This window comes from Nilaparvata lugens, chromosome 7 (genome assembly GCF_014356525.2).
Source record: "Nilaparvata lugens isolate BPH chromosome 7, ASM1435652v1, whole genome shotgun sequence".
Taxonomy (NCBI): Eukaryota; Metazoa; Arthropoda; class Insecta; order Hemiptera; family Delphacidae; genus Nilaparvata; species Nilaparvata lugens.
Genome location: NC_052510.1, coordinates 44,498,850 through 44,633,885, shown reverse-complemented (window position 1 = coordinate 44,633,885; position 135,036 = coordinate 44,498,850). Strand labels below are relative to the sequence as shown.

The following is a 135,036-nucleotide window of genomic DNA, read 5'->3' as shown; positions in this document are numbered from 1 at the left end:
AAACTCCAGAGTCTATTCAAGTCCTCAACTACGTTAACGCTCTGACTCGGAAAGCCAATTTTCTTACTCCAGAGTTTAAAGCCAGTTAAAGTCTAGAACTTAGCTAAATCCCGAGCTCGAAAACCGGCCCTTAGTGTACAAATTTCAAGTTTTGAGAACGGTTTGTGTCAGGTGAAAAAAATAATCGTTTTTTTTCTAAACTTAAGATATGTTAATCGTTTTGAAAAAGAAATAGAAGAGATTAGATCCGAAGTTCTCCTCGTGAAACAAAACGCCAAGAGTAACCAGAGACTATTTTTGAACGTTGATAGTTTGCTAATACAGTTATAGGTTAAAGAAAATAACTGAAATACAAACCTTCACGCGCAGTTGGCTTGATATTTGGACCTTGAACTCCCTGCATCAACCCTTGAACTAAAAATCTGGTGTGGCGCACTCACACAACTTTCCTTGCTGTTGAAAATTTATAATGAAAATTTATCACCTGATGCTAGTGTTCCCGCGCATCTCGAGTCTACTATTCAAAGATCCAAGCCAGCTGGTGACATGACTATAACGCTGGAGACACGAAGTTTGCTATCTCTTCATAGTGAATGATTTAATAGAATCAACAGTTACCAACAGTTTGCAATTGAAATAATCACATCTTCTCGGATTTCGAGCTTATTTTGAATTTTAGGTGAAAATGTTACTAAACATTAATTGTAGAGATTTTTATTCTCAATCTTTTCTACTTGGAATTTTTTGTTTAAATTGTATCTGAAGCCTGATAATTGGGAATCTAAAATTAAACTTTGCATAGATAGGGCGGAGCTCCTGGAATTTTTACAGATATGGGACTTGTGGCAGTTGATAGAGCTTATCAATGACTATTTTAGGTATAAATTTGATCAAAATCGTTGGAGCCGTTTTCGAGAAAATCGCGAAAAACCCTGTTTTTGACAACATTTTATCCGCCATCTTGAATTGCATTAGATAGAAAATGTTCGTGTCGGATCCTTATATTGTGTAAGGACCTTAAGTTCCAAATTTCATGTCATTCCGTTAATTGGGAGATGAGATATCGTGTACACAGACGCACACACACACACACACACACACACACCACACACACACACACACACACACACACACACACACACACACACACATACATACATACATACATACATACATACATACATCCAGACCAATACTCAAAAACCACTTTTTTGAACTCAGGGGACCTTGAAACGTATAGAAATTTAGAAATTGGGGTACCTTAATTTTTTTCGGAAAGCAACACTAGGTAAGGACTATGGTAATAGGGCAAGGAAAGTAAAAAATTACCAGACCTCCATTACTAAGGAGGGAAACATTTAGAGACAAACCGAATCATCAACAGAGGAACTTCAACATACCGTTATCTACTGTGGCCTACAAAGGCTTATCCATTTATCTCTACGAAATTTTAAAATGATTAGACGCCGAATAATGATCAGATGATCAGAGACTATAAAATCGCGTGATTCTTCTCAATACGAATTTATTGAATACTTCCTTCACTAATTCATAGATGAAACACATGCTACACTATGTTGATAATAGAGGAGAAACTAGATAGAATTCTTGAGAAGCTAGATTCTCTAGACAAGAAGGTTGACACATTGAATTGTCGTTTTGAAAAAGAAATAGAAAAGATTAGATCCGAAGTTCTCCTCGTGAAACAAAACGCCAAGAGTAACGAAGAGAAAGAGCGAAAATTCAATTTATTAGTATACGGTGTTCCAGGTAGCAACTTTGTTGACATGAATAAGAGAATATATTATATCATGATATATTGTAATATCATGAATATATTGAAGTATCTGCTTCCCGATATAAACAACAATAGCATAAAGGATTTATGGAGGACAAATAGAAGAAGAGAGAGAGCACCAGTACTTGTGAAATTCAACTTCAACTAAAAATATGGTATTGCGGAAGAAAGGGAAACTCCAAGAAGAAGAACACTTCAAAAATGTCCAAATCAAGGAGGATTTGACCCAAGAGACTAGAGCAATCAGAAGAGACTTGTTTGCGCATCTATTGAAGTTGAAGAATGAGGAAGAACACGTTGTAATGATAAAGGATAAGCTGAAAGTAGATAGAAAACTCTGGAAACTCGAGGACCTGGAGGAACGGGAGGCCAAGTCAGCAAAGCGGGCGAGAAGTAAGGAGTCATCTTCGAGGAAGCAGGAGGAAAATTATAAGACTTTTCACGGCGAACAGGTTGCCAAAAAAGGAAGGAAAGTTGGGAATAGCGGAAGCATAAAAAAGGTTTCTTATTGAAGCCAGTGGTACAAATGGAAAAAGGAGTCAGATAAAAGATCTGAAAGCTATAAATAATGATGGAAACGGTTTTGAGAATTTAGAAGGAAAAAATGATGGAAGCCAAGGAGTCTCTACGAATCAATCATAGCAAATGAAAGGTGATGGCGAACCTGCATATAATGGTCAATGGAGCATTGAAACCCAAAATATCACAAAACCAACACTGCCATCGTTCAACTGAATCACGGAGCAATTACAAGATACTATTCTGGGATATAGGAGGCATAAACAATTTTCATTTATTAGACCTATTATTTAGATTTATTAGAACAGTTGACTCAGCTTGGATGTCATTTTTCTCTGTGAAATCTGGTTGACGTCGAATTGTGAGCCTCTTCCCCGGGTGATCAATGATAAATAAAATTTATCCAACCCATCTCCATGAATGCTATAAAAAATAAGGACATTGGCAGACCAAGTTCATGTTTGATCGCATTGGTGAACAAGCTACATAGTTACAAAATAATAAATCAATCGCTATTATGGCTTGTACTTTTCATTGAGACTACTAAAAATAAAAGATTTGTGGTTTGTTGCATGTATTTTAGACCGTCTGATTCAATACAGGTTCTGCTTGATCTCTTCAATTCCGTGATGCATGAAGTATTGAAGCTCTACGGAGATTGTGAAATTTTCGTTGGGTGTGACCAGAATAGTCGCATAGGTATTTTGAATAAATTCCGGAAATGAAGATGATTAGAGCTATAACTAAGGCCTGTTTTCTCATTTACAAATTGCAGAGTTTAATCTATAAATGTGTCTTACTAGAGATGACCAACTCACTAGAGATGATCGAGTCACGAGTCACGATTATTGTTGTTAGTCATCATTTCTATAAAAACCAATAAACATATTGTTCTTCTAGTTCCCATCCGTATATGGTCTATGATAAAATTTAATTTAGTATCAAATTCAACTTTCACTACTGTATTAGCAATGAGTAATGTACTGTACTTGCATTGTATGCACTGTAGTTGAAACTGCTTTAAACATTTTCACTTCCCACAATAAAAAATCTTTCACTTGATCAAAGTTTAGAAAATTTTATAATATCTAAATTTTAAATTACTGTTGATAATTACGTACTGTATCATAATTTTTATTACAGTTGATCTTGACACTTTGACTTCCTTCTGACATAATTATTGAGCTATTGTTATTTTTTAATAATAATTACTCCTGATTCCCACTAGTTGTTATATTTTTATTGAATTGAGTGTTTCAATTTTTCAATATAGCCTATTCGAATGCAAAGTAATGAGAATGATGAATTTTTAATTTCCAACTTTCAAGGATGCTGTGAAGGTTTGCACTAAGAAACTCTTGATAAACTTTTATTGAATTTTTCTCATTGAATTTGGTAGCGGTAGATTGATGATTTTCAGTTGATAATTTCTGTTTGTTCATCTTTTGCAGGAGTCCTTACAAGTTCAACTTGCTCAGCTGAGAAGTCTTTCAGAAAAAAACCAAGCCGTGAACAGCATGATGATGCAGCAACTGCTGAACCCACCAATGCCGATGTCCTACAACATAATGTGGCCTCCAAACTATTACGGAATGCCACTTCACCCAATTCTGGGCAATCCATTGGTCAACAGCTTGGCTTCCCAATACAACCAACCCAATTATTTCCCGAATAGCGCAGCCAACACTTTTGTCACAAACTCATTGTACCAGCAGAATCCTTTGCTTAACGTGGGATTGCCGACGACACCTGCTAATGTGCCAATGAATGCCGGGCCGGTGCCACCTCCACCCCCCGCGCCATCACCTCCTGCAACTGTCACAGCTGGCAGCTGTCATGCAGATTCTTCTAGTGGTGAAACTGTTTTAGCTCCACCTTCTCCCTCTCCTACAGAGCAAGAATCAGTTGCTGTGAAGTCTCCAGTGAATCAACTATCAGATGCATTGCAAGATTCTGATGCCAATACAGAAACGACTGCAGAAGTGGAAATTCTCGAAGAGACGCGTTTAGTCTCCAAGGATCCAGGTAATGACTGGGAGACCTATGACTCGGCCAATGAAGCTAACAGGGAGAGTGCTGACTCGGATGTGGACACGGACGCAGGCGGCCAGGCGGCCAGGCGACCTACCTTCAATCCACTCACTCAGCGAACCAGCAAGCCGATGTCGCGTTCCGCCAGGAAGAGACTGCGCAAATCTATGCTGAAAAACAAGGACAAAGGATCGGCTGCCGCCACTCTGCCGGTCATCGCCGATAATAGTGAATCGAATCTGACCACAACAGACTTCATTAGTTCATCAGCTTCAACCACGACTAAGGTAAGTTTGGTTTGTTAATAATAATTTTAGTCATTTCGATCCTGTCTTTATTGACTATTCAAAATAATCAATAATTATCATGAAATTCATGATCTTCATTCATAAATTCATTCAGCCAATCAGTTATTCATCCATTAAATCACAAGTATTACAGTAGTAGAATTAAAAATCATGAGCGAGCCCAATACTTCTGTTTTTAAATCTAGTCCAATAATCGACTAAAGTATGGCTACGTTTAGCATCACAACAAGAATTTCCTCTTCAAAAATAAATAACCGCTGTAAAATGCATAGATTTAACAAAATTATCAATTTCGATAAATCAATAAAATAAATATTGGGTTTCCATTTCCAAATGTTCGGAACTGACATTATTTGTTTGATTCACTCTCCTATGTCGATTAATATCACTCATATTTTATTGCTTGACCTTTAAACAATGTATAAGCTCATAAAATATAAGTATACAATGCATACCGAATTATAAAATTGAAACAAGGAGATTCATATGTATCATATTATTTAATATGCTTTCTTTTTTGCTAGCTATTATAAAAAAAAACAGGTGAGTGTCAATTTATTCTATTATGCAGAAGTTCAACAACATTAATTTCAAGTGTAAAATTCAATAATGAAATATCATTCATAATGCCACATCTACATGTTGGCCCAATGTCGATTAGCGCCAGTTTGTGGATGGGTGGCCTTCATTGGGCTTTGCAAGGAATCGCACCTGGGCGAACATGTCGTTGCGGCATTAGAGATTTTAATACCAGTAGATTTTTATACAATTAATCAATCAATATCTTTACTGTTGAGCACCTGAAACTTTTCTATTGTACACTATTTTAATTTCTTGAACGATATCCTCCGTTGTTGTCATTTTAACTCAGTATTTCCCGAAAGCTCTCCATAATCTTGTGTGCCATTTCTGTTGCAAAGCTTTCAAGGTTATCACACTGTGCAACATTATAAGGAAAGGAGGCTATCATACAGAAAATGACAGCCATTCCAGGAGAAATTAGGCTATACTTGAATGTGCAAAGAACATCCTATAAAGTTTGAGGAATGCGGCACCAAAATTTGGCTACATTAATTATGATCTGAGTGAGAAAATTGTTGTTATGTCAGAAAAATATTAATGTGGTTCAATTTGTTTTCAGGATAGTAGCAATGAAGCTGAAGACTCTGTGTCCACTTCAGACTCAAGAGCGAACAATGAAACCAAAGATAAATCCAAGAGTAATAAAACCAATAAGAAAGGCCTGAAGAAGAATGAAGAAAGTAAAAGTGAAGTGGTTGCTAACAATCAAACTAGTGCTAAAAAACGTGCCGAGCGTCCCCGTACCGAGCTGAGGAGACCAAACTGTACAATTGTCGAACTAGAACAAAACACGAATGTAGCCCTAACTGGCATTAAAATAACTACTGATGAGATTAAGAATGAGCAATCCACTGCTGTTGAAACAAAAGATACCAAGTCAAGTGTTGTTGAAGTTGAAAATGAAAAATCAAGTGTAGACAAAGAGGACTTTGGCAAATCAAGTGTGTGTAAAGATAGAAATGATAAGTTGAAGGGTAATGATACGTCGAATAAGAAATCAAGTGATAATAAAGTGAAAGAAATGAAAGAATCTAGTGCAGTATCTATAACGGACGATAAAAAAAGTGAGGATAGAGCTAATGATAAGAAAATTCCATGTGATGATGATGAAACCAAATCGAAATCAATTGCTATTACTAGTGATAACATTTCAAATAAAACAATCGTATCTGACCAAAGCCTCTCGAAATCTGATTGTGCACCGCAAGAAGAGAATTCAAAGCGAGAGTTAGTAAAAGATAGGAAATCATGGAAAGCTATGAAATCGAAAAACGAGAAACCTGAAAGTACAAAAACAACTGGCATAAAGCTAGAATTAGTTAAGGATTGGAAATTGCTAGACAGTATTACGAAAGACAGTATTTACGTTCCAAAACCTGCCAAAGAACAATCTGCCACTGCAACAAACGACAACGTCACACCAGAAAACCATCGTGATATCATAGATAGAATTATGTAAGTATCTAATTTATTTGTATTATTAGTGTGTTACCATTGTGATATCTTAGATAGAATTATTCAAGTACGTATATAATTTATATTTATTACCACCAGGTAACCCATGCTTCGCAAGGAACTGTTTAAAGGAAAAAAAAGATTTTAGACAAACTGAAAATTTGACGTAGGTACTGAAATCACGTGTAAGCCGATTTTTTCCTTTATTATAATCATTATCGATTATAGATAGATGAGCTATTAGTAGCTTTGAATGTGAATAACTTTCAAACGGTTCGAGACATCAATGAGCGGTTTTCGCCATTCATTTTCTCTTGAAATTCTGTAATGAAATCATGTATCATATGACCATCTTCCAATTAAAAAAAATGAAGTTGGATTCAAAATGGCGGTTCCAAGACAAAAATTTTGATATGACAAAAGTATTTATTTCTATCCGATTAGGTTCCCCAATCATCGAATTTCTATTTTAAAAGAAACATTCAGCTGTTCAATCCTGTATATAGTGTGGATGTGGAAAAAGAGGATATATAGATAGAAGTATAATGAAAGGATAGAAAAAAAGCCGTTGAATTTTATTTATGATCACTCTCAAGCAAAATTAGCAAAGTATAACAAACTGGAAGCATGACGAATTGATCACTTGACAAACTGAAAACTTGTAATGAAATCGTGAAGGCTTGAAAATAGGCCTATAACCATCCTCGGTAAATTAAAAATCTATATGCAAAATTTCAAGTTGATCAGTCCAGTAGTTCAGACGTGATGATGCCAGAGAGTATAGAATGTAATAGAGCAGCCTTCCCGTAGAGTGGAGCTTGCTCGACCCCCCAACTCTCTGGTTGGGTACCTCACCATAGCCGTCTTAAGGCGTTATATGGCAAGCGTTACGGAAATCGTCCATATTTTTAGTTCTAATAAGAATATCGCAACAAAATTAATTTCCATGTTTTCCTTACATAATCCCGTGCAATTGATGTCATACCTTTTCATTTGAGCTACAACTGTTCGTTAGTTATCAGAGTGCAAGCTAAAATGGTTATATTCAACGTTTGCATACATTTCTACTCTCTTCAATAGGCTATTATGCAATCTTTAAACTGAAAGATTAATAATAAAACTTCTAGAACACAGGAAGACCTTCAAATTGATATGTAATCATACGTAGGCTTAATGATCACAGAACAACAGATTAAGCGTTCAAATGAAACGTCAGTGATGGACTCTGTTCTAAAACTACACTTGACCAATATTGCAATTTATTATAGAACTATAAAAATATAATGTAAGCTTAGTAACCTTTGATATTCCAGTTGTATTCAGTTCCTGAAATATGATGTATTCTGGCCAGGTCACACTCATTAATTTGATGATTTTTTCTTTCAGGCTTTATTTACATATAAATTATTACATTCATTTTACACTTAACACATCATTTAATCTTCACAATACACACATATAGCAAACGGTGAAAAGAATTTTTCCTTTATTGTCTGTCCTTCTACTCTGATTGTTACAACCATATGCAACACAAGTAACAACCATTGTAATATTGTAATAGTAGAATTACATACTCACAACAGTACTTATACGAAAATATCACTACAAAATCAACTTAACAAACTACACCGCGCCACGTACGTCTTAACCGCACCGGAGATTCTCGGCAACTGAAAGACTAGTTAAATACCAATAAATTTCAAAATGGAATAATTAATCCTGTTTTGACTTTCTAGGTATAAAAAAATCATTGTTTGACAAAGGCAGTTCTATCAATTACTTTTTTCTATGAAATGAGTAGCTGAAAATCAAACAAATTCAGAATCAAGCTGGTGTTGAATAGTGTAGAAAAAAACATATTAATGCGCAGTACATATGAATGATACAGGGAAAAGTGTCTGTGAATGGATATGTCAACTCATCAAATCCATTGTATACTGTACCATTGATAGTATAGTTTCAAGAAATGATGATTTTATTATTTCGGCTCTTCAAAGCATAGGTATGTTGTTGCTCTGTGACCACCAAGTACGTATCATTATATTATCAATGGAAAGGTCCTTTTCATGCACTACAAGTTCTATCAAATGCATTTTTTAGTTGAACGCTTGCATAATTGTTCATAGAATAAAATAAAAGTATGTGCAATCATTAAATATTATAATAGTATTTCGGTTTGTACACGGTTAAAATGCAAACAGTGGCAGCTACGATGAAAAGGTGTATTAATATATATTTTAATTTTAGGTAATAATATGAGAAAGCCATCGATATAAATTTATGTTGCAATATTCCCATTAGAACTAGAGGTATGGTCAATTCGCGTAACGCTTGCAATATAAAGACTTGCGACGGCTTAGGCGGGGTATCCCACCAGAGAGTTGGGGGGTCAAGCACGCTCCCGCTCTGCATTCAGCTATGAGCAAGGCGAAGGCAGCTCTATTACATTCTATCCTCACTGGATAATGCATCATTCGTCAATTACCTATCCCGTACGTGTATAAGTCAGTTCTCTCCTTTATTATATTATATATAATAAAGGAAAGAACTAGTTATATATATATAGTTAAGTTTGTAGTGTAGAGTAGCATCTTATCTATAAACTGATCTTCATCCAGTTTTACTCTTTATGATCATGATGTCCCACATATCGCTATGAATTGGGTTTAGTTTTAAAGTTGGTAATTATACAATTAATGCTAAATAGAATGGGAATCGAACCAAGACCGGAGCAGGCTGTAACTTCTAGTAGGCTGTACATGTTAATAGGAGTTTTCTCCTACTTTTGTTGGCTCTTTGAATGGATGTCATGATAAAAACTTTTGGTTATTTTTAGGCTGTTGTGAAATATCAGTTAGATATCATTAAGATTTGATACTTTGGACTATCACATTCATGTTCAATTAGTCAAACTATCTCAGCATCTTAATCACCATAAAGTAACTATCATGAATATACATTGATAGCAATGATTCATTTTGCTTTAATAAAAAACATGAAATTGAAAGAATGGTATCAATATTTGAAATTTTGAAAAATATTGGATGACTTGTAAGACCCATACTCGGTCCGTGGACCTCTTACCATCATTTTTAAAATATAAGATTTTGAACTTATAAGAAGAATATAAAATTGATCAGGAATATTCAATAGTTGCTAGCATTTGTCTGGTTTCCAATGTTTTCAGACAACCAATAGTGTACTGTTGACAATGAACCAGGAGTATGATTATATAGCTGATCTAATAGAAAATTTGACGAACCATCCTTTATATCAGATTATCAAAAATCCTTCCTATAATGTTTCATTGTATACCATTTCATTGATAATTGTGATATAAATCTCACATGAAATTGCTTTTTCTTACTGAATATTATCTTCCAAAGCATTGTTGATTCTTCAAGAAAACTTGGTTGGTTATATTTTTCATACTTACTTGAAGTCAGGAAAATCTTCATGATTGAATTTATATGAGAAATAATTACATCATATTAAAGTAATTGAATTGCGATTGATACCGTATCCTGTCAAATACTCTGAAGACGATAAGCTATTATACAAAATCACGGGATATGAATGTTTTTGCATAGTATCTAATATTAATTTTAACTAAATAGCAATTGAATAATTGTAATCTCATGTTTTTCCAACAATTGATTTGATGAAATTGAAAAAAAAAGTTTTATCTTCTATTAAGGATGTTTAATTTCCACAAAACCAAGGGTTTCGATGCTCAAGCATTATTTGAAGGTTGAGCTTGAACTTGATCAAAAAACTGTAATTTGTGGAAATAGAACATCCAGCAGAAATGACACCATTTTATGTTTTTCATTAACATCTATGCGGTGTTTAATATATTTTCAATGGATTTGTTTCTACATTTTTATTAATAGAGTTTTATGATTTTGATTGACAGATCTTCTGTGGGTGCTCATGTGTTCAATAAGACGGAGGCCGAAATCATTCAATCCACACCGAAAGAGCCGATCCAACAGAAAGGTATGTGCTTCATCGTTGCTCTGCCAACTAAACTCGAATTTATAATACAATCATTTAGATTTACACAACTTTTAGAATAGTACGCCACCACCTCATGCTTGAGCCCAAAACGGTTCCAATTCTAATTTATACGACAGTTCAAATAAAGCTAGGTTATTTTAATTACACACTCCAATGTCCAATTCACAATCAAATACAAACAAAACCACAGTTTTTAATTTGAAGAATACTTTTTAAAAGGAAAAAATCTGGAGGCGAATACAGCTTAAATACTGTTCAAGAAGGAACACTCGTAACAACATGCTTACATTATAGTAGGAAATTAACGGGTGATTCTCATAGAAAATAACCCTCGTGAGATGATTTCAGCCGAAATATGTATTTTTTGTTAGGAAGGCCTTGAAAAGGTATTATAATGAAAAATTTGTATTTTGGCTGTAGGACAAGATTTTCTATTTTTGGGTGTATTCCCCCTCCCCCCACCACTAAATTCGAAAATTCCTAAGGAATCCTGTTCATAATGAATTGTTCTTTCACGTGATGTGTGGTTTTTTATCTATACTGGAAATTTTGTCGAAAATGATTTTTCTTGAGAAACTCAAGGTTTACGAGATAAAATGGGAAAATTGAAAAAAGTATGAAATTTTGGGGGTGAAGCCGCCGCCCTCTAGCGTGTCAGCAAATTTCAGATTCGAATTCAGCGCCTAAAAATACATATAGAACCGTCGAGAAAAATTCTTTCGGGGCTGTTTCCTGAAAAACGACCATTTGACTGGACTATTATTATAACTATAGTCTGCCTCCAAAAATTGTGCACATTAATCATCACCATAGTCCATAGTCCACAAAATTAGTTTTGACTTGAAGGGATATGCGGAGCAGAGAAATGGAGGGAGATCAGCCAATTACATTGATGAATAGAGTCGTAGAAAGAAGCGCAGTTACCAATTTGTCGATTAGCTCAGTCGTCTCAGTGCTTTCAGAAAGGAAACATCGTTTGCGTATCATGATCAGTTGAACACTCACTACGCTGGTCGCTTTACAGCACGGCAACATCGCCGCATCTATATCCCTACTTTTCTCTGCTCTGCATATCCCTCAAAGTCATTTTTCAATTTTATTTTGTCAAGTCATTTTTTCAAGTGATTTTGTATGGTCTAGCAAATTATGGCGGACACACAAATTAATGTTCTCCTGATCAAACACAACATCTCAGAGAAATTGTGAATATACAGCGTATATGTAGGTATTTGAGTAGGTAGGTGTTTTTGTGTTGTGTTCCTGCCATACGCTCAATAAATAAATTAAGAGAAATTGTGAATATACAGCGTATATGTAGGTATTTGAGTAGGTAGGTGTTTTTGTGTTGTGTTCCTGCCATACGCTCAATAAATAAATTAAGAGAAATTGTGAATATACAGCGTATATGTAGGTATTTGAGTAGGTAGGTGTTTTTGTGTTGTGTTCCTGCCATACGCTCAATAAATAAATTAAGAGAAATTGTGAATATACAGCGTATATGTAGGTATTTGAGTAGGTAGGTGTTTTTGTGTTGTGTTCCTGCCATACGCTCAATAAATAAATTAAGAGAAATTGTGAATATACAGCGTATATGTAGGTATTTGAGTAGGTAGGTGTTTTTGTGTTGTGTTCCTGCCATACGCTCAATAAATAAATTAAGAGAAATTGTGAATATACAGCGTATATGTAGGTATTTGAGTAGGTAGGTGTTTTTGTGTTGTGTTCCTGCCATACGCTCAATAAATAAATTAAGAGAAATTGTGAATATACAGCGTATATGTAGGTATTTGAGTAGGTAGGTGTTTTTGTGTTGTGTTCCTGCCATACGCTCAATAAATAAATTAAGAGAAATTGTGAATATACAGCGTATATGTAGGTATTTGAGTAGGTAGGTGTTTTTGTGTTGTGTTCCTGCCATACGCTCAATAAATAAATTAAGAGAAATTGTGAATATACAGCGTATATGTAGGTATTTGAGTAGGTAGGTGTTTTTGTGTTGTGTTCCTGCCATACGCTCAATAAATAAATTAAGAGAAATTGTGAATATACAGCGTATATGTAGGTATTTGAGTAGGTAGGTGTTTTTGTGTTGTGTTCCTGCCATACGCTCAATAAATAAATTAAGAGAAATTGTGAATATACAGCGTAAATACTGTTCAAGAAGGAACACTCGTAACAACATGCTTACATTATAGTAGGAAATTAACGGGTGATTCTCATAGAAAATAACCCTCGTGAGATGATTTCAGCCGAAATATGTATTTTTTGTTAGGAAGGCCTTGAAAAGGTATTATAATGAAAAATTTGTATTTTGGCTGTAGGACAAGATTTTCTATTTTTGGGTGTATTCCCCCTCCCCCCACCACTAAATTCGAAAATTCCTAAGGAATCCTGTTCATAATGAATTGTTCTTTCACGTGATGTGTGGTTTTTTATCTATACTGGAAATTTTGTCGAAAATGATTTTTCTTGAGAAACTCAAGGTTTACGAGATAAAATGGGAAAATTGAAAAAAGTATGAAATTTTGGGGGTGAAGCCGCCGCCCTCTAGCGTGTCAGCAAATTTCAGATTCGAATTCAGCGCCTAAAAATACATATAGAACCGTCGAGAAAAATTCTTTCGGGGCTGTTTCCTGAAAAACGACCATTTGACTGGACTATTATTATAACTATAGTCTGCCTCCAAAAATTGTGCACATTAATCATCACCATAGCCCATAGTCCACAAAATTAGTTTTGACTTGAAGGGATATGCGGAGCAGAGAAATGGAGGGAGATCAGCCAATTACATTGATGAATAGAGTCGTAGAAAGAAGCGCAGTTACCAATTTGTCGATTAGCTCAGTCGTCTCAGTGCTTTCAGAAAGGAAACATCGTTTGCGTATCATGATCAGTTGAACACTCACTACGCTGGTCGCTTTACAGCACGGCAACATCGCCGCATCTATATCCCTACTTATCTCTGCTCTGCATATCCCTCAAAGTCATTTTTCAATTTTATTTTGTCAAGTCATTTTTTCAAGTGATTTTGTATGGTCTAGCAAATTATGGCGGACACACAAATTAATGTTCTCCTGATCAAACACAACATTTCAGAAAAATTGTGAATATACAGCGTATATGTAGGTATTTGAGTAGGTAGGTGTTTTTGTGTTGTGTTCCTGCCATACGCTCAATAAATAAATTAAGAGAAATTGTGAATATACAGCGTATATGTAGGTATTTGAGTAGGTAGGTGTTTTTGTGTTGTGTTCCTGCCATACGCTCAATAAATAAATTAAAAATACTATTGATATTCTTTTTATTTTTCAATGTAAAAATAATGTCTCAATTATATTATGGTTCTCTATAAATCAATTGCGTATATTATTTTCAATTGCAGCTATCGAAAGTAAGATCATCCACATCTTCGAATATAATAAGCAGCCTACAGTGTGTACCGATGAGATAATATCATTATTCACGAATTTCACCAAAAGGCTTGCAGTGAACAAGGCATTGGACTTCAAGCAAGCCGTCAAACCGTATTTCGATATCACGAGGAAGGCTAATGCTGAACTTTTCAAGCTGCTTGACTCGTAAGTTGAATTACTATTTATATTTAAAAACTAATCAAGAAATGTGTGTTGAATATGTTTTTTATCCAATAAAACTTGTATGTACACTAATATTATTTTATAATTTAAGCTATATGCGAATGCATTTCAGCAACAAGGAACCATATTATACGAGCTTATATAAACAATAACATTTGATAAAAGGTCCTGGTGTAGTGTAGTTATTCCTGCTGCAGTTTGCTGTACAACTTAATCTCGATTGTGTTATGTGTGATAGAGTTTATTAAGCATATTCTTGGATTATATCTCGAACGTATTTTTGAATTTCACTTAGTTTGTTGGCATATTAATATTCATTTATTTATTTATTTATTCATTTACAATGGAGACAACGGGTTTCCCCAAACATGTCTCCTTTACAAGAAAATGCAAAATCTTAAAATATAATATATAGAAAACTTATAAAAAATCATGAAAAGAAATAAGGTACAAATGGTAATATTTATCCTATTACATATGGTAATAAGGTACAAAATGATAATATGGAAAAATACAATAATTTAAAAAAATAATAATAATATGAAAAGATGAGATGAATACAAAGCATCGAAATACTACTCATAGAAGGTCCAAAAATGGAAAATATAAAATTCTAATAACACAAGTATTAAAATAATGAAATAACCAAAAATATAACTTATTAATGAGTTCCAAGTCCCAAAACATATGCACACCCACACATACATGAAAAAATGATCGATGCAGACCAGATCACAATATCAATGCTCAGACCAGACCATTGTATAGAGCTTTTCGGAATCTAGCGCGAGAGAACCAGAAGAGATCTAGGTGCCCGGACAAACTATTGTAGCTTCTCTGAATTCTGTTGAGAGGAGAATTGTAATTTCTAAGTGTTCTGGAACGAGGAACCAGAAAAGAAAATTCAGATCGACGAGCCACAGGTGAGATATAAATATTCATTTTAGATAGCAAGTATGATGAATCAATTTCATTATTTAAAAGATCAAAAAGAAAAATAAGTGCTCTAACATCACGCCTAACTTTTAATGATGTAATATGGAATAAAGTTCTCAGTGACTCTGTTGGGAAATCAAACGGACAAAAACGATTAAATTTCTTATAGAACATGATTCTTAAAAACTTATTTTGAAGCCGTTCTAGAACATTTATTCTATCCATATGATATGGATTCCATATCTCTGAGGCATATTCTAGCAAGCTTCTCACTAGTGACTTATAAATCAGAATCAAAGGCTCTACATCACTAAAGGGCGAACAGGTCCTCAGAATAAACCCCATTTGTTGGTTGGCCCTAGCAGCTATTGAATCAATGTGCGAATTGAAGGAAAAATCTGAAGAAAAATTCACTCCAAGATCTTTGAAATTCGTCACCTGTTCCAATGGCCTGTTATTTACGTGGTAAATATTAATGTGCGGTCTCAATTGGCGATTGAAACTTAGGAACTTACATTTGGTAACATTTATCTTCAGACCATTAGTTTCACACCATTGGTAAAAATTGTTGATATCGCCCTGTAAAGCAAGCCCATCATTTACATTCTTGATCTCCCTGAACAATTTGACGTCATCTGCGTACATCAGGCAGGAAGAATTCTTTATAATAGTAGGGACATCATTTATAAACAAGAGGAACAAAAGTGGGCCAAGATTGGAACCCTGAGGTACCCCAGATGCACATATGAATGATTTGGATTTGAAATTTTGAATTTTAACAAACTGCATTCTTGATTGCAGATAACTCTGCAGGAGGTTCACTAAATTATCACTAAAACCCATCCGCCTAAGCTTTTTCAACAGTAGTCCATGACTAATAGTATCAAAAGCCTTGGATAAGTCCGTATAGATAACATCTACACGGCCTCCCCCATCCAAAACTTGAGATATTTTATCACTAAAGGTCATTAGGTTAGTGACAGTTGAACGACCAGGTAAAAAACCATGCTGCTCATCCGCAATGATGCTCTTGACCTGTTTAAAAATATTAGAATGTAAAACTTTTTCGTATATTTTTGAAAAACAATTTAAGATAGAAATTGGTCTGAAATTACTAATATCAGCTCTTTTACCAGAATTAAAAACAGGGGTAATTCTAGCAGTTTTCCACTTCAGAGGAAACTTGCCAGTTTTCACAGATAGATTAAAAATAAAGTGCAGGGGAGCTACTAGAACATCCGCACAGCCTTTAACAATAAATGTAGGTATTGCATCGGGGCCCTCAGAGCAGCCAGATCTTAAAACACCTATAGCAGTAATAATCTCATTACCAGACACTGTACCTAAATCAACAATCAATCCAGACATCCCAGACACCTCCGGCCCTCTCTCACGCCCTCCAGGGGCGATTGGTGCATCAGCCTCATAATTATACAGATTGAAAATAAGTAGCAAATCCCTCGGCAATGCCAGAACCAGTGAAGAACTCCCCATTTAGTGTCATGGATGACTCCACAAATGATGTCTTTCTCTTGGTATTAATGTAATTCCAAAAATGTTTCACGTCACTTCTGATGCCAGCCTGAATACCCGCAATATAATTATCATATGCAAGGGAAATCCGAGCTTTGAGTGAAGCTCGCAACGTTCTGAAAAGATTATCATAGTAAGGAGAAGATCTTCTTTTCCGTGAATACCTATTTTTCGCTTTTAGATCACGAACAATATCAGGAGTAAACCATGGAGGATATTTACTGCTCTTTCTCTTACTTATTATCTTTGGAATACATTCATCCATGCAATAATAGATTTTCTTATATAGTTCATCCACAGCACTATCCACATCAGTGCAGTGAAATAGGGAGTCCCAGCAACTGTCTCTTAGGAGACAATATAACCTGAAAAAATCACCTCTAGCATAATTATAACGAGATTCTAGGGAATTATTTGGATTGACCCCGGAAGAAAATGCAATATACAAGGCATCAACACTCAATGCAGGATGATGGCCATCCTCAGGAAGGAGGGGATCATCATTCGTTTCAACGCTTACGGGGAAATTACTTGAAACAAGGTCTAGGGTCCTACCAAGTTCATTTACAACTGAGCTATAAGAGTTGAGGTCATAAAAAGACATCAAGTTATACAAAATTCTTGCTTTTACTGAGCCAATAGAAAAATCATAATCGGAGGAGGAAATCTCTGGTAAATTAAAGTCTCCAATAATCATAAAATTACCATTAAGTAGATTACTAAGAGATTCCACGTATTCAGCGTACTGGAGAAGAATATTTGAATGGGTTGAAGGGGGAAAATAAACGGCATTTATGTAGCAATAGGTTGCATTTAACTTTACTTTAATTGCGACAGAGTCATATTCGTTGAACTCTTTAGAGAGCTCATCGCACAGAACAGCTTGCAACGTTCTCTAATATTAATATTAATCGAAGAATAAAACAGGCTTTCTACGTTGATGTGTAACTATTCTTAATTCCTACCATAGATTTCATGATGCAATAGACCTACCCACCTATCATTTCCAAACAAACTTCTGCTATGAAACTGATAAGATGTTTTTTTTTTTTTTAATTTTGAATTGGCATAGGAAGTAACCCATAATACCTAGCCACTTAGGGCCAGTGCCAGGTTAAACGGAATCTCAGTTTAAACTGGATCAAATCAATAATAAGTTTTGTTTGCTATGAAGTAATGTGATTTATTTTTAAGATTAAACCACCAGCTGATTCAATTCAGTTGAAGCCAAGGTACCTAGAATACATGTATTCATGAACCTGCACCTGTGCAATTGAAATATACATACAGGATGGGTGAAAAGTCCGAGAACGGCTTAATATCTCATACACGAAGGTAATTTGACGGTGGGTGTGATTGGGGATCCAACTCAAATTGAAAAAACTACATTACTATAACTTTAAAAATCTGTTCCGCCATCTTGGATCGGCCATATTGAATGCAAATCTATTTTTTTAAATAGAAAGGTGGTCATGCGATACATGATTTTGATACGGAATTTCAAGAAAAAATGAATGGTGAAAACCGCACATCGATATCTCAAACCGTTTCGAAGATATTCACGTTATTAATCAATACTATTCAAAGTAGAAAGGAGAGAAAAAAGTCAGAGAACGGCTTAGTATAGCTCATGAAACAATGCGATTCCAAGGTGGGTGTGATTGGGAATCCTACTCAAATTGAAAATACTACTTTACTATAGCTTTAGAAATCTGGTCCACCATCTTGGATCTGCCATTTTGAATGCAACTTTGTTTTTTTAAATAGAAAGGTGGTCATGTGATAGCGATTTCGATACGGAATTTTAAGAAAAAATGAATGGTGAAAGCCGCACATCGATATCTCAAACCGTTTAGAAGATATTCATATTTTCAATCAATATCACTTATGTAATCCATTTCTGATTTGCATGGTATTGATTAATAATATGAATATCTTCTGAACCGTTTGAGATATCGATGTGCGGTTTTCGTCATTCATTTTGTCTTGAAATTCTGTATTGAAATCATGTATCGTATGACAACCTTCCTATTTAAAAAAATAAAGTTGCATTCAATATAGCGGATCAAAGATGGCGGACCAGATTTTTAAAGTCATAGTAAAGTAGTATTTTCAATTAGAGTAGGATCCTCATTCACACCCACCATCAAATTACCTTTTCCTCCACCTACTGTCTAAAGTACTTACTTTACTCCCTGAAACATAATACTAAAGTGTCACTTTTTCGCTCTCGGTAGTAAAAAACAGAAAAACTCCCTAGGGAGGAAAAGTAACTCCATTTAAATAACATGGGAAGCATCTCTATTTTAAAACTTACATTGTATTAAGTTAGAAGGTCTAAGCTCAGATGAGAAAGCCTAATAGAGGTGTATGTCATTGAGTCAACTGAATTCAATACCACAACAAGAAATTTGATCAACTCATGAAATATATGTTTGTATGATATTATATTCTTAATATTAGTAGACGATAAAAATTAATACAATTTTTAAAATATTTTATTCCATTCAAAATATCAGCCAACAAATATTTTTGATCTGAAATTCAAATCTGAAACGCGTTATCTGGAGTCAGCCATTTTTGGTAGCCGCTCAGCTGATATAATTGTTACAACTTTAGATAGATAGCGCAATCGGCAGTGCCAATCAGCCGACCGGTTTTAGGTTTAAGATTTTAGGTTATGTTGTTACGAAACATCGTCACCAATACGTAAGTTATTAAAATGATTTTATTTGCAGTTTCTATCAAAAAATGTAGATGGAGGAGAAATGTTGTGTACATCACGAGCGAAAAATACTTTTTCTCCCTCAGGAAAATTGTTGCCCTCGGCTTCGCCTCGGGCTTCAAACTTTTTCCACAGGGAGAAAAAGTCGTACTTTTCACTCTAGATATACAAATAACTATTGTGTATTAGATATTAAGCCGTTCTCAGACTTTTTTCTCTCCTTTCTGCTTCAAATAATATTGATTAATAATGTGAATATCTTCGAAACGGTTTGAGATATCGATGTGCGGTTTTCACCATTCATTTTTTCTTGAAATTCCGTATCGAAATCATGTATCGTATGACCACCTTCCTATTTAAAAAAATAAAGTTGCATTCAATATGGCGGATCAGATTTTAGTAAAGTAGTATTTTCAATTTGAGTAGGATCCCCATTCACACCCACCTTCAAATTAACTTTGTGTATGAGATATTAAGCTGTTCTCGGACTTTTCACCCACCCTGTATATAATTGGCGATAATCTTAATAAGATTGAACGTTGATTTGCAGGTGTAAGATATGTGGAATTACGAAAGGAGAGACTCAGATACCAGACAAGCTAAGCGTTTTACCATTACAGAATGTTTCAAATTTGTTGAAGAACCTTGGTGCTGCTCCTTCAGTCGTCGGCTGCTTCTCTGTAAGTAATTGGTTCGAATAAAAAATTCATTAATTCTGTCCGATTTCGTTATGACCAAAATCTTCACATTACACTTGGGTATGTTTGAACATAGAGGAAAAATGTATAAGATTGAAACTTATCAATCGTACCTCTAGTTTTTAAATCACACTGTTGCCAATGCAGACTGCAATGTCATTCTTTTCCTGGATTTTTTTTAATTCATAGTTCTATAAAATATTCGCACGGTTTTATATTTTATGAAAAGTAATATTTCCGAAATGCTTCAATTATGATAACATTACAATTTAATTTCTTGTCAAAATTGTTGAGTGGAACTAGCCAAGGTCTCACCACTAATGAAAATCATGCATGATTTTATACATAGATATGCATTTATACATGATTTGATACAATGTAATCTATGTCATAGATTATTTCTCATGATGATCTCCACTTAGTTAAGTTGATTTCATTCTATACCTAATGAAATGATAAGATCCAAACCGAATGGGAATTAATCCCCCCCTTAACCTTAGCAGCAGTACGAAGTTTTGACGCCGCTCACACTTCTCTTTCTTTCTCTCTCTCCCTCTCTCCCTCCATATGATTGATTGTGATTGATTGTTTGATTTTGTAATATATATATATATCTCTTTCTACTTTTTTTATTATATTTTGAAGTTTTTTTTTCATTTTAATTTGTTTTAAGTTAATTGATTTTGTAATATGTACTGTTCTTGTAAGAAATGTTGTGTGGAAAAGGGTTGTTTGGCAGAGAGGACCTAGAGTTCTTACTCAGCCCTTAATAAAGTTAATAAAGTCAATTATTTAATTCAATTCATTTATACAATTATTTCATTCAAATTTTTGTCCAAACATACACTAAATTACTTAAAGCCTAATAGGAAGTTTATTCATATGATAATGTGTGTGGAATTCCGTTTTATTGGGCTTTCTCAATAGCTTGTATGCTTTGGAGCTTACATTTAATTCTATTAATATTTTTGTCAGATCTTCACCTTGAATATTCATACTTTTGATTGAAGTTTATTAATTTAATAGGTAGTCTATATTATAATCACGCTGAATATTTTTTCCAGGATCTTTTTGAAGAGCTTAATGCTACTATGTGATATTTTAATATCTTCCCACCGTAATGGATTCATCAAATGTGAGTAACTTTCCATTAACTCTGATTTTTTTATACGGTAGAGGTCACAATAATTGTTTTGCCCGTGGAAGGTCAGGGGCCGCAAAATTATACTTAAGGACTGTACAGAATTAGTAAATTCAAGTGTTTCTACATATTTGGTAACATCATTACTATCCCATGATGAACTGAATCACAATATTTTGTATGTTCTACGTCGATGGTTTTTATAGTAAATACAAGCACAATATTCAAAGTTTTTCTTCTGGATAGATTTTCATAATAAAAAAGTATAAAAGAACAAATATTGTGTTTTCATTTCAATACAGTATTATTTAGTGGTAAATGATTTTACATCAATTTTCAATTCATAATTGGACAAATTCATTTTCAGTGACTCAAATTCAAAGTATACAAAAAATGAATACATAATTTGTTATTAAAAATACTTGTTATTTTCTCCTTAAAACAAGGGGTTTTGGCGATTGCTTCAGTCAGCTTGACAAGTGAGCGTTTTTCACATTTTCCCACACTAGCATTTCCTTATTATTGTAAAAGCCAGTCATATGCTTTGCATCTGGTCTGTGCACTATTATCGTGAGGAAGGTATATTACACATCTTATACATAGTAGTAAAGGAGATTTCCCAGGCCATTAAAACAATGAAACTAGCCGAAGAAACTTAACCGTCACTGATCTATCAGTGAACGGTCCTTCCATTGCAATTTCATTCAATTTGGATTTATTCAGAGACATTCATTTTTATAAATATTTCAATATGAATTGTTGTTCTATACAATATGTAAACATGTATTCATAAATCTGTAAAATAATTGATTTATAAGGATAAATTTGTCAACTTACTAAACTATTTTCCTAGAATCTATAGTATCTTCAAATCGATGTAGTAGTATATGTAGTGTATATACTACAGATGTAGTATATAAAATATAATTTAATCAACCTACATTACACAAATGCGTTTTGAACATACAATGAATGTTTTTGGTAAAGTATTGTTGAAATTTTATTGTTTATTTAGTAGAATATACTCAATCCCAGACTTTGAAGAAAGCTTTTTTTTCTGTTTCAGGTTGACACTATTCTACCAGTGAATCTCAAAATTTATTTCTATTAATGAATTATTGACTTTATAAATTAATGACAACGGATCATCCTTACGATACTCGAGATAAAGACTTTAGCTTTAAACTTGACGCGTTTTAAGCGATACTTGAGATAAAGACTTGAGCTATATAAACGTAATGCGTTTTAAGCGAATGATTAATGTGATAATAATATAAACCGACTACGGACATTAGGATACTGTTTCCTAGATGTTGTTCAGTATGTTTCTATTCATCGTTGTACGCAGGTCTCACATAGTTTAAATGTTGGTGCTTGAAAGGAATATTTATTTGTTGAGTAATTTTAAAGGGTGGGAGTGCCGTTACTTAATGCAATAATTTATTTTTTACTATGTTTGGTACCTAGTTGAATATTATGTTATTCATTTCTGGTAGACATTTATGTATCTATTCGTAGACATTTATTTATCTGTATGTGTAGTTGTGACATTTATCTATGTTTTGTGTTGGGAATTTCGCTCAACTTGCAAGGACTTTGCTCTATTTATTGTGAATAGGTATGAGTTAAATTATCATAGGATTTGTTTGTTATTTTTTGTGTGCATATGAATTTGTTTTTTTATAATATTTCCCGATGTACAAGAATAGTTTTTAAATTGCTATTCGTTAATGCATTAATTATATCAATTGAAACGGTTGTAAATATCTTACAATTTGTACTTTGACATTTCGATTTTTTTATTATGTTGGGTTAGAAGGTTCATTACTCTTAATTAATCTAAAAATATAAATGTTATGGTTACACAACATAGATTGTGAAATATAGCCTATTTTATACATTTCCCATCTTTACTGGCAAACTACCACGATATCATATTGTTTCGTAAATAAACTTGTAGAATAATTTTGTAAAGAACTTTGAATTACTGAAGTAAATTAGATAGCTTCATTAATTAGTGTTATTGATTACTAAGTAATAACTCAACTTGAAAATGTTCTAATTTTCATACCAGTCTCGTTTAGAGAGTAAGAAACTTATTATTGTTTACCACTATTCTAATGAGAGTAAGTTTAAGGTACTAGTTTCTAATATTTTTGTAATTGCATTTTTATGGCAAATACATTATATAATTTAGTAAAATTTCATTGTGTTCTGCTATTTACTGGTGTTGTTTTTTTTTTTTTTTTTGAACGAGACTTAGCGAATTTTTTGACCTACTGAAGTTCAAAGTCATTGTCCGTCTGTTTGTATGTTCTTCAATAACTTGAGAAAGTATTGATCAACCAGCTTCAAATTTTGAACACGTATTCTTCAAAACTTTTTACAGGTCAAGCTCGTTGGACAACAAAATTGACCCACTCCTTCGTCCTTTTTCAGGATATAAAAATAACATTGAGAGTGCATAAGAAAAACATTTGTTGTGATTTATCATTAGTCAGCTGAATAATTCATTGCAGGCAATTATAAGAGTTTTTCCATTCTTTCATAACATCGGCTGAGGCTATTGGGAAGAGAATCCTTCATGCGCTGACACATGATTTCAGCTGGTTAATATACAACTTTTACATCAACAAACTGATACGGTTTGAGATATGTGTGTGCGGTTTTCACCATTGTTTTTCTCTTGGAACTCATGTATCATAATATAACCACTAATTAAAAAACGGAATTTTGATTCATATGAGAGACAAAGTTGTTGAAGCGACAGAGTAATTTTTAATTTCAAATAGGAGCCCCAATAAAACCTACTGTCAAATTATTCTTCGAGAAATATTTAGCTGTTTTCATAATTTTCACCAACTCTTAGTCCAGTCAATATAGACATAAAAAATCTGGTGTAGTACACTCACACAACTTTCCTTGCTCATTGAACTGTAAGCCTCATTCTTAAACGAGAATAATTTAGGGAAATAACATAATGAAGATTGCCGGCAACATATTTGAAACTACGATCAGACTACTTGTATATGTGTCATATATAATTGTTTTAAGAGTACTTGTAAATTGTGAAATTCGATGATTTTTTTCAAAGTCGTCAAAACAGCTGTTCTACAGATGAAATATCTCGACTGTGTTCTTTTCATAAACTGCTCTACCTACCTACCTACCTCATGCACGAGAAGGAGGTTACAAAGTCCATTTCTCTAGGATGGGGTGGACCCACCATTAGTTTCCCAGGAAGGAGACTCATGCCAGTTGATAGGGCTCATGAATGGCTAGCTATCCATGGTACAAATTTGAAGAGAATCTTCAGAGCCGTTTTCGAGAAAACCGTGAAAAACATGTTTTTTTAGTCATTATCCGCCATTTTTCTCAAGAATATTACGAAGCTCATGCAATTTTCCCAGAAATGAGACTCATGTCAGTTGATAGGGCTTATGAATAGCTATTTATGGTACAAATTTGAAGAAAATCGTTAAAGCCGTTTTCGAGAAAAACGTGAAAACATGGTTTTTTAGTAATTATCCGCCATTTTTTTTCAAGAATATTACGGAGCTCCTGCAATTTTCCCAGAAATAAGACTCATGTCAGTTGATAGGGCTTATGAATAGCTATCCATGGTATAAATTTGAAGAAAATCGTTAGAGCCGTTTTTGAGAAAATCGTGAAAAACGTGGTTTTTTAGTAATTATCCGCCATTTTTCTCAAGAATGTTACGGAGCTTCTGCAATTTTCCCAGAAATGAGACATGTCAGTTAATAGGGCTTATAAATAGCTACCCATGGTATAAATTTGAAGAAAATCGTTAGAGCCGTTTTCGAGAAAACTGTGAAAAACGTGGTTTTTTAGTAATTATCCGCCATCTTGGATTGAATTTTATTGAATCTCTTATTGTCGGGTCCTCATGGTATAAGGACCTTAAGTTTGAAATTTCAAGTCAATCGGTTAATTAGGAATGGAGTTATCGTGTTCACAGACATACACACACACAGACCAACACCCAAAAATCATGTTTTTGGACTCAGGGGACCTTGAAACGTATAGAAAACTTGAAATTAGGGTACCTTAATTTTTTTTGGAAAGCAATACTTTCCTTACCTATGGTAATAGGGCAAGGAAAGTATAAAGGGGGTGTGCTTGCAATTTATATTTTAGTTCCGATTTTTTAATATATTATTTGGGTACATAAGAGAAGTCCAGAACCAATTTCTTCATGCAAAATTTCCTTGAGCTATACAGAGTGGCCCAAAAACCTTGTATTTCCGGCTCATTTTTCGAGTTTTCACCTATTTCTGCCAAATCTCGCAATCGGAAAGAAAAATTTGCTTCTGCCTTTATTTTAGATTATAAAATTCTGAATAAAATGAGATCATTCGGAACTCTCTATCTCTAATGAGTACTGAGTTATGATTTTTCAAAAATGAGTGAAATTTGAAGGAAAAATCAATTTTGATGAATTTTAGTTTTTGATCAACAATATCTTCAGATTGTTAACATTTAGATGTATAATATAATATACACATATTCAGTAGTCTGATCGTAGTTGCAAATATGTTGCCGCCAATCGTCATTATGTTATTCCCCTAAATTATTCTCGTTTGAGAATGAGGCTTGCAGTTCAATGAGCAAGGAAAGTTGTGTGAGTGTACCACACCAGATTTTTATCATGGGCGTACAAGGAAAAAATGCACTAAGTCCAATTTTTCCAAACTTTGATTTTTCATTATTTTGAATTAATTGTATAAACTATGATTATTAACAAATCAAGTATGATATTATTTTGTGAAAAATCACTATAAGGAAATTATGATTGATGTTAGAAATTGATTTCCTGAGAAATTTGCTTTCATGGATTTAGTGGATTTTATATGGAGTTGATAACTCATGTTTTCAAACGAAAATTCCTTGTTATTAACAAGATTTAAGTTATCCATCGAGAGTCGGTAACTTTTGTTAATATCAGGTTACTATCTTCCCCGCAACCCACTCGCCCAGCATCCCTACCCTACAGCTACAGCTGTTCCCCAATAACTACAGCTGCAGACAAAACACATGACAAAGTTGTTGATAACAAAACAGCCAAAAGAAAATGTTATTAACTTATGTTGAAAACTTTTGTTTTAAACTCTGGTGTAAACGCATTATAATTTATTTACATTAGATCAGATGAAGTTCATTATTTAAATGATCACACATATGTTTCAATTCAAATTTGAAGACAATTTTTTGCTTTTTATTCTGGCTGTTATATGAATAGTCTCGTTATATGAAATCATAATATGGAAATCAATTATATTGATAACAAGATCTTGTTAATAACAAGGAATTTTCTGTTAGAAACATGAGTTATGTCAAGATAAATTTTGGCTAAGCTCTAGCCGGTGTGCTCCCCCTGTTATCTCAGTTATTATTGAAGATATCGACTCACACCGGCTAGAGCTTAGCCTAAATTTTTGATGATTCAGTCAAGTTAATAACGTTTTGTTAATAACTCGTGTTAACTCCGGTGTAATCGCAGCATTAGTTTGGTTTATTATAAAAGCAGAATACGCATGAAGAGCATCTTCAATATCGAGATCAATGTTTATTTATTTTTTTGGTTAACACAAACAATACAATGATCAAGAAAGAAAAAACAGGCTATTGCCTAAAACTTTTCCAATTTCCTAATTTTGTTTCAAATATTCCAAATATTATACATAGGTTATGTCCATTTCAATTTCTACACCGAATCACAATATGAGAATATAGATTAGAATAAAACAAACAATTTTAAATTTGGATAGATTGATAGTGGAACTTTTGTAAAAACATAAAACAAACTTTAAATTCACAAAATAAAGAATGAAACCACTTAAATTTTGAGCTCGAAAATATCACGTTCACCTTAGCTACATAACAGCTGTTTCATGTTGATTGTTGACGGAGGACGACATTCGGTCACAGAATAGATACAGAATGGAAACTTGTAATCAAACGCCTATCTAACCAATGCTTTTTACATGACCCCAATACTAAACACGTCACGTGACCTTGGGAAGTTCCAATCCTGGTCTTCTGATTGGCTCGTGACAGTGAACGAGATCAATTGATCCGGATCATTAAAGTTATCCAAAAAAAGTTATCCTGCCATCGATACTATTACAATGCGGCGCTTCCTAACAAGATGGCGGATTTTGGCGTCAGTGTATAGCCAAGTTTCCGTACTGTATATATACTGTGATTCGGTTGATGAGTATTTGCTATTCCCAAAACGAGATATTGCTCAGCAAACCACGCATGTGTGTAGATGCGTGCTCGTTAATCGTCAAATATCTAAACGAATAGTTCGCTTAACGCCGAACCACAGTATACATACAGTACGGAAACTTGGCTATACCCTGACGCCAAAATCCGCCATCTTGTTAGGAAGCGCCGCATTCTAATAGTATTGATGGTAGGTTCGGATCACTTTAATGATCCGGATCAATTAATCTCGTTCACTGTCACGAGCCATTCAGAAGACCAGGATTGGAACTTCCCAAGGTCACGTGACGTGTTTAGTATTGGGGTCATGTAAAAAGCATTGGTTAGATAGGCGTTTGATTACAAGTTTCCATTCTGTATCTATTCTGTGGCCGAACATTCGCTGCTTGAATGACACATGTCTGGAGCCGGCTTAATGCTAGATAAAAGTTAATCAATAGGAGAAGAAAGACGACATACATTGATTGGGTTATGGAATCATCGTGAAAGTAATTATAAAATACTTTAAATCACAATGATTCTCCAAAAAAAGCTTCTTAAAGGTAACGACTCTATTTTGAGCTACTAAGTAACGTGATTTGAAGCCCATTACATTGGCTCTAACACATACAAACATTTGCACAAAACTCTGGCGAGAGGCAGCACCTATAAAGTCAGTTACAGTGATATATTTTGCGCCAATTGCATTGAAATTCATTTTGTAAGCACTCCATGCAACAAAGAAGGTTTCTTGATAGTCAAATTTTCAAAAATGATCTTCAAATTCGATGAAAAACAGTGATCAAAGTTCCAGCAACGGAAAATCGAGTAGAGAAAAGCTTAATGTAGTTGTAAAAAGTGACACTAGATGGCGGTGGCAGCAAACATGATACAAACCACCGTGATACGGTATCATTCGACAAGCAACAAAATGCAATAGATGGGAACAGCCAAGGAAACTAGAATCACGGAAAAAGAAGCAATAAAGAGATTTGTGTTTGCTTATAGTTTCATCATAAAAACTTTTTGAAACTAGCATTACTCTATTGGAAGTTATTTTATTTACTATGTTCATAACCTTTATCTTCGATCATAAATATTATTTTCGATTTTAAATATGCTATTATATTAAGCGAGCAATTTCTATGTATTATATATTTGGTTATTTATATGGCTATTCATTGGTTTTTATATGGCTATTTATGTCCAATAGATCTCGAAAACGGCTCTAACGATTTACACGAGATTTGGAACATAGTAGGTTAATGATATAAAAATTCGATTGCACTATGTCTCATCCCTGGGAAAACTAGCTGAAGGTCATGGAAAGGATAATAATAATTCATCCTTGGAAAAACACATGATAATAAATTCCGTTGTGTGTCAATAACAGAAGATGCGAGTGCCTGCGTGGAAGAGAGACAGAATTATGTTCAACTGTTAAACTATTTGCAATCAATCAGCTTATCTCACGAGAAAAATTATCTAGAAATTTAAATCGACTTGATCAAAATAATCTGATTTGTTGACATGAAATGGTATATCATTCCAAATTAGACTATATCTTAATAATTTTCAAAGTTAATCATTATTTTATAGTTTTAAGTGATTAGTGAGTGTTATTTTGTTATTCAATTTGGTTTGTAAACAATCTAAATTAGAACTTTTCTGTTTTCAAATGTTTTCTGGGATTAGGCCTACTTTACAATAATGTAAACGACAGTGGGACTACTGGACTACAGCGCATTCTATATTTAGCATAAAATCTTTTAAAAAGAGATCAGTGTACCAATGGGCTTGTACATCCATGAATTTTTGAATAGATTACAAATGGACGGACAGGCTGAAAGGACTTATTTCTAAAAAATGAATTATTACTTAGATACCGTACTGTACTATATTGGTCAGATCGTCAATTATTAATTGTGTGTCTTATATTATTGACATTTTATTTAGAAATTCGTAAATATAATATGATATACTGTTCATCTATGCACTGTAAAAACGTCGACCTTTTGCTCACAATTCTCCCCCTAACAACAGTAGGCCTACCCTCACTTTTTTAAGACTCCAGTCACAGCCTTCTGTAATTGGATGCTCTGGCTCATAAAGAAACTAGGCAACGTTGCATAACTAGATTCAGTGATCTAGCCAGCTAGTCACCAGAATTGAAAGCAGTGAAACCCAAATAAGATTGAAATAGATAGATTTATATATCAATGGGAATAATAATGAGTTATGCAATGGAGTATTGTTCAACGTTTTACAACAGTGTAAGCTATTGAGCTGGTATTATGGTAACAATTTATAATGGGGGAATCGCTTGGCTTGCGAGAGGTTAAATTGATCTAACTCTATAACTCATGAGAAAGGAACTATATTTCAAAAGAATTAACAAAACAGATTATATGTTGGATAACTAAGTAATCGATTTAAATAAATTTTAACTCAAAATGAAACTGGAAACTTAAATAAAATAATATAAGGAAAACTTTTTGAACAAATAATAGAATAATTACAGGATTTGCCTTCAATAAAAAAAAAGAATAATATATAATAATGAAATTGATAATATTAGCAACTCACTGAACCAGGAAAATGGTGTATCAGAACAGAGGGCTAGAGCCGGGCCCGATTATCTGCTGTAGATAGTTCCAGGTCCCGTCCTCGTAACCAACTGCCAAGAGGCATACATCTTCCAGACCAATTTTACTTGTCATGAATTTTTACCATCGTCGACACTTTTAATTTTTAAACAATGGATGCTCTTGGATTGAGAAAATTCATGTCAAATAATCGGCTACATCACACCATGTTTAAAGCCAGCAGAAAGCGTTCTTTTGTTGTTCGATGTTTCACCGTCCCTATGAATTCTGTTGAATCAAACATAATGTTATTTAAGAAGTTGTGCTGAACCTGGTAGAATTCATAGGAACGGTAAAAAATCAATTTTACGAAAATCGATGTACATGAACAGGATTTAAAAGATCAATACGATAATGTGTTCTATCACAGAAATGTTTAAGTGAAAACGTTGAGCGCAAACCTACTGCCATGGGGAGACAAATAAATTTATGAAAAGCTTGATACATGTTTTCGATATGAAATTTCAAGAAAAAATGAATGGCGAAAACTGCATATCAATATCTCAAACAACTGTTCATAAGATATTCACATTATTAATCAATATCATGCATATCAGAAATGAAATACATAAGTGGTTTTGAATTATAATGTGAATATCTTCTGAACGGTTTGAGATATCGATGTGTGGTTTTCACCATTCATTTTTTATTGAAATTTCGTATCGAAATCATGTATTGCATGACAACCCTCCCATTTAAAAAAAAGTTGAATTCAATATGGTGGATCCAAGATGGTGGACCAGATTTTTAAAGTCATAGTAAAGTAGTATTTTCAATTTGAGAAGGATACCCAATCACACCCACCTTGGAATCACAATCTTTTATGAGATACTAAGCCGTTCTCATATATACTTTTTCTCTCCTTTCTGCTTTGAATAGTATTGATTAATAATGTGAATATCTTCTGAACGGTTTTAGATATCGATATGCAGTTCCCGCCATTCTTTTTTCCTTGAAATTTCGTATTGTAATAATGTATCGCATGACCACCTTCCTATTTAAAAAAATAAAGTTACATTCAATATGGCGGATCCATGATGGTGGACCAAATTTTTGAAGTCATAGTAAAGTAGTATTTTCAATTTGAGTAGGATCCTCAATCACACCCACCATCAAATCACCTTTGTGTATGAGATATTAAGCCGTTCTTGGACTTTTCACCCACTCTGTATAGTAAACGTACTAAGATAATACTCCTGCCTGACAAAGGGACAGGCAGAGGTTTTAAGAAGTTTTTAAACACCTGAAAAGTTTAAACATAAACAATTTTAATTTTTAAAAGTTCCAGTTTTCCAAAAAAATATTGAACTATGAAAAGATGAATCCAAAAATGAAATCAGAAATCATCACCACTCATCACCCAATAAAATACGAGGAAAAGGAATGTTGTAAAGTAAACTTCACTGAATTTCAATTGTCATTCAACAATCCAATTTATCAGGATCAATTCGTTGAATATCACTTTAAATTCCCAGTAATTATTGACTATTTACATTGATGAAGGATAAGTAAGATAACTCTATTATTCTTGTCTCTTTGCAACAATCAGAAAAATCTATTATGAACATACAGTATAAACAATTGTGCTAATCTGAATCGATCTATGGTAATAATAGGAACTGAAAGAATAGAAAATGTCATTCCATTCTAAGTAAAACGAAACTGATATCTGTGTTTTTATTAGAACTGCTGAGTGGATAATAACAGGAGAAGTGAGTGAGCAAGCACAGTCACAGAATAGGTACAGGATGGAAACTGTCAATAATACGCCTATCTAACCAATTCTTTTTACATGGCGCAAATAGTAGACATGTCACGTGACCTTGGGAAGTTCCAATCCTGGTCTTCTGATTGGCTCGTGGCAGTGAACGAGATCAATTGATCCGGATCATTAAAGTGATTCGAACCTACCATCAATATAATGCGGCGCTTCCTAACAAGATGGCGGATTTTTGCGACAGGGTACTAGCCAAGTTTCCATACTGTATGTATACTGTGGCACAGTGTTGCCATTATGCGTAAAGCATAACCATTGATATAGAGAATAAGATTAAGAAGAGCGAAGTCCGCTATGATGCCACTGCGCTAGTGTAGCTACCAGAAATTTCGGGCAAGAAGTCGGGTATTTGTATTCGCTGTGTAGAAAAAGAGCCTTTTTCAAATGATAATATTTTTTTATTGAAGCAATAAAAAATATTCAAAGTATGGTAGTTTCATGCAGTGCTTATGGATGAACGAATCTGCATGCGCCAGATAAAAATATTTCTTTTCATACATAAGTATTTTTATATTTTCATCAGTCATGTTTCAAGCAGGCTAAGCCTAGTGCCAAATGATTGTTTCAAGGAATATTGTGCTTAGGTTGATTCATTATCATTATTTGCCAAGTAATAAAATATAAGTTTCGGTAATATTATAATAAATATTTTATTTCCATAGATCCAATATAGGTATCCATATTCCATTCCATTAATTTGTCTTATATTGTAATATTTTGTGAACTATGAAAATATTGTATGCTAAATTTGTATTATAAAAAATAGATTATTTGCTAAAATTGTCTTTAAATTCTTCATTATTGCTATTGTTTTATTTTTCCCGTTCTTATAATATGTAGTTATTTATTATCTTGTATTAAATATAGGAGTATAGAGTATAGTGTTAGGTACCTATACTTAAGTTGCAAAACGAATGAGAAACTGTTTCACGAAATATTGTGATAACGGTTAATTTATTATTATTTGCCATCTAATAGAATATACGGTAATATTAGCGATCTATAATTTTTGTTTTATTTTTTTCGTTCTTATAATATGTAGTTATTTATTATCTTATATTGAATATAGGAGTATAGAGTATAGTTAGGTACCTATACTTGAGTTGCAAAACGAATGAGAAACAGTTTCACGAAATATTGTGATAATGGTTAATTTATCATTATTTGCCATCTAATAAAATATACGGTAATATTAGCGATCTATAATTTTTGTTTTATTTTTCCCGTTCTTATAATATGTAGTTATTTATTATCTTATATTGAATATAGGAGTATAGAGTATAGTTAGGTACCTATACTTAAGTTGCAAAACGAATGGAAACAGTTTCATGAAATATTGTGATAACAGTTAATTTTTTATTTGCCATCTAATAAAATATACGGTAATATATATATATATATATATTATAAATTAATGATCTATAATAAATTAATGTTTTATTTTCCATATCCTAAATACATGGTAATAGGGAAATATTGTAAAAATGAGATTCATTTGCTAATAGAATGGATCAAAATCTGTAGTGAGGTAGGTTCACTAAATTAGATGTTTGGTCTGTCTGGGCGCCTGACTTCTTGCCCGATATTCAGGCGACGAGAAATGAAGGAGGAAATAATGGCAATTATAATGGCATCATGCTTCCAAACGCTTGAAGGTATAGCTTAGTCATCTAACTATATATATCAATGAGCATAACTATCATACCAACAAACTATTCTAAATTATCGTACTGTATTTCGTGAAGCCATTGTAATGGGGGAATTGAGTAATGTGGTAATTGGGGTTATATTATGTATGGTATTGAGCTGGTAATTCAGGGTTGTGAGAATGATCAATTAATTCAAAGTTGACCAATAAAATTAGCTAGACATTATGGTAATGAGCTGGTATTATGGTAACAATTTATAATGGGGGAATCGCTTGGAAAAACTTGGAAACTATATTCAATGCACTTGAAAATTAATCATTGAAAAAAATAACTATCATCCGTTCATCTGAAAAAGAAAATAATATTTTTTTCCTACAGATACCCTGAAAAGTGACCATTTGTACACTGATTGCAGGCTGCAAAGAATCACTTTTCCGCACTAGTGCGCAAAGTGAGTACTTTGCGTACTCCAGATTTGCAGCATGACAACGCAAAATAGTTAGTAGGTTATATGGAGCACCAGTGCAGGAAAATCAAAATGAAGTTGGTAACAGTGACTGCTGTGGCTGCTATAGTGAGCAGAGGTGCAACGAAGCACAACGCGCTAATTATTAAGTAGATATTATAACCAAGGACAAACACAGCACAGTGCCACCACAGCACACACCACACAGCTGCCCCCCGCCATTCAAACTCTACTACATTATTCAGGCAATTTTACCCATAATTACCCACTTTTCATATTCAATGGTAACTGTAGGAAAAATTTAATGTGAAATACGTGCACAAAGTTCGTTTGCTGCACTCAAGAAACCATTCCGCCCTCGCCTACGGCTCAGGCGTAAACGTTTCTTTCGATGCAGCAAACTGTCACTTTGCGCACTAGTTGCACAAATAACTAATTATTCACTACCATTCATCATAGTATACACACTACACTCATTTCCATCACTATTAAATATATTCATAATAAATCGTTGGAGTAATTCTCAAAACAATGAGCTGATTATTTATCTCTATCATTCTTGAATTATGTTGTCAAATTCGAGCTGCATTGTTTTAATTATTCAATGGAAGTGGAAGAAAAATTATCTTTGATAGAATCTGCTAACGCTGTCATAATTATTGAAAATCAGCTCATAAAATAGTCCATGAGAGAATTCAATTTAGTCGTTTTAGCAAACTGGGAACAATAAAAAATTTTCATTACTTTCTTTAAGCTTAGTATTGTTTGATTAATTTGATTTAAACGTTTTACTAGGTAATAATTTTGTTATTTTAAATATCATCTTTAAGTAAATTATTTTAGCAGCAGTTGTATTAATTTGTATTTTCACTCTATTATTTTATAATAATTTCAGAAAAGGGTACTATCCACGGATACTAGAATACAGTATTCTAATATCCGTGGTACTATTTTATTTGAATTTGTAGCTAATATGGAACAATATGATCTAATGTACGTGATACCATACTGAAGTACTGTATTTCAAATGGTCCTAAATTGGCCACGCTGGTCGAGTGGATTGAAATGTTGCAACTTTCAGTTTTCTAGCACTGCCGAACGCTGAGAGACAATACAGTATTTAGGAGTCTCCTATATAGTATAAGTGTCTAGCTGGAGAAGTTCAGTTTCACTTCAAAAATATTGATGGAAAACTCTTAATTTTATTCTTTGTCAATGCATATCTAGACAGACAGTATCTTTTCTATTTAGGGCTACTTGTAATAAAAATAGAAATACAAATTTCAGTACCTACCCTTTTTACTTTCCTCGCCCTACTACCATAGGTAAGAAAAGTATTGCTTTCCAAAAAAAATTAAGGTAGCCCAATTTCAAGTTTCAAGTTCCCCTGAGTCCAAAAACATGATTTGTGTGTGTGTGTGTGTGTGTGTGTGTGTGTGTGTGTGTGTGTGTGTGTGTGTGTGTGGTGTGTGTGTGTGTGTGTGTGTGGTGTGTGTGTGTGTGTGTGTGTGGTGTGTGTGTGTGTGGTGTGTGTGTGTGAACACGATAACTCCTATATTTTCTAATTAACCGATTCACTTGAAATTTTAAACTTAAGGTCCTTATACCATGAGGACACGACAATAAGAAATTCAATTCAAGATGGCGGAAAAAATGGCGGATAATTACTAAAAAACCATGTTTTTCACCACGATTTTCTCGAAAATGACTTGACCGATTTTTTTTAAATTCATACCCTGTATAGTTATATATCAGCTCTATTAACTGGAATGAGTCTCCTCACTGGGAAACTAACAGGGGGTCCACCCCATCCCTGAGAAATTTACTTTGTAACCTCTTTCTCGTGTGTGAGGTAGGTAGGTAGAGCAGCTTATTCAAAAGAACACATGTCTATACTTTATTTGTCGAACAGCTGTCTGTTTTGACAACTTTCAAAAGATCCTGAAATTTCATAATTCAAACAAAGGAAAATGTACTCTGAACACAATAACAATAGTATAATAGTAGTTATTTAACCGCCAAAAATCGGCATAATGTTATTACCCTAAATTATCCTCGTTTAAGAATGAGGCTTATAGATCAATGAGCAAGGAAAGTTGTGTGAGTGTACCACACCAGATTTTTTACTTTCCTTGCTCTACTTCCATAGGTAAGGAAAGTATTGCTTTCCAAAAAAAATTAAGGTACCCTAATTTCAAGTTTTCTATATGTTTAAAGGTCCCCTGAGTTCAAAAACATGATTTTTGGGTGTTGGTCTGTGTGTGTGTATGTGTGTATGTCTGTGAACAGGATAACTCCATTCCTATAATTAACCGATTGACTTGAAATTTTAAACTTAAGGTCCTTATACCATGAGGATCCGACAATAAGAAATTCAATTCAATACGGCGAATAATGACTAAAAAACCATGTTTTTCACGTTTTTCTCAAAAACGGCTTCAACGATTTTCTTCAAATTTATACCATGGATAGCTATTCATAAGCCCTATCAACTGGCATAAGTCTCATTTCTGGGAAAATTTCAGGAGCTCCGTAATATTCTTGAGAAAAATGGTGTATAATGACTAAAAAACAATGTTTTTCACGGTTTTCTCGAAAATGGCTCTAACGATTTTCTTCAAATTTATACTATAGATAGCTATTCATAAGCCCTATCAACTGACATGAGTCTTATTTCTGGAAAAATTGCAGGAGCTCCGTAATATTCTTGAGAAAAATGACAGTTACTAAAAAACCATGTTTTTCACGATTTTCTCAAAAACGGCTCTAACGATTTTTTTCAAATTCATACCCTGTATAGTTATTTATCAGCTCTATCAACTGGCATGAGTCTTTTTCCTGGGAAACTAATGGGGTCCACCCCATCCTTGAGAAATGGACTTTGTTACCTCCTTCTCGTGCATGAGGTAGGTAGAGCAGTTTATAAAAAGAACACAGTCATAGTCAAGATATTTCATCTGTAGAACAGCTGTTTTGACGACTTTTAAAAAAAATCATCGAATTTCACAATTTACACAAAGGAAAAAGTACTCTGAAAACAATTATAATATACACATATTCAGTAGTCTGATCGTAGTTGCAAATATGTTGCCGCCAATCGTCATTATGTTATTCCCCTAAATTATTCTCGTTTGAGAATGAGACTTGCAGTTCAATGAGCAAGAAAAGTTGTGTGAGTGTACCACACCAGATTTTTGTGTATTGGAATATGGGCTTAAGTACACTCAACAATAAATTTTTTATTTTTCGACCGAATTTGACTTATGATTCATGATTTTGGACCGCCTTGACGAGTCGAGAAGAATGGAGTGTAGTACGATAAAATCTGAACATTGTGTCAAAAGTTATAAGTGTTTGAAATTTTGATCCTTGAGGTGTCCTTAAGCGTGCGTGCCTCTCAACTAGGAAATACTGTAATGAAGTGCATCTAGCGGGTGATTCTCATAGAACATGATCTCATGAACTCATGTAATTGTGCGAAATATCAATGTGAAGACAATGTAGTTGGTGATGATGGTTGAAGCTGAAAATTAGGTGTTTTTCACAATACAGGGAGCATTGTTGTCAGGTGTACCTGGAAATCTATTTGAGATAGAGTGCTCTCCCTGATCTCAGATTGTAGAGCACAAAAATACGCCCAGAGGGATTTTGAATTATACATCTAAATGTTAACATCAGAAGATATTGTTGATCAAAAACTAAAATTATTCATCAAAATTGATTTTTCCTTCAAATTTCACTCATTTTTGAAAAATCATAACTCAGTCCTCATTAGAGATAGAGAGTTCCGAATGATCTCATTTTATTCAGAATTTTATTATCTAAAATAAAGGCGGAAGCAAATTTTTCTGTTCGATTACCAGATTTGGCAGAAATAGCTGAAAACTCGAAAAATGAGCCGAAAATACAAGGTTTTTGGGCCATCCTGTATCTAGCACAAGGAAATTTTGCATGAAGAAATTGGTTCTGGACTTCTATTATGTACTCAAATAAAATATTCAAAAATCAGAGCTACAATATAGAATGCATGCACCAATGTATATAGTGACGACTATTTGTATAGTTTAGGGATGGGTATCGTTACATCAATGTTTAAAAACATCGATGTTTCAACATCAAAAATCGATGTTTTTCACTTATCGATGGTTTTACCTAGACATCGGTCATCCGATGTTTTTCCCAACTAAAAAGTAAAAACAATTATACTTTTTCAATAATTTAAATTCAGTTTTTTTTTAATACAAAGGAGCAATAAGCAATAGAGCAACAGAAATAATTAATAAGCAATAGTAAATTATTAATAAACAATGGTAACAGAATATAATCATTATCTTTGTCATATTTAGTGTAATATTCTGTTTAGTGTTTTTTTTCGTGAATATGGATCACTGCTCTTGTGCAAGATCTTGCATAAGTTTTCACTTCCTGCAGATTGTTAATTTTATTTTTCAATCAGGCTCTCTGTATTTTTATGTGACACTGTTGGATACTCTTGAAGATTTACTTCTGTGGTCCGTGTCAAATAGATTAGATGCTTATTTAGAATTGAATAAAAGGTCGGATTCTTCGTTTCTTAGGAATAAAGAGGTTTTTCTTACTACAAGTGATTCCCTCAACATGCGTTTAATGGCCAGGACACACATATCCGCACCGAGCCCGCGCCGCGACACGGCCGTGTGACGGACGTAGTACGGCAAGTGAGAAAACAAATGCTTTCAAACGTGAAGGGACACATACTACCGCACCGCGTCAGCACCGTCACCGTGTTTGTTGCCCGAGCCGTGCCCGCGCCGTCACCGTCTAGTTCAGTTTACTTTTTGACGGAGACGGTGCGGGCTCGTTTAACATAGAGAGTGAAAAACTTATTGGAGAGATACGGAGTTTTCCAGTTTTTTACGATCTAAAAGTGATGAGAAATATGGTTGAACGGAAAATAAGTTAAACCAAAAGTAAAAGTATTAACCAAATAATAAGTCAAGCCAAAGGTATGATAGACATAATTTATAATAAAATAATAAAATCAACAACAAAAAGTATAAAAGAAGAAACCTGTGATTGTGTCTTGAATTTTAAATTTAAAACTAATTAGGTTTAGATACACAAGGCAGAAGATAACAATTTTATTGCTGATATATATTTCCAATACATGACTGATTGTGGTATTGTTATGCACCGAAATATATAACAGCACTATGATTCTCATCGTCAATTAAATTTTTCAGTTTAAAATTGAAAAATATAAATTCAAATCGGATTTAACAAGCTTTAATAGTGTTATATTATTAACAATAGTTTAACACATTCAGAAATCAGACCACAGTAGCACTACAGAACTGAGACACTGCTGCCGCTCGGCTGTCGCACGGATATGTGTGTTCTCCTACTATCATCACCGTGTCGCGGACGTAGCTCGGCTGTACCTCGGCACGGGCTCGGTGCGGTTATATGTGTCCCGAGCTTATCACCAATTACTCTACCTCTGGAAGAAAGCTCAGATATTATAAGGAGTGCAGATATCCATATTAATTCATTTTCATTCCCTGAATAAAACTATCAGGTATTGAATGAATACAATTACAATATGAGTGTCAATGATTGCTAAAATTAGCTTAAAAATTTCAAGACAGAATCTTTGAGCATATACCGAGAGGTTACTGACTCAACTATGAAGATGACAAATCTTGTGAACCAGAGTTGATGTATCTTTCTAGTCACAACCTGACTTCAATTATTCGAAAAACTATTTTTGAATACCACAATTCCAAAATTGCTGAAATTCCAGTTAGTAACGGTTGAAATATTGGAGCAATAGCTCCAGATTAAATTGTAGCCACTTAAGAAGCTCTTTTTGTTCTTTCAAGTATTTCGAAAAATATATAACATCAACTCAATCAACTTCCGAAATAATTGAGTTCCAATCTATACTAAAATAATAAACTAATACTCTGTTAGCTCATTAACAGAAGTGATGTGGGTTCAATCAAATTGATTTCACCCTGTTCTATTTCTATTTTTAAAAGAATAAGTGTAAAGTATCATATACTGTAGATCACTCCCGTGTTATCGGATGGGCACGTTAACTGTCGGTCCCGGCTTAAGTATGACTGTCGTAAGACCCATTGACGGCTTAAATTATATATTCAGGCGGTAGGACCTTCCCGCAAGGGACTCCCCACCAACAAAAGCCATACGAATTTACTTTTACTTTATCATATACCGTACATTATATCATTTTCACGGTATTAATATTAATAAAAATCTATTCATCCACCGTCTCTGACATTTTGAGTATTTATTCATTCAAAATTATTTGATCATTCTTATTATCCATTTAATAAAAATGAGTAATATTATAATAGTTTGTATTATAATATTATAAATAAGTTGAGACTTGGCTCTCCATCCGAAGAAATTACAGGGTTGCCAAATCGTGTAAAATTGCAAATTTCTAATTCAACGTCACAATTGGATGTAGAATATCATCCCCGATATCCTAGTAGTCTTAAAAAAGTTTCAGGGTTGAAGGATTAAAAGGAAATTTAACTTTTATGATAAAATTGGAAACCTCGCGAAGATTTGTTTTTCTTTTGAATATAACTTTTCCCAGAATCATGGGGCGTCATAAATGCATAATAATTTTATATCAAACTAGCCGTCAGGCTCGCTTCGCTCGCCATATCTGTCTAGCCAGGGGGCTCCGCCCCCTGAACCCCCGACTGGATCGTCCAAGAATTAAATCAGCAGGCTCGCTTCGCTCGCCTGCATTTTTCATTTGAGCATTTTTATCATATGTTAGGACAATCCAGTTGGGGGCCAGACTAAACGTCTGGCTAAACGGATATAGCGAGCGAAGCGAGCCTGACGTCTAGTAATATAATATTCCCAGGATTGAAGTAGCAGTGCCCAATCAATTTTTCCGCGATAAATGCATTTTAATCTTCAACTTGGTGCCAACCTAACAAAGTCAACTCAACTTAATGCCAACCTGACAAAATTATTAATTTAGTTGCCAGTTAACAACTGTTTCGAAGAGGTACTCTATCTAGATAATAGTTCTATAGTAACATATGATATGGTAATTTCAATTATAATTAAGAGAATAATTTCAATTATAATCATAATTGGGAGAAGAAGAATATACATGCTAAAAGACGAACTTTTAAACCCTTAAAAACAACCCTTAGAGTTAAAATATTGCCAAAAGATTTCTTAGTGCGCCTCTAAAGGGCCAACTGAACATACCTACCAAATTTGAACGTTTTTGGTCCAGTAGATTTTTAGTACTGCGAGTGAGTGAGTGAGTCGGTCAGTCAGTCAGTCAGTCAGTCAGTCAGTCAGTGAGTGAGTGCCATTTCGCTTTTATATAATATATAGATATAGATTAACAGGGAGAATGTCTCCTTTCTTTTGGTGTCTGGATAATGTTTCTCCGACATAATTATAATTATTTTTTAATTAATGATTATGTTTGTCAATGTCAATACATTTTGAGCAGAAACATGATAGGCTGTAATGAAACACTGCTTGGATTATTCGAGGCGATGTTGTCATTTTCACTATGTATAATTATTATGTGGCTTGCAGTTGCTGAATTGTTCAATCGTTCTGCATTTTGTTTTTGTTGAACCCAGCTATTGATGGCATAATTTATTATGGTGGCACACCATTCAGCCTTTATATCCTTGACTTTGAAACTCCTGAGAGGCCAAAATACGCTCTTCCGAGTACGTTCGACAATTGGAAAAATAATTTCAATTATTTGTGAGAAACTTTCTCGCTTTCACAACCTACTTATCTTTTGAAACAAAAAAGTCTAGCATGTCGAAAATTTCATGTTTTCTGCTCAAAACGTCTCGACATTGACGTACATAATCATTAATTAAAAAATAATTATAATTATGTCGGATAAACATTATCCAGACACCAAAAGAAAGGAGACATTCTCCCCGTTAATTTGATTCCTGAGAATATTATATTATTATTTATTTTCCAATCACTTGATAATGGCATTATTTATAGCCGAAACATGTCGTGTTGAATAATTTTAAAAAGGGTAATCATATTTATAAATATAAGAATAAATATTTTTATTTCTATTCCTGGGAGTAGTATAGATAATTTTTATGTTTCATAAAACAAACTTTTATGACGGGAGTTCTATCAATTGATCCTATTCTATCAAGACTAATTTTGTTTGTATATCTGACAGATCGCGTGAACAGTTTAAAAAATTTCTATGAAATTTTAATTATTCAGTATGATGAATGGAGGGTATTTTTAGAAACATAAAAACATAAATACATAAAATAAACACAAGACAAACCTATTCATATTTATATTAATAAATCACAAGTAAATACTAAAGTTCTCAATTTAGATAGAAATTAAATTAAGTTACGTGTTAATTCACATTCAATTTTTCATCCCTAAGCTTTTGGTTTCAAGCTAAGATTAAAGAAAGAAATCATATAATGGTAGTCAATAATCAAAGTGATTGAATAAACTCTATTCAGAATTTTTCAAATTAACATTAAAATGTCCACTTAAAAATTCCCACTTTAATATTTATGGTAGTAAAGTTTAGGACATGAGAAATCAGCCACATTAAATGTTAGACTAATCATTATGAATGGACTCTTATTATATAGATGGACTTCCATGGAAGAAAGAATCAGTGGATTGGCTGCGTTTACACTTTTCAATAAGTTAAACGAAGAGTAAAGCTGCGTTTACACCAAAGTTATTAACAAAATGTAAACATTTGATGAACATATGTGTTAGTCAAGTTCCGTTCAATCTAATAGACCATAAGGATTAAGTTATCAACATTTTGTCAATAACTTCGGTGTAAACCAGCTTAGGCGATAGGCTATGCCAGAAATTCCAGAATAAGCAAGAGATCCATGGATACCAGAGTCAACCAATTCCAAATAAACTTGATTTGGAATTCTATTTTCAATTGCATCAAGCAAAAGCAAAAATAACATGATCATTGCTAATTTGATAACTGTCAACGAGAAATATTGATTGCCAATGGATAAAGTCGAGGTTGACTCTTAAGCCCCGCCCAATATTCCACAAAATTCGCTGCAATCAGTCTACTATTCTAAAGAGCACTTCCAACACATCAATTAATAATTCAAATGATTAGCCTCAATAATTTTCATGCCAAGCTGTGGCCTAATTCCCTTATTTATTACCGATATAGGGCAGATCCTAGATGCTCCTAGCAAATAGTAGTTCCGTGATACAAAAATTTGAGCTGAGTCTCATCTCTGAGATAACTTGAGAGGAAAAATATTGATCATCCAAGTGGCAGCTTATTGAAACAGAAATTTTCATCATTTTTTGTTGAAAACTAAAGAGAGGAAGAGAGAAAATTAACAGCTGTGGTTATAACATTTAGCAATATAATTTGAAAACATTGCATGATTCAATAAAAATATTCCCTGATGTCAAGATGAGTGCATAAGAGCAACTGGGTGACACCATAAGGCATCGCTAACTTTTGATTGCTTTTTAAAATATGCAGTTGAATGTATATTTCAACAGAGTTGAATGTGTTGTTCAAACTGAGGTGGTAGCAACGCAACTAATTATCACACTTACTGACAACGATTCTTGGGTAACTAAGTATTATAGAAGTGTATTTGAATGAAACTTGAAACGGTCCTATATATCGCTGCCCCAGTAATAACATTTTCATCGAGGGAGAGCACCTTTTCGGATACAAAATTCTATGACAGTGACGAGACTATATAATTTTTTATTCAAGTTATATTCAGCAAGCAATTTTTGTTTGTATGATGGATCTCAAAAACGATTATAACGGCTTTGGTAGAATTCAGGTTATAAATATTTTACAAAAATTTTCTGATCATTTAATTCCCCTAGCGAAGCACGGGTACCCTGCTAGTATAGTTATAAAATTATTATACAAATAAAATTGCGTGTTTCAATAAAACAGTTCATGAGCGAGTTCTTCAACCCAGGGGGTCACTAGTATATTTTCTTATTATAGTATTGAAGTTTATAGCTAAGACTCAATAGGCCTATCGTACTTGTTTATTAAAATCTTGAAGAATTAGTTTAAATTTATAATATTTGAGTTGAAAATTCAATTCTGTATAAATCTTGCCAATAGGCACTTTTTCCATCTCCCTCGCAACGATTTTTGGATTTTTATTCTACATTCTGTAATTTTCCAAACTGTATTAGTGAGCTGAAAATTTTTATAAAATTAAAAAAAATAGTGAGCAAAAATTGATGAGTTGAGTCAGTTACACACACACATCGATTTTTGTTCATATAACGTTTAATATATACTTTTGACAACGTAACAATACATGTATTCAAGCAGTAGAAAATTATATAACTATCATATTAACGTATAATATATATTTTTGATACCTGATAGACAAAAATGCATTCAATGAGTAGAAAATTATATGTAGAATAGTGCTGTACTTAAAAGTGATTGTTGAAATATCCATAGATAACAATTATTCTTCCAAATATAGGTGAACTATGATAAAAATATGTTGGCACCAAAAGATTGGAATAGATGAGATTTGATTGAGATCAATGTCTAATTGTTGTCATGTGACGTATCATTATGTGGAGTGTAGTACATTGATGAGATGAAAAGTCTGGTGGCGTCATCTACGATTGATCGGTCTGGTATACTTTGCGCCATTCCGTATACAGCCATCTGTAATTTGAAATATTGTTTATTTTCATTTTCTCATTTTTCTGCAATTTTACTGTTATTCAAGAGTCTCTAAAACGAGTAGATACATGATAGAAACTTGCCATTGGTTTCAAATGGAAGAGAATTACATGGTCCATAAGCAACGGTGCCTTAAACCCATCTTGCATGACTGTTTATTATCGAAAAACTGTCTAGACTGTGAAAATGAGGAAAATATCGCAAATTTCCTGATTTTTGAACCAAACGTATCTTATCTCACGATTATATTTTTACAAAATTCATTTACCTCACATGAAAGAGGAGATTCTGTTCTTCACATCAAGACCAAGTACCATTTTTTATCATTTCGGTTTCGGATACACAGTTTTGAATATAGAAATTGACCATTTTTCTGTGTATTTAATAGGGGCTAAAATACACTAAAAGTTTATTTTTTTATTTTTTCATCAAATTTCAATTATGATACATGATTTTGAACCGCCTTGACGAGCTGAGAAGAATGAGCTGTAGTAAGAGGAGATCTGATCATTCTGTCAAAAGTTATAAGTGTTTAAAGTTTTGATCCTTGACGTATCCTTATGACGTGCCCCCCACTAGGAAATACTGAAATTAAATGTTTCTAACGGGTGATTCTCATAGAAAATAACTCGCGTGAGATGATTTCAGCCGAAATATGTATTTTTTTGTTAGTAAGGCCTTGAAAAGGTATTATAATGAAAAATTTGTATTTTGGCTGTAGGACACGATTTTCCATTTTTGGGAATATTCCCCCTCCCCCCACTACTAAATTCGAAAATTCCTAAGGAATCCTGTTCATAATGAATTGTTCTTTCACGTGATGTGTGGTTTTTTATCTATACTAGAAGAATATCCATGTTGTATAGGGTAGAAGTGGAAGGTTTGCATAATTTTGAAAACCCCTTGAAAAATACCCCTTTTTTGAAAATTCGTAGCTCCGGAGCCAAAAATGGTAGAGTCCTGCGCGACGACTCAATTCATTGGACATTTTATTCTCCTTAATTTTGTCGAGAATGATTTTTCTTGAGAAACTCAAGGTTCACGAGATAAAATGGGAAAATTGAAAAAAGTCCGAAATTTTGGGGGTTTTTGGTGGTTTTGGGGTGAAGCCGCCCTCTGGCGTGTCAGAAAATTTCAGATTCGAAATCAGCGCCCCAAAATACATACAGAACCGTCGAGAAAAATTCTTTCGGGGCTGTTTCCTGAAAAACGACCATTTGACTGGACTAAATAGTTAATTAGCCGTGACGAGATTACTCATTATAGTCCGCGAGGTTCTCGAGGTCCGCGATATAATGGCAGTATTTTATTAACATTGATGTTGCTATCTTGTCATTCAACAAAGCTGAGAGTACTCTCTTTTTCTAGCTCAGCAATGTCGCCAGATCATTTTTAATAATGTAGAGATATAATTAATTATGAAAATTTATTATTCAATCATTGAAATATATATTTTCTTGATGAATAAAACCCAATTGATTATTTTCAACAAATTTTAACAATTAATATTACATAAGATATAACGGTATCAGCTATCTTCTATAGAATTAAATTTAGCAAGGCTGATAATCGGCATCGCTGATCTCCTGTCTTTCTCCACTGCCATAATAACGTAAACATTACTATAGTCAGATGACTTTAGATACTTAGATACTAAGTAGATACTCAGAAGCCACTCTTCAACTAGTTGAAGATAGAAACTGTGCGATACATTTTGATTTATTTCAAGCACTTGAAAATCATCGACAGTAAATTTGTCTAGAGTGGGTTAGTTACTGAGCATAGTAACCTGTTGGTTTCCTGACCAAAACCAAGCACTCATATTATGTAAAGGTTAAAAACTGTCATCACTCTCATCTGCACACAATGGCTTACAGTGATTGATCCAACCGGCACTCATAAAAATCCTAACAGCTCATTTGCAATTGCAGCCTACCTCCACAGCCTTGTACAACATGCAATTATCTTGTATGTAGGACGTAATAACTATTAATATATTTATTGAGGATGTTCTTTCCTACCTTTCCCATAGGTTTTGTCGGTGGATTCTTCATTATTTCTGTCACAGATTCTCTAACATCCGTTATGAATCGATCAGCGATTCCTTCTTTGGTATGCATATCAGTAACACACAAGTGTACGCTGGAAAAAAAGGAGACACCAAATGAACTTTCAAACATTTGTGTGTAGTTTCCAAGTGAAATTTTAATATTTTTTAAATTGTAATATTCGGTTTTTTGTAGTTTAAACATTCCTCCAAAAAATAAATTTGATTTTTTATTGATAGTTATTTTGGACTCAAAATTGAATTTTATTGAATTGAAACATTTATTCAACATACTGTTTATTCGATTGGGGTTTGAAGCAGCATTTGGGCAAATGCCTATTATTCGTATTTCAACCTGAATTGTATTCATTGTATATGAACTAATAAATAATAGTAGAATAAAAACAATTATTAACACAGTACAGAGATAATGACGTATTAGAAAATGATGATGTATTTGTTCATAAAATGTAATGGGAATAATGTTCATGAAATGGATTGATTAAAATTTGCAAACACTTACCCTACTGGAAACTGAAGGGGATTCAAGTTCCATCCTTTCTCACTGAGGCTCTCAGAAAGACTGTAAATATGGAATGAGTTGGAACCGAGTGCTACAACCGATGTCATTGGTTTGCCAAATATGAAAATCTCGTCAATTTTCCTCAGTTCACTTTCGATATAACGAGATGTTTCGATTATTCTCTTGGTTGATTTGACATAACCGTCAAATCCATACAGCATCAGAACAGCCCAGCAGCTAGCTATAGTACCTGCAACAACAAATAACCTATCATATCATATTGATAGTCAGCGGACTCGGTTGTGCAACATCGGTTTTTACCTATCTATATAGACTTTCCCTAAAGCACATTTATAAGCAATAGACACATAGAAAACAACTAAAGAAATTTTGAATTTCGCAGTATAATTTTTATTTTAATGTTCTTTAAATACTCAATTCATTATTACACCATAGATTATCTGATAAACCAGATATAGGATTAGTTATCCAAAATATCAGTCTAGAATTAGGCTTTTGTAAACATATCAACTGTACAATCTAAATACATAGTCAGTTTCACAATATAACTGTATGATCTTACAACAGTATACAAGTAGTAGGGTAGCGGTTGATTCCGTAGTCACGCTGATAATTATTAACTTTTAAGGGTGATAAGTTGCAGAACCGAGTCCGCTGATTATCAATTATGATATGAAAAATCTTTTCCCGGTGGTTCGAAACCCACCTAAAGCTGTAGGTAGGTCCACTAATCTCTCATCAGCATCCTTCCCATTGCCTGCCTGAAGGTTATTTGAGTATTACCCTCACAAGAAAAAAATGTTAGTGAAGGAAGCTGTAAATTTGCAAACAATTCATCCGTAAAACGAAGTGTTGGCTATGGCTTCATTTACCTCTGGAAATTGAAAATTTCTTCAGAATGGTAAGCTAAGTAAATAAATTGTCATGAAACCTGAACATTTTTCTTCTTCTTCTCTCTTCTGTCTTAAATTCTCTTTTCTGCCTTAAAATACCTATTGGTCGATTAGGTGGTGGCTTCCTCCCTACTGTTCACATGAAGTTTATATCACTATGAGATATATGTAATAAGGGGAATGCTCTGATGTGTCAATTGTCGAATATTGATGACTGTGTGAATGCGTGTGTGTATGTGTCTTATATTTTTCATATGTCCCATTATTCAAACTCCTATTCACGGACAAGGGCTTTGCGGAAGCTCTTTTGTGAATAGTATTTTTGTTCGCATCGATTCTCACATAAAATGTTAAGGTTCATTTCCATCATCAGTTACATTATTCCAAAATGTTGATATGAGTTGTGTACTTATAAGTTTAAAGTTAATTTCTACTGTATTATTGATACATTATGATATAGTGCTAAATTAACCTCTCAGAAGTGCCAGGTATCTCTAAATTGTGATCTGATGAGATGTTTTTTATTTTGTTGTATTGCTGATGTAAACAATAAAACTTGAAACTTGGAATTACTATTGTAAGTTGTTAATTAGTATGTCTTGTCATTAGTCGAAAAGTTGGGAAATTATTTTTGCAAATATTTGTAACCTAATAGTTAAGAATAGTTAATTGGCCTACATCTAGTCAAACAACACATTTCAAAGAAACATCTAATTATTTAAAATCAACAGTATTTCCCAAGATGTTTCCAAAAAGCATGTTCAAAAATTTTCTGTTGTGCTGCATATTACCAGGCTCGGCCACCAGTGGGACACCAAGAGTGTCTGAGCAAGTCGCAAGGCATACGTTTTTATTAAGATCATTACACTAGGGTCGCCAGCCGAGACACCAGATTTTGGCCGGGTCGCCAGCCGGCCACCAATCCTGGTTTCTCAGCTTGCTTTACACACGGCCGTCAATAGTTGCTCTCTGGGGTCCCACTGGCGACCCAGGCTGGAAGATAGGCTGTAACCATTATTAATCAAGAAATGATTAATTAATAATTATTAATAAATTATTTCTGCTTACTTGCCTCCAGACCTAGATCCACAAACCGAAGGTGACCCGTAAACTCCACCGGGCCACTCTGTGGTGACGCAAAACTGGTGCTTGTGGTACTTGGGGTCCGAATACATCACCACTGATGATCCTTTCGGTGCGAAGCCGTACTGGAAAAGTATTCATCTTATCTAAGTCCGTACTAATAAACGGTGTTTACTTATAAAATTCCTTAGCAAACACGGTTTGGGAACAAATCTGAATTGATAACTAGAATTGTTCTGATTGGTTCCAGTTACATGTTACTAGGAAACCAAATCATGGTTGGCCAAGAATTTCACAAAAATCTTTATGGACACGCTTCACATGATTTATGATTTTCCAAGTATGAGGAGTGAGGAAATATCAAGTAGATGGAGTTTTCAAGCACTCATGCATTGGACTGAAACCAATTATCGATACATTAACTACAATCTTATGTATTTTTCAACATGAATAGTTTTATTTATACTCAATTCAAGATTTCAAAATCAATCCCTGACTAAAAATTGTGTTCTTATTATGAAATAAGTCTGCAATATCGTCAAAAAACAGTGTTGAATGTAAACATTCTCAAAAACCTAATTTCATAAAGATTACTGAATTATAAATAATTTTGAAATTTGAACAATGAATTATAGTTGAAAAACTATACTTTCATTTCTTTCATCATTGAATTATTATTGTACATCAATATTATTGCAGTTTTATACTTATTGTACTCATTATATTTATTGTACATAGTTGAGTATCTTTTCTCAACATTGTACTAGTTTCTGCAGTCCAACAAGATAACTTTGGTAATGATGAATATGGCTGTGACTTTAAATCTAATGTCTCTTAACGTAGTACACTCTATTTAAAATTGGTAAATCAGTAGAGCAATACTACAGGTTTCTATAAAGAAACAAGCTGCCACTCCTCATAATGTTGAATATTATTAACTGTGGAAGTTGAAAAATCAAAGTACCCTCTTTTTAAAACTTTATTTTATCACTCATGACAAGTCTTGAGAATGGCATTTTCTAGTCTTGAAATTGAAATTGACATTTTCAAGTCTTGAGAAAGGGATTAATATGTCGAAACATGTCGTGAGTAATAAAATAAAGTTAAAGAAAATGGTACATTGATTTTTCAAATTTTGACATAAATACGAAGAATAGCTCTCACAATAAAATTTAATATTATCACCTCTTTTTTCAAATCACGTTAAAGATGATGGTTTCTTGACCATAATTGACTACACGTGTAAAATACATCAAAAAGAGTGTCTGGAGTTGATGGAATGAGGGCCAATGTGTGTGCTGACCTTATGCGTGTCAGCAGATATACTAGTAACTCCGGGCAGTGCAAAGTCGAAGGGTTGCAGTGGAAAGCCGGCGGCCGGCATGAAAGCTGTGAGGAATCCGCCCAGACAGCAGTCCACGTGCACAGGAATGTTGTACTTCAGTCCCAACTCAGCAATGGCTGCCACATCGTCACATGTGCCGTATGGGTAGTTTGGTGCCGATGCTACTAGCTGCAAAGAAGACAAACAAGTTACATTCTGTCTACATATTATGAATCATCAAGCGATACTACAAATAGAGAGTTGTAATATGCAAAATTGTACTGAGCATGTAGGGATTTTTATGATTATATCTTATGATTATTATTATTATTATCACCCTATATACGATTTATAAAATCTGTTTTTGTAACTAAGAGACTGATAACGTCTATCTAATAATTAAGATGGAAGAGGATCTTATCTTAACTGCAGTACTATAATTTTCTAAATTTTATCCATAAAAATGCAATTATCCATCAAATTGGATCCTCGGAATTATTCTAGTACTCACAAATCGAAACTCAAATTGATTTTGTCAAATAGGAATAATTTCTCAGTAAAATTTGTTCAATAAGATGAATGACTTATATTTTTAATAATACAAATAAGTCCTAGTAAGTTGATTATATGAAATAAAACTTCTAATAGGAAGTCAGTACTATTGAAATAAACTTATGTTTCATTAAGATTATAAATTTAATTTGATTTATAATATTGTAATTAAAAAAAAACATTTCAAATAATAATCTCACTATTACTATGATTAGACAAGACTCTGGCTCACAGCCTGTTCCTGCAGAATGCCCGGTTTCGCTCCGGGTCGGCTGGAACCAGAATATGTGGGATGGAACAGCGGTTTGTGAGTTGGACAGCTCCTTGCCGAAAGTAATTCCACGATTTCAATAGAATGCAATTAAGGTTCAATATCACATTGTCAGTTTGAACGGAATCTCAGTCTCAACAGGATCAAATCTATATTAAGTTCAATTGGGGCAGTTTGCACAGTCGAAGCTTAAACTGAATTTAATCAGCTGGTGGCTTAAACTCAAAATGAGCCACATTATAACAAACGAGACTTGTTATGGATTCAATCATGTTTAAATTGAAAATAAGTTTAAAGCATCTGATAAAATCCAGTTAAAGCTTTCACTGTGCAAACTTTCCTAAGAAAGTCAAAGGAAAACTGATAATATTTAGGAGATACCATGCAAGTGTTGGAGGTGATGGCCCTCTCCATGGCTCGCAGGTCAACTGCTGTGGTGTGCGGGTCACAGCGCACGTGCTTGATGCGCATGCGAAAGTAGGAGGCAGCCTTGTCGAAGGCGGGGTGCGCCGTGATGGGGACCACCATGTGGGGGCGACTAATGTTGTGAGTTGCCGCCCCATAGTCGCGGTACGCCTTGCACGCCATCATGATCGACTCTGTGCCGCCCGTTGTTATCTGCACAACAAACGATAGGCCTACACTTTAGGCTGGCCACTAATGATTCAACATTCATGATAAACACGTATGCTACACAGTCTTCTTACATTGTTGTGTGATCACAGCGAAACACTTCGAGCAAATTTTTTGAGGTTAGGTTTTTGTATATCTTATTTTTGTTGTTTATTTTTTATAAGCTGATCTATTGAGGTTAAATTATTTTTGTCATAGTCATTCAATGTCAGCTGTTTTCCATGCATGAAATCAAGTAGGTAAACAGCTTTTTGCAGAACAAATAAGCATATGATTCTCATTACAGCATACTCTTTTGTAATGAAACCATATGTTTTCTTTACAGTCGAGTATGTTTCCTAGTTCCGAAATAGGAACAGCAAAACTGCTACAAAAAACCACATTAAGCGCTACAGGTGGAATTTCTGTCAACTTCCACAAAATTCCTGATTCGGAATTTGTAAACTAGGTTATGCTTATAGAATGCATGTAGTAACTTCAGCACAAGCAGGTAATGTTTTCTATTTCTCAATTATTCTTCTTTAGACTATCATGACAAAAATAGTGTACGTTACTAGGACGTGAATATCTTTTCCAGTGCTCGAATGAAATTCTAGTCTCGACTAACGCCTCGACTAGAAACATCATTATCGCCTGCAAAAGGCCCCTTCCCGTCCATGTGACGTAAGATACTATTTTCTATCATTATAGTTTGTAATTTTCTAGTGGTTTATTTATTTTTATTGGTTGTTCATTTTATGTTAGAAGGCTCTCGTTGATGATGAACATGCGTATATTATGTGAACATGTTTATCAAGCATTTTTACCGTTAAAGGCCAGCCTTAGACTAGACGAATAAGTTGATGAGTGGATGAATATACGAGTCAATCAATAAATGAGATGGTGGATAAATTGACAATCGAAAATAAATGAATAAGATAAGAATGATAAAAAATGTTGATAAATTCATGAATGAACAGACACATTAAAAAATCAAGTAAATAACTAAATAGATAAAAAACAACAACAATAAAAACCAAATAACTATTTTGAATAAAAAAAATGAATTAATAAATAAAAAATACATGGATGAGTAAATGAATAAGATAACAAATGAATAAGTGATTAGGTGAGCATATAAAAAGTGAGCAAATGACTAGATTAATAATTTGATTGTATGGGAAGCGATGTTGCGGTATTTCTCCATAATAAATAGAATATAACAATACAGGTTGTCAATGTTGTCAATACAGGTGGCAGCAGGTTTTGGAATTTTCTGTAATGTAAAGGGTTTTTGATAAAATATAGTGGTATTGAAAACATCATGGTCTTATTCTTTTTATTACTACATTAATAGATAAACAAAAATTGTGCTTAATTATATTATCTAGGTATGAGTTACAGAATTATTAAATGTTTGGAGTACACGGTAAGGTGAACCGCTTATGGGTTATCGTGAGTTCAAAACTTAGAATTTCAACATTCAAATAAAAAGCTCTTTTTAACTACAATTTGTATTTTGATACTGAAGTAAATAAAACTCAACACCCAATTCAACTGCTGTGCCGAATGCGAAAATATTGAATTTTGACGTTGAGCTTGAATTCAAAAGTATGAAAACATCGAAATCTCGTTGATAACTTATTAGAAATCAAATTTGTCAAAATCTTACGAATCCTATACCGTTAAACGAGCAACTTCTGTTTATATGTTTGGATGTTTAGATGTTTGTAACCGCCGTGAAGCTCACGGCGGTATGTTTGTATTTCACTGGATCTCGAAAACGGCTCTAACGATTCTCACGAAATTCAGAACATATTAGGTTATAATATAAAGATTCGATTGCACTAGGTCTCATCCCTGGGAAAACTCGCTGAAGGACAATCATTAAAAGGATAATTATTATTCATCCTTGGAAAAACAGCTGATAATAATTATCTCGTCGTCTGTTGGTGATGGAAGTGAGTGAGCGAGTTCATGTGTGTGGGACTGTGTCAAAATTATGACTCAGCTGTTGAACTTTTGTAATCATTCAATCAGGTACTTAGTGCCGGTTGCAAAAAAGCCGGGTTGTTGTCAATCCTGATTAATTCCAGTAGATCCATCTTTTTTAAATGGTCTTCTCTGATTTGGTTCACGTGAAGTTAATCAGGATTAAAATTTAACTGGCTTTTGTGCAACTGGGCCTTTGTGAGGGAAATTTTTGCATTCCTCTGCGAATTAATCTCAATTTACTGTGATTAGATAGAACATTACTGTATGAATGTTATTATAATTTCTTCTTTCGTAATAATTTTTTTATGCTTTTGAACTCCAGAGAGCGAATCTCGGTTCCCGATATTTAGTAACAAATAGATAAACTGCAAGCTAAAATGACAACATTTTGATTGAAAAAAGACAACGTTTCATAGCTTATTAAACGATCTTACAATATTGGACAATTGCTGATTACTACTGATCAAAGGGCTCAATACATATTTTAATATGCTTGAATTAAAAATTATTGATATATTGATTGTAAGTATTTTCAATTCTATCGAAATGTCCAATTAATTGTGTTTGCTTTATTGAGAATCAACTGAGAATATGATAAATATAAAGAGAAAGTTTAAGAAATAGGAAGAATGAGGGAAATATTTGAATCTGGGTGGGACGAGAGGGCAAGGAAGGCCAAGGGTGAGGTAGAGGCTGATTTGTGGGAGAGGGGTTGGAGACGTGGGGAGGATAGGATTTTGTGGAGGAGACGGCTGAAGGAGGGAAATGCCGACCCCATAAGAATAGTATAAGGCTTAACCAAAGAAGAAAAAGTTCAATATGATAATGATTATATAACAGCAGGTATAGAAGGAGGAGAAATGAGATGGGGGGGAGCAGAAGGAGAAGGAGGAGGAGGGGAGAAATCGGAATAGATTACCTGTGAGAGGTTGAAATTCCAAAACTACTGTGACAGTGAAAACCTTTGATAATGACAAAATATTCAATAGTTATTTTAGAAACATGTTTATGAAATGCTTTTGGCTTACCGAACCGCAGGCTTTGGGTCCTCCATGGAAAAGCTTCGTGCACATTTTTATCACCTCAGCCTCCATTTTACATACTCCAGGAAACACATCTATATGCAGCGGATTGGAGTATGATGAAACTCTACTGATTTCTGTTAATGTATTCATGATATCCTCGTTTTCTTTGTAATACACTGTGCCAGACACAAACCCGTTTTTCCAGTCATACTCTCCTATAACAACATAAAAATTTATATTTGGAAACGTTTTCATAATTAAATTTCAATCATGAATGGAGTGGGTAATTGAGGCTGACTCATAGAAATATGGGACATTTGCGATGTGGAGAGCTGATTTTAAGACACCCACAATGATAAAATAATATTTTTCCATTATAACATTCAGACTCTACTAATTTATCATATAACTTTTATTTCTTCATAATATAATATAAGAAGATGAAATACCTATAACAACACATCGATTTAACATGAGAAAACTAATGTAAGAAGACAATTTTCACAGACAATTACAATCTTGTTGTAGGTTTGTGTTCTGTATTTTATGACATTACTAGCAGGTAACACGTGCTCCGCAAGGGTCTGTTCAAACCACAAATATATTTTATTTAGACAAACTGAGAACTGAACGTCTTCAAGAACTGAAAATAGTGTCATGAACGAGAACGTTTGACAAACCCCCAAACATCAGTTTCTTCTTTAAGAAGGGAAATAATTTTTTTCAACTTTAAAAACTAAAAGCTGATCAGACAGTTTTAGCTGACAGAGTAAAGACGTTGAGGAGAGGTAGAAGTGGTGCTAGCATTCTAGTCTCCCCTCCAGCCAGCTATAGTTGAGACTTGGCCCTCCATCCGAAGAAATTACAGGGTTGCCAAATCGTGTAAAATTGCAAATTTCCAATTCAATGTCAGAATTGGATGTAGAATATCATCCCCGATATCCTAGTAATACTAAAAAAAGCTTCAGGTTGAAGGATTAAAAGGTAATTTAAAATTTTATGATAAAATTGGAAACATCGCGAAGATATGTTTTTCATTTGAATATCACTTCTCTCAGAATCATGGGGCGTCATAATGCGTAATAGTTTTATATCAAATTAACGGGGAGAATGTCTCCTTTCTATTGGTGTCTGGATCATTTCTATCTGACTCATGGTTATTTTTTAATTAATGATTATGTTCGTCAATGTCGAGACATTTCGAGCAGAAAACATGAAATTTTCGACATGCTAGAAACTTTTTTGTTTCAAAAGATAAGTACTGTAAGTGGTGAAAGCGAGAAAGTTTATTTTAATTATTCAAATTGATTAAATTCTCAAGAATTCATAACATGTCTTAATTGTTTTATATTAAAATAGAAATAATTTTATAAAACCAAAATATGTAAAAATTCATATTAATTCTCACCGAAATTTCTTCATTTCAATAAAATAAATCTGACTCCTAATAAAAATTTTCTCCTTTCAAATTCCGAAATAACATTTAGTTGATAATATTAAAAAAACAACAGCTGCTTTTGCTCTACCATCAAATACTACGCAACAACAATTTTACAGTGTTCCCGTCTGGGAACTGGTTGATCGCCCCCTTTTTTTTCAAAGGTTTTTAATGTGGTAATTGAAATGATTGATCTCTCATTTCAGATCGAGGATGCACCTAACCAATGCAAAGCTGCCTGGGATGTGATAAATACAAACAGATCCATGCCACGGAAAAAGATCGACTTTGCAAGCCCGGATGACTTTAATGGCTTCTTTGTGGGTTCGGTTCAGGATATAGTGGATTCCCTGCCTGATACTGCCATTGATCCAATTGATCTGTTGGAAGGAAGAATCCAGCCGGGACAGGAGCATCTCTCCTTCTTTCGCCCCACCACACCAGCGGCCTTGAGGAGGATCATACGCTCTTTCAAACCCTCAAAAAGTCCAGATGTGTTTGGCATGTCTGTGAGCATGCTTCGAGAGGTTGTTGATGCCATTGCAGTTCCTCTCTCTGCATCTGTCAATGAGTGCTTGAGGTCTGGAAATTTTCCTGATTTCTTGAAAACATCAAGAACTGTCCCAGTCTTCAAGAAGGTGATCGTGAGAACCTTCGTAGCTTCAGGCCAATCTCCATAACTCCTGTCTTTGGCAAGGTGATTGAGGCAGTGATAAAGCCTCAGCTGGAGGCCTTTTTCGAGGAGAATGGCCTGTTCTCCAACATGCAGTTTGGTTTCCGAGTTGGGAGATCAACAGTGGGTGCAGTCGACCATGTGGCTGAGCGGATTGATGCTGCCTTCGAGGATGGTGAGTCTCTTGCTCTTGCTCTTTGTGATCTGAGCCGAGCCTTTGACTGCGTGGACCATAGCATTCTTCTTAGAAAGCTGAGCTTTTATGGTCTTAGAGACTCTGCCCTTTCCATCTTGGGCTCTTACCTTTCTGGAAGGACTCAGCTTGTCTCCCTCAGTGGTGCTGACTCCCGGACACTTCCGGTAACTTTTGGTGTTCCTCAGGGATCGGTGCTGGGGCCTACACTGTTTCTTGTCATGATAAATGACCTCGACGACCACGGTTCCTCTCTGATGTTCGCGGATGATGCATCTCTACTGTCATCGGGTGCTGAGCTTGAGCGGGTTTTGGAGGCATCTGCGGAGCATCTTCAGTCTGCCACTAAATGGTTCCTGGCTAATCGATTCCAGCTGAATGAGGACAAGACCCAAAGGATCATCTGCAGCTTGTCACGTGAGCCGCGTGACCCTCAGAATCCAGTGAAGCTGCTGGTTTTGTCTTGGACAGCAAACTCAGCTGGAACAGTCATATACAGCAAGTAACCAGTCGACTCTCCCGCATTTGCTTTCTGCTGCTCAAGATGAGGGGCCTGGTGACTGAGAAGTACCTGATAATGATGTATCATGCGCTCTTCCATTGCCACATTACCTATGGCTTGCTTCTGTGGGGTCATTCAGCGGGGGCTGCTGATGTGCTGAGACTGCAAAAGAGGGCTATAAGAATTATAACAGGCAGCGATCATCTTGCCCACTGCAAGCCCATCTTTGCTCGCCTTGGTGTACTGACTGTCTTCAGCCATTACATCCTCCTGTGCTTGGTGTATGTCAAGAAGATACAGCATACTCTAGCTGCCCGTAGTGACATCCACCGCCACAACACCAGGCGCAGTGAGCTGTTGGATATCCCCAGGAGACGCCTCCACCGATCACAGGCCAGTTACAGGATTTCAGCCCTGAAATTCTACAACAAGCTGCCTAATAGTGTGAAGCAATTGGATGAGGCCGCCTTCAGGAGAACCGTCCGGAAGCTACTGTGTGCAAAGGCATACTACAGTGTGAACGAATTTATGAGTGATAATTTGAATTTTTATTGAGAGCATGAGCACTGGATCACTGCCATCTGAACTGTTACAGTTTTTTTTCATGTGTTTGTACGTGTTTTGATTTTTTGACGCCATCGATCCCACAATTGTGGGTAATGGATGAAGCTGAAGGTATTAAGGTATTAAGGTCTCTATGTTTGCTCAGTTAGTTGTTTCATTCGAGGGGTAAGTCGAGATGTTTGAACTGATTGCTAGTACACATGAGTCATTACTTGTTTCAGTTTCGTCCTTAAAGATTTTTGAACATGTTTGGTTAAATAATTACTTTTACAAAACAGGTCATCAATCATTTATGACAAATGATGGATACCACTGTTCAATCATTTAATGTTACAATAGGCCTATAACCATCCTCAGTAAATTGAGAATCTTTATTTAAAATTTCAAGTTAATCATTCAGTAGTTCAGACGTAAAGATGCGTGATTCATGTATTTCCTATCCCGTATATGTATAAGCAAATTATTTTCTATATTATATTATAAAATATAGATAAACAATGTCGGGGGCATCATGGAAATAAACAGTTAGCAATGATTTCCATTATTATTTTTTAAATCTTTCATAAATGACTGAAAATTTTTTAATATTGATAAATTAATGGTAGTTGAGATCTTGAGAAAATAATAGTAATATTTTATTGTTTCATTTAACCATTTTCCAAATAGGTCAAAGCAATAAATAATTAAGACTTGAAGCAGATCTCTTCGGTGATGGAGATGCGATGTGCTTACCGAGTTTCATGTTGGCATAGAACATTGACAAAACCTCATCGGGGGATTTACTCTCGGTAGGCAGTTCAACAATAAAAGTCTGTCCTTTGAATCTTTTCAAATTGCTATCGTTGAAACTTGTTCTCATTGTCTCCAGCTCACTCTCGATTTTCCTTCTAACAGCAGGTATCTTTTTTACCATACTAAATACGAATCTTTGCAGCCTTCCATACAAACCTGGAAAATAAATATTAATCATAGAAGACTATCCACTTAAATTTGTTGATCAATAGACATACTGTAAATAGGATATATTCAAAGGAATAAAGGCTGTTTAGAAACGAATATCGAGGCTATAATGTCTTATCTGTTATGGAAGTTTTGATAATGCTTTATGGCAGTTTATTGCTCTTTGACTTGTTCATGCCTAATCAGTATGTACATGAACAGAAACACTTTATTGCAATTTTTTTAATATTTGTTACATTGAACTTACAGTTGCAAATGTTATTTCGAGTGAAAATAAAACCGTTTTCGTTAGCTAAAGTGTACATGTATTTAGGTAAAAACAGCAGTATATACGCTACAATCCACTAGAATTAGTTGAAATTGATTGAAAATCAGCTTATAGACAGGGACGGCACATTCCTGGTGGTGCACACTTATCAATGTTTGGGAAGGGTTCGGCTATGGACTTGATTTGTGCCATGGCAGGCATATTAAACTTTTATATGATTCTTGATTAAACAGTTTTTTGTTAAATATAATTTATACGTGCAGATTTAGTGTACTAAATTTTATAAAGACTTGAAACCCCGATTTTTCTTCATGCTTATAAAAACCCTGAATACATTCAATGATAACTTATATGGTGAAACTTCCAACAATAGAAAAAACATGAAAAACGCTATAGGCTATATCCAAAACTAATAGACTATGATACAAAGAAAAAATACTCACTTTCATCTTTGAAAATGAAGTCCCAGAGCCAAGTTACAGTCAAGACTGTTGTAGAGGACATCAGAACGATTTCCCATGGTTGCCTATGACTCAATTTATTGTTGATACAAAACTTAACTGTATCTAGTCCACTCTGAAAGTGATTCATCTCTATAAATCTGAAACAAAGATATATTAAAATATAAAACATAAGAAAAATGGAAATGGAATTGTGATTTGAAAGGGACGAGTTAACACATGAACACTTTTTCTAGATTGCTTGTGTCGAATTAAAATGTTAACTTTTGAACAGTTGGTCAACTTGATATGTCAAGAGGGCAAGTCGTCCACTGTTAATAAATTGATGTTGAACTCATACAATCCATGACAGTTTGACTGGCAGCCAGCACTTGAGTTTCACTCTGAATTTAGGCTGAGGGCTATAAGTTGCCTAGGAAGATTTCTGAAGATCTTCAGGGCCAGGGTGGGAAGTGATTGAGACTCGGCACTCGATAACCTTACATAAGCACTGGATCTGCTCGGTTAATGGAGTTACAATGTCCATATTTAAAAAAAAAACTTTGCTGGTTGGTGGATAAAAACTTTTATTATAATTGCTACTATTATCGTCAAACTCATTATTCATAATTAATATATGACCCGTATTACATTTGGGACACCAAGCTGGGCCACAAGTGAAACACCAAATGTTCGAGGGAATAATGAGCTATTAGTTTTCATTACCTACTTTTTGCCACCAGATTTTGGCGGCTGGTACCTTACTTTAGTCGCCAGCCCAGCTAACACTAGGACACCAGCACTGGTGTCCCACTCAATTTCTACACCATTACAACTGTTGCACTCAGGTGACTCAGTTACCGTGACTGTCCCCCTGGCGACTAAGCCTGGTGACCTGATGTAATACTGGCTTAAAAAATGAGTTTGCGTTGGAAGGATGTGACATTACATCATCCGTACGGTACCATGATCATTTTTATTGTTCTTCATTTATTGTTTAAATTCTTGTAGGTTGGACTGCCGGTATAAGTTACTTGATGTAGAAACACTTTCAAGAACAAGACTGTATTTTGAAACGCATGTCTATTGACTAGATTTAATACCGTGATAACTAATAGATATTTAGGTAGTTTTTTTAACAAATAATTTTACATTCAGAATAATGTGTGGTCCTAAGCTATAGATGATTACAATGTAAAGAAAAATCGACATGATTCTGCACTGAACAAGAGAAAACTTTTATAGATTGTTTATTCCAAGTGAATTTTTAAAAGAATCTCTAATATTAACTATGTGCATTGCGCATCTAAGTTAACAAAGGAAAGTCAATTCAAATTACTGGCACTTAAATGAAAAAAGCTTATATTTTACATTACCTCTTTGTTTACCAAAAACTAAGACAAATCTTCTATAATAACTCAGTAAAGTTCTAATATAATTTTAAAATTGTTACAAAAACAATATTCACTGGCACAATAGTTTAGAACAATGAACAATAAACATGAAGATTTCATTCCTATGACATTTTATACTGATAATAGTGAACAAATGACAATTTATTCACAAAAAATCAAAAACTAAACTCTAACCCAAACAGTAAAACAGCTGAACTAACCTAAAAAATAAAATGTAGATTGTCAGCTGATTTATAAACAAATGGGGAATCATATGTTTGCGCATCGGCGTAAACAGGTGATGAGTTGAACAAAGTTATTTTGTATTGCTCCAGTGAATTGATGTACGTATACGTGGGATAAAAGTCATATATTTTCTTTAATTTGATTAATTTTTATAGATTTAAATAATAGCATATTGCAGCAAAACGAACAACCTAAGAAGAATTTTGTTTGCATGTATCACCACTGATAAAAGAAGTGTTTTGTCTGTAGTTGCAAAGTGGCATTAGTTGAGGTTAGATTAGTATACGGTGGAAATACAAATTTTATTTCTATTTTGTGAATCAACAGTTTGTGATTAAAATGGTGTAGATTTAAATTTATAAAAAGTGAATATGTTTTTAAAATGTACGAGTAAAACAATTTAAACAAAGGATTTTAACTAGAAAGGTTGCTTTGATTGATTCAGTTTACCGAAACTTATTTGTAAAACATGCAATTCAATGTGGATTAAATTAATTTTTAAGACATTGGTTTTCAATTTTCTGCCAATTTAAAGCTCAATTTTGAAAAACTTGTTAGAGTTATGGGTAACGAGACCAGCCAACCACCAGCCGGGTTAATAATTGAAGAGAATGCAATTGAAGTAACTGACAGATGGGCCCTTCATTCAGCTTCGTATTCAACTGGTACGCCCGATCCTACAAATATTTCAGTCTTTGTAGGAGTGCCACCAGTCAAGAATAATTCCTACGTATATCATTCGTTATTGGAAAAGTTTGCAAAGGTAAGTTGACAATTTATACAGTGTCCCACAATATGCGTAACAGCTAAAGACCACAGAATCTACATAAAATTAACAGATCAACGAAAAATATTATCATGTAATAATTTAACCTTACCGGTACGGTACTTTTGATGCATAAACATATTTTAGCATAACTTAGTGCAATTCAATTCTAAGGGTAATGCCCTTTATTGGATTTGGAATCCATTATAAAGCCATTTTCAATATTTTAAGTTGATAATATGATACCCTACTATATTACTGAATGAGAAAGACTAAGAGATTGTAAAAAAATACCTACCTACTATATTACATTGTTTCATTTGCAATAAGTATGTTTAACTTATATGACCTTCTCTTATCAAGCGAATTTGTTAACAGTAATGTGTGGTTGCAAATTACATGAGAGTGGTTTGCATGTAAATTATCAAGTTATGCATATAGAGCTTTTGTAACTTTAAATTAAAATAACTAGTTACTGAAAGTAACTAGAGTTATTACAAAGTAGTTAGTAAAAAGTATTTTTTTGTCAGCATTGGAAAGTTTTTCATGAATTTATTCTTAATTTATTTCAGAATTTGAAGGTTCATAGACATCCATGCATTTTGAAGTATGTAGCAACCTGGGAAAAGAACGGAAAGGGTTTCCATTTGGCTACAGAAGATGTGAAGCCTTTAGTTCAAGTGCTACCTAATCAAACTGCCCTACAAGTATGCATAGGACTTCAGAACATTCTAAAAGCATTGAACTTTCTACATGAAATGGTAATATTATTATTACTATTGCTCTACTTACGTTGTTATTATTCTATCAGATAACCGGTTTCCAATAAATTTTGAAAGAAAATTAACGTAGTTGAAAATTTAGGTCTAGGCTGTTTTGAATTGCCTACAAAATTTATCCCGCTAAACAGATTAACATAAAATTTTCCATAATGTTGAAAATTAAAGTGTTTTCTGCTATATTTCAGTATAAAGGCCAGGCCGCCATAGCCCCATTTAAAGATGAAAAAAATAAAAAATGCTATATTTCAATTTGGATGTTAGCAAACATTAAATTTGCTGTGGCTTAAGTTTTTTAGGGTATTACGTATTACAAGAAAGAACAATAACTATCCAATATAACATTCAAATAAATATCTCTAGTCAATAAATTAGGACAAGTTATATGTATAAATTAATTAAATAGACTTGAATGTCCAATTCACACATTTCGACCAATTGTTCCGGGCATTTATTGTGCGATCCATTCACAGTAAGCATCTACAGACAAATTGAAAGATTTTAAAAGTAATGAAATACAAATTACAAACCAGCTACCAGCCATCTTAATACAAAATGAAATGTACAGACCTCAGATCAAACGACCGTTTTTCACTTGCGTTGTACAGGTAATAGTTTTTATACGCGATGGTTTTTTATTCATGTATATACTATTCAGACGAGATTCAGCGACCAAGAACTGAGCGACGATAACTATTCATTTAAAAGTAGACTTTGGTATTGGATTCAATTAAAAATATTCTTATCAATGTTTGGCGTAGTCATTTTGAACGTATTATCGCCATTTGAAAAATTGTTTTGTTTCATTCTACAGTTCTGTTTACGTGAAACAATAAATTAAATAGAATGCTGCACTGCAGATGCCTAAAATGCTCCTTTCTTGTAGCAAGACACTTCGAGACCCAGTAGTAAAAATTCAAAAGTTTTTCGCCCCATAAGTAGCCGCTCTGTGCGTCTGTCCAGTTCGAAATTTGGTAAATTTGGGTCTGAATGCATTTGGAAGAAATTCAAAACAAAATAATATGTACGTTTCAGTAGGATTTTATCAAATGTGTGAGTGTGATATAAATGACACTCAACGAAACAAAATTCTCAGACATTCTAAAATTCTAAAATCTATTTTGAATATATTCTTCCTCGCTCATTTTTTTAACGATTGTATATTATTTTTAGGAATCTTTGAAATTCTTCAAAACTTTCTCAATCCAAATTGTACAGTAATTCTTGTGCCTAAAAATTGAAAGATCTTTCAAAATATGTATGTTAGTCACGTTCGATAACGCCATTAATAACAACCTTGCTTTTACTTTTCAAGTGCTTGCCAAGTTAGCACAGCTTGTAGCATCAAATTATCTAGAACAGCCTTTGTCCTACTAAACTCTATATTTTTCAAGCAACTTTAATTCATATTGTTCACTAGGCCTATTTGCATTTTTATCCCTTTGATATTCTACAAAATAACAATGAAATGATATGAGAATAAAATATTACAGTGTACAATATTATACAATTATATATAGAATTTGAAATTAAACTAATTTTCCAAGGATTAGCTTCTGATGTATGAAACTGTACAGTTTTATTACTGTTACTTTTAGTAGAGTACTTTGATGTGATTCATCTATACAATTTCTATCAACCCAGTATTTCTCCATAATATAATAGTTTCTGTAAATGAAGATCTCGTAATTTTTAGAATGCATTCAATGTATTTATTTTCTACCACATGCAAATGATACCAGTAATATTAATAATTCATTATTAAGGAGTGAAAAAGTTATTAAAACAGTGACATCGATTGAAATTTTAGCTGAGATAAAGAATTACTTAACCTAATTGAGTTGCCTCTATCAAAGAAAAATAAATCAACTAGGTGTCCTTGTTTTGTTTCATCATATGAATAGCGTAATAAGCTAATTACTCTGAATAATTAATTCCAGGCTCAGTCATCACACAATAACGTGTGCCGTGCGGCCGTGTATGTAACCCCCGACGGTGTGTGGAAACTTGGCGGTCTCGAGTATCTTTGTAGGTTAGTAGAAAATTCATTTTTTTTGTATAGACCCGAACACTCAACTTCCGAATCAATTTATCAATCAAAGTTGAATGCTTCCAATCAATCTCAATAGATTTTTAAGCCTATGGATCTGTTTGATATGAATAAAACCACATTATCTCTTCAAAACAGTTGAGAGAATTTAGTTGAATGAAATAACCAAATGAGAACCAAAGCAACGTTTAGACATGTATATAAGGATAAAAGTTTCGTATGATTCTTATTAGATTGATATTGAGAATACCTACACCCGTTTGCACAAGAGTCTGTTAACTTTTAATCCCGATTAAATGCTACGAGAACCAATCAGTGAAGCCTTCTCAGTTTTTCTGATTGGTTCTCGTGGAATTCAATCGTGATTGAAATTTAACAGGCTTTCGAGCAACTGGGAGCTAATCTAATAAATCTATAATTATTTTAGGCACGTTTATGGATAAATTTTTGTCCGATTATATTTGTATCTCATAATCATACAATTTATAAAGTTCAGGTACTTGGTTTACTTGAATGAAGTCGAAAGCGGTCAATATTAATAATATTTGTTCAATGTCATTACCTACTTACAAAATCAGGCCACACAACTGAATAAACACATCATAGACACTGTGGCCTGATGTTATAATAATTAGGCACTATATTGTAGCCTACAATAATATTGACCGTCCAGGGACCGCTTTAGTCCAGCGCAAGAGTGTGGTCCTTATTCGCCATGAAACATTATATCAATTTAAACTTTGAGGACTATATAAATAAATAACAATTCTATTTTATAACGAGCAATCATGCACATACACATAAACTGATTGGTGTAATGCTGATAAATGCTAGTCTGATAGGTGTAATGCTAATAACTTGCTCTGAATTTCAACAAAACGCAAAACTTATCTGTATCTTATAATAACTTGAATTCAGGGCATTCTGTCAAATTTCTAGGCATCAATTTACAGAATAATACGAAATGGCAGGGTCATATTGACTGCACTATCCTCAAGGTAACAAGAGGTGTTTTTATGTTGAGAAGAGTAAAGGAGATAGTGACTCAAAATTTGTTAATAAATGTCTACTATAGTTATGTGCATTCACATCTTTTGTATGGAGCTATATTATGGGCCAATTGTAGTGATTCCCATTCACTTTTTGTGTTACAAAAAAGAGCAATAAGAACCATTTGTAATGTTCCTCCCCTTATGCACTGCAAACCGCTATATGTTAGATTGAAAATTATGTGTTTGCCGTGTATTTTTATTATTAAATGTTTATTATTTGTAAAGACTAACCTGCTCTCATTCTCTAGTCATTTTGATGTTTATCCGCACAACACAAGAAATAGGATGAACCTTAGAAACTAATATTGTCGGTATAAATCTAGTCATATTATTTTTTGTGCGTTTGCAATTAGGTTAGTTACCGTTACATATAAGAGGCTTACTAGTGAGTGAATAAAAACTTAAAATTAAGGATTTTCTAATAAGAAACTGTTTTTATACTAATGATGAATATTTCGCCTTCAATATGGAGAATTTTTAAGACGTTAATGTGATGATTTATTGTTTTTATGTGGTATGATTATATATGTAATGATTTATGTAATTTTCTCATGACGTGGCCTATACAAATTATTGTAATTTGTCTTTGTCAATAAATGGTTTTTGATTTGAACTATGAGCACTATATCAAATGCACATTCTAGGATCAATTTTTAACGTCCATTCTTAATAATACAGGTTTAGTGAATTGAGCAGTGGCTACTTGTGTGGGAATAGAGTGGGGAGATACGAAGCGGCACTGTCGCCAGGGGAGGAGGAGAGGGTACCGCAGCCCCCTTCAGCCGTCGACCGTTTTGCGTTCGGAGTTCTCGCCGAAGAGGTCCTGTCAACCTACAGCTCTGGTAGGCACATCACATCAATATATCTTTTTATCATTTTATAATATTATTGGTTTTGGTTTGAATACGTATTTATGAATAAATTGCTTAACAATTAATTTTTAAAACGTTTATCAAGTTTTTCTTCAGATCTATTCAATTTGTATTGGATACAGTTTGAGGTCCTTTCAAGAACATGAAAGTTACGAACATTCACAAGTTGGAATCCAATAGATTTTACACTTTAGACGACTTCTCTCAGAATCATATCTCTGCATAATGTTTGTTTGACAAAGTCTGGCTCCTGGTCTTCACCTCAAATTTTCAAATCTTCTAGAGAAAATTGCTTGCCTTTTCTGTGTTCACTCATATACGGCTACAAAACCGTATTCCAGCTGTATACCATACTATATCACTTCAAGCTAAGCATGGTATTTCTCAGTTTGCTTGCATACTAGTCTGTTATAAATAAAATTATGGTAAGTCTTTAATAGATAATACCTCTAAATAGATAAAACTAAATAGAATCAGTGTTAAATTGGTGTAGAAATGTGCAAGAGCAAGAAATCAACGCTCAACTCAATATTTTTAATGTTCATGAATATAATTGAATATTCAATTTGACTGGGAGTGATCCCCACACATGAGCATCAGGCTTGTGCGTGGTTAGTGGAAGGATGATGAGAGAGGAGTGGACCAGCTTAAGAAGGGTTCCAAACCACAGCTGTATCATTCATGCTTTCATAATATCACTCTGAATATAATTACTAATAAATCAAATGATTATATCTGCATAAAATATTTTTGTTATAGTTTAATGAATGTAGAGTAACAATTTTTCAGATGATGTACCTGGAATGGCAGAGTTCAGAGAATTGTGCAAGACGCAATTGCAGAATGTTTCTCCAGCCGTGCGTCCATCTTTGGAACAAGTTCTTAGACTGCCTTTTTTCACTCACGAGTTCATATACATCCCCGGCGCCTTTACCATTTGTGACGTATCTGGAAGTAAGCTTTTACAATATTGCATTACTTTAAAAGAAAACAATTAATATGTATCACCATTTATATTTTTTGTAAATATTGGGGGCTCCACCACTTCCCAGATGGGAAGAAGAGTTACAAAGGAGATACATAGCTGAAGATGGTAGAGCTGATATTTTAAAGAAATAAAAAGAAAAAATCATTCTAAGAAATACAAAATTCATTGGTTTACAATATTTAAAAAGAAATAAATTTGAAATGTATAGTTTAAAAATTATATAATTTAGGCTATGAAGAAGAGGAAAACAGATTATTATCGAACAAGTCTTTATTTATCTTATATAAAAAGGAGTTTCTATTTATTTCAATTCGATTATTTCTGATAATTATTTATCTAAGACTATGAGGATTTTCCTCTTAGTTGAAATACTCTACATTTCATTTATTATTTTTAAATTCCTATTAGAAAGAAAAACAACATGACATTATAACTAATAAAAAGATGAATAATTGAGTACGATACCAATCCCCTTTATGATGACCATCTTGTCAGCTTGGCTGGAAGGTGAGGTCTAGAGGAAGGTCCATGTCCTGGCCAGTCAGAGTCTTTGGATGTTCGCGAGGAGCGGCACGTTATCTTCTAGCTTGGGGGTTCAACCTCATGTATTGGGGACAAAGGTCAAGAGGATATAGAGTATTGAGCATAATCAAGTGTAAAGGTGATCAATAATAATTTCAAGGAATTACACCCCAAAGATTGAGCATAAATTTTCTACAAATATAAATTTTTTGTCCTGTTCATATTTTTCTTGTTTGATTCTTACTTCGGGAGTTGGTCTACAATTATGTTTTATTTGACACCTATCCTTGATATTAATATTGTTTGTATTTAACAAAAAATACTGAACCTTATTCATATTTCTTCATCAAAATGCTATTACGGTAACACAACAAATTATATTCACACTCTCACTAAAAGAAAATGGACACACAAGAAATACTCATGAATACACATGAAACACATTAGAAATTACTATATTCTTCTACACGCAAAACAAATTTATATAACGAAAAATGCAGTGAAATCTATCACAGTGTATACCCGAAACCATACCGTATAACCTCAAAACTGTCACGCTTAGCCTACTTCTTGTTTTCTTGTTTACCGCTTTTTTACTGTTTACTGGCAACAAATTTAAATTTATGGGTTATGAGCAAGTTCAAGATGGCACTGTATCCATATACAAATCGAATACTCACGATTCATTCCGAGGTTTACCGAATGCTTCACTTGCCTCGGCTAGGTTCGGCTACTCTCGGATGAACTCGTGCAAACTTGGTTCAGACAGGATTGTGAACCAAATCCGTGCTAGCAAACCGATTCCCCTCCTCCGTTACGCTACCTCACCCAGCCCTGTTTTTTGGTTCACATCGGGGAATGAACACTGCTTTCCACCACCACCCGTCTCATCATGCCATTCGGTGCTGTTCCGTCATGCCATTTGGTGCTGTTTCAAGCAAGCCACTCCGGGCTTTCAGGCACCGGCCGCAAAACATCGACGTTAAGTTTATGTAGATGAAAATAATGTTGTGAAGTAATTTCATGAGTATAAAATAAAAATATATAATTATTTGAGTTGCAAATTCATCATTGTATAGGAAGTTGATTCAATTATGGGGGTTCAATGAACCATTGAACACATAGGACGAGCCGCCACTGAGTATATGACATATACTGAAAACTAAAAATTCAGCTCTTTAATGTGTTTTTTTTCAGAGATTTATCTGGTAAATTGAGTTTATTTCCTGAAGACGTGGTTGCTAGTCAACTCGGCTCACTGTTGCTTTCGAGGATAGTTCTACTGGACACAACGGCCCAGCAACACTTGCTTCCCTTGTTGTTTTCTCCACGATCAGGTCAGCTCACTTTTATAAATTTTGATAGTCTACTTTTTTATTTTCAACTCTTGATTGGCCGTAGTCGAATGGATTTATAATTTAGAGGCCTGGGTTCGGATTCCGGCCCGGGCAAGATATTTTTTCGGGCCACTCTTGTGTTTCGGGTGGACACGTCAAGTCGTCGGTCTCGGCTGGCTCAAAAACAGTCGTTAGGTCATGTTAGAGGCCCTGAAATTGATCAGGTGCGACCTGAAAACTCTGATACCATACCTGAGCCAGCCAGTTCACTAGATATCATTATTATTATTAACTTTCGATTACGAAACTTTCACTTTATATTTTACGGTTTATCAAATAGATTTACCTGGGTAAGGGAAACGTGAACGTGTGTGCAAGTCCCTTCCTTCTAATATTAGTATAATAACTAAAACGATTATTCGAAAGTAATGAGTTTAAATATACTAATTATCATTTTGATCTGATTTTGTTGTTTGTAACCTCTATCAAATATATAAATAGAAACAATCACGTCATTCAGGCCTAGTATAAGTAGAAGTCAGTGCTTGACTTAAGCTATATTCTCAAGTTTTAAAATCCTTCAATCATACAGAATACCGTAGTGAGAGTGAGTTTGTGTGTGACAGAGTTTGTGTTATATTCTGTTGAGTATATATCATTTCTGTACCGATAAAATAGGGAGGAATATATGTACAGTTTAACTTCTTACCGTAACTTGAATGACTGTCCTTATTGGCACTTATCTTTCTTGGAAATGTGAGAGTATTTTATAGAGTAGATATTGTATTAGGGTAGGCCATGATACGTAATGTCTTTATTCGTATTTAACAACTCATTTTTCGTTTTAGATGAAGATACCTGCAAAGAAAGGATATTCTCTGAGAGTACGTTCAAAGCATTCCTTGTTCCGAAACTGCTGCCTATGTTCTGTGTTCGAGACGCACATGTTCGCATCATATTGCTCTCTCACTTCTCCACGTTCTGCGCTATGTTCTCTCCGTCTCAGTTGCAGTCGCACATCCTTCCAGAGGTAATTCTCAATAATTACATAGTCAATAAACAAATATGCCCAGTTGAATAGAATAAACATATTTTCCTCATGTAAAATGTTAAATTTGTTCTTTCTTGTTTTATAAAATATTGGTTTCTGCTGAGAACCCAGTAGGTATTTCACTCATAGGTTTTTTATTGTTACATACATTCTTGACAATTATGGTTGATTGAATGTACGAGAAAAAATAAATCTTGAAAAATAACTTCTCTCCATTCATTTCAATTTGATTCTCTTTGAAAACGAGTATCACAATTGAAAAACTAAAAAAACTCATAATAATTTTATATATAAATCTTTTGAATATTTTATAAATTATTTGTAGTTTATCCATTTTATTTTCATAATTCTGTTTCATCAAAAATTTATTGACATTCAACAAAATATTATCAATACTTGTGTTAGCAATCAACGAATGTTACTGAAGACAATGAAACTATTCTTGATGCGTTTTGTTGAATATTCTACTGTATTTTCATAAATATTCCAAATCAACAATTTATTGATAAACTATTTGAAATTCGTTCATATTTTTCTTCAATAGTCATTTTAATAAAGTAAATTAGTGCCAAATTATAAATTATTGAAATTATTATACTCTGGTACCTGGTTTAATTCAGTTAAAACATACTTTGAATAGTTGATTTTCATCAACAATTATTATTATTATACATTTTTAGCTACACTTTGGCTTTTTACTACTAGATATACGTTATCGATTTCTAAAGGTATCATATTTTATTACTCGTAAAACTCTTATTTTTCAACTTCAATAGGCAAAATAAATTTTTTTAGTTTTTATCACTTCAGTGGAAATTATATTTTCTAGAGCTGTGTGTTTTCTAAAAATGTTTCAGCTGCTTGTTGGCATAAAAGACACCAATGATGTTCTGGTCAGCCACACGCTGAGGGCGTTAGCAGACATGGTACCGATTCTTGGATCAACGGTTGTCATTGGCCGAAAGTCTAGGAAAAAAATATTCTCGGATGGAAGACCAAATGTAAGTTCTCACTCATCATTTACTTAGTAAAATTATTATTTTTTGCTAAAAAACAGTAAATTGTTTCGAATTGGGTACTTATGTAATTTCACTAATGTGTTTAATCTACTTCAATGCATTCTATTATATTTTATGAAGTATACAATTATTTTTGGTTTATTTATAATAAAGTGCAAATCATATAATCTTGAGAGAGCTATCGATATTGATCGTGAGGGAACAACAGGTTCAGTCCACAACGGTTCCTCTCAGATATGATTCATACATATTGAATCGATTCATACATATTGAATCGATTCATACAAATATGATATATATTTCGAAAATAAGTTGTTGCAGACGATTGAGACGTTTGCGTGTGTATCGAAATGTATGATGGCGAGGATTTAAAAAAAATGTATTAGATTTGTTTGAAAATTCTCTCTTGATTTTATAATATAAAATGTTCTTGAAATTGTATTATAAAACATTTCACATTATTTGTCTCCCAATCATTCAGTCCAGTGTATTAAATATATCGTACAGATTTCATGATGAGGATTTTATAAAAACTTTTCCTTGAATCATGTTCCTGGCATTAATATTTTTCAAGAAAATTACACTGAGTTTTTAATCGCAAATTGTTTTATTTTATAGGCTGCACGCACAGCAAAAACTCCGAGTCGACGGAGTCAAAAGTCGATCAAGAGTGTTGAGCCTGAATGTGGTAAGTGTAAAAAATGTCATGATGAAAGGAAATTCGGACTTTGTCCAACAGTATCAGGAATTAATCATCCGTTTGTTGGATATTGAAGACAGCAAATGCATGTGTAATATTTTTGTTCAATGGCAGTAAAATAGGAGTATAAAACTGTTCTGCAACTGATGTAAATTGATAATTACAATCATGATGTGTAACTAACTATCCTATCGATACAGTATCACTAGCATGGAAGAAACTCTATTCATTCAACTGAAGATTCAATTCAGTTCAAAAAAGTCAGGTAGTGATTTGTCTCTATGTAGACCTTAAGCTTAACAATATTACAAACCCTGCTATTGTTGATTATAAAAGAAATACAACAAATTATACACTTTTATATTTCATTGTTAATAATCAGTGTTCTTGTGTATTAAGTTTATTATTAAGATTATTCATAACAGTATTTGTTACTATTTCTTGAGTAATAAAAAACAGTATGTGTGTGTATTAAGTTGAATAATTATTGAATAATAGCATTTTTTCATTACTTGAGTAATATATCGAATTTTGTATAGATTCTATGAATAAGGATATCATAGAAAAGTAATCCCTGAATTCTTTTTTTACCACAGACAAACTGTCGATCCCAACTGAGACTGTTCTGCCGGAAAGACTTTCGCCCGATGGAGGGGAGGAGGAACCCTCCTCTCTAACGGTGAGTGAGGAGGAGACTGAAAACTGGGTCGAATGGGAAGAAAATACTGTGAGTATAAACAGTTCCAATAATTTATTTATCTCGTTGAAACTGTAAAAAGCTGCTTAATTTTCCTGTTATTCAGTTGATGTTGTGAGTTCAACTTTTCATAATCCTCAAATTCATAGATGAGTGTGAGCATTCCAGAGATTCATAGTAGAGTGATAGAGTCATTTTGAATCTCACAATGAATCAATAAAATGATAATTAAAAAAGTGAATAAGAGTATTTTCATTATTTTAAAAAATTCTGTGTTCCTCTTTCTTCTGTGAAACATCAATCAAGATCCAAGTGAAATCAACCCTCATCAAATTTTTCATAACTTGCCCAATTTCCAAATATGTAGAATTTCAGCCGTTGCTGGGGTCATTGAATTTCAGCAATGATTTCTCTTGCTACAACGAAATTATCGTAGAAATTAATTTTAAAACGTTTATAGTACTCACAGTCACAGTATCTAACGACAAAAATTCAGAATGATATTCATCTATTTCAAGAAAAAAAAATGTTTAAGAACTAAAATTATTTCAGAATAAAATTATCATCTATTTTCAAAAAATTAACGAGTGACTGAGTGTGTTCGCGATTTATCCATTTCAGGCTCCTGAAAGGATAATGGACGATCTCCTAGAAACGGATAAGGTTATCAGTCATGTGAAAGCGCAGGACACATCACATTCCACGAATCTGCCCGACATCACATCGCTTGACATAAAATCGAGCAGCGCGCCGCCCAAAAGCCAAGAAGTGGACTACTTTCAAGACATGGAGCCAGTCATCTCGACCAATCACATTGTTGAAATAATAGCTGACACCAAAAAGAGTCAGCCTGCTAGTAAGTTTGAAGTGGAACTGACTGAAACCGATGATGTCAAGGGTTGGGGAGATGATGAGAATTGGGACGATTTGTAAAACAAATAATTGAACAAGTATATCTATAATTTCAGTAAGTTATCAAAAATGCTTATTGAATAAGTGATTTTATAATATTTGTAATCGTGGTTCTTCCTATATGTATATCGTATGAAACGTTTTTTACATAAAAATAAACTTTGTGATTCTAGTGTTAAGTAAAGAATGTTATTGCATAGAACGTATCATGTATAGTATTCAATATTGATTATAAGAAAATATAAATAAATTCGTGTATAAATGCATGATTCATTTAGTTCCTAATTTTTTATAAGGCGCAGAATCTAATTAATTTTTTTAATGAATAATCTCCGTAATATTCGATAAATAATTCAATGTAAACTGGAGCGCTTCCACTATCACTGAAGATAGTCAGCCAATGTGCAGTTTTAGAGCCAAGCAACATGAGGCGTTTTTCATACGAGTCGGCAGGGCAGGAAGCTCCCCGATTGGCAGATCATCAGCTGATTCCCGAACGTCAACCCAATCAGCCAATCGGAGAGCTTCCTTCCCTGGTAAGGTACTTTTGAAAAAATCACTAAATTAATGGGTCTGATAAAAGTACGTTCTACAGAGTCTACGAAAAGTCACACACCATAGGGTACTTTCACACTTTTCTTGCACAATATATTTCAGAAAACTTGTTCAATATGTCTTTTGTTCAAGTTGAAGCATATTAAAACCGATATGTTGGCCTCTAATCGAGGTGTTATTGGGTGACACAGTTATTAAGATGCTTTATGATCCAATGATCTTGTCTCTAATGTTCATGTCTTTGAGACTTGTGTTTTATATGTGTTGTGTATCTGCCATACACTAAATAAAAATAATTGTGAACACTTTGGATTTGATGTAACCATTGGGTTAAAGACTGGTGATTGTGGGACCATTCTACTCGTCATACTGGATTTGAATGTGTTTCTACTCGAAATGAAGCCATATTGAACAATTTTGTTAAATTATATTATTGTTAATGATATAAAATAATTGTATTTTATAGTGTGTGACTATTCCGACATTATCTATTGAGAATCACTCTATTGGAGTGATTTATTGAAATCATTACAGGATATTATGTATCATTGGCAAGCATGAAGATGTGTCTTTGACCCAGAAGAGTACTACTAACCAATAAAAGTGAAAGAACAGTTATAGGAACTAATATTGCATTGGTTTCAAATTTGACTAGCCTTTGATCAGATCTATACAGTATGAGAGTCGAACTCTCATAATATATTTTAATGTTATTATAGAACTTATTAACAGATGCTCTCTATTCGCTGTGATCAGGAAGAACTAAAAGAATGTACGTATTAATAATACATGGATATATATATTTAAGCAACAGTAACAAAAAGAGTTGAACAACAGAAGATAGTTCAATAAGAGGACTGAATTAGAAATTTCAGTGTATCAAAAGGAGAAAGAAGCCTCGTTGATCCAACAAATACATTTTTGCCAGCAGCTGTCATTGATTCGGTCAACAGTCGTGTTTCATGGCCAGTCAAACCTCCAACTACGAAAAATATTATGTTCCTGTTGTCCATCGGATGTTTGGCGGGTCTCTTCAGTAAACTGAAAAAATATCGGAAATCAAGCTTAGCATTCAAATTCAAATACAAATTATGAGAAAAAAATCATACAGCTTAACAATATTAGAGCAATAAGTTATATTATAAAGTGCATAAAAGTCTAATTTATTAAACAATAACTTCAGACAAGAATTCGAACATGCTAAATCAGGACTAATTTGGATAGAAAAATACTGCTCGCTGAGAGTACAAAACTCTACGTCTGCGAGCAGGAATGAATATCTGATAACTCATGAATTCCTAGAGTAGTACAAAAATGGAAAAATAAGAAAGAAAGAAAAATTAGCAACCAATCACTCACACATTCACACTAACAATGCTCACTTTCCAAATCCGGCTCATTTTCCCAATGAATAACCACCATTATCAGAGCATTTTAACTATGCAACCACATTGAATAAGGTCTCTAGATAGTCCGGCATAAGACCTCTAAGCCATCTAAGAACTTTTGTTTTAAAAACAAGTCGATTTTGTGTTCTCTTAATTTCAAGAGGAATATTGTTGAAAAACTTAGGGCCGAGAAATACAAACGACTTCTGGAAACAAGTGGTATACGATTCAGGAAGTCTTAGTAAATCAGATGTCACTCTCCTAGTTTGATAACTAGGAACATCCCTGAACAACGCATGACCACAGTTTCCAGACATAACAAAACATATACAATACCTTGAAAACAAAGATATATCTGAGAGGCAAGCATCTGAGACTCTGAAAGATAGGAAAAGAATGTTCATATCTACCCTCTTTCTTGATGGCACGAACTATGGATTTTTGTATAGACTTCAAGTGACTAATGTAAGTGGAGCCCCAACAATTTATACCGTAGCTGATTTTTGAATCCACAAGTGCAAAATATAGCTGCCTTAGGACACTCATAGGGAGAAATTTATCCAAAAAGTAGAACTTCCTCAGTACTAACAGCAGTATCAACTTTTTATATTAGTAATATGATGGGACCAAGTGAGCTTTTCGTTAACAATCACACCCAAATATTTCAATGAGTCAGTTTGACCAACCACCTCACAGTCACAGTCATCACGCGCACAGCTACCATGAAACTTCAGTGCAGAAGACAATGTCCATGATGTTGATAATGTAAACAGCATGTATTTTGTCTTTGAAAGATTGAGCTGAAAGTTGTAAAATCTTCAATTTACATGAATTTCACGTAATATTTCATCATTATTTAAATTATTGATTGGAACAGCATAATGCTGTAACAGACTGTACCTCAAGATTCTCCAGTTATGTACGAGTATGTAATAATTCGACTGAATATTATCGTATATTGATTTTAAAAGTATGTTCAGAAAAGTCATTGCTTTTGTTTGTATGACGAACCATTTGAAGTTTAATTGACCCAGAAATCTTTATAGTGTAACGGGAGGAGATATTTTTAACTGTGACTACATCTTCTCGCGGTGATGACTCGATTAGAACTGCCGCTTTTCCACTTAAATTTTCCGATTGGCAAGAAAGCACGTGGAGCGCCCGGCCTAATTTCAAGTTAAAACGTCGTGGAGTTGCACGGTTCAAACATTTCCAAATACGTTTGCATTAATTTCATTACGAGATCCAAGCCAGTACTATGGAAATGCTAGAAGACTGCAATAATTTGGATAAATAAGAAGCAAGTTAGCAAATCTTTTATGGCGACGCAAAATTTAGGTGCTTACTTTGTACATGAATGAATTCTTCAACTATCAAAAACAAGGTTCACTAGAGTTCATATTGGAAAAATTGAGTTCAATTTTCATCAGTTCAACAACCTGAAAGAAAGGCACAAAAAAACTACAATTCAAACATATCAATATTCCCCATATTACAATAGGTTATGAATCTTTGTGTATATTGCTTCTGAATTCAACTTCATTTAGCTAGTATATTAATAAATGAATCTAAAGTAATTGAATAATTGTAGTTTAGTATAGAGAACAATTCGAGTACCTGAATCCTGATCGTAGATTTGAACTTGTAGTGACTAGATCAGGAATGAAAGTCGATCTTGAATCAAGCAGGTCAAGTATGAGTTGTTCTATTAAACCGAAATGTGTCAAAGGCTGTAATGGACCTTCATTCCTCAGAAGACTCCTGTAAACACAAACACATAATATATTAAAAAAATTAGGGTTCTAATTTGATGTTATATTATTTTATGTAATACACCTTATTTTAAATAAACACGTGTAAAATTTGAGCTTTAATAGATCTTGGATTTTTCTAATTTGCAATGCCAACGGATTTAATAACTATCTTGAACAATCATTTTCTTAGTTTGAAAATTATGTTTTACCATTTGATTTTACTAGACATATTTATATCTACAAACCTATGCCAGCTCAGAGCAGACCTATACAAGTTTTCCCAAAACAAAACTTATTGAAAATTTTGAATTTTAAGCCATTCTTATTTCTAATAATGGCCTTCTTTACTGGTGAAAACATTATACATTTACTACAGATGAATTTAACTCTTGAAGTATTTTGAAATAAATAGGTTTTGTAGAACATCAGTATAAAGTAAACTTACTTGTATCTTTTCAAATCATTCCTAGACGATGAAAGTCTACGAAGCATGGAAAATATATCTCTAGTAAACATTTCAATAGACTCTATATTTGAATCCGGCTCAACTGAAAAATTAAATTTAATCTCAACGTTAGAACAAACAAGTAGAAGGATCAGTAGAGAAAATTTCTAAGTAGACATACAATAGTTGAACAAGTAATACAAACTCATAAATCAAATAGTCTTCATGAGAAAGGATGTATTATGATGTATATGGTGACAATACGTGGCAAAAAATGAGCCAGTAAATTTATAAACATCATGTAAAAACTACACGATTATATTGACGGTTGAAGTTACAATCTTCTCATATATCAGGATTTGCTGAGTGATAGTAAAAGAATTCTCTTTTCAAAATTGTGAGGATAATTTTTGCTATGTTTTAACCGAAATATCCTCAACTCTTAAATGTGTCCAAAATCTTAATTAGGGTCCCAGATAGTTGCACCAGAGTGGGATACGTTCCAGGGATCAAGTAAACAGTCTAGGTGTTACGGAAATTGACTCAGCTCAATAATAAAATCTGGTGTGGCGCAATCTCACAACTTTCCTTGCCGTTATTAAAATTGATGATCACCTGACGTTAGTGAGCACGCGCATCTCAAGTCTACTATTAAATTATTTGAGCCAGCTGGTGACAGGACAATAACGCTGGAGACACACGAGGTCTGCTATCTCTTCATAGTGAATGATTTAATAGAATCAACAGTTGCCAACAGTTTGCAATTGAATAATCACATTTTTTCGAATTTCAAGCTTATTTTCAATTTTAGGTGAAAATGTTACTGGACATTAATTGTAGAGATTTTCATGCTCAATCTTTACCACTTAAATTTTTTTGTTCAAATAGTATCTGAAGCCTGATAATTGGGAATCTAAAATCAAACTTTGCATAGATGAGGCGGAGATCCTGAAATTTTTACAGATATGGGACTTGTGGCAGTTGATGTAGCTTATCAAGGACTATTCTAAGTATGAGTTTGATCAATATCGTTGGAGCTATTTTCGAGAAAATCGCGAAAAACCCTGTTTTTGACAACATTTTCGCCATTTTAGCCGCCATCTTGAATTGCATTTGGTCGAAATTGTTCGTGTCGGATCCTTATAGCGTTAGGACCTTAAGTTCCAAATTTCAAGTAATTCCGTTAATTGGGAGATGAGATATCGTGTAAACAGACGCACATACACTCATACACACACACACACACACACACACACACACACACACATACAGACCAATACCCAAAAACCACTTTATTGAACTCAGGGGACCTTGAAACGTATAGAAATTTAGAAATTGGGGTACCTTAATTTTTTTCGGAAAGCAATACTTTCCTTACCTATGGTAATAGGGCAAGGAAATTAAAAATCTGTAAAACAGTAGTTCCTAGTTGGTTTGATCACCACTGTCAATTCCATTAAACCGAATTGAACACACACAGTGTGTGTGTCATCAGTATATTGTGTATGTCAGAGCTATGGAGAAAATACTTGGATCATATATCTCTGGCAAATAAAACTACAATTAAACTACTAAAATATGACAAAAATGCGGTCAGTCCTACCTCTCCTTATAGGATGTCGCTCCCTACTATTTTAATCACTCAATAACGTCAATAGGTAAAAGATTCCCAGCTAAATTAAATAGTTCAAGCAAGAACAAAAATCAGGCTAACTGGTCTTTCAACCCTCTCGATTTATATACCGCTTGAGGTCTTTTACATGTACCTTCTCAATTTGTATCCTATTGTTCTGACTCAGTGTTTACAAGTAAAAGCCAACCTTTGCAGCCTTTCAGAAGGACCATCATATTTTGCCGCTAATTTGGATGTGAAAGATTCAAGTGCTGAATGGCTGAAGTCCTGTCATCACACTTTTTCTCCTATCTTGAAGGTGTCTTCACGCCGCCGTAGATTAAAATAACGTACCTGACTCTCTTCAAACTCTTCTTACATTTCACATATACCTTTTTAATCCTTGCCAACCGCTCCTTGATGTGTCCTTCCAAATCCTGTATGTTCCAGTTTCCTGAGAACCCGGATGAATTGCTCCTGGTGGTTTCAATTCATTACCAAAATTCAGAAAAGCAGGGGGATGTAATGTTTCTATTTATAGTTGAAAATTAATTAAGTGGTGGCATCCCACCACTTGAAAAGATATGATCGGCCTGCAATGCTAAACTTTATTCAATTACAAACTATTTGTACCTCTTAATGTTACTGCTTGACGTGGAATGAAATACGTTTAGAAAATATTGTAAGGGTCAAAATGAGACCCTTAGAAAATTATATTACTGTACTTTCAAAGAAATCAAAAGGCAATATCAAAGAGAAGCTTTGGGGATTGAAGACTTACCAATAACATTTAAAACGGAATCAGACAAATCATTTCGGTCAGAGTAAATGGCGTGAGCTAGCTCAGTTTGAACTAACATCTCAGTGTCGGCATAAATTTCGTAGTCAGTTCCAATCAGCGAATACAGATGGACAAGAATTGTTAATAGTAGGTCGATTGATAGATTTCTTTCATGTCTGCTCTTGATCAATGTGACGAACTGTTGACAGAATAAACTGATCATTTACGATATTCAACTGTATGTATAATTATAAATAACATGGGTTTAAATAGGATGATGAGGATAAGGTTGCCCCAGCAGTCTAAGCCGTAACTAGTAGCACAGATTAGACTAGATGAATGGTTTCTGATTTTCGTTTCAAAAGTGGTTGCTTAGGACCAACTCCACTAACAGGCATTTACACTGAAAATTCACCACTCAATGGTCTGCATTCAACTGAACATTTAGATTTACGTCCAAGGCATATGTGTTTTCAAAACTATTAGATGAGTATAGTCATGAGGCGCATTGAAAAATACATTGATGGTGGTTGTCTTTGAGCGACAGGCCAATAGTGTATGTTCACAGATGATGTTTATTGAATTGCTAAACAAATCGAATAATTTTATGACAAATGGGAGCAAATTTGAATCCATAGAGAATAACATAATTTCATTTACAAATAAAATCATGAATCTTTAATTTTCCACTAGTCTCTAATCAAATTATAATATAATACCTACTATTTGAATGTTCTCATAAAATTAAATTAAGTATTAATTAAATTCTTATTAAATATTAAGTTTTCTTAAAAACAATATTTTTCAGTATTTTTATCTCAAATGAATGGAATAATAAAGTGTTTCATAACTTATAGCTTGTTTTTGTTTAATAATCTATTAATATTTCTCTACTCAAATTAAAGAATATTAATTTTTTATATAGACGTATATTAGGATAGAAACAAGTAGTTAACAATAATATACAGTCTAATTGATTTCGATTAGATTGATTTGGGGTGATTATACCAAGTCTCAATTTGTTGGTACAAATTGTACCAAGAATAATTTAATTCGATAAGAGTTTCACAAACTTACCCAAATCCCTAATAAACATTCCAACTAAATACAATCACACAAAATCATACATTACATACATCTGTTACATGTATCTTTTAAACTTAATGCTAGATTTCTTTTTCCGCAACTATAAGTTTCATGTCTACAAGGTTTCCAATTATATTTTTTTTATCAAACTCAATAGTTAGGCTACATACTTTATTTTCTTTTTCATGTATTGTTTTTTTAAATTGTTCTGCTCAGTGTGTGCATTATGAGGGCAGTAATGAATGAGATATAGATCATGGTACCCTCAAATATGTATATTTTCAAATAAATAAATGAGTATATATTGTTACCTGTTGTAAGGCACCAGTCGTATTATTATCAGCCGCAATCGATTGGAGAAGTAGCCGTTCAATGCTGACAACCATTTCAAGTTTTGTGTTATTAGCTGACGTCAGAGATTCAACAACAGCCAGAGATTGCTGAAACGTTACAAAATCACAAAATAAATTATGTTTTTAAACACGGACTCGATACTTACATTCATAAAGACGATGAGGGTTAGGTTTGGGCTTGAGTTGAGTCTTGCAACTCAACAATCTTGAATGAAATTATAGAAATATATTACACAGTAACAGTGTTTATAGTTTACAAGTTTATAGTTTACTCATGATGTAGGCCTATACACGGACATTATATGGTTTTCTTTCACATGAAACTGAGGATTACGATATTTGTTTAATATGCATATGACAATTTTCTCAATTTATTTTCAAGATTCAATTACTCGAATTGTATCCATTGAAAATATGTTGCATGTATTTCTTGGAGCTAAATCATCAATATAGTCTTAAGAAACAACCCTGGAGGGAGAAGGCTGAATAGACGTCCGCGGAAGCGTTGTCTGGAGGATGTGGAGGTCCGAAAGAGATAAATGGAGAGGCGTTTTGAAGAAGGTCAAGGTTCTGAATGGGCTATAGCGCCAAGGGGTAGTAGTAATAGTAGTATGAATACAATAACTATGCATAGATACGATAAGTTAAATTATTGACAAGTTGAAAGACAAATGAAACAGCTATCATAAAAAATAATGGACTTCGGATGCCTAAGTAAAGTATAGAGGAACCAGAGCCATTTTTGTGATATTTTTTATATAATCGATATTATCCATCAAATAAACAAAAAATATGAGATTGGGTGACAAGGTTGTTTCTTGAAGCATTCATGATTTCTAAACATTATCAACAATACTAATCGGAATTCTAAGAAATATTTAATCAATGAAGCATTTTAATAATTACAGTAAACAACTATTTCACAATTTCATCAATAAAGCTAAACTACACCCAGATTTTAAAATTAAAACTTCCGTTGATTACAAATCGAGATTAAAACATTAAAATTCACCTGCAAGATGCCACACTTGTTGATGATGAGATCCCACTGCCCAGAGAACGTGGATGATATCTGTTTTTTGAAAGACTGAGGTGTATTCCGGGTTGGTATTGTATCAAACACTTCTTTCTGTAAATTGAACAGAACATCCTTCTGTTTGCCACTAAGAAGCCAATCGAAAACAGGCACAGTTGAATCGGGATGTGCCAGGCAGCCAGGCGAAATCGATTGCTTTCTTAAAAAAAACAAGTGAGTATAACATTTAATAAAAATAAGGAAGGAGATAATGGATGATAATTATACGACTATAGAATTAAATTATTGTCATATCATACCAGGAAAGATGACAATTGAGATCATGAACTGAATAATTGGCAATTTATATAGATTAGTCTGTGTGTTACAAAGTAAGATCTTTGATAATTCAGTATGATTACGTAACGTCCGTTTGGTTTAATCATAAATAATCTGGAGGAAAGTGTGAGTTTTTCAAAAAACTCAGGTTTCCACCTCTTATATTGTCCATCAGAGTAAATCCTACCTCTATGTCGTGTCGGCGAGATATCGGTGTGAAAACGGCTAATGGCTGTTGGGGTTGGTTTAACAAAAAATGCTAACATCGAAAGCTAATCTCCTTCAAGACATACTAGCAACAGATCTGTCCTACAGTAACTTTATTACCCACAGTATGACCAGAATGGGTTTTTGACATGAATGGGGTTTTATTCCCCATTTTACTACTTCGATAAAGGAATGTACATCAAAAACAAAAACTCATTGCTATCAAAGATTGATAAATTAGACAAATATTATACAAGATAGACAAATTGTAAACATCAAAATGAAATTTATCCGGACAATACAGGACGTTAATATTGGTAATCTATTTTAGTACAGTAATTATTATTCAGAGGAGTTGAAAAGTTTAAAACTGATAAAATTATTCCAAGTATGAAGCCAAGCAAATCCTGTTTATACGAGTCACCTATGTAGTACAAACTGTAAAACAATCCAAGTATGCAAATCCTGTTCATACGATTCACCTATAAAACACACAGTAAATGTTAGAAAATAATAGTGAGTTAATATTATTGAACTATTATTTTATATTATACGTTCAAATTTAAATACACTGTTTTTCCTATGTTGGCAATGACAATAGCTGTTTGGTGTATGTTAAATAAACGATGGAGAAAATAATAGTTAGTTAATATTATTAAACTATTATTTTATATTATACGTTCAAAGTTTAATATACCCATCCAATGACTCTGGCGGTCTTCTTACGATCTCCCAGCAGGTATCTTGCATCTGCAGGGCTTTCAGTTCCTCTTCATCAGCTGTTTTCCACTTTTCAGCATCTGGTCCATTTATGGCTTCTTGGAAATTTGATGGAATTTTCTTCTTGTAACTGGAATGGACCACACTGCAGCATGGGCATTGTTTCTTGGGTATACACTCGCGATTCTCAATGTAGGTTCTTCTTCAGCCAATTGTGGTTGTAAGGCATCGTTTTAATCTTCTGCTTCAACTGCTTGTAGTTGTGAGGCATCTTCTTTTTCTTCTTCTGCTTCAATTAAGTGTAGTTGTAGTTCATCTTCGTTTTTTTCTTCTTGTACATTAGGTTCATTGATAGTTTCTTCCTTCCCTTGCTTTGGATTTTCTTCATGGTAGCAATCAAGCTGGTCTTCTTCGGTTTCATCTTCATCAGATTTTCACGAATGCAAGTCTCACAAGTTTCATTACTCTTACCTAACATGTCTTCAATTGGTTCAATTTTCTCAATAGCTTCTTTGTGAAGATGACCTAAACGATCATGCCATAAATTTGTAGATACACGGAAAGCATTCAAGCATTTGTTTGCTTCTTCTCTTTCTCTTATCTCCTCTATAGATGCACTACCCCTGGTCGTAAAATATTATAGAAAACCAACTCTATGACCATGGAAAACATCTTCATCGACATCTATAACTTTTGCAAAACCATTCTTTCGTATGATAGTCATTCCTTTGTCATCTAACCGTCCTTCAGAAAGTTATCTTGTAGATCAAGAACATAGAGAACATTACTTAATTTTATGTCATAACCACCACATTCATCAGACATGTGAATAAGAAAGGATCCTTTGCCTTCAATACAAATATTTTTTCCATTTCCAACAGTCACTGAGCCAAGTTCTGATGAAAAATCGATGAATAAGTCCTTCCGTGGAGTCATGTGATCTGATGCTGCTGAATCTAATATCCAAACACCATCATTTTTATGTTTTTGTTTCCTTTGTGTGCACAAAGCCTTATATCCTCTGGAAAGGTTAAGGCGCCATCATTGATTCTATATATGAGTAAAATTCAGAACTACAATAAGAAAATCAAGAAATGTGGACTTTCTTTGCCAGACAGAGCTATAGCAGCATTTTATTTGATGGGTAGCATGGGCAGCATGGGATACATATGCTGAATTTATTAGAAGTGTATACAGATTATGAGATTTAGAAAGAGGCCAGAGTCATTGGATGGGTATATTAAACTTTGAACGAGGGAAGGTGTTAGAAAATAATAGTGAGTTGATATTATTGAACTATTATTTTATATTATACGTTCAAATTTAAATACACTGTTTTTTCTATGTTGGCAATGACAACAGCTGTTTGGTGTATGTTAAATAAACGATGGAGGTTTGTTTTTTTTACTACCTTTCCAAAGAATGAACTATGTCGTTTTTTACTAAAACTATCCTGTTCTACCGTAGTGCGAAGTATTAAAATTAACAGTAAACAACCGTGGAGCTTGAGTTCCGGTTATGCATTCATTTGATATGTGAATCCCTTGTACAGTTGCAATTGAAAATTAATTTAGTTTTAGAATAATTTTAAAGCTGACTGTTTGCTAATGCTGATGGGCGTCATATCCACGGCGACATCACAACTATGCCCGGGTAGAGGGGGGAGGGAGGCGCGAATTCGGTCCAGCATATTGTCCAGGTTGAACTTGGAGACACTCGCTATGTCCAGATGTCTGTCTATCAGGATCAGTGTTGATCGTTGTGACGCGTTCTGAAATCAGTAAGGAACAAATTGGACAAAATTAGGTACCAAGTTTATCCCATTACTGACACACTAAAATTACTGAATCCTTTCAATTATGATATATTTTTTAATATTAAGATAGGTCCATTAGTTATATTATGTACTATCAGGTAACCCGTGCTCCGCAAGGGTCTAATTAAAAACTTGGCAAACTGAAAACTTGAGCTACTGAAATATTGAAGAATTTAAAATAGGCCTATAGCCGCCATCCTCGGTAAATTGAGAATCTACATGCAAAATTTCAAGTTAATCAGTCCAGTATATCAGACGTGATCATTCGTGAATTTCCTATCCCTTACGTGTATAAGCCAATTCTTCCCTTTATTATAATTATTATAGCCTACATAGATTTTCCTTAATCCATAATTTCTAATTGATTTTTTATAACACATAAATGAATGAATTATATGCAAAAAAAACATAAAATGACCAGCAGAGGTGTCACTTACCTTCCTCCTCATAGGTGTTAGAGGATGATTTTCCAGGCAATTGCCTATTACTGTGCTCAAATTTCCCATACTGTAAATATCCTCTTGCATATCTAATTGTGACAAGATACTCTGTAGCGACGAAGCAAGATGAAGAACACTAACTTTCAAATCGGACGGTAGTTTAGAAAACTGAAAATGATAGTTAATTTAAAGTTAATAAAGATAATACGAGTGAACCTAGAAATAACACGAGCTGAGTTGGTTTCAAGAAAGTACCTTCTTTGAGATATCCTCATTTTTTCAGTCATTCTGAGAAAGCAACATTTATTGTTGTCATTTCTTGACAAGTTACCAATCAAATGGGAATATTCCCAGACAAAATGATGTTAGGCTATGTAATGACTGAAAAATTATTATATTATTTCTCTTTCTTTAATACTACAAACTGATTGTTATTATATTAGTGTTTGTATAAGAATTGTAATAGGTTTCATAAAATAATATTAAATTTGTTCTATCACTCACGTTGTGTGTATTGTTTCAGTTACATTCGTATTTTTCAAGTATAAAGAATGTATAAGTTTTCAGATATCTGATAACTGATATGTCAGGTTAAGCTGTAGCCTATGCTTTATTCTCTCTTACAATAAGTACATCATCAAAATGATATGGAGAGAAAAAATAAGGCAACCTTGTGCTATTCCTCTCCCAAATTTATATAAGGTTGTACATATAGAGCTAAATAGTCCGACACGGTCTTGTAGTTCTTTACTTCACAGAATTTTCAGTCCTGAAATATTTTCAATTAGCAGATTTTTAAATTTATAATGTTTCAAAATCAAACATAGAAGAAACGCTCCAATGTTCCATGATTCAAACTATTTTGCAAATACAATATAGACTTAGAGTCTGTCAGACTACAAATTTATTTTCAAGTTGCACTCCACCTATGCTGCAGGATTAATTAGTTGAACGGTATTCATAATTTACAATCAACTTAAGTACAAATAAACATAATACAGTCCAAAACTTCTTTTCATCCCAATTTCATAAAATAAATTCACAGTCCACATTCATAAGTCCAAATATAACACAATATAATATTTCAAATTTAACAAATATAGATAAATATTTGAGTGATTGTTGAAGGAGATTACCTCAGAATTGGCCGTTTCTGAGCCTCCACAACTGAACGGGAACATATCTTTGAAAGGAGGCATTACAAACAATGTATGCGTGATAGGAACTGAAATCAACGGGAAACTGAACAGCTCCACAGTGTAATTCTGAAAAATAATAAACTATGTTAACAACTACATGAACTAAGCAGCATAATGGAATGGAAGTAAACAGTGATTATGTTAGAAACTAACGGATTTCAAAGTGTAGTGATCAATATACATTTTAGACAGGAAATTGGATCCTGAATATGTGGAAAATTACAATAACTTTACGCTACTTACAAAAAATTGTTAAAAATAGCTATTTTGGTAGAGGTTTTCCTGTAATCATGGTAATTATTTTTTTATACATTGAAAAATAATTTGACTCTTTTAGATCCTAGAAGTGCTTTTCCAAGTAAGTTAATTATTGTACATGATTGAATAAATAAATAATTATTTCATAGTCTTTGGATACATTAAATAATAGTAACTAGCCTGAATACTATGCATTAAAATAAACAGGAAAAGCTTAACTGACGGTCCGGGCTGAAATATGACAGATGTAAGTAGTAAAGCCCATTGACGGCTTAAATGATTTATTCGGGCGAGGTAGGACCTAATTGCTAGGGACTCCATACCAACTAAAAAGCCATACGAATTTACTTTTTACTAGGAAAATAATCCTTATCACATCAACCCTTCTAGATAATAATTTTGTAATGTGAATTTTCGAACATTTTACCTCAAAATTACAAATCCTAAATTGAATTTAAAATTCATTTCTTACAAAATCGATGATATAGGTATTAATAATTTCTAGTTCATAAAAATGAATTATTGACCATATTATCCAGCTATTGCGACTTAAATTCTGGGACCCTCTGACCTTGGAATAGACTCTATCATTTTCTCTAGTTAAAATTCCCACGTGACGACTGTAAGTTGAAAAGTTGCAAAGGTCGATTAATAATAGTAAATTTCGTAAGAATTTTGTTGGTGGGGAGTCTGTGACGAGAGTTGTACCTCTCCTGATACATATATTCCAGCTGTTGATGGGTCTCACCACTGATATACTACAGCCATGAAAACCAATTTTATTGACGAGCCAATCCGATAAAACTTATTAAACTTAATTGTTGTTCTAAGTATCCTCTTATTAAACTTACAAAGGTCGATTGAAATTGTTTTTTCCTACAGGTACCTTGGAAAGTGACCATTTCTGCACTGATTGCAGGTCGCAAAGAATCACTTTTCCACTCTAGGGCGCAAAGTAAGTACTTTGCGTACTCCAGATTTGCATAACGAAAAATGGTTAGAAATCAAATAGAATTAAAATCAAAAGATTAAAAATTTTAATATTTCAATTCGAAAACTAAAAAATTTAAAGATTTAAAAATTTAATTTGGTTGAATTATTATTGATTAATAATAAATACATGTAGTATATTTAAAATATTATTCATAAAAATATATTCAATTGTACATTATAGAAATTATTCATTATTTTAAATGATATCTCTTGAATCAATAATTTGATGAATTATTCATAAATTAAAAATGATTTTAAATTCATTAAATTTTCAAATCGATTGAATTTATTTAATTATTAATTAATTTTTTTATTAATTACAAAATCAAACATTTGATTGAATTCAGGACATTTCACCCATAATTACTCACTTTTCTTACTCAATGGTAACTTTAGGAAAAATTTAATGTGAAATACGTGCGCAAAGTTCCTCTGCTGCACTCAAGAAACCATTCTGCACTCGCCTACGGCTCGTGTGTAAACGTTTCTTTCAGTGCAGCAAACTGTCACTTTGCGCACTAGTTGCACAAATAACTATTAACGCGCACCTTGTTCCTCATCCAGGTTAGCATTTCACTTTCCAAGTGATGGAAGGCAGCCATGTCGTTGTCGCCCTGATGCTTCTCGGCGAACATGTGCACCCCGGCCGAGGCAGCCGTTATGACGACGCAGTAGTGGAAGTGGTGGGCGGTGGTGATGTCTCGCAGGATTGCCTTGGCCGTCGCCACAACCGCGCTGCCCACTATGAAAACCGCTTTTCGGTGCGTTTCTGGCACACTCTGATACCAAACAAATTCAATCACACATCAACATTTTTGGCTGTGGTGAACTATGTGGGCTTCAGTCAATTAGGTGAGTTGGACCCGGTTGCACAAAAGACGGTTAACTTTTCATTCTAATTCCTCGAGAACCAATCAGAGAAAGCTTTTTCAAAAGAAGGCTTCTCTGTTTGGTTCTCATGAAACGGCTTTTGTGCAACCGCCATTCATAATTAAATTGGGAAGCTTTTGTAAAGCAAGGTTGGAATGTTAACTGTTCAACTGCACTCCCATATATAGTTAGGTCCACGTTATAATGGCAGTGGACAAAGATAGAAGAATAGCGATGCCGATTCTCTTCATTAATTAATTATATTTCTAAACTGTCAAAAACATAATTGGCATCGTTGAGGACCTAGAAAAGGATAGTACCACCGGCTTTGTCGAATGATAGACAAGGATAAAATCTAAAATTTGATCAAATACTGTCATTATAACATGGACCTCACTATAGATAAGGGTTATATCCTTAGTAAATGGGCTTATTGAAAAAAAAATGAATAGGATATATCCAGCAATCCATAAAGAGCTTCTTCATCTCCTAACAAACTTGCTACTATTCCCACTCTTGGAAAAATATTTTCTTATTTATAATATACCAGTTGCAATATTATTTCTTTCCAATTTTTAACTTGCCTGCATTTTTCCAACAAGCGTTCGCTCATAATCAGCATTTCAAAGATTTTTTCAACAAAAGTGTCTCACTGTATTTCCAAGATTGTAGTTCACTGCTCTTCAAAGTGTTTTAATATTTTGTAGCTGTATAGTACTGCAATGAATATAACTTCATAGAATTAATTTTATTTTTTTAATGGGGATACCTCATCTTTAAATGAACAAGCGAATATAAGTTGACATGACCTTTCATGTAAATTTTCGAAACCTTTTCGTTTCTCAAGCCTTGCTATAAGACCGATCAATTTATTCCAATGTAAAAACAGGGTTTCTATTCTCTTTCTCATTTATGATGGACTATCATTGATACTAGAAATGTTATCATGTGTCTGTTTCTTTTTAGGACAGTATCCAATTATAAAATGTTCAAATGATAGAAATTTGACGATTCATACATGAGGGCTACATCCAATTTTTGAAATGAATCTGTCCTTTCTGAACTTCTAAAGATGGATTTCTTCCAATAGACTTTTCATACTGTATTTTTACAAAGTAAATTGAAGCTAGTAAATTTAAAAGGAGAATAAAACAATTTATATAGCAATTACCTCAAAAGAAGAGAACTCTTTGCAAGCTAAAGCACCCGAATCGAAAAGACGATTGACTCCACCATGCCAATGCAAACACTCAGCCATTGTTCCATCTATGAACACCACTGCATTTTTCACCTTCTTGCACACCTCGATCCACCATGTTTCACTTAAATTCTTCAGTGTGACATCCATCTTCCTAAAAATAAAGTGAAATGTTCAAAAAATCACTATCGGAACCATTTTATAACAAAATCTATTTTGAAATTGAGATTTATTGAATTATTTTTCGGTATTTGACAGTTTTGGCTGCAAAGCCCATACCCCAATATGCTCTGGAAGAGGGCACGATGAACCACGATCAGATAGTGTCTGCTCACCAATTTTGTCAGCAGGTAAATAACTCTTGACAACCTCTTGCACAGGCCTTCTATGTGAGAATTCCAAGGGAGTTGAGGATCAAAGGTAAATCCCAGAAGTGACACGATTGGAGCATCAATACAATGTTATACCGTGACAATGAGCAGAGCAGCTTCTGGGTGTTGTTTACATTCAGTTGAAGCTTGTTTGCTTCCAGATTACTCTTGCCTTCCCAAACATAGCTTTAGCATCCCCTTACGCTATTCCTGGATTTTGGCAAGATGAACTTATGATGGTGTTATCAAAAATCAGGACGATTTTATAAAAAAAAACATCTTATTCCAGTCAGTGTAGGTACGCATAGCTGATTGGATGTTGTTATGTCGTAATTACTGACTAATGAGCGGCGGTTAATTTAGTATTTCTGCCATTACTGGCCGATGAACTGATGCATCCCAATCTATGGCCACAAGGATGTGTTGTAGGTAAATATAGAGCACCAAGAAACAAAACTGTGCCAGAAAACCGTTTTTTACAACCAAGTCAAGAACGGCAATTACTGACTTGAATTTAAAATCAGTTTCTGAAAAAACTGTGCAAGCTGTTAGGAAATGTTTGTGTATATTTAGTGTGAATGTACAATCGCTCCGTAATAAAATACATGAACTGGAGATTATTTTAAGTGAAACACCAGCTAATGTAATTTGTGTTAACGAGCATTGGCTCCTAGAGGATGAGATTTCTTTGTATGTTCCTGAAGATTTTGTATTAGCTAGTTGCTACTGTAGACAATCACCGTATGGAGGCTCTGCAATATACGTGGCTAAAAGTATGCTGTTTGAACAGCTAGATGTTGAAAGGTACTGCATTGAAGCTGCTTTTGAAGTTTCAGCTATTAAGATGTCTAAATCTAAGGTGATAATATTATGCATATACCGTCCTCCTAGTTCTAATTTTAACCGGTTCATTTTAAATCTTGAAAAAATTTTATCTGATTTGACAAACGGACCTAAACATTTTAAACATATAGTTATTACAGGAGACCTAAATGTAGATATCTTAAAAGAAAATGCTAGTGCTGGTATTGAATTGTTAAATCTACTAAGATCATTTGATATCTACTGTGTTCATAAATGTCCTACCAGATTCAATTCTTGTCTTGACATTGTAGCATCAAATATTTCAGCCAACAGTGTAGAGCTAAAGTTTCTAGAACAGGACATGATCTCTGATCATGCAGGTATCTGGTCTACTTTCTATTTGGATCCTACATCAGAGGTTGAAAATGATGACGCATGTAGTAGAACATACATTAAGAAGCGTTTTATGACTCAAGATAATCTAAACTATTTCAGACAGTTATTGACTACTGCAGACTGGTCTGATATTTATACCAAAGATGTAAATAGTGTTGTTAGGAACTTCTTATATATTTTTACAAAGTATTTCAATGTTAGCTGTCCTTACATAAATGTTAGAAATATAAATGGTAAGAAGAAAGCATCTGTGATAAACTGGTTTACTCCTGAACTTGATAGTATGCGTAAACTACTTCTTGTGATATATAACAAATGGAAGAGCACTAATAACCTTGAGTATAAAATTATGTTCAAGAATTTAAAGATAAAATACAATAAAGAGATTTCTAGGGCAAAACTTGTAGCTAATGGTAAATTTATAGCTGAGGCTAAAAATCAATGCAAGGCAGCCTGGCAAATTGTCAAAAATGAAGGTAATCTGGTAAATTCAACAAAACAGGTCATTCCAATCTCTCCTGAGCAGTTTAATAATTTTTTTTTGTTAATGTGTCATGTGCTACTGGTAATATTCAAACAAATAGTAATAGTACAAATGATGTAGACTTCTCTGATCTTTTAAATAATAGTATCAATAGTAATCTGAATAACCAAAATTTTAAATTTAAGAAGTTTGATGAAACAATCATTAGTCTTATTATAAATAGAATGAGTCACTCAAAATCTGAGGATGTGTATTGTATGTCAAATTATTTGTTGAAAAATGTAGTTGATGTTTTTATATCTGAACTGACTTATATTGTAAATTATATACTGAGTGAAGGAGTTTTTCCTGATTTTCTAAAAGTTACCAAAGTTACACCTGTTTATAAGAAGGGGGACCCTAATGAACCCCAGAACTATAGACCAATTGCAATTGTACCTATACTAAGTAAAATCATTGAGACATGTATTGTAATCCAACTTAATGAATATTTTGTTAACAACCAGCTGTTCTATCCTTCTCAGTATGGCTTTAGACCGAATCATAGTACTATTGATGCAATTGAAAAACTTGTTGAATATGTTTTGAATGGTTTTGAACTCAAGCAACCAGTTGGATCTTTACTATTGGACTTAAGCAAGGCTTTCGACTGTGTCTCTCACTCTATACTCTGCAAAAACCCTGAAAAGTATGGTATTAAAGATAAGGAGCTCATGCTGATCAAGAGTTATTTGAAAAATAGAGAACAAATGGTTAGCTTGAATAGTGCAAACTCAAATTTCCTTGATGTAACCATGGGGGTTCCTCAAGGATCAGTCCTTGGCCCTTTTCTGTTTCTGGTCTTTGTAAATGATTTTAGTAAAAATGTTTCTGTCTTTTCAATATTATATGCAGATGATACCACTCTGGTACATAAGGACGTTGATATAAAAACTGTTCAGGATACGCTTGGAAGGGCTATGGATGAGTCTAAGGTATGGTTCAATGCCAACTTACTTAAGGTAAATGAGAGCAAAACAGAACAAATAATATTTTCTCTCAACAATGTAAGTACTGGTAACCTGAATCTAAATGATAATGTTTTCAAGACTGTAAAGTTACTAGGAATGTACTTAGATAGTAAACTCAGCTGGGAGTATCACCTAGTGAATTTATGTAAAAAGCTTTCTAGAGTAACATTTCTCTTACGAAGACTGAAATATTGTGTAAACCTTGATGTAATTAAAATGATTTACTTTGGTCTCTTCCATTCACACTTGATTTATGGAGTAAAACTGTGGGGCAACTCATCTTCTTCAAAAAAAGCATTTGTATGGCAAAAGAAAGCACTTGGAGTTATATTTGGTATGAAATACAATGAATCTTGTAGAGGAATTTTTGTAGAACACAAAATTATGACCTTGCCTTGTCTGTATTATTATAATTTAATCTCAGTAATGAAAAATCTGTCTAATTTTGATAAAAATATTTCTATACATTCACATTATACTAGACATAGGGACGATATAACTAGACCTACAGTTAGATTGACTAAAACTCTAAAAAGTCATAAGTACCTACAAATTTGCATGTTTAATTTACTACCAGATAATGTTAAGAAGTTACCATTGAAAACGTTTTGTATTTCTGTTGATAAATGGCTTAAGTCTGAAGCTTTCTATTCTGTCAATGAGTACCTGGAATATTTCAATGTATATGTGTAATTTTGTTCGTTTCTATAGTCCAACTCGTGTTATTTTACTACAATATTTCAATGTGTATTTGTAAATTTGTTCATTTTATAGTTCAACTTGTGATATTTTACTTATTATTGACAAAGCCTATTGCTTACATTTTTGTAATGTTGTTTTATGGCCAATAAAATTCTTGATTCTTGATTAGAATAATATCTTACAACGATTGAAACTGAATATTTGAAGATGGTGGTTTCTCGATCCATTCCGAGCTGCGATGTATTAACGCACTTTTTCTATGTATTTCACACGGCATGCAGTCAAAAATTTAAGTAGATAATCAAATTCTTTTACTTACTGACTGTAGTACTTTTGTACTTTTGACCGTCTCGCAATCATTTTCAACACTGTTGAACTGTTGACAACACTGAACATTGTTGAAAATATTCGCGAGACGGTCGAAAGTACTACAGTCAGTATAAGTTAAAGAATTTGATTATTTACTTGAATATTTGACTGCATGTTGTGTGAAATACATAGAAAAAAGTGTGTGAATATTTGACTTCAGGTAGGTGAGCCACTAAACAACACTTTAGCCGCTAATGAATTTTCCTTTACTAATGTGAAAAATGATAATTTATACATTACATGTTCCTGTTATACATGTATTAGAACTAATACACTTGGTATACATGTGATAAATACAAAAACTTGTCATCACTCAGCATCATAGATATATGTCTGAAGTGGGCTCAGCAAGGGATAGTCTGTACTCTGAATACCTAAGAAATTTTATAGGCAAGTAGACAAAGCAAAAAACAGGCCAATATTCAGAAAATTCATCAGGCTTCAAACACATGTAAGGCAGCTTGGGACTTAGTATGACCAGTAAGGCCAATCTAATTATGAAGTGCACAGCAAGTCCAGATGCCTTCAACAGGTTTTTCCTAGGGAAGGTGGATCGGATTGTGAATTCCTCAACATCAGATGAGATCAATAAACCTTGGAGAGGCTCTCAATACATACAATCGATTCACCAAATGGAGACATGTCAGCCCGTCTCACGTATTGAGGGCCATAAAATCTTTTAGAAATTCACATAGTCCAGATTTGTATGGAATGAATGTAATTGTGCTCAAATATATTGCAAATGTGATAGCTCACCCTTTTTCGTGGTAATTGATGCCTACTTTGAGCAAGGGGTGTTTCCATGGGCTCTCAAGGCTGCTCGAACTGTACCTATTTATAAAAAGAGTGATCCTCAGTTAACATCCAGCTATAAATAGACCAATTTCAATTATACCAGTACTGGCTAAGGTGTTTGAAGCGATCATGAAAGACCAGCTGGTCCCATTTTGAGGCAAACAAATATTTGCTGATTCCCAGTATGGCTTCAGAGAGAGGAAGTCATCCTTGACGGCAGTATCAAAGCTGGTATCTGTTGGATACATTTAAAGAGAGATGATCAGTTTCCCTAATTCTTGCTGACCTGAGTAAGGCATTTAAAATGCATCTCTCACAAAATCCGATTGAAAAAATATGCCATCCAAGGTCATGTTTTACATTTGCTGTGCTCATATCTTTAAGATCCTCAACAAATTATATCAATCCGTGGTGCCTCATATTCCGGATCTTCCTCCCTGTAAGTGGTTTACCACAGAGCTAAATTATGGGGCAGTTCTCTTCATCATTGCTATCAAAGACCTAAGGTTTCTAGGAAATATACTGCTCTTTGGCGATCAATCTGTTCAAGTGAAAATGGCCTATCACCAGAAGACGAAAACCTTAAGACATATGAGGTTTTCAGCAAGGCCAAATATGGGTTCAGACTTAATAGGTTGAACCTGAATGACAATAAAACTTATACGATTGTAGCCTTGGCCGTAACTACCAGCCAGAAATTGTTTAGCTCTTGGGCTTTCACTTGGACAAAAAAAAAGGGTAGAACCAAAATACTGATAATGCCTGCAAGAAGTTGTCAACCTGCTGCGCAGACTTATTATTGGAGAAGTATAGAAGTATCTTGTTTTCATCTACTATGGGCTCTTCCATGGACTGCTTTCTCAACCTAGCCCTCAAGATGTTCAACAGGCTGCCAGCAGCGGTAAAGTGCCTGGAGGGCAGCAGATTTATGCCGCATCTACATGTTGGCCCAAATAAAGGCCAATGACGACCGACATCAGTGTGTCGATGGGTGGTTGCCAGCAGCGGTCTTTGTAAGGAATTGCATCTTTAACAGGACGGGCCAGCAAATGGGCCATAATTTAGTTGTAGCATTTGAAGCAAATCTAATTCCTGGCACTAAACTAAAGTGCCCCCCCGAGTTTACTACTTGCTGAACGAGTTTTTCAAGGACAATTTGGGCAACATCGTCTAGATACTCTAGATCCACCTGCATCTGTGCCAATCAATCTAAGACTGCTCGTCAAAGATGAAGCCATCAAGTATCAAGGAAAACAACAAATTAATTGCATCACGATGAAGTACAGAAAGTTAGAAATATTATCAAATTTTAAAAATGTAAAATTCTTACCTCAAACTTATTTCAATATGAAATGAATGAAGTGTTATACAGTGTTGGCAATTGATGAATTTGCTTATTCATCGATTTTTACATCTATTCTATCCTTATCGAAGAGTTAATTTATAGTTTTGACAAACGGTACGGTATGTAATTAAAGTTTTCACATAACACATAGAAACTTCAAAAATAACCTCAAAATTTGAATTTGACAGCCACGCAACCATCGATAATAAGAATCGATATTGATCCATGTGTCCATGATCAATCTACCTCGACTTGTTGTGTCGACTATATGAATTGATCAATCAACTTTGACAACTCGACTTCATGATTTTGATTCTCGCTTTGTCCTCGTGTTGAATTGTTGATTAACATTTTTAGGTTAATTTTGTGATTGTAAAGTTATTTCAATTAAAATAATATAAATAGTTGTCTGATATTTTATAATTATAGTGTAGAAGTTTATTTTTATTTTAGTTTCAATTTAATAAATACCAATAAAATGACACAGAAAGATGATGATGGCGGACTGATGCTAAATATTACCACTAATCCTGTTCCAAAGCATAAAAAGGTTCAAAACAAAAGGGTAAGTTATATTTATGTATAATTTGTTTCAGAGTTCATTTGATAATTCCTATTAATCAAGCTTATGATTCTCAATTTGACGAGATTTATATAATTTCACGAATTATAAAAATTAAAACGTGACTGTTTTTGTTTTTGTAGCCCAATCTAAAAAATGTCCATGCACTAATAAGTCAAATACTATTTTTGGTGAATGAGTTGTAGTTACAAGTAGACGATATAATTATTAGAACCAAAACTCATACCTATTCAAATTGCAATGTCGTGATCAAGGCCAGGCCCCCCTTGATAGATCGTGTCAAGTAATTAAAAACAATATTGAAAAACTGTAGACAGTATCACAGTCCAGCAAAGCTCTCACTATTTCTTTAGTTCCTGAATACAATTTATAGGGCACGCCCTAACTGAGTCTGGCAGGCAGTTAAACATTCGCACAGCCAACACTGGGAAACTATCCTTCACTCTTGAAAGGCGACAGCGCGGCACATCCAATTTGACCCTCGAGATCCATGTGAATGCACTTCCTCTCTTCTGGTGAATGTGTAGATGTTTTTCCTGACATGTAGGAGCGATGACAGTATGTAGAGGCCATATTATACTATATGGATACCCAAACGCTGAAATATGGGCTGGCAGTGTGCATCATACTCACTACATGTCATTAGGCCTACACGGAGTGCCTTCTTCTGGAGCAGGAGTATGTTCCTCACATGCGCCGGGTGCCCCCATATCAAGGATGCCGTACTGAATGTGGCTGACAAATACCGCATGGTACAACATCAGCAGGCAATCAACACTGAGAAACGTCCTCATTTTCCGGAGCAAATAAACAACTCTAGATAGCCTTTTGCAAACTTTGGTGATATGTGACTCCCATGATAGTTTGTTATTAATACCAAAACCAAGTAATGTCACAGGCTCAATCATCTTCAAGAGTAACTGTTCTGCTGAGAGTACATGAGTCCTGAGTTTTGGTCTCATTAAGCTTTAGCTTATTATTGGCAAACCACTTCTTCGCCTCAGAAAAGAGCGTGTGAGTCTTAGATTTGGCATCATGGGGCCGTCTGCCCTGACCAATGATTGTGGTGTCATCAGCAAAAAGCAAGCTGGCCCATCCAGTTGCAAATCATTAATCATAACCAGAAATAACAGCGGGCCAAGTACTTAGCCTTGGGGCTCACCATGGGGTACATCTTCTTCACTTGATCTGGCACCCATTATTGAATCCAACTGCTTTCTGTCCTTGAGGTAGTCGGCGATCATCTTCCACGCTCTTCCCCGGAACCCATATCTAGCCAGCTTTCTCAACAAGATGACATGGGACACATAATCGAACGCCTTTGAGAGGTCGCTCCATACCAACTCAACTGATCCATGTTCCTCAAAAACCTCTTGTTTCCTTTGGACAAGAGAGAGCACTGCTGATGTATGGGACCTGCCCCCTCTAAAACCATGCTGCATATCACCAAAGAGGCTATTACTTTCCAAATACTCACTCATTTGCCTCAACATGACTACCTTAATAGGTAAATCTGCATCCTTTACCCATAATATAGGATCGATGGCGTCAAAAACATAAAAATACAATACACAAAACAAAAACATACATAAACATAAGGAATGTTTAGCAAGACAGCATTTCCGACAAATCATTACTCATATATTCACTAACACTGTATTACGCCTTGCTTCTCAAGTGCTTGGATACAACTCACACGAACGCTCTTAAATCCAACTGTTTTACTCCTGTAGGCAGCCTATTGAAGTATCGCAATGCCGAACTCCTGAAGCACACCTGTGATCTCTGAAGGCATACTCTGTGAATATCAATCAGCTCTCGATGTCTGGTGTTATGTTCATGCACATCAGTCCGAGTCAACATGTACTGCTGGTTCTTCTTGACATACATCAGACAGAGAAGTAGGAAGTGGCAGATCACTGTTAGAATACCAAGTCTAACAAAAAGGGGCTTGCAGTATGCGCGATATCGCTTGCGGTGATGATTCGGGCAGCCCGTTTTTGCAGCTTCAGTATGTCCACAACCTTTGCCGAATGACCCCACATGAGTAGGCCACAGGAAACGTGACAGTGAAAGAGCGTGTGATACACCATGACTTAGTAGGCCTCAGTCACATGACCCCTCAGCTTCAGCAGCAGAAAACAAATTCTGGACAGTCTTGTGGTCACATGCTGAATATGGCTGGCCCAGTTGAGTTTATTATCCAGAACAAATCCCAGCTGCTTGACAGGGTCTTGATCACCAGGAAGGTTTCTTGACAAGCTGCAGATGATATGCTGGGTCTTGTTTGCATTCAACTGGAATCGGTTTACCAGGAACCATGAAGTTGAAGACCGCAGATGTTCAGCTGACATCTCCAACACCTGCTGAAGGTCACGGCCAGATGACATCAATGATGCATCATCCACAAACAAGAGCGTTGAACTATCACTGTCGAGGTCGTTTATCATAATTATAAATAGGATCGGTCCCAGGATTGATCCCTGAGGTACACCGTGGCTCACAGGGAGTTGACAGGAAGAAGCTCCACCCAGAGACACCACCTGCTGCCTCCCAGCCAGATAGGACTCCAGAATGGATAGCGCTGAGTCCACTACACCATAGTAGCGCAGTTTCTCAATAAGGATGCAATGGTGAGCACAATCAAAGGCTCTGCTCAGGTCACACAAGGTCAGCTCCAGAGACTCTCCATCCTCAAACACCTGTCCAATACGTTCAGCTACTTTATTTACTGCATCCACAGTAGACCTCCCTCTTCGAAAACCGAACTGCATACTGGAAAGAAGGTTTTGTCTTTCAAAGAAGTTCTCAAGTTGGGGCTTGATGACTGATTCAACTACCTTTCCAAACACTGGAGTCACTGAAATTGACCTGAAGCTGTTAAGGCTCTGGTGGTCCCTCTTCTTGTAGACAGGAACGGTTTTTGAGGTCTTCAGGAAATCTGGAAAAACACCAGTTCTCAGGCAGTCGTTGACAGCTGCTGCCAGGGAATCTGAAATAGAATCAATAACCTCCCGAAGCATATAAGCAGACATGCCGGCCGTAGATATGAGGACTCCTGGATGGTTTAAAAGACCGGATTATCCTCCAAAGGGCCATTGGAGTGACTGGACAGAAGACAGGAAAACGAGCGTGCGTGGGTGGTACTCGTGCAGCCAGAAGCTCAACTGGTTCCTCAGGAACAACAGGCAATGCACTCACTTTATCATTCACTGACTCTATAAAGAGACTGTTGAAAGAGTCAGGACTTGCAAAGTCAAGTTGTCTCCTCGGCATTGATCTTTGTGAGTTTATCACATCTCATGCAGCCTTGTAACGATTTGGTGCACTCTCAATTTTAGATGCTGTTGCCAACTTTCTAGCTTGCTCAATACTTTTTTTGTAGATGGATTTGGCCCGACGGTATCTTTCTCTGTCATCACCGTTGCCATGCTCACATCTATCTTTTAGGGCATGCATGATTCCCTTGAGTCTGGCAAGATCATCAGTGTACCACTCAAGATGACTTTTCACACGGCCTGGGCTTTTTTTTGGTCCTTGATTGCGATGTGGCTTGACAATTTACGGAAAAAAGTTGTTAAACTTCTCCCGGAAATACTGGAAAAATGTTCCAAACAGGTCATTTTTGTCATGGAGCCCAGCCTCCCAGGGGGTGCTGGCCAGTGCATCTCTAAAAAGGGCCAGAGCAGCATCATGTATAGGTCTTTTTCTGAAATTATAGTTGGCATGCCAAGAAGGTGATACATCATTCACCACAGAAGAGCTGAAATTTTGGAAAGCTGTTACCAGGGCAGAGTGGTAACCATGAAGCTCAATCACCATGAAGCTCAATCACTTGAGTGCTGCAAACTCCTGGCTGAAAGCTCACAGCAACATTGTCCTGCTCCCCTGGTGGGCTCGGTACAAGTGATGTAAACGCCATAACTTCTCATAAGATCCATAACATCTTGCTTTTGTGCCGTCACCAATAAAATTCACATTAAAGTCCCCAGCTGTTACAAGTGGAGTGTCTATTCAATAAAGCAAGCAAACATTCAAATAAGTCACAGAAACTGTCAAAGTTACCACTAGGAGAGTGATACAATGAAACACATATAATATGGTAAGCAGGCACCATCACAGCCACTACTTCCAAGTCAAGTTCTTTACACAGTGCAGACACATCAATCACTGTAAAATCAATATTTTTCCGAATGTAAAGAGCAGAGCCCCCACATCTGGTCACAGTTCTACAAAAAATCGATGCAAGTGTAAGGTCATAGATATGTGCCTCACCCACAGTCAGTACATGGCAGTCTCTATAATTTTACTGATGACTGGCACAATATAAACTGTCCTGAAATTGCCAATATCATCAGGATTACCTTTTTTATGTATGGGCACAGTTCTTGCGACCTTGAGGCAGTCTGGGAATATCCCATCACTGAGACAGGCATTGACTAGAAGAAGGAGTGGACCAATTATCACACCAACTACTTTCTTTAGGACATACGTGGATAGACCATAGATGTCTTGGCTGAAGGTGGGTTTAACACCTTCTACAATGTTTTTCAGCTCATTCAATGGCCTGAAACAATGAAACTCATGGAGAGTTTGAGGCACTGATGAGGCTGGATCGTGGCCAGAGTCTGGAATGCTATCCACTATCTCACCCATGGTATTCAGAAAAGCCCTGTTGGCTTCTCTAGTCATTGGAAGGGTAATGGATGATAGCCTACTATTGTGAATGAAATGGATATACTATTTTATTCAAAGCATGTTCCAAAACATGGGCTGTAAATTGCAAATCGTTTCGCAATTTTTCAAACAGTAGGCCTAAGTTTTCTGTGGTGGGGAAGTAACCGCAATGCACAAAGGTCGGTGCATAAATGCTGACTATGTCCCATTTTAGAAAATAAATTGGAGCAGACTTCTTTAATTTTATTATTTTAATCATTAAACATAATAATTTTAGCCTATCACAAATTGGAATTGTTTATGTAATTTCTTTGATTGATACTTTTAAAACATTTTTTACACGACGACTTTGTTCTAATTTCAGAAAGTTGAAAAACATGTTGAAGTCACAGAAGATTTCCAGCCCAAGGCAAAGAAGAAAAAACTGCTCTCCCAAGACCTCAAGAAAGAAAGTGCGCTATCCAGTGGTGAAGGTCAGAGCAAAGGGAGAATATCGTCGTTGTTCGCAAACAATCCTGAAATACCCACTGTTAGCCACAAGAAAGTCAAACCAGCCGTTGAAGATGTATTCTCCAAGGAATCGTTTGAGTCTCTGAATATTCACAAATATATTGTAAGTAGCTTCAGTCTTCTTTCAATAATCATAAAATTTTACATGCGTTTTTGTCAGTATAAAAGCGTTTAGCAATAATTTAACCAGGCATACATGTATAATTATTATCTCCTATGCTTTTTGCTGAATTGCGCTATTCCAATTAATCACATATTTATTTGAATAAATGAGTAGTAAGACTCAGGTAAATGGGAATCAAACCCAAATCAGCCCATCCATCAATTGGTGAATCGCTAAATTACTTCGTCTTAGTTAACTGGGCAATGATCGCCCAGAGTATATATTGAAAATATTAATAGACATCAGAGGAATATTGAAGGAGAGAGTGCATGGTTAGCGTACATGTGGCACTTGAATTCCAGGGTAGGGAAATAGATAGAGTAATGTGCAGCCCCCTCATGCTCTTAACCTTCTCATTCGAGCAAAATTATGAAAGTTTATTGGGTTCGTCATTGCGAACAAGTATTGATATATAATAATGATAAAATTTTCAGATCTTTTGAAGTGTTAAAAAATACATTATTAACTAATGAATTTATTTATTTATAAATCATTTTATTTACTAAAGTGATAAAAATACTATAGATCACTAAATCAAGAAAGATATGTTTTGGCCTAGTGCTTTTTCTCCAATACTGTAGTGTTCAATCGAATAAATATGGATAATAATATATATTATTTTTTATCTCGAGGGGAAGCCTAACTTGTGGCACTCTGATTAAAAACCATTATTTTATACCAATATAACTTTAAATATAACGCTATCCATTTTTATAACACTATTATCCAATTCCTTGTAATGGAACATTCTGTTTTCCAGGTTCAAAATTTGAAGCAGAACTTCGGCATAACGGAAACAACAAAGGTCCAACAGATGTCGATTCCAATCCTACTGGAAGGCAAGGATGCTCTGATCAGGTCGCAGACGGGCAGTGGCAAGACGCTGGCCTACGCATTACCCATTCTGCACTTGTTGCAACAATTCGAGCCGAAAATCACAAGAGCCGATGGAATCAAAGCGCTAGTCGTTATTCCTACCAGAGAGTTGGCCCTGCAAACTTACGAGTGTTTCAACAAATTGGTCAAAGTGAGTATCAGTAGATTTCCGTACTTATAAATTTTATTAATCGAGCGTTAACATAGTTTTTCCAAATCTGCTAGTGCTTTATTAGTTGTGTCAAAATCATCATCCAAGTCAGCTAAGTTATAATCCAATAACTCACACAATCTCATAGAAAAACAAAAGTCTGAATTACCAAAAGTAAAAACACCACATACTACCACAAAAATAAGAAAAATTTAGGGGAGAATGGGCGAATAAGATACGAATAGGGGAATAAGAAACATGTGAAAATTCCACAGCATACACTAATATATTAATGATGTTGATTTTTATGCCATACTACTTATACAACTAATAGCTGTTTAAGAAAAAATTGGCATGTCTCTAAATAGAAAATGAAGAGAGATAAAAATTGATTTCTTGTTACCACATTCAAGTGTATCTTATTGCCCCACTTGGGGTGACAAGGAACAGTGTAGTCATTTCACTAAGTAATAGCATTAAAAATCAAAGGAAACTGTTAGGGACATCTCCTTGGTGTATCTTGATGACCCACCAAATTTCAGGTTTATCCCTCAATTCAATTCAAAGTTATGAGTATTCAAAAATTAGGTTCAAAAAGTTAAAGGCCGAAAGTTTTTTACAACCTTCTAATTTGTAAGTAAAACACTAGAAAATCATGATTTACATGTTGAATACTTATATTTGATTATAATTGGAAATTATACTTGAAAATTGTGTTTAAAAATTGCACTTGTATATTATTTTCGAAAAACCTTTTGAAATTGAAATAAAGTGAAATGGAAATTGTACTTGAAAATCATAATCTAATTATATGGGTAATAAGAAACAACATTAAACATGATAAACAGGTCATACACAACGAAATAATATCAAAACAAAGACAGAAACTGATTAAATACAATTTTTACAAATTTAACAGTTATGTTTCTTACTTTTTGTTCAATTGGGGTGATAAGAAACAGAGCCTTTTTCACGATAATAGAAATAGAAATGTACTCTTTACTTCCACACTTCCACAATAGCAACTAGTACGAAATAGTATTTTAGTACTTTTGCTGATCACAAAGTCGATTTTTTGTTTGTTTTACAACAGTATTTAATACTTTTAAACAGAAAATCTAAAAAGAGGAACAAAATGTAAAACAAATAATTTATTTGTTTTCCAACCAGCTTATATTCCATTGAACATTTTGTTCTTCTGGTTTTTAACTTATTGCCATTCTGAATCTTGAAATTCTTTAAAAAATAAAATTTATTGAATAATTTTTTTAAATAACCAGAAGAACAATTTGTTCTTTTTGTTTCTATTGCCATCTTGGAATTCTTTTTTTGATAATTCGAGGTTTTCAAAAAAAATCCATTGTCTCAGGCTGGGTTTATACCAAACGAGCATAGAGCTAGAAAACGAATTCTGGAGCATGAATCACTTAGAAAAAACCCAACATATGAGAAGCATGAACCATTATGTCTCCAAAAAGTCTATGATTTCTAGATTTGTGTCTTCCAGTCTCCAGATTTTCATTTATCTTTGTTCAGAACAAGCATTCGCTCTTTTGGTCTAACTCCAGTCTTATATTTTACTCTATTTAGCAGTTGAGTCTAGACAGTTCAATAAAAAATCCAAGAGATGGTGACAATAATTCCACTTATTCTGTATCCCTGTATTTCTATTCTTTTGTAATCCAAATATTTCAAATACATCTATCGACTTATTCTCAATTGAATATATTTTTTAAAAGGTATTTTTCAATTCAATTCTTTTTTTGCAGTCATTTGCTTGGCTTGTGCCTGGTTTGCTGGTGGGAGGAGAGAAAAAGAAATCGGAGAAGGCGCGGTTGAGGAAAGGCATCAACATTCTAGTGGGGACTCCCGGCCGACTGCTCGATCACGTCGAGAACACTAAATGTGTGAATCTCAACACCGTGCAATGGTTTGTGTTGGACGAAGCCGATCGCTTACTCGACATGGGATATGAAAAGGATGTAGCAAGGTGATCATTGCTTCTTGATCATTTTTCAAAAAGTTTGTGAAAACACAAGAGATAAAAACGTTTGAAACGTCGCGATTCAATTGACTCTCAATAAATTAGCTAATCACAAAACCCTTGTAATAAACAAGGTTTCATTTAAACTATGAGGGTCATGTTTTCATCATTTCAATTACCAACGAAAAGAAATCCAAAGAATGACTAAAATAATTAAATAATTGAAAATTACAATGATTTGTACGTCATAGCTTTTAGGAAAAGCCGATATTTGGAAATGGATAAAGTAAGCACAAAATAATGGCCTCTGACGACCTTTTAAAAAGTGAGCTGCTGCATATTGTAAATGAAAACAAACTGAAATATAATAAATATGTTATTGAAGAAATTGCAAAGGAATCCGGGTTGAAAGTACTGCGTCTACCTCCATATTATTGCGAGGTGAATTCAATCAAAATTGTGTGGAGTCAGTAGCTATTAATTTTCTGGTGGAAATTAAATTATTCCAACATTTCTTATTTCCCTGCGTCACCATGTACCTACCTATCAAAGTTCATCGTAGTTGATCGAAGAGGGTTATTGCTTATATAATTGGTGATTCACAGAACTATTCAACTGGAAGGACTTGGAAAAAATATTTGAAGTCGTTCACAAACATTATTAAACAGAATGCACCTCAACATATGAACTTGTATCCCGAAGTAGTATAGTATTGCACATGATATTTGAATGGTTGGATTCTCAATCCCTAGCTTTTGGGCTGTTTGAATGATTAGATTCTTAATTTCTAGCTTTTGGGCTAAATATATTGGTAAAATCATAAATTGTTTTATTCCATTAGTTGAATCATGGAATGGATTTTACTAGTGTGTATGTGAAGTCTACAAACCTTTTCAGTAAATTATTATAGTTTTGTCCAAATATTTGACATTCCTCATGTCATATATTCCATTTTTATCTTGATAAACTGTGCAATTTATTACATTATCATCTTTCAGTTTGGTGAATGCCCTAGAAGCCCAGCAGTCAGGATTCAACAGGCCGACCTTCCGTCGTCAGACCATTCTGCTGTCAGCAACGATGACGCCGAAAGTCGAACGCCTGGCGGGGCTGACCCTGAATGAGCCATCCCGGATCGACGCCTTATCGGGTGGTGGGGGGGAGGGTGGAGACACATCCGACCAAATGACAATACCCAAGTCGTTGAAGCAGTCCTACATTGTCACTCCACCGAAGCTCAGGCTTGTCACATTGGCGGCTATCATACACCAGAAATGTCAGGTAATTAGAAATTAGTCTAATAGAGTATTCTAATACGGCTACTTGATTTTTTTTGCTGAGGGTGATGCCCACATGAGCTCTAGGCTTGTGCGTGGGTAATGAGGCTGATGATAATGAGAGGTGAATGGACCTACAGATTTAGGTGGGCTCCGAACTGCCGGGAAGCGATTTGCAACTCATGAAACATATTAAGAGGAGTTAGCTCAATCGGTTTTTAATTAGGCTAATATAGGAATTGTTCAATTAATATAGAAATAACTACATAGTACTTTTTTAAAACTTGTTTATATAAACACTTAGAATTTAGTCATTTTCGAGAATACATATTTTAGGGTTCACTTGTTTTTCACTTACGATACTTTGTTGATGTGTTGTTATTTGTGATATAATAAATATATCAGTATATTAAGTTAGTTTGAGATATAAGTTCATTGCTTTATACGAAACAATAAATAAAATAGATACATGTTTCAATTCCCAACGATTGAAATAATATCAATTCACTAGGAATTTCAGACTCTAATTATTATTCAATTAGGCTCTTATAATTCTTAGGTTTGTAGGCTCTACTAATTACTTACAGTTTCTACTAATTATCAACCCAAATCGAATCAACACTCGAAACTGCTCTTGGATGGTGACCATTAACATTCTGTTTAATATAATTTATCTTTTGACGCATGAACTGCAGTTTCTAATGACATTATGGAAACTACCGAAGTGAAATTGATGTGAGAAATTTATCACACTGTTTTCGACCCAATTCACATACTTCTAGCTGGACGTGACTTGCTGTCCCGTGAGACCATCCGATGGTCGCTTCAGTGCAGTGCAGCCTGGTTGGGGCTTCTAATAAATTATATTCTCAAGCAGGACATGGTTTCTAGCCAGTATGTGATTATCAGCTCAAGTCGAAACACTTGAAACTGCTCTTGGTTGATGACCGGGAAAAAATTAATCATCCTCATTAATTACAACTAAAAGAACTACATAACTTATTTGAGATAAATGAGAATAAATTTATAACTTCTATGTACAATAGTATTCATGATTAAATTATCCACTATGAACTTGGAATATAAAAGTCTTGATAAATTGGAAACCAGCACTGATAAGATGAGCACAGAACGTCGGCCAGGTTCTTCGACTAAGGTGTTAAACCCTTCAAAGTGCTAGCACTCCGTTCGTGGTATTGAATCCCAAGGTGGTCAAGGAAGTTTGATCATCTCATTATTCGCCCGTGCTCTCATTCCATTGCCCACGTACAAGCAAAAAGCTTATGTTGGCATAATCCACAATCAAAAAAAGTATATAAAGAATAAAATAAACTTGAAACATATTCAATGATATGTTGTCGGTCAAACATTAATCAAGGAGAATATTAATTTTATTCATTTCAACCCTTTTAAATCAAAATAAAATATTCAGAACAAATCCAATAAATGTGAAGTATTAACAATGGTATTCATGTATGAAACTTATAATTCCTTGATCAAGAGGATTTCACCCTTTGGGTACCTGTTATACTAGTAATTTACTTTACAGTGACTAATAAATATAATGTATTAAAGTGAACTATCTTGGTGTATTAAGTATTATAATAACTCATTCCATTGCTTTATGGATTTGACATTTCCAGATTGAACAAGGAAGCAGAAAGATGCTAGTTTTCATGGCGACTCAGGACATGGTGGACTACCACACGGAGCTGCTGACGACGGTGCTCACTGACTCGGCCGAATACTTCAAGTTGCACGGCAGCATGACGCAGACTGAGCGAACCACTATATTCAAAACATTCCGGGCCGCCCAGTCTGGAGTTCTCTTTTGCACTGTGAGTACACACTTCAATCATTTTACTTGCCTATTTATCAAATTACCAAACTTAATTATCAAATAACATATCCATAACCTATTCATGGTTAAGTGGTAGAGTGGACATTATTGTTCAAACTTTGCCACGTCAACAAATAAAAAAGTCATTCTATTCTAACCTACACCAAAGGGGTTTGGTCGGTGTTTCTGTTTATTTTTTGCTGAGTTTGCTTTTTGTCTATTGTTACATACATTGTCCATCAACTCAATCACCTATAGTCTGTGTAAAACAAGTTGAGACTTGGCCCTCCATCCGAAGAAATTACAGGGTTGCCAAATCGTGTAAAATTGCAACTTTCTCAAATTTCCAATTCAACGTCAGAATTGGATGTAGAATATCATCCCCGATATACTAGTAGTGCTAAAAAAGTTTCAGGGTTGGAGGATTAAAAGGAAATTTAACTTTTATGATAAAATTGGAAAAATCGCGAAGATTTGTTTTTCTTTCGAATATTACTTCTCTCTGTAATTTATTTGGATGGAGGGCCAAGTCTCAACTCATTTTACACAGACTATAATACTTATAAGACTATAATTACACAGACTCTATTGTTCCCAATAAATATGAACCAGGAATAGAATGCAGGTTTTTTTCCAATTCTAAAATGAATCTCAATATTATCTTAATTAATGAATCGAGATTCAAGAGGATAGATAATGCAGAATAAAACATCAAAATAAACTATTATTATACAACTAATGAGACGATTATTGACATTGAATTTGAAATTGAAATTGGTCAATTTCATCAAATAAAACCTATTCCGTTAAATCCTAACCAGAATGTTTTAGTTATAGTCCATTTCTCGTTTATATTTCTCGTTGTCAAGTAAAGCTTAGCTCCTGCTTTATGCTTAAAAGCTGCCGAAAATCTCAATGACGTTTGATCCGTTGTTTCGTGTATTTGCATTGTGCCTGGTTTATTCGGCCACCTTTTTCGTTTTTCTTCTTGCTCTGTATTTCGACATGGACCCCTATCCATTCATAAATCATGCAACAAAAAACAAGGAATTAGTGAACGCTTGTTCGAAGATATGTAAACTAATCATCAATATGAATAAACAAGTTGAATTCGAATTGACATATCACGCAACGCACTGCTTGTGAGCGCCCAATGGATTAGTGTTTAATTTTATTGTTGACTTTTTGTTTGTTGAGTGTTTGAAATTTATTGCCAACTAGCATGTGATATAAGAAGCTTGTATGGACCGCATGTAAGATCAGAACCCAAACTTTTTCTTGTCGGATTTATTTGCTTGAGTTCACTGGGAGGTAATTTTTATTAATAATAGCGATGTTTATAATATAATCATCTTAGTTAAACAACTGGAAAGTTGGAGCTCTCTTTGATGTCGGTCTGAATTGAAAGAAGATTCATTGGCCTTCCAGATTGATTCATAATCATTGTAGTATTCTGTTGTGGTATTATTGTAATGTGCATTCTGCCTCTGCCTCTGCCGTGATGCTGACACCCTGCTGATAACATTTTGTAATTCAAAATAGTTGACTGGGTTCGGTCGCTTCCAAATGCGCACTTCTCTTTAATTCTATCGGGTTCTATTATTCTATAATAGGTATATTTCTTCAATTAGATCTGGTAACACAACGCTGGATATCCTGGAATATATCTATTTTCTGCTCTCAATTATTCCATGTAATGCTGTTGTTATTATAATGGATTATGGTTTAAAATATATATATTGTCACGTTATTTTTATTTTTAAATAACGATTAGCCTCCTGCTTGGCATCAGTCGGTAGAGCATGAAATATTTTGATATAATTATAAAAATTAGGTCGTGGTTTTTAATAGGATACAGTCTCATAAAAATCTTTATAGGCCCAGATATGAGCTTCCCCTGTAATTCTGGTAATTCATTAAAAAATAAATATATATATATATATATATATATATATATATATATATATATATTATATATATATATATATATATATGGTACTTATCCTATAGTGTTGAGGAATTAAAATAAATTGCACACCATAAACAATTTGATACATATATTAACAAATATTGCAAAAATAGATCAGGGCAAAAAATATAAAGAGCGATAAAAATATATATAATATAAAAATAGAACAATAATCGAAATCAGTAAACTATCACAGGCTAAATACTATTCTCTAAATTTATAGCACGAAACGTTACCATGTGCTTTTATTTTTTAATCATATGCATCCTTTTGTATGTAGCTGCGATATAAGCTTGCTAATACTTGTCGACTTGGACAATTCCATTAAAAATAGATTCCTTAAAATCAGCTTGATAAATTGGCAACCAATAATCCAAATATATATATTAAATTCTCTAGTATCTAATAGATTTCTTTGTAATGATATATATTTTATCTCAGGGTGCAAGATTCGGCACCTGGCGGAATAAGTAGAGCAATTCATCTAGTGAATCAGAGCTACAACAAACTATCGCAAATTATATTGCAAAAATTAAAGATCATATGAATATGTATTAACAGCCTAGATTTTATACTTCTTTGATTTATTAGAATTTCTGAAATGTACTGACTCATTACTCCTCTAATAAAATACCTTTAATACTATATTTACTTGCGCAAGTATTTTTTATTAAATTCTTAATTTATAAGAAGACCCTTCGACGAGCTAGCTTTGATTATTATGTAATTTCGAAGCACTGAGGGCGCCCTGTCACTAACTCAATATTTCTCACTCACGTGTCGAAATTTTCTTATGAGCTGCTGATGTCGATCCAACTCCTGGTGGTCCTGGACTATGGTAGCCGGAGTCGTCTCTTCCAAGGGGTTACAAAATTATTTAAAATGAAAATGACTTTTGCTTTATAAGAGCATCACAAAGTCTTATAAGAAATTTAATAATTCAATCTAACTTTAGCTTTTACAAGTTATAGCAAGATATTACGCTCTATAATATTTAGGGACCTCTCATGGTGGCATTTGGCAGGCGAGTGTCGGTTCTCCTTTCTCAATTTTACAATTCTCACTTCCGACTTCCAAATTTACATAAAATTTGAATATCCTAGTCCTCCGCCATTCAAGGTTCAAATAGACCGTACTAAAATATTAAATTATTGCTTATGTTGTATGTTTAATAATTTCTTTGCCTTCGGGCCATATCCATAACATAGACTATACAACAATTTTATATAAATCCCAATCATTTGTAGAAATATATATAAATATTTTTGAATCGGCATACTATTGCCGCCTATCAATTGCCATTATGTGATTGGTGCATGCAAATTGTTTCAGTATTCATGCGCTTGGTAACCTCCTATTACCTGGATACATTTAATTATTTTTATTAGGTTTTTTAAATATGCCCTCTACATGCTAGTTAATTTTCTATACGTTACTATTTGTTTCATGCATCATAATAGTTAGCCACGTGAGACCTTTTGTTCCTCAAATTGCATACCGTTTTGCCGCAATAGATTTCTGCCAAGGTGTTTGGTCAGATTCTACGTTGCATGGCTCGGTCGATCGTTAGGTCGCCGATCACTAAATGTTTATGCCTAACCTCAACCTTCAATATTTTATAATATATTATATATTAGCAAAAAAAAATTATTTCAATTCCTTTTAGGCTGTTGTACAGTTTAGCCAGGACAAGCTGATGTTATCTAATCTTTATGTTATCTCTTTGGCGATATTAGCCAGTTACTTCACTCAGACCTATTAATATTTCAGCTAGGGATTTTTATATCTACCCAAATTTCAGTATGTTACAATATATATATATATATATAATATATATATATATATATATATATTATATATATATATATAATATATATATATATATATATATATATATATATATATTATATATATATATATATATATATTATATATATATATATATATATATATAATATATATATATATATATATGGATGAATATGAAAGGGTAAAGGAAAGGATCATTTCAAAATATTCATATTAGAAAGGAAAATTGAAAGTTAACGAATGAATACTTTTATCTCAATAAGAATAAATAATAGTCATAATTTCTCTATCAGTTCATCAATTACTTCGATGCTTTTATCTATTAGTATTTCTCTTTAATAGAAATAATAATTCTACTTATATTGTAAAACAAACTGTTGTCATAGAAGATTATTTTATTTCTATATTATTTGAATATATTCTATCACATCAGGCTTGATTGTCCAAAGGTTTCGAAAACAAGAAAGTTTTATTTAGATCTTATTAGTTTCACTTCGAAAAAATACCATTCAACTGATGTATTTATCTCTAATGATTGATTATTTATTTAATAGAAGACCCCACATTCTTTATGATTATTTCAAATGCCATCAATTTTAATCGTTATATCAATTTTTCTACCATATCAATTAACCAATTCCAGTGGAGGAAGATAAAATATGTGTTTTCGTTACATCCATGTTTATCTACTAGTACAAACTTTATCCAGATCTTCCTAACTTATATTCTATCAAATTTTCTTCAAAAAAAAATCAATTCTAATGTGACAATGTACTCGTATAATGGCTGTCATCGCGTCGTTTCTTGTTTTTCGACTTTGTTGTTGATATGTGTTGGGGTCAGTCTATGAGTAAATCATGTTGAGATGCGACCAGTGGGGGTCTGCCCCGCGGCGGGGGGTCCACTACTACCCAACCGACCAGCTCCATTCATAAAAAAGTCCAATCGGCCATAACCTTGAATTAAATCAGTTCACCTACACTCCCTAGTCGGATAGTTGTTTAATTGAAAAATATCACTCGATAATTAGTTTTCGCTTGTGTAGGTGGTGATTGAACACGGTTCATGATTGTTTATTTAAGTGCAATAATTCAATCATTTATGGCGATAGTTGATGCTGTTTTAGTATTTAGCGCCCACATTCCTGAAATTGAATTGCTCTGGATTGAGTCGAATGTATTATTTGCTCCAAACAACTAAGAACGATTTAATATTGATTAGTCTTGGAATTGGGTGTTGCTTTCTGAGATTGTATTGTCTATAAGAATGTGCTAAAATTCACCTACTGGAAAGTGAATGTTTACCCCTCAAGTAGCTCATAGAGGGATTTCATGAAATTTTATGTTATTTTTACTGAAATAATTGAAATTGTATTTTGGGCCCTAATCATTCTAATTTTGTAATATCGAGTTCTAAAAACCTGCCTAACAAAAGGGAAGTTACTAACTTCAAGCAATCAATTATGCCTTGAAATTAAGGTTGTCGGTGTGTGCCTACAGAGACCGGTCAGCGGTCGTAAGGAGGATATAGATATCCATATATATAAATCTATACCCTTTTAATACCGCTGGAACTCGGAACGCATGACTGCTCACTGTATGCACACCCTCAATTGCCTTCTATAATTTTCATCTATTTTAGATAACTTAATTGAGATCTATATTCATTCTTAATTAATGTTTCGAAATAAAGTTGCAATAAGCATCCAAGATTCATGTAGGATCAATAACAAAAATTATAAATATCAATGATTACAATACATCAATAAATAATTATATGGATTTTATTGGTGGATAGGCCCAACGGATGAATTTGATGTTCCACATGTATGTAATATTTAAATTAATATAATTGTTTTCATTGAAAACGGGATTATTGCAACTCCACTGTCATCTTATGAGAACTTAATAACTTACAATTTTGATTTAAATTTGAAAATTTATCTCATCAAGTTTCTTACTTGAAACATTTCAAATAACATTTATCTAGAAATGGGAAGAGTTAATGGTGGATTACATATATATTTTTGCTTACGAACAAATAGAGCAAGTGAACTGACACAGTTGTTTCCTGTGTGATTTTTGTTGTTGCTATTTCACTTGATTTGATTTAATATCGGACGATTGTTGTTTACTGCGCCTGCGCCCTGGGGCTCCTCTTTTGTGATTAGTGTCGCGCATGCGCATTGCTGGGAGGGGTGCGCACTCTGTCTTATACAGTTTCCGTTCTATATCCATCATACAGCGGGAGGCTAAACATCAAGAAAAAAACTTGAAAAGATCTTGAAAAATATATCTTTAAATAGAAAGAGAAGAGAGAGAGATGAAGAGAATGTGAGAGAGATAAGGAAAAGAGAAAGAAAGAGTGAGGGAGTGAGAGAGAAGTAGTGCAACCATCCACACACTGTTGCGTGCAGCTATTTTAAACTCAAATTGATTTTTATTATTTTTCAGTTTCAAATATCTACAGCCCTTGATCCATATAGATGTTGGGTGATTTCTATTACTGTATTTCATTTTGTACGAATCTCTAAACAACCTGTTATGCCATTCTGGAATTGATAATTTCTAATTGTTTCAAATTGGAAATTGACTTTTGTCCTTGCTTGAACGATGTGGTGGTGTTTTCTTGTCCACTTAATTGTGATCGCTGATGGTATTCTAATATTCTTCAACTTATAACTATTCTAACTAAAAGTTTATGTTTCTCAGCTAGACAATACAGAATGTGAATATTGTTGATTTACATTCTAGCTAAAGGGATAAGTAGTATGTTTGCTGTTTTGGCAGATGTAATGATTCACTGTCACTAAACATACAAATTGACGAGACAATTTCTTAAAGATTCTTATTTGTTTTAATATAACGATTTAGCTGTAGAGGCAACTTCATATTGTTAACCATGTGTCACTACACGATAAATAAATAATTAGTTTCTCATATTCGTGAAATTTATTTCATTATTGACTATATACATTACAAATATAAGATGATACAACATTCTTAAAGGGTTTTTTAGCAATGGTTGCTACTTATTTCTGGTAAGTTAGCTTCAATTATTGTCTTTGTAATTCCTCTGATATTGAAGTTTTTGAGGTTGAAGCCCTCTGTGATGATACTAACGTATGAGCACGCCCAAAATTACTCCTATCTCAATATGATTATTTGGGTGTATTTGATTTGGTGCTTTCTATTGTTATAAAATCATGATAATCTCTTCATTTGGAATTGAATAGTAGATTGGGCATCATATCATTCCAAGAGAATGAACGTTCTCACACTTAGCAATAGTCGGCCGACACTTGGAATTTGTCCTCCATTTGGCTGAGAATCAGCTGTGAATTAGGGCGTGATCACATTGAATGGGTATATGTGCAAGTGCAAGATTGGTTATGCATGATCAAGCGTGCAGATGAGGAACAAAATCTGGAAAGAGCAATAGGAACACACACTGAACGCTTGCACTTGCTGGTTGCTTTTAGTGTGTGCAGCTACATGCAAGTCACAACATATTTCAATGACACTCTTCAAATTATGTTTTTCGGCTAATGCATGAGTCGACGTACATTCTGAGTGTCGGCTAATGAATATTGGAATATCGGAATCATTACCGGGTAAATGTCGGCCGACAATCAGTAGTGGAAAAACGACCAATCTTCAATGATCAGAATAAGACGAATTTCAACTGTCTTTATATTAGATTTTTTATTAGTCTGTTTAATAGTAATTTCAAGTCTATTTTAGTATATTTGGAAATAGACATTGATTGTAGTGGTGTTTTTGTTTGTGTTTAGGACGTGGCGGCGAGAGGCCTGGACCTGCCGAATGTGGAGTGGATAGTGCAGTACACAGCGCCAACCACTCCGTCCGACTATGTTCACCGAGTGGGTCGCACGGCTCGGGCTGGCCTCGCCGGCTCGGCTCTCATCTTCCTCGCCCCGTCAGAGCTGCCGTTCATTGCCCTACTCGAACACAAAAACATCAAGTTAGTCGTCAGTCACTCACTATTAACTACTGTATTGGAACAGCTTGCGGTTTAGACTTGAAACATATTATCATGAATGGTGCTATACTCATTTCAAATTCAATTCAAATTTATTTTCTAAAAAACATAATACACGAATATGGAATACAATATAAAACATATTTTGGAATCTCCATACAATACTATTTATGTGTATGTAGGGGGGGGGAACCCCACTTTGACTTGGAACGGTATGAAGCATACTATAATGAATTTAACTCATTTTGAGAAATTTATGAGTAGTTCACCATGATGAATACAACCGTACTTATTTTATTCATTTATTCATCAATACAATCACAAATAATATATTTTGAGAAGATTGATTATATTATTTAACTTTTAACTACTTTAATTACAGAACTAAGTTATATAGTGATAGTGGAACTGATACCCCTTCTATGTAAACAATTTTCTTCAGCTATGGAAAGATTCCATAACATTAATATGTGTTTTACACGGTTAAAATAGTGGAGTTGATACTGTGGAGGTTAATCCTAGTGAAAATCAATGACCTCATCAACCTCATCACATTTTTCAACCACCTCATCATCAAATTGTAACCTCCTCATCAACCACCAAATAATAAAACAAAGCCTAAAAACCAGCAAATTTGGTATATTGTTCTATCTAGTTTTTCGGTCTATTTCAGAAGCACCTTGATGTTATATTGAATTTTTAATTTCAGGTATGATGTTGCATTCAATTCTTGATAACTTTATTCTTATGCTGTGTTGTAAAATCAATCATAAAATTTATAATTCTTTGTTATATAATTAAGGATCATATAGTGGAACAAATTTTGGGTACAGCATTCATATCGTGTTGGAACATATTTCCAGTCTTAAAGAGAACTTTTAGTGAACTGGCACATCTATTAGTGAATCCCAATATATAGAGCATCGATAGGATTACCTCTAGTCTAAGTAAACAAATTCTATTCAGTACAGCACAGATATATTGTCATCGTTCTAGATTTTTCTGGTGAGTCGTATTTCTCCAGGCATTTGTTTCTACTGCATGTATAAGTGTGCTCACGATTATTAATTTCTATATTTTTCAGGTTGATGGAAGAGACGATGGAAAATTGCTTGAATAACTTGCGTTTGTTACCCCTGGAAGGAGCTGATGAATTTCAGGTTAGTTTCCTCATTTTTTGTTTGTTTTTTCCAACTTGTATATTAGACTCATAAATTTGTGGTTGTATCATAATAATACAATCATGCCGCCTAAATACACTACGCTCCAATATACTAAGCGCATTATATTACAAATTGACAACCAATCTGGATTCTTGACAAACAATTGTATTGTTTTTAGCCCGATGTATGGTACTTGCTTGCCTAATAAATCATTGCCAATATTTTTTGGTTAGTTTAGTTTTTGGAAGAATGTATGCAATCAAATTCTTAATTGTGTTTGCAGAGAGATAGACGAGGTGGTGGCCCAACCACTGAAGCGGCAGCCACAGCACTTCAACTCCAATTCGAGAACTCCTTGTATGACCAGAAGAAACTTCACAGTTTGGCATGCAAAGGTAATAATTGATAGAAACCTTTTACCATTCTGTCTCAAGTCCATGAACAAAATAAATTTGTTTCAGTCATATTGAATTAGATGTAAATCTTTTCCAATGTAGCTCATTATATTTTATCTTGAGATGTCTTTGTATTTTAATTGATATAAATAATTATACGATTGAACAAATTCATGGTTTTCAAAAGTCGAAATTTGTGGACACTCTGTTCCGTTGGAGAAATTTGTTTGATAATGTGTGATATTATTCCAATATTTTGGTCTTAAACTAAATATTCTACATAAGATTTAGTATAAATATCTAATACATTCCAGTATTCCAGGAAAAGAAGCAACCTTCCAGTTCTAAAATTGTTGAACCAAACTATTTTCAATTTGGAACTATATAAATACCTCATCGCTGAAAATGAGGGAATATAGAAAACTTGTGCATAATATAAGTAAAGATAAATTCTATCTAGTTCTCATGTTCTTTGTAATTAAAGTCCCTTGATACGTAGCCTGTTTTAGTAAATATTTCAAAATTGCGTCAATTCTATCAATAAGGGGGTTTTCATACAGTACTAGACTTGACTCATTCTGTTCCAAAGGAGAAATTTGATGGAGGAGGTATACTTCTTTACGATATTTTGGTAATCAATCTGTCCATTTCAAACCGACGTAGCATAGAAACATTAGGTGTGTGATGGCCATTACAGTAAATCTATTCCATCAATAATACATTATACGTTGGTTTCAGCTTATCAATCGTGGGTTAGATTCTACGCCAGTTATCCTAGAGAGTCGCGAGAAGCTTTCGATTTCAAGAGTCTGCACTTGGGCCACTATGCCAAGAGCTTCGCACTCAGAGATCCACCGTCCACTATCAAAGGAATGACTAACTCAAAGAATGAAGATCAACACAATGGGTAAACTAATTCATTTTTTCACTCTATCACTGATTTGCAAGGAGTTATTGTTGGATTTTTCATGGATGATTCCCACATAAGTTTTTCACCTGTGCTTGAACGTTGAGATTAGGACATAAACAAACAACTTCATGCTTTTCATATAGGTTTATATTATTTATTATTTAGTTGATCATTAAAGTCTGTTTGTGAGCTTCTCACTCTTATTTGATTTAATCGCTTTATCGTTTTTTCCAAGTCTGTGTCTTCTTTCGTTTTGAACTTTTGTAAAGCCAACCTTTTGAAAATCAATAAGAAATGTTATTCTTCTCTTTCTTTTGCACTTGTTTAAAGCAATAGATTACAGTCAGTAAATATGTTTGAAATAGTTCCACCTAAAGATTGTAAAAATGCATAAATTTGTGCTATTTAACTTGATGGAACAGAAAAGTTTCCAGTATAGGAGAATAACAAAACATATCAAGCGCTTATATTATCACAAGTACAGTTACTGTACATGTTGATTGATATTTGAATTGATATTTTCGTGCAAACATGTACAATCTCAATAGCATTGATGGCTGACATTTTGATGGATGACATACTAAGTGAAGTGTAGAAGTGTGGAGGAAAACATCTTTTGAACATGTACGTGCTCCTATGTCATGTCTTTTGACATGTATGATCTCCAACCTATGTAGAATGCTCTCTTACACCTCTATAACTAGCATGGAAAATTCGTCCTTCTCTTCTTCCACTCTCCAGTATGATTGGTCCATTATTGTATTCAATCGTACATTGGACCAATCAAAGATACTTTATATGGTTATTGCAATTACATTCCAATACGTTTTTATTCGGCTTATTCTTACGACAGGATTTTCAGTTTTTCATACGAGTGGTGGTATAACTACGCTGTGGGATATCTTTAGGGATTTTTCGTTCTTTCTTTGTTATAATACAGTGACAAAGGGACATAATGCACCCACGGAACATGTGAAACGAATTGCGGCTCGGAAATAATGGAGTGTTTTAGTGACACAGTTGTAGATCATAGTCAGCATTGAAAATTTCTATGTCTAGTTCATATTATTTAGAATTGAAGTTCCAATAATTGAATATTCTCTTGTAACGATATGATGCACAATACATCCTATTTCACTGAAATTTTAGCTTTTTGCTGTGTTTGAGGACACAATTGCCTAATATTTCTTATACTCTTTATTTATGCTAAATAATATCATAGAGTAACTATAGCGTAAGTTTATGCTATTGTTCCTCCATGATAATATCTTGTTGAAGCAACGTTAACCCGTGAACTAAGAGTCACGACACAATAAATGTATAGCTTCTTATACTCATGAGATTTTCTTTTGATTTGGCTTTTTTTGTTATAAATTTAGAAGCATTCCCAATCTGCTTCCCATTCATTGATGTATTCTACCATTACAATGCTGAAAATCAGAATTTGAGTTATGAAAAAATTTCTTTCAAGCAATCTGATATATCATAACATGATACTAAACGGAATTTTTCTAGAAGAGCTAGTTTTTATCCCCTCTGCATGGTCCTGTCAAAGTCCTGACAAATCTGACAAAGTCCTTGAAATTCAGATGGTTTCCCTGATAAAAATTGGCGAGTCGGCGTAGCATAGTCTGCAGTGTTGCAATTTTAGTATGCCATAACTGGTCGTGGGTACTATTCCTATTCCATATGGCATTTACTTGTAGCATCCCTCACAATTTTTCCCACACACGGGTTTTTGAATTATTTAGGCATAATCATAACATTTTTTCATTTAAAACGCTTGCTTCATCTTTCCTCTTTATCCACTTAAAAATGATGAACTCACTATTTGGGATTATTATGAATGTATTTCGAATGAAAATTCTCTTATTCCTAATTAGACTTACACTCTCACATCTTTCAACTCCGCTACATTGAATCGGTGATGTAACAAAGTGAATTTTCTGAGCGTAACACACAAATTAGCCGTCCGTATTTTGCATGATCAACGCAATTCGAAAATTGGCCAATTGAGCGGCAAGCGTTTTAGCCGCGTATTTTACTAAAACGTAGCTGCACTTTTCACTTTCATCTTTGAATAATTTTATCGTTCCATCCCGTCCCCCAGTGCAGTAGAACAGTACTGGCTGACTGACTGACTGACTATTGTTGGCAGACAGAGACCAAGAGGCAAGAGAGCAGTTAGTTGAATCGATGAAGCCAGACCAATGGAGCATTTCATCACGGCCGGCCGCTAATGTTTGGAAAATCGCTGTTTACTTCTATTCGTTGTTTATAGACAGAATTTCACTGTTGTTTTCACCGATTCGGAAACTGCCATGCTTGTTTGTCTACCCTTTGTGCTATTACATAGCTCATAATGTACCCTGTTCAATGCTCAATTGTGTTCTCCTGTTTATGTAATAGTTTACTGATTCTAATTTACCTCCTAGAATTGTTGTATCTTAGAGAAACCTTAGCTAGAATCTATATTTTTGAAAAAACCAAGAAGTGTTACTGTATTTTGAAAATTATTTAGTGAAATTGCTTTTGAAATGATTATCAAGTCGCACTTCCATAACGCAAGATGAACGAAAAAGCTGAATCAAGTTCAAACTACTTACGATAGTTTGACTACTTAGGTATCTTCTACAGGTCTTATCGTAGATGGTGGATAGTCTATTCAAGTATATTTGATACGCATTTTTTAGTTTACAGCGTTATAGATTAGTTTAAATCAGCCAACTCCAATAATTGGCTATTTATAAAGCGGTCTGCACACAGGGTCAGTTGTAGCTTCCACTAGCTGCTGCGAGAACGCAGAATTGGAAATGTCCGGTGATCAAAATGTACATGACATTTACATGTACGTGACAGTTCCTATTGTACATTGTACATTACATGAAGCTACTATTGTCCCTGTGTGCAGCATGCTTAAGAATTTGATAATCAATTGTAATTTTAAATTCTCCACCAATCTTTTGGAGCTCAAGCATTTTAAGTTCTTGTATTTTATAGTTCTGAACTTAACATTTCATTTTCTTTGACAATAATTATTCTCTGTTTAGACATAGTTATGAATATAGCTAAATTTTTCCACTGAATATTATTAGACTTATTATTTTTGTACTTGTGGCGAGTTGACTGCTTGACTATGTTTTCTTTCTGTCAATTGCTTAAGAAAGGCTTACTTTAATCAGAATGATATATTATTGGTCTGTCTTATAATATAATCAACGAATAATAACTTCCAACTTGATATTTCTAATAATATTTCTGCTTCCAAAACTTTCGAATTACGAATGGAAGAAGCTCCACTGATCTGCTATGATTTTTCTATGAGTTTCCTCTGAAGTGATGGTTAGTAATATTTACATTTTTTCAATTTCAGCTACAAAGAAAGGTTCAACCGCGCTGCTAAGAAACCCAAACAAGTCAGATCGAAGAAATTCTCCGAGTTTGACAGCGGGATCTCGTTTAAAAAGAAGAAAAACAAAAGTGATTTATGATTGTATTCTTTCTTTGATTGTAAATAGAGATTATACACTTTTATTAAATGTGAGTCTTCTTTTAATCTCCACAATTAATTTGCTTGTAACAGAATAAGAATAGAAAATTAGTACCTTTGTTATTTCTATGGTTGTAGTCGATAACTTTTGCTGTCACATGACTCGAAAGAAATATCGTCAAAAAATGGACGAAGAGTACCCAACATTTTGTGAGTCATTTTGAGTCATCTCCATTTGATTATTTGAAACTTATTATCTTTGCCCTCAGTAATCTCACAATTTTGGCTCCCTTTATTATCAGCACAAATTTATGTTACAATAATCAGCTGTAATAGAGAATGGAAATTCTATTCATGCTAAATCAATGATTCATTGGAACCTCAGGCTTTTCTCTGCATAATACTAATACAAATTTTCTAAATTTAAACACTGAATTAAAAAATCTGGTGTGGTGCACTCACACAACTTTTCTTGCCGTAATGGAAATTGATCACGTGACGCTAGTGCTCCCGCGCATCTCTAGTCTACTATTCAAAGATTTGAGACAGCTGGTGACAGGGCAATAACGCTGGAGGCACACGAGGTCTGCTTTCTCTTCATAGTGAATCATTTTAATAGAATCAACAGTTGCCAACAGTTTGCAATTGGATAATCACATTTACTCGAATTTCGAGCTTATTTTTAATTTTAGGTGAAAATGTTACTGAACATCGATTGTAGAGATTTTTATGCTCAATCTTTTCAACTAGAATTTTTTTGTTTGAATTGTATCTGAAACCTTATAATTGGGAATCTAAAATCAAACTTTGCATAGATGGGGCGGAGCTCCTGAAATTTTTACAGGTATGGGACTTGTGGCAGTTGATAGAGCATATCGATGACTATTTTAGGTATAACTTTAATCAAAATCGTTGGAGCCGTTTTCGAGAAAATCGCGAAAACCCCTGTTTTTGACAACATTTTCGCCATTTTAGCCGCCATCTTGAATCGTATTTGATCGAAATTTTTCGTGTCGGATCCATATATTGTAAGGACCTTACGTTCCAAATTTCAAGTCATTCCTTTAATTGGGAGATGAGATATCGTGTACTCAGACGCACATACACTCATACACACACACACACACATACACACACACACACACACACACACACACACACACATACATACAGACCAATACCCAAAAAACCACTTTTTTGGACTCAGGGGACCTTGAAACGTATAGAAAATTTAGAAATCGGGGTACCTTAATTTTTTTCGGAAAGCAATACTTTCCTTTCCTATGGTAATAGGGCAAGGAAAGTAAAAATAAAAAATTTAATGTCATCAGCTCATTCATGCGATTAAAACAATGTTTTCGCCACACTGCACAGAAAGCAGCTGTTTTCCAAGTCCCTACGTAGATCTGAAAGACCTTGTTTGCAGACGACGTCAGAAAAGGGTTTCTTTTCCGGTCTAGGCCAGAAAGTTGTCTCTTTCCAGCCACTCATGGAAGTAGTTAATAAGTCATCCGCTAGATCGAGCGAGTGTCCACTTTCATCATCAGCTGAAGTCGCCATGATTTCAGTTCCAGTTTCGAATCAAACTAATTCGCTTCGCAACCAGTTTTATTCAATTATTTATTGTTGATTAGTGCATTCCGAATTTTCAAAAATGCTTGAAGATGACTGTGGTATTCCAAGTGAAATTTTAAAAGAATCTGAAATCCTGACTGCAAATCTTCTACCACTAAAATCAAGAGATAGGTACGATAGCTTAACAAGTATTCTTTATTTATTTTGTCAACAATACCTGTAGTGTGGCGAAAAATATCGTTCGCACCACGGGCAAAAATGTTTTTCCAGCTCTCAATCTTTTCTAGTCCGAGGCCGTAGGCCTCGGACTTGAAAACCGATTTCGAGCTGGAAAAATCTCATTTTCTGCTCTAGGTGCGAAATATACTATTTCATCAGTTAACTGTAGCTCTAACTTATTCTGTTACCTCCAATGATTATAATCATCCACGTTTCCATGAATTCTCTCCTGCATCCTCTCTACTACTTGAATGCATTATTGCCGTACCTACACTTATAGTTGGAGCTAGCCGGCGGCATTTAAGCGTACGCTTGTGTTAACAAACAGTAACATCATTCAGAGGCAAGAAAAGAGGAAATGAGACTTATTTCCTTGGAAACACTTTTTTCCGCTGCGCGCTGCCAGGTAACGACAGTTCACTCATGTTTATACAGTCAGCATTAATTGAATGGGAAGCTTTTCCATTCAGTCATCAGGAATGCTGACTTTTTGAAGTGAATTTCACTTGTGATGCTATCAGTTACTGACTGTTCTGCTGCAAGCTCAACCAAAACCTCAACCTTCACTTTACAACACAATTATATACATGTATATCTATCTACAATCTTACAGCACTGCATGTATATTGTATCGATATTATTTAGTCTGCTATGTATATGGTGCATTTTCAGTGGCTGGAAAGAAGACTGATTTTATGGTCCTTTATAGGATCGAGCGCGCTTCTTTATTATTTTTTCCAGTGGCGTGGCCAATCGCATTATTAGATTATCATTGTTGGATGTAGCTCTCATGGCTGCTTCCCATCTATAACCGCTGGTCAGTGGTCAGTGTTATGAGGAGTTGTCAGCTGCATTTTGTCAATAATTCCCACACTAGCCGGTTGCTTGAATATTATAGTTTAACAGTGTTATGGTACCAAGCTACATACCATAACCACAGTGAGATTCACTGTAGCATGGGCTGTGTGGAAAACATTGATGTTATTCATTATAGGAATGCAGTCATTTTAAAATAGGTTGCTATTGAATTGGCTGCTTTAGTAATCTAGTGGCCCTGAGATTCGTTCATTTACAAGGGAGTGATAATTTTAAAGGATTCGTTCAAATGAAAATGTGACGAATATTGGCCGGGATACTCATAACCGTGCCGCGGTACGGCCGAGTGTCGGACGTACTACGGCGAGTGAGAAAACGAATGCTTTCAAACGTGTAGGGACACATACTACCGCACCGCGTCAGCTTCGTTACTGTGTTTGTTGCCCGAGCCGTGCCCGCGCCGTCACCGACTAGTTCAGTTTACTTTTTGACGGTGACGGTGCGGGCTCGTTTAACATGGAGAGTAAAAAACTCATTGAAGAGATACGGAATTTTCCAGTTTTTTCCGATGATGAGAAATATGGTTGAACGGAAAAATAAGTTGAACCAAAAGTAAAACCAAATAATAAGTTGAGCTAAAGGTATAATAGACATAATATAATAAATAATAAAATAAACAACAAAAAGTATAAAAGAAGGAACCCGTGACTGTGTCTTAAATTTTAAATTTAAAACTAATTACGTTTTTATACATAAGGCAGAAGATGACAATTTCATTGCTGATATATATATTTCCGATACATGACTGATTGTGGTAATGTTATGCACCGAAGTATATACCATCAGTATGATTCTCATCTTCTGTGTCTACAGGTAATTAGTTTAAAATTGAAAAATATACATTTAAATTGTATGTAACAAGCTTTAATAGTGTTATATTATTAACAATAGTTTAACACATTCAGAAATCAGACCACAGTAGCACTACAGAACTGAGACACTGCTGCCGCTCGGCTGTCACACGGATATGTGTGTTCTACCACCGTGTCGCGTGCGTAGCTCGGCCGTACGTCGGCACGGGCTCGGTGCGGTTATATGTGTCCCGACCTTAAAACAACTGGAATAGAATCCATGTAGGGTACAACATGTTCACTGGTTATTTTGATATTTTATGGATAATTCTTCTTGTATAGTTTTCTTATAGTATAGTAGTTGTTTGAATAAATAAATGAAAAAGAATATTGATGATAATATCAATTGTATAAAATCTTACAAATTAGTGACTTCTACATGCCCATATTTTGAACATCAATCAATGAAAAATAATATTGATGATATTGATAATATCAATTGTATAAAATCTTACAAATTAGTGACTTCTTCATGCCCATATTTTGAACATCAATCACTTGATACTCATAGGTACTCAGTAAGTAGGTAGGTAAGTTATCTTAGACTGTCCCACTTTTCTGTAATTCAGCTCTTGAACAGTTTTTACTTTCCTTGCCCTATAGGTAAGGAAAGTATTGCTTTCCGAAAAAAATTAAGGTACCCCAATTTCCAAATTTCTATACGTTTGAAGGTCCCCTGAGTCCAAAAAAGTGGTGTTATCTGTGTACACGATATCTCATTTCGCAATTGACAGAATGACTTGAAATTTGGAACTTGAGGTCCTTACACTATAAGGATCCGACACGACCAATTTCGATCAAATGCAATTCAAAATGGCGGCTAAAATGACGAAAATGTTGTCAAAAACAGGGTTTTTCGCGATTTTCTCGAAAAACGGCTCCAACGATTTTAATTAAAGTTGTACCTAAAATAGTCATCGATAAGCTCTATCAACTGCCACAAGTCCCATATCTGTAAAAATTTCAGGAGCTCTGCCCCATCTATGCAAAGTTGGATTTTAGATTCCCTATTATCAGGCTTCAGATACAATTTAAACAAAAAAAATTCAAGTGGAAAAGATTGAGCCTGAAAATCTCTACAATTAATGTCCAGTAACATTTCCACCTAAAATTAAAAATAAGCTTGAAATTAAAAAAATGTTATTATTCAATTGCAAACTGTTGGCAAGATTCTATTGAATCATTCACTATGAAGAGATAGCAGACGTCGTGTGTTCCCAGCGTTATTGTCCTGTCACCAGCTGGCTTAGATATTAGAATAGTAGACTTGAGATGTGCGTGTACACTAGCGTCAGGTGATCAATTTTCATAACGGCAAGGAAAGTTGTGTGAGTGCGCCACACCAGATTTTTAATGAAAATTTTAAACGTGTTAATACACTCTCAGGCTATATTATTAATTTATTTAAAGATTTTAATTACTCCACTTAGTGCCGGTTTCCGAGCTCTGGATTTAGCTAAGTTCTAGACTAAACAGCTGGAGTCAGAAAATTAGCTTTCCAAAACGGGGCGTAGTCGCAGTTTTTATAACAGTAGTTGTAGTTTTTATTTTCTCATTTCTATTAATTGGAAATGTTTTCCTTGACGAAATTAAACATTTCTAAATAATTTTATTTTGTGTTTAACTTTCTAGTTTTTTGAAATTTAATTCAAACGTGACTATGACAATGACTGCGACTACGCCTCATTCCGGAAAGCCAATTTTCTGACTCAAGCTGTTTAAAGTCTAGAACTTAGCCAAATCCCGAGCTCGGAAACCGGCCCTCAGTGTATGGTAATTAAGGACCTCCTCGAGTCTTAGAGGATAGACTATCTTATTTAGGTCAGCTTGAAATCAATTCTACTCGTATTTGTCTGGCCCTGAGAAGATAGAAGACAAGGTCAGTAATATTTTATAAAAAAATGAATAAAATAAAGCAAGAGTCGGATGGACATTTTTCCGCGCGCCAGCTCACCCTAATTATCCTTCCGTTTCATCATCTATTCCTCTTTCCTCTCTTTCCGCTCTGCTCTGTCCCCATTTTTCTTCTTTGGCATCCTCATTCTCTTCCTTCAGCTCTCCCTTTTTCCTTCTCTTCCTTCACCTTCCACTTATCGTCCACCTCCTCTATCTCCTCTTATCGCCTCCTCTTTCTCTCTGTTTTCCTCCTCATTTTCCGTCATCTTTCTACTCCCCCTTCCAGATTTCCTCTTCCCACTTCTCCTCTTCTACCGTTTATTATTCTCCATGCTCTTTTCCTTCTCAGTACCGTATTCTATTTCTTTTTAATTTTTCTCCTCAATTCTCTTTTTCTTGTTTTCCCTCTCGCACCTCCTTCTCCCACTTCTTCTTCTTTTTCTTCTTCTTCTTCTTCTTCTTCTTCTTCTTCTTCTCTTCTTCTTCTTCTTCTTCTTCTTCTTTTTCTTCTTCTATTTCTGCTTCCTTCTTCTCTTCTACTCCTGTTTCCTTCTTCATCTCCTACCCCATTTTACCCTGCCTTCCTCATCCAACTAATTTTTTTTGTTGTTGCTCCCGATTCATCTTTTTTCTTCTTCTGCTTCCTCCTTTCTCTTCTTCTCCTCCTTCTCCTTCTCTGCATTTCCTTTCTTCCTCCTCCTTCCATGTGTATCTCTCCTGAAATTCGTCTGGTATAGGTGAACTGCTTCCTTCTTTCTCTTCTTTCCCTCTTTCTCCTTCTCTGCACTTTCTTCTTTCTCCTCCTCACATCTGTCTCTCTCCTGAAATTCGTCTAGTAAGGGTGGAGGAAGAGGAGCAGGAGCAGGGTTGTCACGGATGATGAGATACCACGGACCCGTGTTCCGCTCCCCCCTCTCCACGACACCCACAACTAGAATAGAACCCTTTACTTGTCTTCTGATGCTGCTGGAGCAGAAGGGGGGGGTCGGTTTAGGGAGCCAGTTTACGACAACCAATCAGCGGCCAATTATCGATTGGACTCGCCTCTGCTGCTCACTCTGCAGTCTCGACGGGACGGGTACACACTCACACATACCACACACACATACATACACATACCAACATTCACTCATGACTTATACCATGCTCGTCTAGTTCTATTCTTCTCGCAATTCACTATCTATTAATTCAACCACTTGTATAATTTCTTATAATTTGTGGTTAGCCTATACAAAATATGAAGTATAAGTATGTTGACAAAATTGAACAGGAGGCAAGCAAAATGCAAACAAAAAGTTTTGAGGTAATTTGACATAGAAAATTAAATTGTGCTGTTAATATGTTATAAAACAAATAATAAGAAAAAGAAATCAAAAATTTTTCCATCTTTCTACATATTTTTTATAATTTGGAAGTTTATAATTTCAAAACTGATAGTTTCACTTCTGAGTTGATCCATTCTTTCAGAAACTATTTTATGAATGGTTTCTATTTTCCAATGCGAAATTATCCAGATTGCTTCTTTTTAGCACCCTTCCTTTTAGCACTCTTCTACAGTGAGACCTACTCACTACTTTATAATCATATCATTTTAAAATGAATGTGTGCATTCTAAAATTAATGATTGAATTGATTTTATATTCAAATTTGAAGCCGCTTTAGTGAATAAAAACTTATGTTTTCGGTGTCTTATGTGGTTTTTATAGGTTACTGTATTCATCTTATTGTCAATAGAAGTCTTCTAAATAAAATCTTCCAAAAATGGAATTTCAAAAGTTTTCAATTTTGGGACTCAATTTTGGGACAATATGAAATTTGTAACATTGTAATCGGGTTTTCTAATTGCTGGAATCAAATATTGTAAACCAGATCGAGGTCTGACACATATGAGATTCCAAAAACCTCTTCATTCACCCACGCTCTGGTTTCTGCTTATTTTCAGCAGAAAAACTATCAAGAACAAAATATTATATCTATTATTATTATATATTATAAGTAGCCTAATATTGGGATTTCAGATGGGTTTTTTTGCGCAATTACCGAGAAATAAGGAAAAATTTTTGCGCAAATCCCCCTCATTGAAAATTCATTAAAGCTTGCGCAATCGAAATAAGCACTCATTTTATCGTCTTATCAGTTCGAACGTTTCAAAGCAAATGACACCTTCTGTTGCTGCAATTCGACGCGTGCTATACTTTCCTTATCTAATGTGATGTTACGTAGTGAAATCCATCGCTCATGCCAAGGTTATAGAGAGAGAGAAATGGTGATGCGCTCCTATGTGTTTCTCTCTCACACAAGTAGCAGACTGGTATGCACCCAATTCGGGCCTCCTCGCGCGTTGCTGCTTTTCCTCTGCTGCAAAAGCCATGTGTGTTGAGTTTGCTCTCCTTTACTTCGTCATCCGTATACGAGCATATGCCTCTTTCCGCATAGCAGAGCACAGCATTTTACGAATGAGGAGTAAAGAGAGAATAGAGAATTCATTCCGTTCTCCACTATGATCGACCGTTCGCTACTACTAGCAGTTGAATTGGATGCTACGAAGTCTGCTTTCCCTCGCCAGCTCTGCTTTCCCTCACCAGCTATGCTTACAATTAAATTGTTACCGCTCGTTATAGATTTTCTTTTGGGGCTAATACAAACCCAGCATATTGACCAAGACCCATTTTCGATGTAATCAAATCTCCCACCTGTTCCTCAGTCAAATTATGTTGTTTAGCCTCTATCCAATTCATATTAAAACTAACTTTTGCGTAATTCCTTACAATATCGTAGGCCATTTTGTGAATGAATAATTTTAAATAATCTATAAAAGCGGGTGAACATTGCAGTCTCATCACAGTATCTTTTTCAGAATTTGTAATCAAGGTTGTTAGTTCATCATTAACCTTTTTAACAGCAAGATCCAATTCATCTTTCTTAATAAAATCTTTTAAATCAGTTTTTTGTGCATATTGCTCATTAATTTGTTTAATCAGACCATTAACAGCATCCTTTGTAACGAATTGTTTAATCCCATCAAAAATAGTAGCTTTTATTGCGTCTGCCATTCCAGATAATCTTTTTTCAAATTCTTCCTTAGTTATATTTTTACTAGTCAATTTCTCCAAACAGTATCTAAATATTTATTATCAATTACTGACGGTTGTGTTTCATTTACTTTAGTAAAAATTTCTGTACTAAGCTGTTTCAGTTTAGTGTTAAGATAGTTTCTGTCCAAGATCTCTAAATTTTTAATTTTATCAGAAATGGCTTTCAATTTTTCGTCCAAATAAGATTTATCAACCTTATTTTTGTCAATACTAACCAACTGGGTTGAAAAGGTATCTGATAAATTTTTCACTTCTCCTAATGCACTCTGTAGAGTTTGTGTTCTCTCTATGATAACTTTATCAATATTTGCACTAAAATTCTGTAATGAACTTTTAACAGCTTCACTGATTCCCTGCTGATTTATTGAATCAATTATAGTCTGTGTTATGACATCAATATTACAGGAAACCTCAGCAGTTGAAGCGGTAGCAGTAGGTGTTTCAATCCGTCCGAATCGATGCAAGGTCATCGTGACACTAAATAATTAGTTTTGCTTCTCTGAGCTCTTCTAGTATAGATGAAATCTCAACATCATGAGCAGAATTCCCAGAAGCTTTTGAGGAATAGAGTAAATTTAATCTTTCCACTATCAAAGTATTGGTAATTTCTTTCATGAGAAATATTTTTTGCAAAATTCAACAAACCTTGTCCCTTCTTTTTAACAAGTTTTTTACTGGGAAATAATTTCTGAATCAATTGCAATTTAATTCCATGATTACGTTTAACATAGCCTCTTCGATCTAAATGTATGCCAGTAAGTAATAAGATACGTTTGTACTTGTCAAGGTCATCATTATTATAAAGATTTCTGTTTGGTCTTGCTTTGAATAATAATTCGAGTAATCTGAGAGTTAATTGAATTCTTTCTTTATCAACATCTATATATCCATTATCAAATATTACCTGTATATCACCGATATAATACTTTCCACTTTGATGTTTGTATGAAACTCCATAAGTAATTGAATTATTCAACTTTTCGTTATGAAACACTGTTAGGTATTTGCTCAACAAATCATTGATTCTGCTAGCACCAAGTGAACTCCCATCATCATCATCATCATCATCATCATCATCACCATCCTCCTCTCCCTCTTCCTCATCTTCATACTCATCATCATCATCATCTTCATTATCAATTTCCATACTCTCTTGTTCCTCTTTTACTTCTTCCTTTTTAGGTGTAAATCATGATTAGAATGCAATGTAGATTTGGTTTTTCCCAATTCAATTATAGGTTCAATTAATGGCGAAAGAGATTTCCTATTGAATTAATCCGTTCGTTTTTCAAAATTAATAAGGCTTTTATGCTTGTCACTAATCACCTTTCGTAATGTCTTAATCGTTTCTATTAAATTCTCCTTCCTGTTATTTACTAAGCTATTCCTCTCCTCTTCCCCCCTCCTCCTCCTACTCTTATGTGTTTTAGACAACATGACTGCACAAAGAATTATCTCTACTGAGGGGAAAGTATCGTGTCCAGTGAATCCCGATATTTTCCTTCCTTTATAGTACATTCTTTTAAAATTGTAAGAAAGTTATGCGGTTTACGATTCCAAACTGTATGACAAAGTTTACTGAAATCTTTATAAGACATATCTCCTCCAACATGATCTCTGTGAATTAATTTGAGACTCAATAAATCCATTTTAAAAATAATAATCATATTTGCGTTATCTCTAGTGAAATGTTTCTGTGTGGCACCATAACTCTGAATTAAATATGCAGTATCAATATTACGATGACGACCCATTGTAAATATTCTCTATCTGTCGGACATGGGAAAGTTGCAAGTCATCAAAAATTACCAAGCTATACTCAGGGATTCGGTTTGGATGGGGAATTTGGCTCACATCATCTTTCATGTGAAAACCAATATTTTTCAAACCTGCAAATACCTGTTTTAAAAAGACATATTTTCGTTGATATAAACTTTTACTAAATAAGTAAATGTGCTTAAATTTTAAACCATTTTCAGCAAATACTAAATTAAATAAGAGATTTGTTTTTCCTCCAGCACTAGGAGAAATTATTAACATTCGCGCATTGTGAGGTAGCAGATTCCCATTTTTACAAAATGTAGGCTTTTCTTTATTTGTAATTAAGGTATCAAAGTTAACAATTGGTAATTGGCTCATGATTACAAACGTACAGTACGTGATCTGATAAGCCACTGAAAATTTTTACAATAGTTAGAACAATGACCGAGGTCATGATGACGCTACTTGTGTGAGAGAGGCGTTTCCCAGAGATTGGAATGCAGAGCAACACTCTCCACCTCCTCTCCACATCATCAGACAGATTATGGATGTTCAAAAGATTCTTATATTACAAAATGAGAACCAATTTTTTATGATGTCAAATAATACTTCTAATATATTTTCAACAAATGTACATCATGATATTTACAATAAAATCTTCGATAGATTATTTACAATAAATGTACATGTTATTTACAATTGATTACAAAACTATTTTTCATCTAATAATTGATCTTTACTAATATAGCTAGGTTTAGAAAATCCAATCCATTTCACTAACAATCCTTTTTATCACGTTTTAATATTTTTTCAATCAAATACACTTGCCTCTCCGTTTCGTTTAATTGCGTTTTTTTAATTTCTTCTGCATAAAACCGGCCACTAATTACTTCACCGTTTAGATCTCTCAGTGAGTAGTTATAGTTTAGAAGGGAATATGGAGTGAATCACAAAATACTCTGCGCTCCAGTTTATGTTATAAGATTTATCGAAAAATAATCGTAGTGAAGTCCACGTTATAATGGCAGTGTTGTCAGCAATGTTATCGCTATCC

At 34.2% G+C, this 135,036-nt stretch overlaps 5 protein-coding genes across 7 annotated transcripts; 3 read left to right on the top strand and 2 right to left on the bottom strand.

Moving 5' to 3' along the window:
• Positions 1-3,768: 3,768 nt before the first annotated feature.
• Positions 3,769-23,562, top strand: LOC111052498 (mucin-17; the record flags this gene model as incomplete). Its single annotated transcript, XM_039432852.1, is given in 7 exon segments — positions 3,769-4,635; positions 5,798-6,693; positions 10,610-10,692; positions 14,096-14,291; positions 20,054-20,183; positions 21,266-21,336; positions 22,409-23,562. Coding segments are annotated over 6 exon segments (2,205 nt in total), but the record flags the coding sequence as incomplete, so codon positions are not given.
• Positions 23,563-43,752: 20,190 nt separating this feature from the next.
• LOC111049806 (sphingosine-1-phosphate lyase) lies at positions 43,753-64,106 on the bottom strand. 2 transcript variants are annotated; one of them, XM_039432851.1, is made up of 10 exons: positions 61,597-61,855; positions 60,224-60,381; positions 59,285-59,500; positions 55,186-55,397; positions 51,932-52,168; positions 50,707-50,916; positions 49,393-49,528; positions 47,407-47,656; positions 46,858-46,978; positions 43,753-44,818 (listed from the first exon to the last, which is right to left on the bottom strand). In XM_039432851.1, exons 2-10 carry the CDS (start codon positions 60,369-60,371, stop codon positions 44,696-44,698), a joined length of 1,653 nt encoding a protein of 550 aa, XP_039288785.1. In that variant the 5' UTR covers positions 60,372-60,381; positions 61,597-61,855; the 3' UTR covers positions 43,753-44,695. The 2 variants fall into 2 exon arrangements, with proteins under 2 accessions (XP_039288785.1, XP_039288784.1); XM_039432850.1 differs by lacking the exon at positions 61,597-61,855 and adding an exon at positions 63,976-64,106 and having other exon boundaries at positions 44,407-44,818.
• On the top strand, positions 61,912-74,865 carry LOC111063509 (protein-associating with the carboxyl-terminal domain of ezrin). Its single transcript, XM_039431947.1, has 11 exons — positions 61,912-62,623; positions 63,199-63,387; positions 65,346-65,437; positions 67,186-67,349; positions 68,169-68,333; positions 70,050-70,226; positions 71,075-71,256; positions 72,135-72,278; positions 72,915-72,984; positions 73,593-73,723; positions 74,315-74,865. The coding sequence occupies exons 1-11, from the start codon at positions 62,423-62,425 to the stop codon at positions 74,624-74,626; spliced, it is 1,827 nt and encodes a 608-aa protein (XP_039287881.1). The 5' UTR covers positions 61,912-62,422; the 3' UTR covers positions 74,627-74,865.
• Positions 74,866-75,937: 1,072 nt separating this feature from the next.
• On the bottom strand, positions 75,938-98,143 carry LOC111049807 (sec1 family domain-containing protein 2-like). Of its 2 annotated transcripts, XM_039432849.1 has the most exons (13): positions 97,896-98,087; positions 96,527-96,601; positions 91,608-91,788; positions 90,115-90,345; positions 88,253-88,381; positions 87,114-87,284; positions 86,459-86,631; positions 83,592-83,814; positions 82,538-82,666; positions 81,141-81,339; positions 78,748-78,850; positions 78,166-78,309; positions 75,940-76,201 (listed from the first exon to the last, which is right to left on the bottom strand). In XM_039432849.1, the coding sequence occupies exons 3-13, from the start codon at positions 91,782-91,784 to the stop codon at positions 76,006-76,008; spliced, it is 1,875 nt and encodes a 624-aa protein (XP_039288783.1). In that variant the 5' UTR covers positions 91,785-91,788; positions 96,527-96,601; positions 97,896-98,087; the 3' UTR covers positions 75,940-76,005. The 2 variants fall into 2 exon arrangements, with proteins under 2 accessions (XP_039288782.1, XP_039288783.1); XM_039432848.1 differs by lacking the exon at positions 96,527-96,601 and having other exon boundaries at positions 75,938-76,201; positions 97,896-98,143.
• A 65-nt stretch (positions 98,144-98,208) lies between these two features.
• On the top strand, positions 98,209-123,763 carry LOC111049801 (probable ATP-dependent RNA helicase DDX31). Its single transcript, XM_039432847.1, has 11 exons — positions 98,209-98,475; positions 103,535-103,783; positions 104,604-104,870; positions 106,640-106,860; positions 107,853-108,135; positions 109,775-109,969; positions 117,543-117,733; positions 118,836-118,911; positions 119,198-119,309; positions 120,048-120,216; positions 123,593-123,763. Exons 1-11 carry the CDS (start codon positions 98,389-98,391, stop codon positions 123,708-123,710), a joined length of 1,968 nt encoding a protein of 655 aa, XP_039288781.1. The 5' UTR covers positions 98,209-98,388; the 3' UTR covers positions 123,711-123,763.
• The last annotated feature ends 11,273 nt before the right edge of the window (positions 123,764-135,036 follow it).

Coding starts and splice junctions, on each gene's coding strand:
- LOC111049806 (XM_039432850.1), bottom strand. CDS start 60,371: ATGAATCACTTTCAGAGTGGACTAGATACAGTTAAGTTTTGTATCAAC. Junction 47,657..49,392: donor TTGTGGATCTAGGTCTGGAG/GCAAGTAAGCAG, acceptor TTGTTGTTGCAG/GTACTATAGCTAGCTGCTGG. Junction 46,979..47,406: donor CCCCTTCAGTTTCCAGTAGG/GTAAGTGTTTGC, acceptor CTTTTTTTCCAG/CGTACACTTGTGTGTTACTG.
- LOC111049807 (XM_039432848.1), bottom strand. CDS start 91,784: ATGGATGTCACACTGAAGAATTTAAGTGAAACATGGTGGATCGAGGTG. Junction 83,815..86,458: donor CCCATCAGCATTAGCAAACA/GTCAGCTTTAAA, acceptor GTTTTTTTTAAG/AAAGCAATCGATTTCGCCTG. Junction 78,310..78,747: donor AATGATTTGAAAAGATACAA/GTAAGTTTACTT, acceptor TTGTGTTTACAG/GAGTCTTCTGAGGAATGAAG.
- LOC111049801 (XM_039432847.1), top strand. CDS start 98,389: ATGACACAGAAAGATGATGATGGCGGACTGATGCTAAATATTACCACT. Junction 106,861..107,852: donor TATGAAAAGGATGTAGCAAG/GTGATCATTGCT, acceptor ATCATCTTTCAG/TTTGGTGAATGCCCTAGAAG. Junction 120,217..123,592: donor AATGAAGATCAACACAATGG/GTAAACTAATTC, acceptor TTTCAATTTCAG/CTACAAAGAAAGGTTCAACC.
- LOC111063509 (XM_039431947.1), top strand. CDS start 62,423: ATGGGTAACGAGACCAGCCAACCACCAGCCGGGTTAATAATTGAAGAG. Junction 63,388..65,345: donor TGAACTTTCTACATGAAATG/GTAATATTATTA, acceptor AATTAATTCCAG/GCTCAGTCATCACACAATAA. Junction 71,257..72,134: donor AGTCGCACATCCTTCCAGAG/GTAATTCTCAAT, acceptor AAAATGTTTCAG/CTGCTTGTTGGCATAAAAGA.